Here is a 124,205-nt window from a genome sequence, read left to right as displayed (position 1 = left end):
CAAATTGTCAATGTCTGAACTTTTTCATATCATATCTGGAGCATTTTAAACAAAGTTTTAATGATAAAATATATATATATGCTTGAATTTTAACTGTTACTTGTCATTTCAATAACAGTGTCTGAGTGCATGTATTCATTTCATCCCAATGTTTTTCTTCACACTACTTATAAGTTATATGTGTCACTACAAAGCTGTCATTGTTTTACATCTTAATTATCAGACTTATGAAGCTTAGAAATTGTCAAAATAAGCTAGTTTTATAAAAAATTTTAGATAACCCGATACAGCTCTGCATAAGGTTAAGCATATCTATTTCATTTTCAAAATTCCTTATGTTTACTGAGATATATAATATAAGTATAGATATTAAACATAAATTTTCTGACTTACCACAAAAAAGTATATACTCCTATCAGCCTCTAAGAATCACTTATGAAAACTGTCTGTAATGCACACAGATTTCCTTCTAAACATGTCCAGAATATCTGGTTGTAATTTACTTATCAGACTCATACTGTGATCTTACAGACAATGTTACAAATTAATTGATCTACAATTACCTGCTCTTATAAAAGCTCTTCAGTAACAGTTTACCAAAAGATTATAATCTTCTAAGTTCTTCTCGCGAACATGCCGCGATTATTGGTCTTCCTGCGAATATCCCGCGAACTAGTATCAAACCAATCGCGGCATGATCGCGGTAGCAGTGAATATCCCGCGAATACTTTCTGCGAATAGGTATGTTCGCGGCATGTTCGCGGCATGTTCACAGCTTTTTGACCATTTCGTAAATGTACGCTGCGAACGTTTTTGCATTAAAAAGTCAATACATCATCTATAACCTATACCAATAAACTTTCAAGACAAAATATTGATGAATAAAACTTCAGTCAGTTTTATCAATAAATAGCGTTCATTAACACCCATTACTTGCTTTACATTCATAACAAGAAGAGTTTCCGCTGATTTATCTTTTAATTATTTGCAGTATGTTTTGATAGAAATATCCTACAAACACATGCCAAACAGTAACTTCCGTATCGTAAAGTAATCTATTGAGTTTTACCACAAATTAGTCTCGACTATGTCGTTAAATGAGAAGCTGATTATAGTACCACCGGAAGAGTACTGATCAAAGCATTTATGTATAGAAACAAAAATGTTTGTTCTTTTAAAATTGAGGGACTTTGGTGAGTTTCAAATTGTCTCCCTTATTGGATTATATCCAGGGTAACAAAATTGTAAGTATTTTTTAAAAAATAGGTCCCTTTATCGCTGTTTTTCCTATGAGATAGGCCTATCTCAGTTCTAAGGTATGAGATATTTTGCATTTTTGTTAGGTTAAATGTCTGGAATGTCAAAATGAGACACTTGAGTGTAAATAAAATATGTAGTTGAAGGCATTTTTAAATCAACAGTCATGATGATCAATAACTTAGCTTCATTTAAATCGTATTTTTTACAAATAAAATAGCGATAACCACAGAGTAATCCAAATGTAAGGACCAACTTACTTTAATAGAGTATGAAAGGGAGATAACTGGCCAAAGTCTCCCATTCTGTCCTATAATAGCGGGGTGCCCTAAGTAATGGAGTTCCCGTTGCACGGAATTTCACTCTAGTCTTTTTGTGGGTAATATGTCATATGTTTACTTAGGTTAGTAAATATTTTTAAGTGAGTTTGGCTATTGTGATAGCTCTCAAAAGATCAATAGTATTTGAATCCACCATTGGCATATTAAGTGTCTGTCTACCATTAGCAAAACTTTTAGGTTTTCATGTTATATACGCTAACGAACACATGCTTGTTTTTATCAATAAAAATAGCTTATACTGAATTAATCTTATTTTTCTAATCTTGTACAATTTGTTTGTCTGTTTGTCTGTCTGTTTTTTTAGTTGGGATTTAAGTCAGTTTCGGTCGTAGAACACTTACCAAAAGTTCAAGCGTTGATTCCCATCTTGTCTTAATTCTTAAGGGACTTGAGGTTAAGTGTCTGAGATACCAGATGTCATAACTTCAGTTGGGTTGAGGTGGGATGGAAATGTACAACTTACTGGTACGAAACAGTCAAGCTTAACTTTTTTTCATGACTACGAATGCACGACTTCAGGTCCAATACATATGTACGCGATTTTATTATGATCAGCCAATGAAAAGCGTTATTACAATGTAAAACGAATACTTCAGATTTAAGATCATTATTTCAAATCAGAACTTATTTACGTATCATTTTTCCCACACCTACTTATCACAAATCGACGACAACATGAATTGGGGGATAAATACGGGCCCTTAACCCTTAGCCTGCTGCAGGCGAATTTAACAGCCTTTGCAAACAGCTTGGAACCTGATCAGACGCCGATTAAATCGGCGTCTGATCAGGTTCCAAGCTGTTTGCTACTCTGACAATATTTCTTCCAATTTTGGAGCAAATTGAATGAACTTTAAAATTTTAGCAGACGACATTTCCAGCAGACGACAATTTATCTAGCATGCTAAGGGTTAAGGTAATTAAACCCTACATCGGCTTCCATCTACAAGATTCAAATCTCCTTTTGAATTACCAAACGCTTGTGCTTTATCTGCGCCATTTAGGTGTAGTAAGTCATAAAGTTAGATCGTAATCTGATTTAAACTGTCTTAAAAGTATGTGAAAATAATGCTGTGTTCGGTGATGTCTGTCTTTATACTTTTGAGTGTCCTCATGGTAATGTTGTCTGTAGAAAACATTTATAGGTGGAGGACGAATGATTTCAAACACATTTTTATCAAATCGTCACGGAGAACATACGCCTCGACCAGGGCTCGAACTCACGACCCCGCGATCCGTAGATCTGTGATTTCCCTGTTGAGCTAAGCGGGTTCTCGACTGTTGAAAGTGGCGCTATGTATGGAACTGGTGTACCTATGATCCGAATAAAGCTCCTAAACGATTTTGTGCAACATTTCGTTGGCATTTCTATACATAAAATAAATAGGACCCGCAACCCGAGTTCAGTTATGGTAAAATTTTGTCTTAATTATAAATCTACTACCATTTTCCTAACACAACGCCAGAACCACGTGCGATGGATATAGAAGTTATTATAATAGTAGCTTGATCTGGGATGCAGTGTTCAGCTCGAGTGGATTTTGCCAGGACGGTTCACAGAGACGCTCAAGCGCTGAGTGTAATCCGACCTGGCAAACTCTACGAAAGCCGTATACAAAATCCCAGATCTAGCTACTGTTATAATGACATTTTGTTATATACCTCCACCTTTTTCTTTGTTGTTTCGTTATCAGACGAAATCTTCAATAATTATCGCTGTTATTTTAACTGAGTGTATGTTTGTTTGTATATAAGTTTATTCATAATTGCCACCGGTAACCCATAAGGGCGACTCCTGCAGAAGACAATTAGTAATCTTAGTGGGTGGATAGTGCAAGATACAAAAGATACTCTAATTCCAGAAGCTTTCCTGGGTCTTTAGCATGCCAGGTGTAAAGCACCCATACACGGAACTCTTAGCCCAATGTTAGTAATTTTTGGTTGCGGGTTTACCCCGCTACCAAAGTTACAAGTGCATTTCTGACAATCATATAGCATCTTTATTTTATTCCAAATCACATCCAAAGGCTGTTCATGTGCTACACAAAATAGTCCCATTCATGAACAATGCGGATGAATTATCAATGATCAAGCAGTTCTGATTCAACCTGTATCCATTCATACTGACCATTTAGATTGTATAAGATCTATCAATGATTAGGTTTTCAGCCCATATTTACATCACAAGCTGGGTCAGGCAGAGTTCATCTTAGATATGAGGCACAGTTATATTTGTTTCTCATTCATGTATATTTATAGATTGACATTTAAACAGAAAATAAATCTACTCAAACCCGCAACCAACAGACTTCTGAAGGCTTTGATTAGTTGGGAGAAGCGAGTTTGTGTGCGCTGTTTATAGAGTTCTGTCAGACCATGCATATCAATGAAAGTAGTCCGGCATCATACAATACAAAAGGTAAAATACGGATTTTGTTCTGCCTGTTCGTATCTATTTGTGAAATATAAACCGTATTCTTGACAGAATTTATATAGGGTTATAATATATATAGGACCATTTTGCTACAGATAAAGTTTGATGAAGGCCGATCAAGCGGTTCCTGAATAGGGTATTTCTAACTTAAGCTCTAGCAATCCCTAAAAAGGGATAAGTGCTCACATCGGAATACAGATTTGGAGAGGACCTTATAATAATGTTTGATTGGTTCATGAGAAATAGTCATTTTAGGGTGTTTTTTTTATTTCTAGCCCAGTGGCCCGCCCACATTTGAACAAATTTAAGAGAAAACCGTATAATGATGTTACAGACCAATTTTGATGAAGCTCAATCAGACGGTCCAGGAGAAGAGTCACTCTCATCCTAGAAATGGAAAAGAAATTGCATAAAGGAGTATCTGTTTTATGCTCTTATATGGGCCTAATGCACCCATTTAAATAACGTTTGGATATGGGCCTAGTGCACCCATTTAAATAACATTTGGAGTGGACTAACAAAACCTGATACAGACAAAGTTTGATGAAGATCCATCAAGCGCTTCATAAGAAAAAAGTTGTGTAAAGGTATTTTATTTTTAGCTCTAGCAGCCCCTAAAAGGAACCAGTTGCAAAAATTTGAATACATTAAAAACACCTCCATTTGAATAATTTTGAGAGAAGACCTAATTGTGACAGTACAGGCCAAGTTTGACGAAGCTCCATCATGCGGTTAATGAGAATAAGTCGTCTAATTGTATGTCTCTTTGACTCCTAAATGGACCAAGCGCGTTCACATGAATATATTTGGAAGAAGATTGAATTGTGAGGCTGCATACCAAGTTTGATTAAGATTCATCCAGAGGTTCAAGAGAAGTTGTTTTAAGGCACTTCTATTTTTGCGAAAAGGCTAAGCTATTTCAACACATTTGAGAGGGAATCATGTAATGGTGCTAGAGACCAAATTTAATGAAGATCCGTTAAGCGGTTCGTGAGAAGAAGTCATTAAACACTTTTCTTTCTTTCTTTAGCTCTACTGGCTCCTAAAAGGGTTCAAGCACAATCGTTTGAACACATTGAGAGACGACCTCGTCAAAATGCTTCAGATCAAGATGTGTGTAATTATAACCAGACGTTTCAGACAAGTTTATGCCGGCAAATTGTGCACGACGGATGCTGAACTATCCACCTACACTAATAGCTCACCCAGAACCGAAGGTTCAGGTGAGCTAAAAAATAATAATGCATATCGAAATAACATAAAAAAATACACACATATATACTGAAGGATAATGGAAGGCGTAGAACCTAAATAAGATTTTGAATATAATGTATGACATTTTCAAATGAACGCGGATGTAATGTGATATTTTTGTTGAAGCTATTTGAAACGATCGTGCCCGTCATTCTTCCTTGCTTTTCAATAAAAAGCAGTGTTTTATTTCACCATCCTATACTCTTTATATTTAATTGAAAATAACCTCCTTTGTTGCATTCCTTTCATATTATCAAGGGTGTAATACAAAACATTTTACTGTTAAAATAACACATTTTGTCGGTTCAATCTTTTATGAAACTGACTTCGTTTGTTTTCGTATATTCTATAGAACAGACTTCTATGTTTTCCGCCGGTAGTATTTGGCGAAAAATTTCTGACAGGGTTTGCTCCAGGTCAGATTAAAAACCATGCACATGTATTTCCTTTACCATGAAACCCATATTATTTGCTTTTGAATTTCTAAATTGCTTTCAGATTTAATATTTTATATATGAGTGTAAGATTGATTGTAACCGCCTCGATAGCCTAGTGGTAGAGCGTCCGCTTCGAGTGCGGCAGGTCGTGGGTTCGATCCCAGCCGCGTCATACCAAAGACGTGAAAAATGGTACCAGTAGCTCCCTTGCTTGGTGCTCAGCATTAAAAGGGAAACTGGCCTCTTCTCTCATACCCTCGTGGCGATGGATTCCACCAGGAATGAGGTGTCGAGACTGATTAATATAAGTTGTAGAACTTCCTTCGCAATCGACCTAAAATAAAATATGTATAAACTAAGATTGATTCTATAAGGGATAAGTTCAATGTATGAATAGTAACCGATACTGTATACCATGATCGGCATAAGAGCAGATATGTGGGGAGGGGAGCACGACATATTGAGTGTATATAGATTTCCTTGTTATTGATAATTTCTTCCTAAAAATTCAACAGAATTCTGCATTTGACTTTTGAAATAAGCAACGATGGTGCCAAATCCGCCAAGGGTCTAGCACCCTAATAAAGATAAGAAGTTATGCTCAAAAATATCTTTATTTCGAGGCTAATTTGACATAACATATTTTAAACATAGAGTAACCGACCGCTATATTTAAGTGTTGAAATGCTTTTAGAATTCAGGATCATTTGGTCTGCACAAATTTCAGAAATTTCTTGGAGAGGACCCCCGTATCCCCTTCATACAGAAAGATTGTAACACTTTTTAAAAACAAAATTACCATTTTATTGAAAACAGTTCTCAAACAGACTGACAAAACAATTAAATATTTATAATATGGAACTATGTACATATCAGGGGCTGATGCCTAGTCATGAATTTCTTATCCTTAATCGTGGAAAACAAAAATAATTTGACCTTAATTATTCGAAAATTATGTAGTCAAAATCATTATGACAATTCAAGCATCTTTTAATTCAAAGTGTTTTGAAGAGCGATTTATAATGACATTCATTCTTGCCGGAAACAATTATTAACTGAAAAATCTTGAGTGGCAATACTGACAGCTTCGGCCTCCTACACCGGGATTAAAATTTATAAAATCCATGCGTTTATGCGGAAAGTCTTATAGTTTTGTAGTGTCCGGATCCAGACATCATTATATCAAGGGTCCCTATAAGAATCCATAGAACCCAAACCCCGATCAAGCCAAACGGCAACAAGATACAATGTCTTCATTTGAACAAAAGTTAAAACAGTGTTAAACAATAATCAAACAATGGTTTACAATGCATTACATGTAATATGTAAATATAGAGGCTTTGATTTCCGACAATATATATTGACGATTGTCTTTATCGACAGCTGATTGGCGTACACCAGACTAGTTAGTGTAAACATGTGTGCTACGGCGTACGTCTGACTAGTACATAGCATTTTAACTATTGACACTTTAATCTACTACTTTTTTTACATGTAATAAATATTACTGGAAAAGCTTGATTTATATGACTATATAACACCGACAAATATTGACACCTATTGTATCAACATAGCATTTCGTATTTGCATTTTAGCATGACGCAACGGCCTTCCATAGCAATCAACCAAAAAAGCACATAATTTAGAATACTATTTTTGTGTTATACTTTTTGCTAACTATAACTTTCCCGTGAAAGTCTTTGAAATATGATGCTAATTAAATTTGTTTTTCATCTGTTTATATTGTTTTCCTATGTTCTTGCAAAAAGCTAATGAACAGTGATGTAGTTATTACTGATATATGGACAAGCGCATTCAAACGAATTCAGATATGAAGATAAAATAAAACATATATATTACGCAGACGAAATAAAGATAAGGAACAGCCTTAGAACGGCCGGTGTCACAAATACGGGAAGTTTTAAAAAAGGTTAATGGATAACGAAACCTTAAAGTCCTGCTCCGCAGCTTTTCAAATTCTATTGTGTGTATGCAGCCCATGATTACAATAGGTAACAGTTAACGGCCACGCACCACACTCAGTCAGCGGTGTTTTATATAGAATTTTATATAAAATAGACTATTTTGACAGGCGTCACTGTTCATAGTCAGGATTTTCATGCTTTTTCATTGACAATTTAAGGTTAAACGGTAGGACTGGAGCAGGACTTTAATCCTCCTCATGCTCCAAAGAAAACTGGACAGTGTAAATCAAATTTCTGTTCCTAACGTAATGGTATAAAAAAGCTAAAATGCATGATATTTAAAGCACAAGAATTGCGTAAAAATACATAAGATGAGCTGTTTGTAAAACGATGGCCTGTCCGAAACAATTGTTAACATATTTGTATGCTTTCACCTTGACATTATATAGCGGTCAACATTTAAAATCTAAAGGCCATATATGCTCAAGAATTCTCCAGAAATTAACTAAACACAGTTTTCAGTCTAAATGATACTGTAACATTAAGTTAACATTTGACGTATGTCCGCAAAATCTGTGGTGACTATTTCCATATCAAAGGCAAAGTTCTTATGAAGCCAAACAGATCTGAAACCTTTTTTCAAGTTCGAGGTCTAAGACTTTTACTACTGACCTACTGACCATGAAACTGATCACGGGCAATCTGCGGAGGCCAGTTTGTCTAGGCAAATGGTCCCAGGTAGAGTTATCAGAATATGGCGGATTGTATTCTGCTATTGATATTTCACAAGATTCTCGTGCTGTGTAAAGAAGATAGTAGTAGGAATATAAAAGAGATTACTGAACACTGGTTGCATATGCTATCTTTTTTCCATGTTGAAATACCAACGAATGGCATATGGCGTACGAAGTCGTTGATGCTTCATTTCGATCTTAGGTGCACGAGTTTCATACATATCTCCACTTTCAGTAAGCCAGCTACATGTATGTACAAACTGGCGGGTAAATATTATTCCTGCACTCAAAAGTATAAAAAAAAATACATCGCCTAACATGGCATTTATTCGCACACAGGTAGAAAATTAAAGTTTCAGATTACAATCTAAATCAATAAATAACTACACCGAAATAACGCAGTTAAAGCAAGAGCATTTGGTAAAAAATTTAAACAACTCTTGCGGATCGAAACCGAAGTAGGGTTTAAATTTGCAGACAATTAAAGGTGGTTAACCAGAATTTGGTCAACTAATGGTTGGATTTAACGTCGCACCGACACAAGATAGGTCATATGGCGACTTTCCAGCTTTAATGGTGGAGGAAGATTATTTCATCACGAGCGGGAACCTGGGTAGAACCACCGACCTTCCGTAAGGCAGCTGGACGGCTTCCTCACATGAAGAATTCAACGCCCCGAGTGAGGCTCGAACCCACATCGATGAGGGGCAAGTGATTTGAAGTCAGCGACCTTAACCACTCGGCCACGGAGGCTCCGGTCAACTAATGGATTTGTTCAAAACTTTAACAACTAATCATTTACAGTAATGATTACTAGTATTCACCGAGTTCTAAATGTTAGATTTTCATCGGAAGTATTGATGAAATTTGGTTTTCTTATCCTGGTTGCCAAACCAAGATAGCGTTACTTTAGCATATTTATTAATTAAATAAACATATTTTGCCCCAGGGAAGATATGAATATAAGCACTGTTATATTTAAGTTGTCAAAGTACATATTTGTGCCAAAGTTAATTTAGAAATGTAAGTTTATAAAATTATTATTACCTACCTTTGCCTATCCGGGTTGCGCAACCACGATATATTGAAAAGAGATGAATTCTGAAGCTATACGCTGTTTTAAAACTTGCCTTTTGTGTCAGGTAGTTTAAATATCCTGATATATACCAAATGCAAATGTAAAAACTAGAAATTAAAGGGCGGTAATTACAAAATTCCATTAAAAGTATTAAAATATACATTTCCAGAAGGGATTTAATTGCAGGTAATGTTGTTGGTGGTGATGGATTTTTGTTGCTTTTTGTTGCTTAAATAAAGCTCTAACAGAATACATGAAAACTGTCATAAAATGTTTCTCAAATGTGATTGTTCACTTTTAAGGGCCAATGTAGAACCGTCGTCAATTTGCGGTAAGTGGATGTTCTCCATCGATATGTAAATAGATTTGAAGTTGTCAGTATTTACATTAAACAAAAAATTATCTGAGGAAGTGGTCCGTTAAATCTGAAGTTATTCGCTTTACGCCATAAACAAACAGTATATCGTGTCTTGTAGACTCAACAAAGACAGAATCCTGTGCTTGATTTTAACCTGATTTCAACAAAAAAAAAAAAAAAAAAAAAAAAAAAAAGAAAAGGTCAAAACAATTCTTTATGGAAAATTCCCAGTGTGTAAATACATTTTTTTATATAATGTAGATTTTAGTATTGTTTTTCCTTCACAGTTGAAAAACATCATATTTCCTGTTAAATGGTCAAATACAATGTATAGATCTGTGTGCTTATTTCAGTTTAAATACTTGCTCATTATTTAAGAGATACGCAAGCTTCAACCTGCAGATCTTAAGGTTTTATTTAGAATGTTTGCACGTGACAACATTTTTGTTTTCATTTTTTAACTGTAGAAAGCAAGTAAAGTTGCAGTTACTATAAAGGTACACACGGGATGACATTAACACGAAGGATGAATTTCCCTTCCGTATACTGGGCCCAGTCCTTATTCCATGTTGTCCGGATAAATGACATTACATCATGACTTCCGGTAAATGACATTACATAATGACTTCCGGTAAATGACACGTACAACACCACCTTAATGTTATCATATTTAGATTCTCATTCTATCTTTATTATATATTTAGTTTTCAATTCAATTTATGTTAAAGGCTCAAAATGCCTTTGTTTAATTGTGGCTGCCACATTTCCATTATGAGCGCAAAATACATTAATTTCTTGTTAAATCCTATTTCTGATAATCACTTTCTTTAAAATTTGTCAAGGGTTTGAATATTGCTGAATATACTAGAATGTTTTATCGAATATATATTGCTTTTTATTACCTCCCTTTAATGCTCCAACTATAACAGTTCATGTGCAATATCAAAAGTAGTGCTTTTCTAACCATGTACGTATGCATGACATCTATTTGGAAATCTGTTTCATCTGGGGGGGAGGGGGGGGGGGGGTTTAAGATAAAAATTTAAAGCATTATCCATACATTATGCACATTTAACATACATATATTTACTTTCAACTTCGATTTATGCTGCTATTCAGTAACCCCAGTCAAACCGCTTGTTTATCATTTTAAAGAATTCTTCATTTAATGGTCTGAAATGATTTTCAAGTGTTTTTCTTAGATTTGTGTCTATATCAGGATGGCGTCTGCCTTTCTTGGCGTTCAGACAATTCAGTTCATTTCCGATGTTTAAGCAGTGCTTCCCTTTCGTTTCGTTGAAAGCAAATTTATCGGGTGTTAAAAAGTGTTTGATACGAAGAAAATGTTCGACCTTCTTTAATTCTTCGGCTGGATCTGTTTCCATATTATGTCCATCCAGCACCAAAATTTGTTCCCGATCGAAAATTTCCAACCAAACGTTCACGTGTTTCGGGTAATTGGAAAACTCGATGAATCTAGAGGAACCATTTATTGTTTTATTATCTTCTAAAGTGACACACTCTTCAAAAGTTTTTCCATCAACTTTGTTGTATTCTTTCAACATAGCATACATTGATACAGCACGTGTTATTGGGTCCTTAACGATGATTATTATTTTTGTTTTGGGGTTCATTTTTCGTATTCTTTCTGCAGCCACGCTTCTATAGAAATATGGCGGAGATTTTTCGATGGTGATTTGATTGGAATAACTACATGGCATAAGATTACGGTACCAGTCAAGTGAATGTGTTTCATAATTTTGACCATAGAAATATTGAGCTTCATATGCATATGCGGCAATCTGTGGGTGGGCGCCCAGGAATTTCACTAGAGCTGTTGTTCCACATTTCTGTATTCCAACTACAATTGCTTGTGGTAACCTCTTTTCGCAGCTTTCGTTCAACTTGATTTCCGATTTTTTAAAGTTCTCGTTAACAGTCAGTTCTTGATTTCCTTCGATTGGTGATCCACTTTTCTTATACAGTTGCTTTTGTGATTTCATTTTCGTGTTAACTCGCTGTTGTAATTCATCTGTTTTATATGGCACGAACTTTTGTGGTATACACACCTTGTATTCTGGTACAAAAATTAATACGTTTATCAAAACTATGAACACTAAAGTCACAAGCAATGTCTTTGTGTTTTGAAAAATGTTCATTATGAATTTCTCCCTTTGTTCATTAATGAGGCCTGAAAAAATAGAGAAAAAGATATTGCAGTAAGTACAAGTAGACATTTTAAATGTAATCTGGAAGTATTTGCAACTGTTATTGTAAAAATGAAAACATCTTCGAACGTCTGACGGATTAGAATAGCTTACATCAAAGAGCTATAAAAATGTATTTTAAAATGTATTTTATACTTCTTTGCTTACATGTAAGTTAAAAAAAATATTTTGAAGTCAAGGCCCTAAAGGGTATCTGACATAAACATAACATATCATACAACAACATGGCATATTAATTGTGAAATATGTACAAGGAGGATGAGAAATGTTATTAAGGTAGTGGACCCGCAACCACAATTGGTAAACTATAAACTCTCTAAATAATCTACCCCCAAATAATACCGAGCCGCCCAAGAAGAACAAGCAAACACTCGGTTATTACCAAGTTTGATTATGGGTCCATCACCCCAAAACTAACAAACTACCTAATACTAGACATCATATTTTCACAAAAGACTGCTAATTTAACTAAAGTCGTTTTTTTTCACAATTCATAAGTTTGGAGAATTTAAACGCATTAGGATGTTTAAAGTAATAGTTATCATTATACATTAACAATATTAAAGAAGGTGCATTGAAGAGATAACGAAATTCATTGCCTAACATGTTATTATTACATAATTGACAGATCGTTTGTTCTCTAGCAATATCATAAAATTTTCTAAATCATCGTGCGGGAGTAGCAGTTACAATGTATGGTGGCTGATTTGTACCATTTCGTTGTCGTTCAATCTCTATCTCAGCGGTGCAACGTTGTCGCTTTAAAAAAAAAAGTTTGAATCTTTAAAGAATTAGCATCCATTGACACACCTATTTTACAACGATCTGATTAGTGTCTGAGCAAAATATCGAGAAAAATTAGTGAAATGAGCAATTAAAAAAGCCCCCTTCCCACCCCACCCATTAAATATACGCGAAATTTAGCCCTCTGCAAACAATATCTCGCATTTTATCATATTATACATACAATTTTGATTCAAGGTCCAATTTATTCATTAAGACTAGAAAAAGGTTTTGTTCCAGACATAGTTTATGATTCTGTTGGATACGAACTATTCGAATACATAATATATTACAAACAAATAGGTACATTCGCTATAAAAGAAAGGGAGAAATTACTATGTAAATCTGTTCTTCATCATTCGGAAGAACATAAATGGTAAGCAAGGATGAATACCGACAATTGTTTTGTTAGATTTCGCTTTCTGCACACGAAAGATCATTGAAAGAGCCAATATATGGGACTGCACGATGGACTCTTTAAGTAATTATTAAAATCATTTCAAATACGTAAATTACAGCCGAAGAAATATTTCTTTGTGATTAATATGGATTTTAAATGTAATAACACGCTAGTACATGTAGCAATTGAAACATAAACGAGACGCATTCTTTTGCAATATAAGTTTGATTTTTGGCGATAATGTATTGTATGAAATATTGAAAGACGACAATGACACATCGTTTCAGAAACTTAATGGCAGACACTTGATAGCAATTGTTTGTTAAAATGTTCATATCACTTTTATAAGAATCTCCATTCGATATATTTTGGTTTCCATACAAAGATGTTTAATTCATGCAATTAATCAATTAATAAGTGGGTAAATGTAAATGCAAAATGCATTCTGTAATGAATCCTGTTCGCGTCATATACTGCCACAAGGTTTCTCTCTTACGGTGGCATAAAGGGGACATACTCTCTACATGTTCAAAAACAAATTAATTTTGATTCGAAGAGAAAACTTTCACTATTTTTATTACAGTTTATATAGTTTACATAGAATTGTTTGCCTATATTCATTCTTATCTGGGGTTTTTTTATGTTATGCTAAAAATGTTCCACTGAAAAAAAAAGATATTTTGACAAGTGAAAGGTCATCATAATAAATCTGAAAAGGAATTATGAAACAAAAGCTTTAAAAGAAGCACTGTAGCTGCTATATTCCGAACATATTAGCCTTTACCCTGGTGGTGGCAAGTGATTCTGCCTTTGCGACCAGTGAGGACCAAGATCAGCTTGCACATCCGTGCAGTCTGACCATGGTCTGCACTGTTCGCTATTCAGTCAGTAAAGTTTCATTGAACGCCCCTTCAGATAATAAATGGTAATGCTCAAACTGAATGATGGACCAATCTATTTTAGAAATGTTGAAATATACCCGAAACAACTGAATTACCCTCATCTGGACAACTTATTACGAATATAACACTGCATACATAATTAATTTATATATTTAGTTAAAGTTAAAAATATTATATGAAGATTTTCTACGTTGGAGGTAATTTTTTTTAAATATAAAATAGTTTTATGAAAGGATAACTTACACGTAGATCTATATCTGACGACAAAAAAATATTTCAACTTCTCAAAATACCAATGCGTACGCAAATGTTTTTTTTTTTAACTAATAAGTGCGTATGTTTTAGCTGATACGTGCGCACGTAATAATTTATACGTGTACAGATCTTTTTTTTTTATTAAAACGTGCGGCATATAAAAAATTATACGTGCGCACGTAATAATTTATACGTGTACAGATCTTTTTTTTTAATTAAAACGTGCGCATATAAAAAATTATACGTGCGTAGATGTTTTTCTTCTAATATGTGCGCGCTATATACCAATACGTGCGGTAATATTTTTTTTAAACTAATGCGTGCGCACGTATTATATATTACGTGCGCACACAAAAAGTTATACGTATACGTGTGCACATGTATTTTTTCTACTTCTATGTGCGCTGAAGTTTGTTACCATTCACGCAGCTATATTTAAACTTGTTAGAAGTATTAATCACATGAACGTTGTGGTCTTCCTTCAAAATCAGTGTCAGGATGGTGTGAATAGGATCGTATAAATTGCAATTAGTTATCATGTGGCACGTATTAGGCGTAAAAAAAAATTGTTTGTTTCCGGTATCCCGACCTACCCTAAATTTTTGGCCCGACCCTAAATGTTTTTATGGCCTTGGAGAATATTTTTTTCAACTTTTTAACAAAAAGATGCAAAACTGCACTTTTTATGCTTTAAACATAGCCAGTGATGTTAGAAATCAACTTACTGATGCTCTAAAGGCATAACCCCCTTATTTGTAATCATTTTTTGACAAAAAAATAATTTCCGAAAAGTCCCCCTTAATAAAAAGAATTTCAAAAAAAAAAAAAAAATTCCGACCTACCTACCCTAATTTTTTTCAGCATGTTACCGGAAACAAAGAATTTTTTTTTAGGCCTTAGTACAAAAAAACACCTATGCCACCGCTATGCCACCGTAGTGCCACCGTAGTGATCTGATATATATATATATTCCACTGTCATTTTGTAACTGGTTGTATTATATGCAAATCATGTAAACATGTAATACATGTAAGACAGGTATTTGTTGCGTGTAGAGACGCATTAACGTCATTATAGACCGTGGCGAAACTAAATAGTCTTCCCATATCAAATTATTTGTTAACTTATCCGAAAATTTGTTCTTATTAGATCTTTCACTTTTTCGGAAATCTTTTTGCATTTGTCTTAAGTTTTCAACCCTTAATATTATTTTATTTTAACTATCAAAACGTTGCAAAATGCAGTGCACATGATCCGTTATATCATCTTTAATTAAGGTCAGGAGGGATCATACATGGTCTTTAAGTATTTCACTGTCTTTGTTATCATTCGTCCACAGAATGCGTTGACCACTCTTTATTTTCAAGGTCAAGAGGGGTCATACTAACTTTTTTGTCCGGGTCAAAAGTTTGTTACCATTCACGCAGCTATATTTAAACTTGTTAGAAGTATTCATCACATGACTGCTGTGGTCTTCCTTCAAAATCAATGTCAGGATGGTGTGAATAGGATCGCATAAATTGCAATTTTCTGTCCGTGTCTATAACAATGCTATCCGCTTGTAAATCTGTTTGAAACGTATCGCAAATATGAGACACAAAAGTTTAGTGTAACTCTCATGCTTCAAAGGTCTCATCGGCTCAGACTGGTCATAGATACCTTTTTGATGTGTTTCATATTTTACTGATTTGCTCATTTTCTGATTATTCATATAAACAAGGGTGTGTCTGTAAAGCCAAGGTGTTTTGTAAGTCTAAATTTTTATTTAAGAAACCTCCATATTTGATTTACTTTAGTTACTTTCATAAATTTATTTTACTTTGTAAAAACAAATCAGAAACCTATTTTTTCCATACAATAAACGTATGTTATATCTTTGCTACTTTTCTTATGTAAAAATAAGCAAGGTCATTTAATGACCATTTCACCAGATTGTACTTTTTATTATTTCTCCAATTACAGGTAATAAAATAATTTATTTGTTTCCTTTTGTTGGATTTACATCGCACCGACACAGTTATAGGTTATAAGGTTACTTTCCAGTGTTTTTATGGCGGAGGAAGACAACAGGTGCACCTCCGTGCACTATCTCATCAAGAGCAGGCACCTGGGCAAGAACCACCGACCTTCCATAAGTCAGCTGGATGGCTTCCACACTTGAATAATTCAACGCCCCGGGTGAGGCTCTAACCCACATCGATGAGGGGCAAATGATTTCAAGTCAGCGATCTTAACCTCTCGGCCAAGGAGGCCCATCAAAATAGTATTACTATTTCTTCTGATTTGTTTTCGTAACATATCAACCAACGTTTCTTTAGTGCTTTTTCGTGCTTAACAAAATTAGGCAGTGTGCGTATGACGCCCTTTGTCAAGGTATTTTTATATACATGTATTACGATGTCGCACTACATTTAAATATTTGTTTAGTTGCAGTTTTAAAACAGTAATAAGGGAGAAACATATAATCACACACCTTTAAAGGTAATGAAACATTTGAAAAACATAAATGCAATGTTTACAAAGAGATATTCTAAGTGAAACTATTTACACAGGTTATATACTCTCCGGTGGAGATATGTTCCAATGTCAGTCTAGTCCGCACGATAACACGTGACAACATCTCAACGACAATTGTTACGGTGTCTCTCCGTGCTTTTTTTACTTAATTATTATGTGTAATACAGCACTGATTCTACATTTTCATAAGTGAAGATGTGATTTTGAAGTGAGATAGTTACATGCATAAGCTGTTATTAGAAACATGGAAAATCGAACGAAATTATTAAAAGCAAATTTTTAAACTCTACAAAAAACGTTGTAATCTCGCAACAATAACTGACAATATGTGACAGCGACTCACACACAGTCTAACAAAGTCTCATAATCATTACTGCCATCTGAAATGGAAGAAAATACGTATCTTCGTGGGGTTCATAAAAATACCCTCATTTTAAAAACCATGGACTGCTGCAAGCATTGTCAGTAACCCCTTTATGATAGTGTTGTTCAGCTAAAGCATTGCTTTTACATTCAGTTTAAAAAAGATTTAGGTTGTGACATTTGGATGCCTTAGAACAACCGTTTTGTAATCAATATTTGTGATCATTTTTTGTGTCTTTTTTTCACAACTATTTTAGCTTGAAGTTTCGAATTATTACATTCTCAAGATTAAATAATAGCTCATATTACATTCTCGAGACTGGATAAAATATCAGTAGACAACTAATTGAACTATACAATATATTTACCATAAGGAATAGAATGTATACAATTCACTGTGTTTTAACTTAAACAATGTTATATGCTGATAATCTACCTCCACTCTTTAATTAAACAAATATTGCTTATCTTATTTTATTCCTTCTGTTAACGTTACACAATTCCCTAAGTTGTTGCAAAGGTAAATAACGGTATCATGTCACATGATGTTAGGTGTAGAATGTCTAATCACACTGTGTTGTGTCAGATGTAGTGAGGGACGGGAGGGTTGGGCCAAAAATTGAAAAATAAAGCTTGATGTCGCATTCTTCTTACACAAACCTGCTACTTTCCCATGCACGTACTATTTCTGAAATCTGAATTTTTCAGCATGATTTTTTTTATCAATCCGCACATTTAGATTTGTTAGATTTTAGTGATATCTTTAACTCAAATATAACTAGTATGTTTAGCCGCAATAATTCGATGAGAGTTTGCGACGATTGTCAGTGTCTTCGCTGAGTTTGTAACATCATCAGTTACAGTGCGGAACATGCCATCTTTTCACAGATTTTATTATTATATTTGATAGATATTGGACGTTTTTGAGAAAACAGTTGCAGAAGAATGTTTTTGAGGTTAAAATTGGCATTGCATATCATTTATCATTGGCTGTCTATAACCATTTTTGAACAGTATAATAAAAACTGTTATACTGCAATTAGCAAAATGCTTCTGTTTTCTCAGTCACAGACAAATATTTATTTTAATTCTTATGCCTTAATTAATTTGTGTTTACTTGTAGAATCTGAATACAGTTTAATGCAAAGACCCAAATAAATGAAATCGATATTATTGTTACATATGTAAATTATCTCAGCCAGGTCACACTGAGCGCTACCGTAACCAATTGTCGTTGAGATGTTGTTACATGTTATCGTTGAGACATGAATAACGTTGGACCGAACGTCTCCCGGAGTGAAATGAGTACTTAAAGACGCACCACAAAACAACTGTATTCTTTTGTATTTCCATGATGGTAATTAAACATGATTTGCATGAAAAAAAAGAGATATACAAGTAATAAGTTACAAACTGACAGTGACATATATTAGGCCAGGACAATGTGTGTAATGTCTTAAAATTTTATTGAACTACTATAGAATTATGTACAGAAATCAATGTATTTAATTGAATTTAAATCACATTTTGTTTCTACACTGTAAAATAGTTATTCATCTATATTTCTGAAACTATGCTGAAAAGACATTGGCTGAATAAGAGAAATTGTAGATGAAATTGTCAAAACACATTTATTCAGAGAGGGCCTTAATTGTCCACCTAAAACTTATTATAGGAGAGATCGTGTTTGTAAACAAATCCATTGTATTTTCTATTTTTAGAACTGATAAGACAAAGACCGTGTGGGCAGACGCCGAGCGTCCATGTTTTTTGTAAACAGTGATGTTCTAACGGCTTAAACTTTCTTAAAACACAAATAATATCAATAATTTTTTGATCAATGGAAAGTGTATAAAACAAGCAATTTATTGATTACTTTTGATTATAATTTCGAAATTAAATGGATTAATAATGAACGCTTAACTTACAGTGTTTTTCTAAAAGTTTGGAGGATCGTTATGCCACTATTAAAATCTTATGTCATTTAAAACTGTTATTCATTTTAAAAAGATGTTTAAATGGGAAAATATGAAAATCGTAAGCATTTCAAAACTTTTTGAATTTTTAAAATCCATAAATGAGCGAAAAAGTTATTAAAAATTAAAAATTCACATCCCATACACAAACGATGTAAAAACATTTGTTTTACCCACCACCAGATAAATTATAACAATGATTTTCATAGTTAAAAAAGCAGGTCACAAGGTCGTGTTGGGTTTTTACGAAAAAAATATTTAAAACATAATAGAAAATAGGATTTATAGAATTTAATTTTATGTATGGTCTTGGTGTTGGGCATCTTTAAAATAAACACATCTACGTTCAAAAAACTAAATAGGGATTATAATTTTCGACGAACTTCAACTTGTTTTGTTTCTACCTGATTTCTGATTTTTTTTATAATGTATATGTCTAAAATGTTCATTTACTGTTTCTGTTAGGCAGCTCACATGAATATTGTAGATGTATCGTGCCACTTTTTATGTGTTTGAATAAAAACAGCGTTAATTTGTACTTTGTTTCACTTTTCCTTCTTGAAACGAGAGTATGGGCTACTTTTTAAACGGCAACACAGTTGACAAAAATACTCAATATGAAACCTTGTCAAGTGCATTTGTTTTTATTTTTGTTCCTATCGTCAAACACTCTAATTAGCAAAAATGGAAATGTGACATTTGCCATTTTAATTTTTTAACCCGGGCCAATCTCCGGTAAAAATGATACAAAATCATAGATATTCGAGAGATCAGAAACGGTTTTGATGATTTTTGTTATAATACACTTGTTGATGATATACGAAAATACAATTTCGTTTTTAGCAATGTTAAATATTTTAAGAATTAGTAAATTAAATGATAAATTACTTTTTTCACAGGCTTTGCCCGTTTCTTTTTAAATATCAAATCCAAACAATAATAATGAATAAACAAACCTGATTTGTTCCATGTATCCGTTTATTCCATACTTATATGATTGACATAATACTGCTTCACACAAAACTTTACACGAGAGGAGCTGACGGACTACTTTTATAAGTACATGTATAGCAAGCATTGTAATCAATGCTGGGTCAAGATTTACGAAAATGAGATGATGGTTAAAAATTCATCATGCCACCTTCCCATCAACTATTACTGCCGCCGTCAAACGAAATGTTATTGAATTCTATTCTATTTTAACTCAGTACGGAACGGTACAAGACAGTTTTTAAAGTCTGAGCCAGTACTTTTCGGTCAGGGCGAATTATTGCATGCTTGCACGGATTAAACTCATCTTCGCGCGCTACAACACTCCTATCCGATCTTTAGGCCTTCGCCCAAATTGCGGCAAAAAAATCCTCCCTAGTGCTAGTTCTAGATACCTTAACTTAACTGACGCTTGTTTCTGATGGTTGCGTCTATTAAGTTATGCCGTAACCCCACCGGTGACTGAGGCCCGATAGGGACAGCCGAATTCGGAGCACTATGTATAGATCTAGTTAACTGCGTGGATACAAAGTTGCATTTTTGTGATGGGGCTGATTGATTCCTAATCAGTCGAGAAACAAGGTAACAAAATATGCAAATCGAAATATGGTAACAATTTGACTGTAACTGATGGAAATAATATACTATCTAAACCAAAAATCTAATAATAACAAATCTGTATATGAACAATTAAACTTCACAGACAAATAAAGATTTAAGTTTAGATCTAAAACAAGAGCAATTTATAAAACACATGGCCTGTCGAATCTGTGTGTGCAATTTTCCCTCTGAACTATGCAGTGACATTGCCCTTAAACTTGACCACAGAAGCTATAAGGGCAAGAGTCTATTGACCACCAACAAAGCCCAGGTCTGAAGATTATGGGTCAAGTAGTTCTCAAATTATTGGGCAGACATCGACTTCAAGGTTATGAAGCCTGAGACTTTGACCTTTGACTTGACCCAAAAACCACAATGGTCATTTACTTTATAAGCGCAATCATACTATCAAGCTCAAAGGTCCAGGGTCAAGCAGTTCTCAGGTTATTGGTCGGAAACCTTTACCTTGACCTTTGACCTAATGACTCCAAAAACTACAAGGGCCATCTACTTTGTAAGCCCAAACAAGCTACCATGTTTGAAGGTCCTGGGTCAAGTGGTTCTCAGTTATTTGGCCGGAAACAGTAGCACTACCAACCGATGGACTCGACGGACAGGTACAAATCAATATACCCCCTCTTCTTCGAAGAGGGGCACAGGAAAAATAAATTAGCAGTTCTTCCACCTATGCCCATGTATGTGGTCTAGTTAAGCATTCTTTTCTACAGAATTTTTTCAATTATATATACGACAATTGCCGATTGTAGCACTTAGCAAAATGCCCAACTTTATGATGCTGCCTTACTGGAACACAGGCCACAGACAGATGACAAGACAACCCCCACCCAGCCCCATTATACTGACACTGGGCTGACCAGTCCTAGATCTACCCTTCTTAATATTAAGTGCCAAGCCAGGAAGCTATGTACCATTTCTACATGTCTTTGGTATGATGTGGCCATGGAACGAATCCAAGACCTTCCTGGCACTCTATCACTTAAAAGTCCAGGAAAGTGAAACAATTTATAAGAAAAACGTGCATAACAAATACTTCATTTATTCTAATGACTATCCCAGTTGATACCATTTTTTATCTACATGTATATACCTAACAACATTCAGGTGCTATACATAAAAAATAAATAAAACAGTTTATGTATATACCGTACCCGCATTAAACAAAACACATCAAAATCATTTATGTAAAAATTAAATTGTGATATTGCAAAAAAAATTTCCAGCTGTTTTGTAATAATTATATCATTATTCAAACATCAAAAGAGATACCAAGGAGATAATATTCACGCTTTAAAAATGACAATTAAGTGCACATACAAAGTATACCACATAAGCAACAAACAGATTTGTCTTACTAAAAAACAACAGATACCGTATTGATTCTTATTAGGGCACCCAGGAGCATCATGATATTCAATATGGGAGCGTCTATTGGAATATCTTTTGCACGACATTTAAGTGAATACTGCCTTGCAACTTAAATTGATTTTGTACATATTTATTGTTCTGTGAATCCTGATTTTATGAATTGTTGGTAAGTTTTGAACTTGGTTTACATTAACAGCCATTAAAATTCTTAGTTGGGTAACATTTTCTGTTGTAAAAACATTCGAGACTGCTAATAAGGATTGGAGGGAGCGGGGAGGGGAGAGAAGGCTAATAAGAATCAATACGGTATGTCAAAGAAAATGTCAGCAAATAAAAAATGATAGAATGATGGGTTTAGAGAGGTTTTCTAACGCTACTGTAATTGTTTGTAATGAAACAAGTTCACGCTACATGTATATATAAATGAGTGCCAGGCATAAAATAGCCATAATCATTGTAAAACATTCTTACCGAAAACTGTTCTTAAATTGTCCTTATTTCCTCAAAATACGTAAACAGTCCTGTGTATTAGTTTAAAAAAAACACCTGCACATGTATATTATAAATGTATGTCAGTAAACATGGTATTTATATGTAATGACAAAGAAAAAAACTGGATTTTTTTTTTTAACAAATGGCTGTTACAAGAAACATGACATTTAACTGTGATAGCAGGGCCTGTATTCATAAAGCTCCTAAAAAGAAAACTTACTGTTTTTTCAACAAATGGCTGTAACCAGAAACATGACATTTAACTGTGAAAGCAGGGCCTGTATTCATAAAACTCCTAAGAAGAAAACTTACTATGAATTTCCTAAGGCGTAAAAAAAATGTTTGTTTCCGGTATCCCGACCTACCCTAAATATTTGGCCCGACCCTAAATGTTTATGGCGTTGGAGAATATTTTTTTCAACTTTTTTACAAAAAACATGGCCAGTGATGTTAGAAATCAACTTACTGATGCTCTAAAGGCATAACCCCCTTATCTGTGTTCATTTTTTGACACAAAAATAATTTCCAGAAAGTCTCCCTAAATAAAAAAAAACTAAAAAAAAACACTTTTTTCCGACCTACTTACCCTAATTTTTTTGAGCATGTTACTGGAAACAAAGGATTTTTTTTAGTCCCCTAAACAATATCACACAATAGGAAAGTGTAGACTTTATAAGATTTATTGATCATCTTCATTACTATTCCAGACTGTATGTGACAATATTGTTAGACATTCCAACTATCTCAACGACTGTCTACAAAATGCTTTGAAACTTTTCCCTTAGTTAGTTCCATAGGAAAATTTTCCCTTAGGAGCTTTATGAATACCAGCCAAGCTCTATATTCAAGATTTAAGGTAGTGGGCTATTTATAAATGACACATTTTCATGCAGTGACATATTCATGTTAACCAATTTGGCATTCATCACTTTTAAATGAAGTTAATCAAACACACTGCTGTCCTAAAAACCGGAGAATGCCGAAAATTTAGTCTGCCGAAAGGCTGAGTGCAAAACTGTTGTAACTGTATCTAAATAAAACATAAGATGCGATAATTTTGTTACGGCCCTCGAATTACCAAAATTACATAAACTGCCCCTTTAAGTAATGGGTCCACTACCTTAACCTTTAGCCTGCTAAATGTCTAAAATGGACTAGCTGGTCCATCATTCAATTTGGACAGTACCACATATTATTCAAAGGGGTGTTCACTGAAAATTTACTGACTTAATAGCAAACAGTGCAGACCATGATCAGACTGCATGGATGTGCAGGCTGATCTTGGTCTGCACTGGTCGCAAAGGCAGAATCACTTGCCACCAGCAGGCTAAAGGTTGATTCAATATTTTTAGTGAAAGGTAAGCCAGTACATCTTTTAGCAAAAGGAACTGCAAATGAAAACTGTTTTGGAATGTTATCATCGACTGTTTCCCGTAGAAAAATATGCTGAGAATTCGAAACTACTTCGATTTAAACATTAAGTACAGTGATTTGTAAATTTTCAAATAAGGACAAACCTGGCCTAGTTTCAAAGTAAATAAATTAGGCTGATGAAAATAGTGTCACTCTTGCAAATTTTTGCAAATATTCTCCAAATTTCGCAGTCACAATGTCAGCTAGCTTTTTTTACTAGAAAACTCAGGAAGTATAATACACTTATTAGTCTAATAATCCACATGCCTTTACTATATCACATTTTGAAACCTTACACACCCCGTTACCGTATATTTTCGCTTATAAGACGCATTATTAGAACTCATATTTCCAGTTCAAAGAGTGGGAAGGATCTTATAAGCGTGTACAACAAGGAAATTAAAAGACAAAAAGAAACCCCATATTGCATGTCCAGAGTCGGGATGCGTCTTAAGCGGGTGCGTCTTATAAGTGAAAATATACGGTATAACTGAAAAAAACATATATAACTAAAATATCACAGTAATGAGTAAAAACAAAGTAAAAATCTTGATTAACTTATACCTTTAACAATTCTATAAAGCTTATAAACTGTAACATGTATAAAATTTGTATATGCTAAATAAAAAAAAAGCAAAATAAATAATACATACGAGTAAAAATATTTTGAGATCACAGCTATATCTAAAACATAATACAGTATTTCTAATAACATAATCCCTTTTAAGAGTATTCTAACATGGCAGAATTTGTCTATCAGTTAAACAAAGAAGGAATTCAAGCATTGTATATTCTGCGATAAACAACAGTTGAAGTGCAGTCTGTCGAGACAGCAATATGATGTCAACAATGATATCAAATTGCTGCATGACATAAGGGTCATTACTAATCTGATGGTAAGTAAATAACATTGGCAAATTATCTTAAAAACAAGAACATGGACCTATACATTTTCATTCATTAATCTATAGACCAAATGTTAAATCAATAATTATGAGAAGTTTTATTACAATCTACATTTTCGAAAATTCTTTTTGCCAAAATGTCATAAAAATAGTAATTTTCCCGTAGACTCCCTTTGCAAAACTTACGCAAGGTTTAAATTTTTCAAATCAATGTTGCAAAAATTCAAGCACACCTTTCTTTTTTGTCAAATTTTCTAAGTAAATTCTGACGTTTTGGAAAATCAGGCTTTAATCAAATTCTACATTGTAGATTTTTTTTTCTGAATGTGCAGACTTACCTCAAAGTAAAAGTTCTACCTGGAAACATTTTGACACATGGTTAATAATTCTATTTTTTTAAATTTAGATGAATAAATACCAAAGTAATAGCCTAGTGCAAGATTTTGAGCCGCACCATGAGAAAACCAACATAGTGTGTTTGTGAACAGCATGGATCCAGATCAGCCTGCGCATCTGCGCAGTCTGGTCAGGATCCATGCTGTTTGCCAACAGTTTCTCTAATTCCAATAGGCTTTGAAAGTGAACAGTATGGATCCTGACCAGACTGCGCAGATGTGCAGGCTGGTCTGGAGCCATGCTGGTCGCAAACACACTATGTTGGTTTTCTCATGGCACAGCTCATATTATAGTTATCGAAAATGTCGGCAACAAAAAGACTATAAATATAACACAGTTTCAATTAGTATAATGCTAAAATAAAGTGATATAAATCTTTGGCACACTGGAACTTTTCTATAAGCACTCAAACTGAATGAATCTTTAAAAAATATCAAAGAATCATACATAAATATGCTCCTGTTGTTGACGGTAACAATATGTTTCTCAGGCCTTGCAAAACTGAGGATTTCTGGTAGGCCTGATATTTTAAATGGTCTAAGGGAGACAACAAATTTAAGTCTACAAATACTGATAATAAAGGGAGGTAAGTCTGGTGTGTCCAAGTAAGCTGAGTATATCCTACACGACTAAGCAGAAAGTTGGAACAACACCTACCTATTAATCCCTATTCATCAAATTTTTATTTGTCTTTTAAAGTTTAAATTAATATGAAGGTATGTAAGGTCAAATTCATGCTTTAAAATAACATTTTTCAATTATGGCGAAAAATTTCAATTAAACCACAATCAGCACATATAATTTGTTTTTTGTTTTTCTTGGGTTTAACGTCATACCAATATATTACAGGTCATTATGGAGATTTTCTAGCTTTGACAGTTGCAGAAGACCCCTAGGCGCCCCTCCATGCATTATTTTATCATGGGCAGGCACCTGGGTAGAACCACCGACCTCACACAAGCCAGCTAAAGGCCTGAGAAACAGAAGTTATACTTATTCAGCCTGAAATAAACATTTCTTACTCTTCTTTTGTCAAGTTTAAACAATCTCTCACAGAAATATCGAAAACGAAAAGCCTGCGAGATGACTGCTTTTAGTGAACAAATTCTCATAGAAAACTGATCTGCATATCTCATTGAGAGTTCTGAGTACTCTGCCCTCATTCTAAGTTAACTGAGTAAAACAGAACAGCGTTCTGGAACATTTAGAACATGTTCTGACTGTTCCAAATCAACTCTGGTACTGGCTGTACAGTCGTTTAATAAAACGATACCAACAACAGAAAATCACGTCCTGGTTCCTCTTCAATACAGAGGCTCTCTAAGTTACTAGGAACCATGCCCTGGTTCCTCCGCTACATTACTAGGAACCAAAAATGGAACAGAGCTCTTTTGAATTCCATTGGTAACAACTTCAAAAGAGCACTAGCACTTATAAATCTTAGAACACTCTTCCAGAACTTTCTAAAACTTGAATGGAATGTACTGTAAGTGATGAAAGAAACAAGTATGTTCAAGACTAAATCAAACCTAATCTACTATTGCTTTGCTTTGTTAACTTCAATAATAACTACCCGGTAAACATTTGTGATTCATTGCTGGTCGCATATATGAAAATACTTGAAATTTTCTCACTTCACAGTGAGATATATTCGATACTCATTCAGAACAAACAAATATCTTCTGAATCAATATCAAGAAACTATGAAACAATCACTTGTTTATCTTCCAGAAGCAAAAATATTCTACAAGCATCTACATATCTAACCAAAGTTAAATAATTTCATAAGAAGTTAGGAGGAAGTTTGTTAACTATATTATTTTTCCTATGTCAATTTTATTTAACTTGGTCCCTCTGAATTTGAGATATGATTTTCACCTGTATTTTAACCTTTATGGCAACACAGTTAGTATGGAAGCACTTTTATCGTACACCTATCTATAATATATATATCCTGTAAAACATATGGCACGTATTTAAAAAATAAATACGACCAGAAAGACATATTGTCCATGGGGAGCTGTCCTCAAGTGGTTAAAGAGTCAGCCGCTCAACCGACAATCGTGGGTTCGAGCCCTCCTTGGGGTCACAACTACGCCTTCTCATCCGACACCAGTACTAGCTTTTGCCAAGAATTGGACTTAAAGAGTGGTCCAAATTAGCCTGAAGCTTTCTTCATGATCGAGCAAAACTAAATTTGTATTAAATGCTTAAATTAGTGCACATGTACTTATAAAATCAAACAATATCACTAACTACTAGTACCCTCGGTCATCTGTTACTGTTTGATACATGTATTAGGCAATAAGCAAGACTGTGGTATTCTCAAAGTTAAAAGATACAAAAATTTACTAGAATATGCAGAATTTCCTTTGAGACCATCTCTTTCTGCATGTGAACTTCATGTTTTTTTCTGGCAATTTTTTTTTGCCTTATGTTTATAGGTGTACAATTAAAGGCCTTTCCTTAAATTTTGTGCTCATGTGCTAATATGATGTTGTAAAGGGCCTTTAATTGTCCACCAGTCAACATAGGGACACAACAGAACACAATAGTTTTTTTTCTTTGGTCTTTAAAACAATAAAACTGAGCCACACCATGAGAAAACCAACACAGTACATTCTGCGACCAGCATGGATCCAGACCAGCCTACACATCTGTGCAGTCTGGTCAGAATCCATACTGTTCTCTTTCAAAGCCTATTGCAATTAGAGAAACCGCGAACAGTATGGATCCTGACCAGACTGCGCGGATGGGCAGGCTGGTCTGGATCCATGCTGGTTGCTAATGCACTATGTTGGTTTTCTCATGGCGTGGCTCAAATATGAATAAACTAAATACTGATGCTGTGTAAAAAGAGTACACAAAATGTAACCTATGATATCAAAATCAAAATACCATAACAACAAATCTGCTGCAAAAAGGACATACTCAAAAATTGCAAAAAAAAATTTACAATGTGTATATACATGATATTTACACATTTCACACATAAATAAATCACCCATGTGCGCATTAATTACATCAAAATTCACAATCTTAAATATAAAATTTCGTTAAAATAGAGGTCAATTTCAACACGAGTATTTCACATAATGGACCCTTTAAGGTACTGTAAAATCACACTATTTCATTAACAGAATATTTCATGATTTTTCCTCAAAAAAAAAACCCAAAAAAAACCAAAAAACAGGAGGTCCTTGATTTTAAACTTCAGTGGTTCAACTGATTGAACCTTTTCTTTTTGTTTGGTGGAATTTAATTTCACCGATTTATGAAAGCAAAAATTTACGAAAATTAATCACACGAAATTTCATGATTTCGTACTATTTAAACCTAAACATGTAGGCAAAAATTATGTAACACTTGTACCCTGTCTGTTTTTATATCAAATAATAATTTTTTTATGGCAAATGAGTTATTACTAATATGGTGACAGTAAATAGGGCCGACAGGAAATATGCCAATTCTTTAAGAAGCAATAACAATGCCTAACAATCAAGCACATTAAAATTACACATTATATACTGATGTTAATGATCTTTCTTTTTTTTTATTATAAAGGGGCTTGGCTCGAGATTTAAGTCAGAATACTGTGAAACCACTAGATTTTGTAGGCAAAACATTTAGTGGCTTTAGCCAAAATGGGATTGTGGGGATGGTTTCTTGGGATCTATTGTTTTTAGATTGACTCAAAACATGAAAATTAGTCCCCAAGAATATTAACAGTGTAGCAGTTTTTCAAACAAATCAAAATCATGTCAGGAGCATATTAAAGATGAAAAATATTATTATATAAGCTGGTACTTCGTATGACATTAAGCACACTAAATTTTGGCTATATCACACCAAATTTTTAACGCAAGATTAACACTTTCCTAGGTTTTCTACGTATGTCAAAAGTAATGCGAGTGCTTTCATATGTACATTCAAACTTGTTTTACAGACCATGTTTGTAAAAACGAAAAAAAAATATGGTCTTTGTTGACAGAAGTGGTGGTCTCTATACACAGGTAAATTTACACACACTAAAACTAATCTTTATACAGTCAGACCTCTGCTGAAAACCACCTCCCCGGTAACAGTCACTGCTATGAAACCTGTTTATAAAGGCCACATTGTTTCAAAGCAGTGACTGTTACTGGGAGGTGGTCTTCAGCAGAAGTCTTGACTGTATAAAGATTAGTTTTAGGATTTTATTTACAGTCACTTCTGTAAAATTTGAAACAAAAATAACGTAAATCTTGATGCAAGCCCCTTTAAATAAAAAACTGCTATTTGCAAACTGGACTATATTCATTAGCTTTTTAAAACCCTTTGTCCTGGTCCATTTGCTGTAAGACTAGGGTCCTTCTGGGCATTCTTCAAATATGAGTTATCTCCCCTATCATAAAGTCTCATTTTTCTCCATTTCTTTTCAGTAATTCATATTACCTTATCAAACACCTGCTGAAAAACACTGATTTGTCATTTCAGCAGAAAAAAAAACTACTTCTTAATGTCATTGTAGTTAATCCTGTTGCGTGCCAAAGAGACAAATTACTGTATTCTATATTCCCAATAAAAATATTTCAACAATTTCTCTGCAACACTCTCCACAGTTGAGTAGTAAGTTTATAGTTGAACTATGTCCATTTTCCCGTGCTAATGAAGTTCTTCAAGTGCACGAGTAAACTTGAGTATTTCAATCAGCGACATGTTCAGTCTTTTCTCTAAACACTGATAGAAGAATTCTGGGGCCTGAAATGTTTCAAGAGAAAAAATGCAATGTGTTAATCAAAAGAAAACTTAAAACACCATTTTTTTATCCATTTATAATATTTCTTCTGTAATATTCAATTCAAACACCCTCCCTACCACCTTAATTGCATTTTTCTTTATATAAATATCAAAACAACTTCTGATGATTCAAAGTTCACTTCTATAGTCAAATGATTTGTTGTGTTTAAGGCACAACTACAAGTAATATGGCAACTTTCAGCTTTTAATGGTGGAAAAAAGCCCCATGTACCCCTCTGGGCAAAATTTCAAGTACAAAATGGATACAGGGTTAGAACCACTGACCTTCCACAAGCCATCTAGACTGCTTCCTCCTCACATGCAAGAATTCTACACCCTAAACATGGTTTCTTACCCATATCAGTGACAGGATGAAGTCAGGGACTGTAACCACTAGGCCGCTGAGTCCCAAGTCAAAAGAAAATGGGCCCTAGTAAAAAGAATTAGCATAAGAAAAACTTGTTATTTCTGAAATCATATGAAAATAGGCCCTGGTAAAATGAATTAGCATAAATAAAACAAATATTACCTCTGTCCTCATCTGTTTAAGCTGCATGAGTAGTTTTCCATCAAATTCAAGGAAGGCAGGTATACATCTGTAACACATTTAGTGTTGATTTAAGCCACGCCATGAGAAAACCAACATAGTTCATTTGCGACCAGCATGGATCCGCGCAGTCTGGTCAGGATCCATGCTGTTCGCTAACGGTTTCTCTAATTGCAATAGACTTTGGAAGCGAACAGTAAGGATCCTGACCAGACTGCGTGGATGTGCAGGCTGGTCTGGATCCATACTGGTTGCAAATGCACTATGTTGGTTTTCTAATGGCGTGGCACATTTAGTTGATTTAAAAAAGAAGAAAACTTAAATAAATAGTTACCGAACAATATTTATAATTACTGAGAGCAATATTGCATGGTTCATTACTGAAAAGGGTGTAAATATATGTGTTTGGGTAATGATAAATACTCATGTATCCCTAACAGTATGTACTATAAGTTGATTTCAACACAGAATATAGTTAACGTCAAGGCCTCATTTCTAGGTTATGGTCCAAGGGAAAAAACTTGCAAAAATAAATGAAACTTTAATTTTCACAACAATAAAAATTCTTGACTCTGAATTTCCTGTGTATCACTGGTATAAATGTTTCTGTATACTTCTTTACTGACAAATAAAAAATTTGAATCTTTCTTAATGAGAGGACATACTCTGTAAGTTTGACAACTCGAAGCCATTTCACTAATTCCTCCTGGCCCATCGACATTAAGACGGAATTGGAAGGCACTGGGGTCCCTGAAAATATTAAAATATTGTAAATAATTGTGCATTCTAATAAGGTCATTGATTAAGCAACATATTACCAATAGAACAGGTCTAATTACTAAATTTGCACAGGGAGTCTAAAACAAAAGCACCACCTTGCAGGTGCAGACACTCATCTGATTTTTTTTTGTCTCTGAATAATAACAAGAGGGCCATGAAGGCCCTGTATCGCTCACCTGACCTACTGACCTAAAGATCATCAAGATAGTTTCATTAAGATATGGTCATAAATGTGGTCTCTAAAGTGTTAACTAACTTTTCCTTTGATTTGACCTGGTGACCTAGTTTTTGATCTCATATGACCCAGATTCGAACTTGCCCTAAAGATCGTCAAGATCAACATTCTGACTAAGTTTCATGAAGATATAGTCATAAATGTGGCCTCTACAGTGTTAACAAGCTTTTCCTTTGATTTGACCCGGTGACCTAGTTTCTGACCCCACATGAACCAGATTCGAACTTGACCTAAAGATCATCAAGATTACCATTCTCACTAAGTTTCATAAATATACAGTCATAAATGTGGCCTCTAGAGTGTTAACAAGCTTTTCCTTTGATTTGACCCGGTGACCTAGTTTTTGAACCCACCTGACCCAGATTTAAACATGACCTACAGATCATCAAGATTAACATTCTGACCAAGTTTCATTAAGATATGGTCATAAAAGTGACCTCTAGAGTGTTAACTAGCTTTTCCTTTGATTTGACCTGGTGACCTAGTTTTTGATCCTACATGACCCAGATTCAAAGTGGACTTTGAGATCATCATGAGTAACATTCTGACCAAGTTTCATGAAGATACAGTCATAAATGTGGCCTCTACAGTGTTAACAAGCTTTTCCTTTGATTTGACCCGGTGGCCTAGTTTTTGACCCCACATGACCCAGATTCAAACTTAATCTAAAGATCATCAAGATTAACATTCTGACTAAGTTTCATAAAGATACAGTCATAAATGTGGCCTCTAGAGTGTTAACAAGCTTTTCCTTTGATTTGACCCGGTGACCTAGTTTTTGACCCCATCTGACCCAGATCTGAAAATGAACTATAGATCATCAAGGTTAACATTCTGACCAAGTTTCATTAAGATATGGTCATAAATGTGGCCTCTAGAGTGTTAACTAGCTTTTCCTTTGATCTGACCTGGTGACCTAGTTTTTGACCCTACATGACCCAGATTCAAACTGGACTTTGAGATCATCATGAGTAACATTTTGACCAAGATTCATGAAGATACAGTTATAAATGTGGCCTCTAGAGTGTTAACAAGCTTTTCCTTTGATTTGACCTGGTGACCTAGTTTTTGATCCCAGATGACCCAATATCGAACTCATCCAAGATTTTATTAAGGGTAACATTCTGATCAAGTTTCATTAAGATTGGGCCAAAATTGTGACCTCTAGAGTGTTAACTAGCTTTTCCTTTGATTTGACCTGGTGACCTAGTTTTTAATCCTACATGACCCAGATTCAAAGTGGACTTTGAGATCATCATGAGTAACATTCTGACCAAGTTTCATGAAGATACAGTCATAAATGTGGCCTCTACAGTGTTAACAAGCTTTTCCTTTGATTTGACCCGGTGGCCTAGTTTTTGACCCCACATGACCCAGATTCAAACTTAATCTAAAGATCATCAAGATTAACATTCTGACTAAGTTTCATAAAGATACAGTCATAAATGTGGCCTCTAGAGTGTTAACAAGCTTTTCCTTTGATTTGACCCGGTGACCTAGTTTTTGACCCCATCTGACCCAGATCTGAAAATGAACTATAGATCATCAAGGTTAACATTCTGACCAAGTTTCATTAAGATATGGTCATAAATGTGGCCTCTAGAGTGTTAACTAGCTTTTCCTTTGATCTGACCTGGTGACCTAGTTTTTGACCCTACATGACCCAGATTCAAACTGGACTTTGAGATCATCATGAGTAACATTTTGACCAAGATTCATGAAGATACAGTTATAAATGTGGCCTCTAGAGTGTTAACAAGCTTTTCCTTTGATTTGACCTGGTGACCTAGTTTTTGATCCCAGATGACCCAATATCGAACTCATCCAAGATTTTATTAAGGGTAACATTCTGATCAAGTTTCATTAAGATTGGGCCAAAATTGTGACCTCTAGAGTGTTAACAAGCTTTTCCTTTGATTTGACCCGGTGACCTAGTTTTTTAATCCAGATGACCCATTATCGAACTCATCCAAGATTTTATTGAGAGTAACATTCTGACCAAGTTTCATTAAGATTGGGCCAAAATTGTGACCTCTAGAGTGTTAACAAGCTTTTCCTTTGATTTGACCTGGTGACCTAGTTTTTGACCCCAGATGACCCAATATCGAAATCGTCCAAGATTTTTATGAGGGTAACATTCTGACCAAGTTTCATTAAGATTAGGCCAAAATTGTGACCTTTAGAGTGTTAACAGTCAAACTGTTGATGACGGACGGACGGACGACGGACACAGGGTGATCACAAAAGCTCACCTTGTGCACTTTGTGCTCAGGTGAGCTAAAAATATTGTCCTGTGTGTTTTTATGATGTTTTCTTAGTCAAAAAGGGGCTATAATTCTTGCAAAAAGCAGGGTGGAGTTATGTTTCTTGCTGTACAAAGTCAGCTTTTGATGGTGAACAACGGTTGCAAGTCCTAAAGATAGATAGATTAACTATGAAATCTGATTTTCTGAAGTCCAAAAGGGGCCATAATTCTTGCTAGAGGTACTTGCTGTGCAGTCAGCTTTTAACAGCGAATAACTGCTCCAAGTTTTAAAGCAAAAGCTATGACCACAACAGTTGACCTAAACGCAAAACTTAACCAGGATATCCAAAATGGGCCATTATTCTTGCAAAAGCAGGATGGAGTTATGTTTCTTGTTGTACCAAGTCAGCTATTGATGGTGGACAAGTGTTGCAAGTTTTAAAGCAACAGATTTGATAGTTTAGGATACAAGCAAACATAAACATAAAACTTAACCAGGCAACGCCAACGCCAACTCCAATCAAGTGAGAACAATAACTCATTTTTTTTTCCAAAAAATCCTATGTGCTTACAAGAGCACTTTGTTCCCTTATAACATAAATACTTTATTTGAGTCGTGCCATAAGAAAACCAACATAGTGGCTTTGCGACCAGCATGGATCCAGACCAGCCTGTGCGTCCGCGCAGTCTGGCCAGGATCCATGCAGTTCGCTTTCAAAGCCTATTGTAATGAGAGAAACTGTTAGCGAACAGCATGGATCCTGACCAGACTGCGAAGATGTGCAGGCTGGTCTGGATCCATGCTGGTTGCAAAGCCACTATGTTGGTTTTCTCATGGCATGGCTTATTTATTCCGGCAGTTTATCAATAAACGGATCCTTAATTTTCAGTCAAACTTCACTCACTCAAAGTCAACAGGACAGGAAAAATTACTGGCCCACTACCTTAAAGTGGTATTATGCGCATCTTACTGTACATAGTGTGTTTTTGGTGAATGTTTTATAAAAGCAATTTTCGGTTGCTGTGCATTAAAATGTGTTAAATTAAGCTATTGTCGTGTAAGTATTTGAAGCTGATGCTTTAGAAATAAAGAAACCGGACAATAAAATAATAGTTTTTTTCTTCAATTTTCTACGCATTGTTCTCCCTTACCTATAGGTAGAGATTTCTGAAGTTGAAGGGAAGCAACTCCTGCATGCAGTTCTATTTTTCTTAAAAAGACTGCCCCAGTCAAAATAAAGTCATATTTGGAAAGTTATTATTTCGTACTGGTAACAGGAAGAGTTTGGTATATTGGGTTAAAAACTATCATTTCCTCCATCCTTTTTACACACACATCTATTTCAGCTGGATTTTTATTTGAAAAATGTCCATAATTCCACTTTAAGTATGTAAGCCAGTAAAATGTGAGAAATAACATTACCACTATAAGAAGAATTTTACATTTTTCCAACCTTTAAAGGGATTTGTTTCTATATCATAATTTTTCAAACCCAGATGATGAACTTCATAAGTGCATTTTAAAAATGAATGCAAACTGAATCTATCAAGTCTATGCATAAGAAGCCTTTCAACTAAACAGTCTTGGGATTCAATAAAAAGGTCAGTTTTAAGAAGTTTTCAATTAACAGGGGTATTTTCCATATAAAGTAGTTATTCTGGATCAAAACAGATTTCATTCTTGAGGGGTTTCCACTTTGAATTTTCAGGGATTCCAGTTCAGAAAGAGTAATATTCAATATGATGAAGTTATTCCAGACCAAAACAAATCTTTGGAGGTTTTATTCTGCATTTCTGGGGTTCGACGATATAGGTAGGTTACTGTATTGACTAATAAAGACAAAAATCTACATAATTATTAAACTTACCAGGACTGGCATATGAGGTCAGAGATTGAGATGTTACCATGGCACCATCACTCGTTTCTGAAAATTGAAGCACACTAAAAATTTAATTTACTTCCTTTATATCTAGTTCATTACTATGCTTAAAACAAATTGTTTTGTTTTGTTGTTATTTAGGGCATCTCTATAGGTATTACTTCTAATATATACCATGGTAAGATGGCCTTCCGGTACACCTGGGTTTAAATTCTGTTGTTACTTGTTCCCTAGGTAACTGACAGAGGTAATCAGAACAGCTTGTCAGACACAGATATACTGTATAAGTTGATATATTCTCGCATGTCGAAAAGGTCACAAATGAATTGCTTCATTATAATACAAAAAACTTACCATTACTTCCTACAGGTGTTGTATTAGGGGTCACTTGTCCCCGACCCCTTAACTCCTTCAAAAGTCCAGTCAAAGACTTATCAAACGGATATTTCCCGCTAAAGTCGAAGTATAATTTGGCCCCTAATATAAACCCTAACCATCCGTCAGGCCGGTATTTTTTCTGTAACATGAGTGGAATGTAGTCTTTCTTCAGTTGGAATGTATATTCTGACTCTGTGGAGAAAAAAGAAATCAGCTGCATCATGAGAAAACTAATATAGTGGCTTTATGACCAGCATGGATCCAGACCAGCCTGCATATCTGTACAGTCTGGTCAGGATGCATGCTGTTCGCTAACGGTTTCTCTAATTGAAATAAGCTTTGAAAGCGAACAGCATGGATCCTGACCAGACTGCGCTGATGCGCAGGATGGTCTGGATTCATGCTGGTCTCAAACCCACTATGTTGGTTTTCTCATGTCGCAGCTCAAATTTTATCTTTAAACTAACTGCTGAATTGTAATAAGTGAGCTATACTGGTCTTAGATCGCTCATCATAAATCAAAGTGGTTTGAAGGAATTCAGTAACAGGTCATACAAGGAACAACGCTGTGTAATTATTTTGAAATTGGGTCAGCTGTTTCCGTAGATGATTTTTTTTTCGAAGATTTTCCCTTACGTTGCTATAATGACCAGAATTTCGCAAGGGTGACCTACACTTGAAAAAGAGTGAAAAAGAATTTCCCAAGGAAAATTCCTGTGAAATTTGATTGAAATTGGCTCAGTGTTTTAGCAGAAAATGTTCTTTAAAGAAACTGCGGGTGGCATACAGACCACAGATGGACTGTGGACAGTCATCCAATAATCCTTGAAGTTCAACATGAGCATTTCCTTTTTTTAGGGAAATACACCAGAAACCTATGCGATTGCTAATAACTAAAAACACAATAAATGTAGCAGTGTATCTGTTAATTTGTTCCACATTTATTGCTTGCTTTGCAGTCTAGTTTTCACTTTTTCCTTTTTAACTGTCTGATATGTAACCTGTAGAAAACGGAAGCTTTAACCTTTAGCCAGGTGGCGGCAAGTGATTCTGCCTTTGCAACCAGTGCAGACCAAGATTGCCTGCACTGTTTGCTATTCAGTTGTTAAATTTTCCTGTAGTGAACACCCCTTTGAATAAGAAGAGATGCTGTCAAAAATGAATGATGGACCAGTCTATTTTAGAAATTTAGGTGGGTATAAAGGTTAAAAGTTTGAGACTGGTACCTGTCCTACAGTTTGGATTCTGTTTATACTTCTCGGACATACAGATGAGCACTACAGCGGAGTTTTCTATAGCGTTTGCCATCCCTTCCAGGGAAGCACTGGATCCTTTCTCAATATCAATCCATATAGCATATCCTTCTGCCTGAAAATATAAAATATATACAGTCAAATCTGTGCTTAAGACCACCTCTGAATATAGACCACCTGTGTACAAAGACTACTTTAATGATATCCCAATATACTATTTTCAGCTTGATTTACCTGTGAACAACAACCACCTGTCCAGAAAGACCACATCTGGTTGCTCCACTGAGTGGTCTTTAATGACATGTTCGACTGTATTCTTCTGCATGAAAATATGTTTTCTTTGTTTTGGGTTTAATACCGTTTTTAACAGTATTTTAGTTATGTAAATGGTGGGCAGTTAAACTAACCTGTATTCTTGGATTCTGTACCAGTACAAACCTGTTTTGCGCAAGTGACTGCCAATTGAATTTCCCCACATGATTCAGAGGTAGAGGGTGAATGATTTCAGACACAATGTCTTTTATCAAATCATCAATGAGAATATAGTTATGTCCCGCCCAGGGATCCAACTCGCAACCCCATGATCTGTAGATCTACGCTCTCCCTAATGAACTAAGTGGGCAATATAGCATATCTTTCTGCCTGATTATATATCAAATATCCTTCTGCCTGAATATTTATCACATATTCTTCTGCATATAATATGTACAGCATATCCCTCTTCTGCATAAAATATGTAGCATATCCTTCTCCTGCATAAAATATGCAGCATATCCCTCTTCTGCATAAAATATGCAACATATCCTTCTTCTGCACAAAATATGTAGCAGTATATCCCTCTTTTGCATAAAATATGTAGCATATCCTTCTTCTATATGAAAAAAAAGTAGCATATCCTTCTTCTGCATAAAGTATGTAGCATATCCTTCTTCTATATGAAGAAAAAAATAAAATTAAGGAAATGTAGCATATCCTTCTTCTGCATAAAATATGTAGAATATCCTTCTTCTGCATAAAGTATGTAGCATATCCTTCTTCTGCATAAAATATGTAGAATATCCTTCTTCTGCATAAAGTATGTAGCATATCCTTCTTCTGCATAAAATATGTAGCATATCCTTCTTCTGCATAAAATATGTATAGCATATCCTTCTTCTGCATAAAATATGTAGCATAATCCTTCTGCATAAAATATGTATAACATATCCTTCTTCTGCATAAAATATGTAGCATAATCCTTCTGCATAAAATATGTAACATATCCTTCTTCTGCATAAAATATATAGCATACCCTTCTTCTGCATAAAATATGTAGCATATCCTTCTTGATATCTCAACTTGCATGTATCTAAGTTCCCGCTATATCAAAGACATTTTTAAGGCCTGTCCCCAAATTCCATGTACAAATATCATTTTAAGTTAAATTTCGGTTATCTCTAAGTAGAACACTCCATCCCTTAGAATTTGAAATACTGAATTTTAACTGTACATACCTGTAACTTGTCCCTGATCGGTAATACTAAATCTTTATATAATTATGACAAACTTACATAAGATATAACATCAACTTTGTACATCTGACCTTTAGAACCCTGTTGGTCTTGACTTTAAGATCATAAAACTGGCCCTTCACTCTATTACAAAATGCAGACGTGGCTTCCAGTAACTTATGAATCCTTCTTTTTTGTTCTGTAAGTTATCATATCAATGATCTTTCGACCCCTGCTGAACTTGACCTTTTCGATATGTGAAATACTCACCCGTAATTTATCCCTGATCTGTAATACTGTGTCTTTATCTGACCATGAGTAACTGAGGAATACGTGTGATTTTGTTGGAGTTCCTTTTGGCTCTGAAAAATATGGGAAATAGTGTGTTAGATTGTTAGACTCATTGGAGTTCTTTTTGGCTAATAAAACAATTTACAGGAAATAGTGTGTTAATTTACCTGGAGTTTCTTTTAGTGCTGAGCAAGTGGGCAAATTGTCTGCTGGCTTTAATATTTCTTTTTTGTTCAGGCTATCATTAAAAAAACATTTGTTTGCTGTAACACGACCTACCCGTGAAAATCGCTGCGACCCAACTTTTCATTTCTGGCCAGTAAGATAACTTTTTTCCCCTATATGATATGCCAAAAAAAAAAATTCCCTAACTCCCTACCTACATAAAACAAGAGGACCATGATGGTCCTGAATCGCTCACCTCTTCCCACATGACCCAGTTGATAAACATTCAGACCAACTTTCATACAGATCCCGTGAAAAATATGGCCTCTAGAGAGGTCAGGTTTTTTCATTATTTGACCTACTGACCTACTTTTTGAAGGCACGTGACCCACTTTCGAACTTGACCTAGATATCATCAAAATGAACATTCTGACCAATTTTCATGAAGATCCATTCACAAATATGGCCTCTAGAGATGTCACAAGGTTTTTCTATTTTTAGACCTACTGACCTAGTTTTTGACTGTACATGACCCTGTTTCGAACTTGACCTAGATATCAAGATGAACATTCAGACCAACTTTCATACAGATCCCATGAAAAATATGGCCTTTAGAGAGGTCACAAGATTTTTCTATTATTTGACCTACTGACCTAGTTTTTGACGGCATGTGACCCACTTTCGAACTTGACCTAGATATCATCAAGATGAACATTCAGACCAACTTTCATACAGATCCCATGAAAAATATAGCCTCTAGAGGGGTCACAAGGTTTTTCTATTATTTGACCTACTGACCTAGTTTTTGATGGCACGTGACCCACTTTCGAACTTGACCTAGATATCATCAAGGTGAACATTCTGACCAATTTTCATGAAGATCTCATGAAATATATGGCCTCTAGAGAGGTCACAAGGTTTTTCTATTTTCAGACCTACTGACCTAGTTTTTGACCGCACGTGACCCAGTTTCGAACTTGACCTAGATATCATCAAGATGAACATTCAGACCAACTTTCATACAGATCCCATGAAAAATATGGCCTTTAGAGAGGTCACAAGGTTTTTCTATTATTTGACCTACTGACCTAGTTTTTGACGGCACGTGACCCAGTTTCGAACCTGACCTAGATATCATCAAGGTGAACGTTCTGACCAATTTTCATGAAGATCTTGTGAAATATATGGCCTCTACAGAGGTCACAAGGTTTTTCTATTTTTAGACCTACTGACCTAGTTTTTGACGGCACGTGACCCAGTTTCAAACTTGACCTAGATATCATCAACGTGAACATTCTGACCAATTTTCATGAAGATCTTGTGAAATATATGGCCTCTAGAGAGGTCACAAGGTTTTTCTATTTTTAGACCTACTGACCTAGTTTTTGAAGGCACGTGACCCAGTTTCGAACTTGACCTAGATATCATCAAGATGAACATTCTGACCAACTTTCATAAAGATCCCACAAAAAATGTGACCTCTAGAGTGGTCACAAGCAAAAGTTTACGGACGGACGGACGCACGGACGACGGACGACGGACGCTGCGTGATCACAAAAGCTCACCTTGTCACTATGTGACAGGTGAGCTAAAAATCTTTGGGTCGTGTTACGACAAACAAACAATTTTTTAACTATGGCCTCATTTAGATGCCAACTTACTACCTATAGTCATACACTATGTGTCAAATTACATACTAGGCAGAGGCATATACAGAATAAATTGAACAGGAATGATTGGCCCATTGTCTGCGCGATTCAACCACCTTGAGTCACAAGAACAGGGCAATACAGCCTTTGCTAGCGTAACAAGGTTTCAAGGCTTTCTTGGTGACAAAAAGTGAACTTAGTATACTAGTTTAGCAATTTAAAAACTTCGATTTTCACCTACTTAATCATTCCGATATTTCTATGTCATCAATCTCTCATCACATTTTTAAATTTTCTAATTAGGCTTCAGTATGCAACACACTGGTTTGAATAAACAGACAGACAAATGGACAGACACAAGCAGCTATAGATCAGCCAGCATTCATTTAATCCTTAAAAAATTCAATTCTATGGTGAACTGGCGGTGCAATTTGGTTCAATTTCATTCTGGTTTTAGTGCTGCTTTAACAACAGGGCTCAGAGCGAAACTAGTCTAAGCGTATATAGAAACAGAAGCAGATAGACTAGTTTCGCTCTGAGCCCTCAATTTACTGCTTTTTGGTGCGTTCTTGCAATAAAGAAATAGATCTAATTAAAATGCTTTGTGGGGTGTAATTTTTGTAAAGAAGTTCTTCCAATTTTGTTTTTGTGCAAAATTTTTAAAAATGGGGACATCATTCTGTCACACTGATGCATTAAAATGTGCCCCATGGATTGTATCTTAAAATTCTAGTAGGCTATTCTTAAAAACAATATTCACTGTCACTTTCTCTCTCTTAAAATGGAAGCACATTTTTTTTGTTTTCTTCTGTTTGGGTATCATTTAAATTCTTTTAGAGAAGTATCTGTTCTGTCATTTTAAAGAAAGACATGTAACTTAACAGCTGATAAAATGTCAATGTTGACTCAAGAAAAAAGTATAGTTTTATGCTACAGTATAATATAGTTTACATTCAGCTTCAATGAGAGAGCCCAGAAAGTGGATATTAAGAGATTATAACATTTGTATTGAGAAATATGCGCATGTTTTGCAGCACAATTACCGCTCAACTTTAGGCGCACACTATTTCTCTGCGAAAGAACAAGAGCATATTTCTCAATGCATATCTAATAATCTTTTTATTACATACACATCTAAACTTTTATATAACTACTTTATGTATTATATGAATTTGTTCTTTAGTTCGATTAAAACTGAAAATACTGTGGCAGCTATTAACAAACATTAAATTTTTATTACCAAGGCATCATGCATCTGAATCAATATGGAAGAGCTTAAAATGTGTTTTTGTATGTAATAATTTTAGAATAGCCCAATAATGGAAAAAAAAAAAAAGGGCAATGGGTGTGAAAATGGTGGGGAAAAATGGAGTGGTATAAAAAATGGGGTGTTACAATGTTACTAACTTACTGCTTCGATCAATTGTTACAACTTACTGTAGTAGTTCGGATCATTAGCATTCTCTGAGGATCAAAGTTTTACATAATGTAGATTGCATGATATTCCAACTGTTTTATTTCCTTAGGTATATATTTATGATTAATTCAGAATACAGTGAAACCCTCTAAACATGAACCCTAAATACCAGGCACCTCTCTAGACTCAATGAATTTTGCACTCATGAAATTTGAGCCCCTCTATTTTGGAAACTGAACAATTTTTTTCCGACCACAAAATTATCCCTGAAAACCCCTGAAAACTAAAAAATTTTGAAGGCAATCACAATACTGGCACTTGCCTTTGATCACAGTTACCAGAATTTACTCTACTGTGAAATCATTTAAATTCGCTGGCATGAAATTTCGCGCAAACGTGAGGAAGGACTGTTTCGCGCGGGCTTTAATTCGCGCATTTTCCATTTTAGCAATAAAAAATTTAATAAAAAAATAATAATAGCGCGGTCTTAAATTCGCGCATCGGTCCTAGCACAAAATATGCGAAAATTCGTCCTACGTGAATAAAAATGATTTCACAGTATTTGCAAAACATTTGTTCATAAAAAGTATTAATGGTGTGGTTTCATGCAGTAAATAAACAAGATCAGGGTTTTAAAATGACTCAGCTTTTTGGCTATTGTAGAACTATTTAAAAATATGATGTTGCACTCATTCCATCGACCAAACCCCTCGAAACCAAAAAATCCTTCAGACTGAACTTTTACTCCAATATGGCTGCTGTTCAGTTTAAGAGAGTTTCAGCTGTATTCATGAATAATAATAATCCAATCTGACTAAAGTACATCTCCAATTAACGCTACGCACACTGGATCTGAAGACGTGCTATCGATAGCCTCATTCTGACAACCTTTCTGCTAGCAAATCAGAGCCTTACTTACAACATTTTGTATGTGAAAGTAGACGTTTAAAAAATCTATATTTAGCCTGGGTTTTTCATATTTACAATTCTTACAATGACCACATCGTCCACGTGTTTTGACAGAAATCAAAATTACATCATAGTATGGACTTGGTCAAGTAAGGTGTCAGACAGCCGGTTAGCTCAGTCAGTAGGGCACTCGCCCTGTAAGTGAGGGGTCCCGGGTTCAAGCCCCGGACTGACTTCACATTTTTCTCACCCTCTAACATTCGACGCTACTTTGATGATTCAGCCAAATGCTTGTTCAAACAAGTCGTCTAATTGGTTCAAATAAGAATAGATTTGCGAAAATAAAAATAGCAATATCGGAAATCCAAAATATACAGAAGATGAATGTGAATGGGTCATTCTCAGATCTTCGTTTAGAAGATCAAGTACTTTAGTCAGATTGAATAATAATCCTAAAACAAAAAAAATGTTTCAGGAATTCCTAACACAGCACAAGAAGCTGCTAAATAATAATTAATTAAATCATGAAAATGCAAACTTAAGCCGACTCAAAACTGATCTAATCTACAGTACTGATCAACACCTTATTTTATGTTGTTTCCATTTTTAATAAGTTGAAATTTATAGGGTAATAGATTTGTATCGAGAAATATGCATGAGTTCAGCAGCGGAAATATTGCTCGACTTTAGAAGCGCAATATTATTCTACATAAGAACGAGTGCATATTTCTAGATGAAAATCTAATAATCTTTCTATTACATGCTTCTACATATAAAATTATTATATAAATTATTCAAATTTGTTATTAAGCCTTAGTAAAATTGTAAATATCATCGCAAAAGAATGTTTAAATACGATGGCACACATGAAACGGAAACTGACATTTTACTGAGTTTTTAAATGAGTATGTAATCAAATATTTTATTGTATTTGTTATTACAGCATATAAAAAATAATATGAAGAAAGAAAGTAACATAAATATACAAATGGATTGGGCCGCAAGTTACAGCAAGATCAGCGAACTTGCCTGCTTCTAATTTAACCCTTTACTCCATACAGATACAATAGTATTGATTATTGATACCCAATACACTCAGTAGCATTATCTGTACACTATCTCCATACAGGTTATTGGAGAAAAATGCAAAATTTATACCTGTGTTACTCAGATCAAAATTAGTCTATGAATACCTGTTTTAACCATTTAGTGTCCAACATAATTTATTTTTAGAATTAAATTTCCTTTCTGGTGGTATATTTTTCATAATTTTGTGATAAATATTTTTCACAGTAGAAAGCTACAAACCTAAGACCTTAGAATATTATTATAATTTAGCTGTTTTATGCATGTGATACAACAGAAAAGAAATATTTTTACTGTTACAAATGCACAATTTTATTAATTGAAGGTAAATGAAAGACTAGAAAGGTCTATATTAAGTAATTTTCAAAATAAGCAAACCCATTTAATTAATCATTAAAATCTACACCCCTACCAAACTTACAGAACTTCATAGATCATAAAATTAATTAATTACATAATGTTTTGATAAGAAGCACTGATCAAAGACACTTTCTATAAAATTTGTTGATCCACATCATAAATAAGGGAGACAATCAAAATCCCCTTGATCAAAATCCCCTCCACTGAAAAATGACAGGGTGTTACAAAATCCCCTTCTTACTTTTGCAGGGGGTATCATAATCCCCTCTGTGATTTTTAGTTATTTCATCAAGTTCAAATACAACTGTACACAGTTTAAAAGTCTATTGCATAAAGCACGTAAATACAATGCCTTTAGCAAACATAATTTAATTTGGAGCACTTATATCTATATATCTATAATGAAAATCACAGAGGGGATTATGATACCCGCTGCAAAAGTATGAAGGGGATTTTGTAACACCCAGTCATTTTTCAGTGGAGGGGATTTTGATCAAGGGGATTTTGATATACACTCCATAAATAATGATGCAAACAACACCCTAATTGCATTGTTTTGACAGCTGTGCACAATAAACACACTTCCAAGGGGTCCAGGTCAATTAGCATAAATTCCATAATGTTGACAAGTGATCTTTAGATTTTAATGGTTGTTATGGTAACCACACCTTTTATTACACCAATCTTATGTCTCACTTTTACATAATTTGCCATAGTTGAATGATAGAATGCAAATAATAACTTGTTTTTGGGTCACCTATATACTTTTCCATCCATCAATAGCTGTCCTAATATATATAAAGTCAGTGTGATTTTCAGAAAATGCCACCTGAATTAAAAGTGATTATTATCAATAAATCACAATTATAACCACAAGTTTTTCTGAACTGATCTTTTATTAACAGTCTAAACTTCACAAATATGCTTTTGTAGGCTTCATTGCCAATATATTTTATTGGTATTTTGCATTTAAACTATCAGTGTAGTAGAATGCGATAAAAGGAGTATCTATGGAGTAATGCATGTATGCGTTAAAAGGAGTATCTATGGAGTAATGCATAGATGCGTTAAAAGGAGTATCTATGGAGTAAAGGGTTAAAATCAATAAACATGGCAACAGGTTAGGAAAATATGTTTCAAAAATTCCATTTCCTGATGAACAAGTGATATCTTTTGCCTGCGAGTAAAAATAAACAGTAAAGAGGGTTCCCTAGCAACACTTTAAGTTTTGAAGACTGAACAAATGCAAGTTCTGATGTTTCATAAAAATAAATCTAATTCTTTATCCTTTTTGTCGGTTTCATGCCAAAAAAAGTTTCCTGTTTAACGTGGGTAGTCGACGAAAGTCCTCACCTGGAATGGATGGAACAACTTATTTCCAGCCGAGCCCATGGCAGGCCTCATATTTACCTAGCCAGCATTTAGTCTAGGCTGATACTGCTGGAAACAGTACCAATTTAAGTAAATCACCCAGCACTGAACACAAGTCGCGATATCAGCCGCGACTGGGATTCAAACCCGGACCTGCTAACCACTGCGCAGCTGACTCCCCTATATATCAATAGCAAGTCAACACAAATTTAGATTAAGCAGAACATACATATATGAAGACAAGAATGATCAAAGGGAGGCAACTTATACTCACTACTTTCTCTTGATATGTCATTCTCTCCCTTGATTATCCACAATGCTCCGTTAGCATTTTGCTGCACACTTTTATTAGTACTTTCCGTGAGTTTTTCCAGTGTTGCAATGAGATCAGAGTTTTCTAACAATTTTTGTCGTACATCTTTGTCAAAAGATAGTGTCCAGATAATCCTGCCAGCAGAACTTTGTTCACGTACATCGTCATGTTGTAACATCAACAAAAAGAGTGGCAGAGCACTTTCTTCTACAATCTGTTTAAACAAAGAAATGTTTTCTGTTTTTTTTCAGTTTTCTTGTAAAATTATGAATCACTCAATCTGTATCAATTGCAAAATCCCTAACCGAATTATCAGCAAAAAAAAGTGTTTACATATATTCGAAGATCTAATTTCGTTAACATGAAATTTAAACGGATTTCATTCTATCGATTTTTGTGAGAATTTCAGATCTGTTCCATTTACGTTCTTGTGAGAGTTTCCCAATTTGACTAGTGTTGATGACACTGATAAAGAGAAGGACAACCCGACAATCCACACCATGCTCATAAGTCAATTTTCACTGAACAACGATATATGACTGACAAGCACAAAAAAGTGAGTATATATACCGGTACCCAAAATCAGGAAGTCAAACTCACTGCACCATGACTTATGACTGACACAGGCAAGTAGAGAAGTACAGGAACCCAAGATTATGAAAATTTTACGTACCCTCATTTTGTTACTGTCGTTCACAGCCAATTTATTGAGACCCTCCGTCAGCTCCTGCGGTGTGAAGCCCTTAAATCGCCGTCTTGGTAAACTTATGGCTTTCTCAATCCAACTCACCATACAGTGTATAGTCCCTGAAATAAAAACATTAACTGGAGATTGCTTTTGTATGCCATTCCATGCTGCCCCTGCTAATTTTCATAATTTAGGTTTTAATGCATTTTAATGCTAGAATAAAAGACAAATTTGTTTTTATATTAAAACATCTGTAGAAAAATCCTTAAGAATATGTGAGAGTCCCAACTCATGCAGGCTCAGGCACCAATCGATCCCTCTGGACCCTGCAGAAGTAGTTACAAAAATAACATGAATTACCCCTTCATATAATGATGAAACATTCGAGCTGCGCCATGAGAAAACCAACATAGTGCATTTGCGACCAGCATGGATCTAGACCAGCCTGTGCATATCCATGCAGTCTGGTCAGGATGTTTGTTTTCAAAGCCTATTGCAATTATAAAAACTGTTAGTGAACAGCATGGATCCAGACCAGACTGCACTGATGCGCAGGCTGGTCGCAAATGCACTATAATGTTTTTCTCATGGTGCGGCTCATTTACCTGTTTCTGCAATGACTGTTTTGTTTTCCTCTTCGTCTACAATATTTGCTATAGTTAGTGTGGCTAGTATTTTCAACATCTCGTCCTCCGAGTCCATGAAAGGCATTATAGTCTGGAAATAGAAAAAAAAGGTATTTTTAATTTAAAATTCATTGAAAAACATTTTGATGACTTCATTTTACTGATAAACAGCAACCAGAAACAAGAGGGCCAAGAAGGCCCTGTATCGCTCACCTGACCTATTGATCTAAAGATCATCAAGAAAGTTTCATTAAGATATGGTCATAAATGTGGCCTCTAAAGTGTTAACTAACTTTTCCTTTGATTTGACCTGGTGACCTAATTTTTGACCCCATATGACCCAGATTCGAACTTGACCTAAAGATCATCAAGATTAACATTCTGACCAAGTTTCATGAAGATACAGTCATAAAAGTGGCCTCTAGAGTGTTAACAAGCTTTTCCTTTGATTTGACCCGGTGACCTAGTTTTTGACCCTACCTGACCCAGATTTAAACATAACCTATAGATCATCAAGATTAACATTCTGACAAGTTTCATTAAGATATGGTCATAAATGTGGCCTCTAGAGTGTTAACTAGCTTTTCCTTTGATTTGATCTGGTGACCTAGTTTTTGACCCTACATGACCCAGATTCAAACTGGATTTTGAGATCATCATGAGTAACATTCTGACCAAGTTTCATGAAGATACAGTCATAAATGTGGCCTCTACAGTGTTAACAAGCTTTTCCTTTGATTTGACCTGGTGACCTAGTTTTTGATCCCAGATGACCCAATATTGAACTCATCCAAGACTTTATTAAGGGTAACATTCTGACCAAGTTTCATTAAGATTGGGCCAAAATTGTGACCTCTAGAGTGTTAACAAGTTTTTCCTTTGATTTGACCCGGTGACCTAGTTTTTTACCCCAGATGACCCAATATGGAAATTGTCAAAGATTTTACTGAGGGTAACATTCTGACCAATTTTCATTAAGATTGGGCCAAAATTGTGACCTCTAGAGTGTTAACAAGCTTTTCCTTTGATTTCACCTGGTGACCTAGTTTTTTACCCCAGATGACCCAATATCAAACTCTTCCAAGATTTTTATGAGGGTAACATTCTGACCAAGATTCATTAAGATTAGGCCAAAACTGTGACCTCTAGAGTGTTAACAGTCAAATTGTTGACGACGGACGGACGACTGACGACGGACGGACGACGGACACAGGGCGATCACAAAAGCTCACCTTGAGCACTTCGTGCTCAGGGGAGCTAAAAATCAACTTTTTTCTGATAAACAAAGTAATGCTCATCACCTACAATTTACTTATAATTTCCAACATAATGTACATCTATATTTACTGATAAACATAGTGGATAAGCATCTATGTTGTTTTCCCCCCAACCCCACAAAAAAGTGCAATTTTTCAAAATACACAGCATGGAGACAGATATTAATCTAACTTTTTTACTGAATTATAAATTTATTGTAAATAATATGTGAATCAAACATCAAAATCAGTATACCTCGGACGTCTTGTTTTCATCAAACAAATGTTTCATCCCAGAATTCCTGGCCATGTTGTGCAGGATACTCAGGGACGCTTTGATAACATAAAACACATTCTGAAATAAAACAAATTTAGTGGATTTCAACCATAAACAAGAAGCTGCGTTCAATAAACGCTTGATGCCCCCAGTGGCATCCTTGTCGTTACAAAGCAACCTAAGTCCAAGACGAGGTCAAGTTCAAGGTCAAACTGAGGTCAGGTGATGTCTGAAGATGAGGAATGGTCACAGGTTACATCTGCATTAGTATCATGTCATTCTAGTTAGGGGTACTGATGCTAGACAAACGATCCCATTTGGTTAACCTCGTATGGACGGACAAACGGAAAAACAAACGGACGGACAGGACAATCACTATATGCCTCTCACATCAGTAGATGCTGGGGGCATAAAAATTCAAATGAAACTGGTTGGGAAAAACGTCAGAATGTTCATTTACATTACATATAATACATATGGTGGATTCTAAGTATGCATATCCAATGTATTATATAATCAAATGAAAAGTAAACAAGAGCTTACACTAATGATGACAAATGCCCCCACAGCACCTTGACCTTTGACCTTGTGACCCTAAAGTCAGTAGGGGTCGTGTACTCAATAAGTATTACCAGCATGTGAAGTTTGAAGGTCCTGGGTGCAGTGGTCTTGAGTAAAGTGCCTTCATGCAAAAAGTTAACATGACGAACGAACAAACGGACGGACAGTTGAAAACTAATATGCCTCCCTTCGGGGGCATAAATCAGCATTTCATTCCTTCATTCAAGTGAAGCCTCCACTATAGAAAAGTTAAGGCCATTGACTATGAATCGCTGTTTTCGCTGCAGATTAGGAATCCTTTACTACATGCAAAATTCTTGTGAGACAGCCACTGAGCTGGCTTTCAGAAAGGATAGCGACTCTAACAAGCTATCTTCCTCATCTGTGCTTGAAACAGCTGCCCAGAAGGGCATACTGAATCTTCATCTACCATTAAAAGCTAGTTGCTACATGACTTCAAGACAAACTTTATTCAGTAACATATACTATTAAATCAATAATATTCGTGGGACACTAATTTTCGTGGATTTCGTGGTTGAGTCAATCCACAAAATTTAATCCCAATAAACAAGTAAAATTCCCATTCATTTTATGTTCAAAAGTTGAAATCCACAAATTCATATCCCCAATAGCCGTTCTGACAAAAAACATGAAAATTTCATGCCCATGAAATTAAATGATTTTACAATATACAATTGCAGCTCTTGAAAACATGATCCACAAATTTGAAAGTGACAGTTTTCGTACATTTAGCACACAGAGACAAACAAGCAAAGTCATGGAAATCTCACCTCATCTAGTGAATTCTATGACATACTTACTTTACTATGTAAGGCATTAATGTAGGGTTTGTGTCCGCAGTTTAATGTTAGCAATCGCACTGCATCATTCTCCGACAGAGTCTGTAAAATATAATTACTACAGTTTAACCTCTGCTAATCTGCGAAGAGTAAGAACTTTCCTAAAAGCAGATACTGTTTTTAAAGCTGTACACCTTCAGCTTTATGTCATAGTTTTTCCAAATTAAAAAAAACAAGAGCTGTCAGTGGACAGCGCGCTCGACTATTCTCAGTGCTTGATAGTATACTATAAGCAATGAGTTAAACTTTTAACATTACAATTAACATTTACTCTAAGTCGAAAAGGGGCCATAATTCAGTCAAAATGCTTGATAGAGTTGCCTCCTCCTTTTTACAGACTGGAGTCATGATGGCAAGCATGTATGCAAAATATGAAAGCAATATCTCAATGGATTTTGAAAATATTTGGGGTGGTACGCAAACTTTAACATTTACTCTAAGTCGAAAGGGGCCATAATTCAGTCAAAATGCTTGATAGAGTTGCCTCCTCCTTTTTACAGACTGGGGTCATGATGGTAAACAAGTATGCAAAATATGAAAGCAATATCTCAATGGACTTTGAAAATATTTGGGGTGGTATGCAAACATTAACATTTATTCTAAGTCGAAAAGGGGCCATAATTCAGTCAAAATGCTTGATTGAGTTGCCTCCTCCTTTTTACAGACTGGGGTCATGATGGTTAACAGGTATGCAAATTATGAAAGCAATATCTCAATGGACTTTGAAAATATTTGGGGTGGTACGCAAACTTTAACATTTGTGTGACGCTCACGCCGACGCCGGGGCGAGTAAGACAGCTCCCCTATTCTTCGAATTTTCGAGCTAAAAATGCTTTCATTAGTTAGTTAAATTGCAATAAACAGAAAAATTAATAGACCTTTTAACATGAAGATTCAGATCATTTATATATACAGTGCAACCTTTGTAGAGTAACACCCTTTGGGAGATAAAAATATTTTTTTCTTTTTTTTTTTTTTTTTTTTTTTTTTTTTTTTATTGACTGTTAAGTAGAGGTTGTTGTTTTTGAGAGGTAAATTTGCTAGTATATTTCAGCTTAGGGAAATTTTGATGATGTTGTTATAGGGAGGTTTTTGCTTAAGAGAGGGCCACTCTGGAAAGGTTGTACTGTATAATGAACAGAAACCTGTATTAAGCAGCAATACTAGGGAGGGATACAGTCTGGCTGCTCAAGACAAGTGAAAATCAGAACAAGAACTAGATATGCTTTTGAGAAAAGCACAATGTCTCCCACAACTGCCTAATCATCTGAATAGTAAGTCTGTTTTTATATATACTTTTATGGGTTAGAGTAAGCAGCCTACTAGAATTCACATGTTGAAGTAGCTGGCCTATATCTGTGTATCGGTGGAGTAACCAGCCTACATGTGTAGCGGTAATTATGTTCAAGGGCCATAATTCTGAACTGCCCAGATCGATTTGGCTAGTTATCGAACTTGGCAGAGTGCTAATTGGCAAACACATTTTGTTCAAGTTTAGTGAAGATCGGATGAGAAATGTTAGACTTTAGAGTGCAGACAAGCTTTGTGACAAACACACACACACATAGACAGGAGTAAATCAACATGTCTCCCACACGACTGTGTGGCGGGAAACATAAATTGGTAAGTTATTTACAAGTGACCAATAAGGCAGGTTCAGCTGCAAATTTTACCCGAGCCAGGTTGCTGCTTGCATCTGAGAAGTTCCACATAGTGTTATATGTATAATATGTTGGGAACCAGACATCGTCGTTCTTGAAGATACCTATACTGTTGAGGGTTTTTAACATCTTCATCGATACAACTGAAAAATGAGAAGAAAAATATTCATAACAAATTATTTTTGTAGAAAAGACAGTGTAAAAGAATATGTTTTTTATTGTATTTATAAATTATACCAACATAATTTAGGTCATAATTATGGTGATACAGCTCTAATGGTCAAGGAAGGCGCCAGGAGCCCTTCAGAGAAAATTTCAGGTACAGGCACAATAGAACCAATTTGTATTCGAAAAACAAGCTTGTAAGTTACCACAAAATTTAATGACAACCCAAACAGCACTTGAACCCACAGAGGCAATGAACATGAGAATAAAAATTGTTCAAATGACACATAGCTCTATATTTGAATTAAAGAATTCTTTGACAGTAAAAGGGAGATAATTCATTCAAAGGCAACTACTTTTAATTCATTCAACGATAATTATAGGCCACTCTAGTAGGAAACTGTTGCAACTACTAAAATTTATGCTAAATAAAGCACCTTTTGTTATGTACAAGAAAGCTAGACAATTATTGCTTAATTTAGTCAAGGAAGACTATCAACGCTACCTGATTGTAGCAGACTGATAAAAATAATGCTAAATTTAATCAAGGGACACAAACAAATTTGGAAAATGCAAAAGGACCTTGTGTTGTATGATCCAGATGATGGTATGGGTCAACTATTGTAAGTTTGGACAAAATTCATTAAGCAATAATAATGCTGTTGCTGATGCTAGTTCTCCAAATAAATCATATATGCGATCAAGGGAGACAATCAAAAAGCAAAGGGAGACAATTCAAGTTTTAAATCAAATTATGTAAAATGCAGTCAGGAAAAATCATTTTTTTACAGCGCTAAGATGGATAATTAGTGTCTGAACCATAAAAATGTCAAAAATGCCGCAAGAACGATAAAATGACTTCCAGTAGTCCTTTTATCTCTGCAACATATGCGTTTGTCTGCTTTATCGCTTTAAACTATCCCAAAGATAAACTCATTCACTGATTAATTTGGACAATGGGGGCAAAAAAGCCATGTGTTAATATCTTTAGCTATTGAATATTTAATGAGGGTTTTCATTACTACTTTGCTGTTTTGACATGATTGAAATATTAGCGAGTGATAGGCATTCTGGGTAATATAACGGCATAAAACTAATTGTTTTGGGGAATTTCTGTGGTATGTCATGGTAGAGTGCTTGATTATGAAAAAAGGAAGTTGGGAGTGGTGGTGCTCACACACACACACACAGGTACGGAGGGGCAGAGGGAGTGGGGGGGGGGGGGGGGTGAAATATTAGCAAGTCATAGGAATTCTGAGTAATATAATGGCATGAAACTAATTGTTCGGGAATTTTTGTGGTATGTCATGGTAGAGTGCTTGATTATGAAAATGGAAGTTGGGAGTGATCGTGCTTACACACACACACACAGGTACGGAGTGGGGGTGTGTGAAATATTAGCAAGTCATAGGAATTCTGAGTAATAAAATGACATGAAACTAATTGTTCGGGAATTTCTGTGGTATGTCATGGTAGAGTGCTAGATTATTAAAATGAAAGTTGGGAGTGGTGGTGCTCACACACACACACACACAGGTACGGAGTGGGAGGAGGGAGGACTGAAATATTAGCAAGTGATAGGTATTCTGTGTATTATAATGGCATTAGCTAGCCAATGATAGGTATTCTGGGTAATATAATGGTATAAAACTAATTGTTCAGTGGAGGGGGAGGAGGCAGCGGAAATGGTAGGTGACTGGGTAACAAGTGAAATGGAATTCAGAGTCCCATAGTTTGAGACCTGGTGTAACTGCAATTTTCTCAATTTTCCCTTTAAGTCTGTTTTAGTTATAACTCATGAAAAAAGCATAACTCAAAGAGGTACTTAGAGGGGCCTCTGTGGCCGAGTGGTTAAGGTCGCTGACTTCAAATCACTTGCCCCTCATCGATGTGGGTTCGAGCCTCACTCGGGGCATTGAATTCTTCATGTGAGGAAGCCATCCAACTGGCTTACGGAAGGTCGGTGGTTCTACCCAGGTGCCTGCTCGTGATGAAATAATGCACGGAGGGGCACCTAGGGTCTTCCTCCACCATCAAAGCTGACCTATCATGTGTCGGAGCGACGTTAAATCCAACCAAAAAAAACAAATCCAACCAAAGAGGTACTATAAACTGCATGGGGTGCACTGCAAAGGCTTTTTTGCCTGCTTTGTTGGATCATTTATCCTTATCAACTCTATTCAATTCCTAACCCTTATCAACCAAAGTTCTGACAATATGTTTATCAAAGCCAGGGGATGAAATTAATCTTACAGTCTTCAGTCCATTCATAACAGACATCATATGTCTACGGTGAGATTAGAACAGACAATCTGTCTGGAATTCTCCTACTTATTGTGCTGACAAGGACAGTTTGGGGTAGGGATTAAAGCCAGTATGAAGTTTTGTGTGTAATGGGCAATATTGAAATTCCATAACCTAAATACTGTATCTGTTAGCAATTTCAGGCACAAATACTGCAACTAAAACAGTATCTTTTATAAACTAAGGTTTAACAGTACACCTTTGTCTTTGATACTTTTTTCCCCCCAAAATTCCCCAAGCCTGGACTGAATAGCCCCGGGCCAATGTTTAATTTCTGAACAAGGCAGACAGAAGTCCCCCTTTATTTTTTTGTCAATTCTATCAGTATTTTCCTTCCATTATGTTTAACAAATTATGTATCAAAATGATACTGATTGATTATGTGTCGCAATTATGTTATGCTGTAGAAAACACTATTCTTTAAGGTCTTTGACACTTTTATATTTTATCAAAATCCAAATTACGAAACAACAAGAGCTGTCACTAATGGTGACAAATGCCCCCGCAGCACCTTGACCTTTGACCTGGTGACCTTGACCTTTGACCTGGTGACCCAAAAGTCAGTAGGGGTGGTGTACTCAATAAGAACTATCAGCATGTGAAGTTTGAAGGTCCTGGGTGAAGTGGTTTCGGGAGTAAAGTGCCTTCATGCAAAAAGATAACGTCGGCCCCTGTGACCTTGACCTTTGTCCTGGTGACTCAAAAGTCAGTAGGGTTGGTGTACTTATAAAGTACTATCAGCATATAAAGTTTGAAGGTCCTGGGTGAAGTGGTTCGCGAGTAAAGTGCCTTCATGCAAAAAGTTAATGTTGGCCCCTGTGACCTTGACCTTCGACCTGGTGACCCCCAAAGTCAGTAGGAGTGGTGTACTCAATAAGTACTATCAGCAGGTGAAGTTTGAAGGTCCTGGGTGCAGTGGTTCGCGAGTAAAGTGCCTTCATGCAAAAAATTAACATGGCGCCTGTGACCTTGACCTTTGTCCTGGTGACCCCAAAGTCAGTAGGGATGGTGTACTCAATATGTACTATCAGCATGTGAAGTTTGAAGGTCCTGGGTGCAGTGGTTTGCGAGTAAAGTGCCTTCATGCAAAAAGTTAATGTTGGCCCCTGTGACCTTGACCTTTGACCTGGTTACCCTAAAGTCAATAGGGGTGGTGTACTCAATAGGTACTATAGGCATGTGAAGTTTGAAGGTCCTGGGTGCAGTGGTTCGCAAGTAAAGTGCCTTCATGCAAAAAGTTAACGTTGGCCCATGTGTCCTTGACCTTTGACCTGGTGACCCCAAAGTCAGTAGGGGTGGTGTACTCAATAAGTAATATCAGCAAGTGAAGTTTGAAGGTCCTGGGTGAAGTGGTTTGCAAGTAAAGTGCCTCCATGCAAAAAGTTAACGTTGACCCCTGTGATCTTGACCTTTGACCTGGTGACCCAAAGTCAGTAGGGGTGGTGTACTCAATAAGTACTACCAGCATGTGAAGTTTGAAGGTCCTGGGTGCAGTGGTTCGCGAGTAAAGTGCCTTCATGCAAAAAGTTAACATTGTGACAAACGAACTAACGAACGGACGGACAGTTGAAAACTAATATGCCTCCCTTCGGATGCATAAAAATGTTGTCGGAATCAAGAGATTTTCACCCTCCCTCCATGTGTATGATACCGTGGTTAAAGAATTGTAAAATTATGTCACCTGCATAACCATTTTCAGCCATACAGTCCGCTATCATCTCTCGTAGATGTGTGTAATCCCAGTACATATCACCGAGCATTTTCTGTATACGCATCCCGTCACCACGGTGATAGTCTTCAAGTTTCTCTAGGTGACCAATGATCTCCTTGATCTTTGCCATCAATTCATCTTCCTGTGTGAAGTCATACAGAAGAACAAACAATGACTTGTTTTTTTGTTTGTTTTAAGCTTAACACCATTTTTCAACAATATTTATTAATAAGTTATGTAACAGGTTTTTATTGTAGACAGTTAAGTTGAGTTAACCATTTCTGGATTCTGTACCATTACAAATCTGCTGTCTGCAAATATCAGCCAATTTCACCACATGAAGCAGACATGAAGGACGAATGATTTCAGAAACAGTATCTTTTATCAAATCATCACAAAGGAAGTACTCCTCGCCCAGGGACCCAACTATTAAACATCTCAGTTACTTTTAGTTTGGTTTAATTCTTTTTGCGATAAAATTATGTAAGGAAAATTTGACAGGACAATAAAACTTAGCCTAAAATTTATATTCTTGAGCTATCATTGAAAGTGATCTACGTATACCTCCAAAAACTGCCTTGCAGATACATAGTGGTCTATGTTATGTACTCTGAACATCTTAAGGAGTTAAACAACTGATGTCAGTTTTATGAAACTCCTTACATCATTTTAGATGATGGAGTGGACACACAAAATTACAAAATCATTTCATTACATTCTTTTAAAGGGTTTCAAGTCTTGACAAAAAAAACTGGAGGCCGTTCCAGAGAGATTGACTGTATTTCTATTTCCCTCACGCTTTCAACAGCGATGTAGGATAAAAATGGCATTAAATTAATCTGCACCAAACTTACATATCTTTAATACATAACTTACATTACCTCAAGATTTTTCAGCCTTTCAAACTTGATACCATGAGGATCGTTCCTTTTTTCGCCATTTATTTCAGACTGATTTGACTGAACCGACGTCTGTTTTTGCAGTGTGTTTTGTCTGGATGGGGACTTTGCTGGAGCCATTCGGTTGTTCAGGGAACTGGTGCTGTCCGACAGCCGTCCCGCCGACTGCGAGAGATTATGATTTTCGTTCTGGCCGCGGTCCATTGGGGCAAATGTATCTGTTAAACTTAAAGGGCCATCTGAAAAATACAAACACAAGAAGAAATGAGACCACAGCTGGAAATATTCAAGGTTGTGGGTTCAAGAGTCACTTTTGTCACAGTCATCTGGTGTTAACGCCTTCCTGCTGGTGTCTCTTGTGAAACTGCCTTGCCTTCCGGGGTACAGTCTTACCTCTAGTGTTACAACCTTACCTTTGGTGTAATAGCCTTATCTCTGGGACTATTTGGCACACTATTACATTTTATCATCAATGAAAACCCATTCGTCTTCATGCATTTTACTTAAAATTTAACTGGAAGAAATCCTGCAAATATAAACAAGTAGAACATCAAGGAATTCAACAATCCCTGAAAATTTACAACATGGCCACCAGAGTTCAGACAAATTGTGTTAAGCAGCTGCAGAGGATCAAACCACCATCTGGCTGCTTAACACAGGTTTGACTGAAAGCAGAAATTTAAACCTTTTTACCTTAAATGGTCAATACCTTTCGATAAAAATCAGTTCGAGCAAGAGTGGAGCTCAAATTATCTGAGTTCAAGCAAGGGTGGAGCTCAAATTATCTGAGTTCGAGCAAGGGTGGAGCTCAAATTATCTGAGTTCGAGCAAGGGTGGAGCTCAAATTATCTGAGTTCGAGCAAGGGTGGAGCTCAAATTATCTGAGTTCAAGCAAGGGTGGAGCTCAAATTATCTGAGTTCGAGCAAGGGTGGAGCTCAAGTGAATGAAATTTGACTGTACATATCAAATCTTAGAACAATTCTTCACCAAATTAATAAAATATCTACAAACCTATGGCCACCAAAGAGCCTATCACATAATAATCATTTTGTATCGCTTTCCTCAGATATGATAGCATAATTCCAAATTTCACTAAATAGCGAAACATTTATGCACAATTTATAAGAAAAAGACACTCTTAACTCTTTCTGAGCACATTTTTTTTTTTAACCACCCGTAAAAGTCGCAAGTAATTCCAATGTTTACAAAGAATTAAAACCACAATGATTAAACATTTTTCAGCAGTATTATAAACTAAAAAAAACTTTGACATCTGGAATAATTTCAATGAATCACTCTCCGAGAACACAAAAACACATCCACAAAACATAGTTTCAAGAATGGAAAAGAAAAGAGAAATAAATTCAACTTCTTAATCGGAATGAATCCATCGAAAATGAAAATGGGAAGTTTCTCCGAGATAACTATACTGCCATCCAATGAAAAGTACCCCAAAAAAAAACGTTCTTGCCAAATGATTTGGAAAACAATATCAGAAGACAGGACTGGTACATGTTTTAATAGCATGAAGACATTCAATTAGACTTTCCTGAAATCTTCGAAGGTTTTATGTTTTCCATTACATTTAGAGGGAATAACTATTATAAACTTTATATTTTTGGTGATTAAACAGATAAAGCAAAACTGGTTATCCGCCACCTTAAACGAATATATTTTGAACAAGTTCCTTCAGAAATATTCCACAACCTGGTATCATCACATTTCCTAGGGCATCAAAATCTATTCCTTTATATTTTATCAAAGGAAACACTCAAAATCTATTCCTTTATATTTTATCAAAGGAAACACTCAAAATCTATTTTATCAAAGGAAAGCATCAAAATCTATTTTATCAAAGGAAAGCATCAAAATCTATTTTATCAAAGGAAAGCATCAAAATCTATTCCTTTATATTTTATCAAAGGAAACACTCAAAATCTATTCCTTTATATTTTACCAAAGGAAACACTCAAAATCTATTCCTTTATATTTTATCAAAGGAAACACTCAAAATCTACACTCAAAATCTATTCCTTTATATTTTATCAAAGGAAACACTCAACATCTATTCCTGAAGTGTTTCCTTTGATAAAATATAAAGGAATAGATTTTTATGCCCTAGGAAATGTGATGAAGCTGTATTTCATAAAGGCAGATGCTGTCTATGAAGCAAGGGTTTAAATTGAGCTCAAACTTCTGCTTCTACAGCAGAAATTATTTACATCTGGATAAGAGTCATGTGTATGGGTGCTTTACACCTGGCACGCTAAAGAACCAAGGAAACTTCTGGTAATTGGAGCAATTCTTCTGTATCTTGCACTATCCTCCCACTAAAAAGTTACCAACAGTCTTCTAGAAGAGTCATGAGCTAATGCTGGTTACTGTAATTTACTTTACAAACAATGTACTTAAAGGCCCAGATTGCCTTTGTTGATGTTTTTGTTTTTTCAAAGTGAGGCTGCCGCACTTTTTGTTGTGAACATAAAATATATTAATTTCTTGTCAAATTCTATTCCCGATAATAGTTTTTGGATATATCTGTCAAAGATTTAAATATTGATCGGGGAACATACTAGAAGTTTTATTGAATTCATTATTTTTGATTACCTCCCTTTATGGATCAAACTGTATTTAGTTCATGTGCAGAATTAAAAGCAGGGTTTTTTCTAGCTAATTTGGGAACATAGCCTATGCCCCCAAAATTGGGATTTTGATGCATAAATGTTACAAATTGGGAAATATTTAGTCCCATAGGATATAGTAAGAATGTGTTTAAGCACTTTCTCATACACTTGTTTCACATTGTACAACCTCTTTAACATACTTCTATTACAAAATTGTCCATAATTTGGTCAATATTTGTGCAATTTTGATGAAATTTTTTCAGAATTTAGATTGGGAATTTTTGCATTAATTTTGGGAAAAATACATACTTTTGGCATTGGGAATATAGCCGAATAACGGCTATAAAAATGGCCGAAAAAAAAAACCCTGAAAAGTAATGTTTTTGTAACCAAGTAATTATGCATGTCATCTATTTCAAAAGCTTCTCCATCTGATTTTATGATATAAAGTATAAGCCTTTAATATATGAGTCTTTAATATCACACCCATAAAATTCCAACTTTAATGCTTTTTGCCATTCTACAGTCTTTCTGTTCATTCCAAAAAAATATTCTGACTTACATCTAGAGATCTGTCCCTTTAATTTTGTACAGAAGTGTATTATGAAAGGTTTAATCACAGAAATGCATTTTATGATTAATTAGTGACACGTTCTTACGGCAGCTAGAAAGCGATGCCATATTTCCTCTGCAGGAAAAACGAACGAGTTTTACCAAAGTCTTTCATCATAAAAATTGATTGGCATTTTCATTTTCATGTTTCACTGAAAAACTTCAAATTGACTTAGTTAATATTTTACAATGATAGTGAAGAGTTTATGTTTATAAGCATTTAAAACAGACATTCCATTACCCCTCCTTTTCCCTTTAGTGATAATGGGCCAATCCATCAAGTGATTAATACACTCGACATGGATGATGATATTGCATGGACAACAAATTCATTATTAGCAACCATAATTTCTAATTTTATGAGAATCAAGTAGAAAATGTGGTTTCTACAATGTTGACAAGGCTCTTTTATCATCTGACCTTAGTAGTGATCTAGTTTTTGACCTCATGTAAGCCAGTTTTGCACTTGACATAGATTATCTGACAACTTTTATGGCCATCAAGTATAAAAAGTTTTAACAAGGTTTTCCTATGATTTGATCTAGCGACCTAGTTTTTCACCTCAGGTAAACCCATTTTTCTAATGAACCAAGATTTCATGATTTGATCTATCGACCTAGTTTTCACCTCAGCCCCTGGGAAAAAAGTTCATGAACAAATTCATGAAACAGTTCATTAATAAATATTCATGAGAGTCAAAATTTATGTTTCATGAATTTCGATATTCATGAACTTGTTCATGAATTTAAAATAATACATGAACAAGTTCATGAATACTAAAATTCTTGAAACATAAATTTTGACTCTGAACAAGTTCATGAATACTAAAATTTTTGAAACATAAATTTTGACTCTCATGAATATTTATTCATGAATTTTAATTCATGAATATTGAAATTCATGAAACATAAATTTTGACTTTCATGAATATTTATTCATGAACTATTTTTGTAAGAAAAGAAAAAAGTTCATGATCTTATTCATGAACTAGTCAAGGAAACCTGGTAGGAGTGTAACACTATGAAACCCGAGAGATCTGCATGTTATGAAATTCTTTTAACAATTTCGGTAGAGCTTGATACAAGAAAAAATCCTGTAGGTCAAAAGTGTTGTTCAGTTAGCCTGGCCAGAGACTGCTTTTCTTTTTTAGTCTTTGCTGAGTCACTGTGACAATGACATGTTCCACCCTCGACAAATGACATGTTGAGTAAAACAGTAAACTAGAGTGGGATTGGGAGCATAATAAGAAGTAAACAATTGCTGTATAAAATACAAAACATTAAGTTAAACAATGTATAATTTACTTCAATCTCAAGATTGAAATTCAGATACATGTACAAGCTTTGCTTCAGGGTCGTGAAAACTTGTGACATTTTAAAAGGATTTTATTTTTTTAAAATGAATGATTTATGACAACACCATAATTACTTATTTGATTTTCAGTATACTCATGTTCCTTTTAAACAATTCCTTACTGTAGTATGATAATTATTTTCTTCTTATTTGCTGCACAAACTTCTCAAAAATTGCTGAATCACGTGCAAAAAATTTCCCAGCATGCAACAAAATAATATAAAATGATCATGTGACATTATGAATTTAATGCTCATGAACATTCATGAAAAGTTCATGAACTTTTTCATTTATTGTAAAAGGTAATAAACCTAAGTTTTATGTTTAATGAATGAACATTTCAGAAACTCACAATAATAATTATTGGGTTCAAGAACTGGTTACACTGGACTAGAAAAAGGTTTTGAATAATTTTAGTACCTTCAATGAACCTGTGTTCATGAACAATTTTGGTTCTTAGTCTTAGTCTAGACCAACAGTAACTGTTCAGGAACTGGTAAAGTTCTATAAGTTCTTGAAATTTTTCAGTTTTTTAACCAATGTTCAAGAACTATCATTGTTCTAGAATCACAGTCTAAGAACTGTTATGCTGGTTCAAGAACAGTTCTCTAAGTTCTTCAGAAGTTCTTGAATGTTCAAGAACTTAATACTAGTTCTAGAACATTTTTTACAGGGTCATGTTACCCTGTAGTTCCTGAATCACAATTTCAATCATTATCTGAATTTCATTTTCAAGTTCATGAATTTTAATGGATTTTCTATAATGTTCATGAACTACACTTACAAGTTCATGAAATGAAAGTAATATTCTTGAACTTGAGACTTCATGAATTTAAGTTTGTGAACTTTTCCTTGTAGTTCATGAACTTTTTTGATCATTCATGAATAAATTCATGAAGTTCATGAACCTTTTTCACAGGGGCAGTAAATCCATTTTTCTAATGAACCAAGATTTCATAAAGGCGAACTTTCTGACATAGTTTTATGAAGATCAAGTAAAAGATGTGGCCTCTTAGAGTTCTAACAAGGTTTTCCTTTTAATTAACCTTGTGACTTATTTTTTAACCCCAGATGACACAGTCTCAAACTCGCCAAACACCTTATTGAGGGTAACATTTTGACCAAGTTTCATAAAAATTGGGCTAGTACTGTGACCCTAGACTATTATCAGTAAAATTGTTTTCCACAGATGAAACAATACGGACACAGGTCAATCACAATAACTCATCTTTAGCACATTTTTTTAAGAACTACCTCCCTTAATTAAAGCATTTAAGCAAGTTAACAAAGATCCATTCCACAAGAATGAATACATTGTTTCAAGGTTAACTTAGCAGTGTTTTCATAAATTAAAATCTTCACATTTAAAACACAGGTACAAACAAGAGCTGTCAGTTGACAGCGCGCTCGACTGTTCTCAGTGCTTGAAAGTATAATATAAGTTATGAGTAAAACTTTAACATTACAATAAGCATATTCTAAGTCAAAAAGGGGCCATTATTCTTGATAGAGTTGCCTCCTCCTTTTTACAGACTGGGGTCATGATGGTAAACAAGTATCCAAAATATGAAAGCAATATCTCAATGGATTTTGAAAATATTTGGGTAGGTACGCAAACTTTAACATTACAATAAGCAATATTCTAAGTTGAAAAGGGGCCATAATTCAGTCAAAATGCTTGATAGACAGATAGAGTTACCTCCTCCTTTTTACAGACTAGTGTCATGATGGTAAACAAGTATGTAAAATATCATAGCAATATCTCAATGGACTTTGAAAATATTTGGGGTGGTACGCAAACTTTAACATTACAATAAGCAATTATTTTAAGTCGAAAAGGGGCCATAATTCAGTCAAAATGCTTGATAGAGTTGCCTCCTTCTTTTTACAGACTGGAGTCATGATGGTAAACAAGTATGCAAAATATGAAAGCAATATCTCAATGGACTTTGAAAATATTTGGGGTGGTACGCAATTAATTATATAAACTTTAACATTTGTGTGACGCTAACGCTTACGCTCACGCTCACGCCGACGCCCGGGCAAGTAGGATAGCTCCCCTATTCTTCGAACAGTCGAGCTAAAAATTAAAAATCTGGGCCGTCCTGACTGTCTGACATGTAGATTTTACTGAGGTATTTTTTCAACTAAGGAAATTTTCTGATTTGATGAATACTAATTTGACAATGACTCTGCCTGGATTTAAATACTGTAGAGCCTATCTGTGAATTCTGCCAAAAAAACTTTGGGGACTTGAAAATTGTGCTCCTAAAATTACAGATGGTCTATTACACTATCAATAGTTAAAAGGGGCCTCTATCAGCAGGTTTTATGGGAGTCCTAAGTCTTTAATATTCAGGAGTGGTCTTTTAGCACAGGTTTCTGTATTTTTTGCATGAAGTGTAGCCCCAACATGGTAGCAAGGGAGATAACTATTCACATAATATTGAAATTCAGTATGTTATAACTTACCATATTGTACCGTTTGTAATTCTGAGTCCCAGTGCGACAAGGTCAAGGACACTTGAGTCTTTGGTGCCCCTTTATAGGGGTCAGCAATTGACCTTGATCTTTTTAAAACTTGGGAATCCAGTGGGAAAGTTCTCTGACGAAGGAGTGCCGGTGTATTCCGGGTGGGGCTGATTGCTCCAAAGTCACAACTGGCAAAAGTTATTTTTGTTGCCATAATGTAACCCTTTAATGGACTCTTCAAAAACAGCTGTTACTAATTAAAGTTAATGTTTTGCTTTTTTTAAAAACACAAGCCAGTAATTAAAGATCTATGACCAGTACACAATACCACCTATTGAATATTATGACTGGTTGTCAGGTCTAGCCATGGCACTCCAAAATCTTAACTTCTTTTTAACGATGCCTTTAACCCCTTTACCTGAGAAATGAACTTTGAAAGTTACACCATAAAAAATATTGATAAAATTGATCATTTTAGTACGGTAACACTGAATTCAGCAGAGTAAATGAAAAATAGTTAAAACATGTGCCAAAATAATTTTGATAATTTTTTTATTATCACATAAATATTGATCATTTAGGAGAATGTGGCAGTTAAGCGGATAAATATAAACACATTTTTTTATTTAAGGTATTTATTATGGACTTGTATCTGCATTGGGCAATTTTAGCATGATCTTGTATTCTCGTCTGTCATTTCAACATTCTTGAACAATAATTGTAGCCCCTGTGAGCAACGGTTTCGGTGACAATGTTGCCAGAAAATACCAAAATCACAGTGTCGGTGACATTGTTGCCAGAAAATTCCAAGATCACATTCAGAGAAAATGTATTCAAATGGAAAGTACCAATTGTCATTATGGGTGCTCTACCTTAATATAAGTGAACTAATTACTTATCAGGAAAATATTACCATTCTATTTACTGACAGATCGTTATAAGAAAGACAGAATGTAGTTATTCATATTGGTTATAAATAATAAACATGTTTAACCTTTTGCCTGCTGACGGCAAGTGGTTTCTGCCTTTGTGACCAGTGCAAACCAAGTCCGTGCAGGCTGATCATGGTCTGCACTGTTTGCTATTCAGTCGGTAAATTTTCAAAGAACATCGCTTTGAATAATAAGTACTGCCCAAACTGAATGAAGGATCAGTCCATTTTAGAAATTTTGCAGGGTAAAAGTTAATATTTATCTGCTCAAATGCCACATTGTCTTAAACGATTTATACAACAATTATGTTAAGAAACTTACCGCAAGATTTTAAAATCCATAAAACTTTAATAAATATCGTCATTAAGTTAATAACCAATCATCCCCATATATTAGCTTTCTTAAAATCATTTATTTTACGCGAACATTTTTTCAACATACTTCAGCTAAATTTTTAGTATAAACTTTTTGCCAACATTTTTTTTTTTTTAAATTCAAAGTATTTAACTTTTATTTTTACTTTAATCCCATACGAACTTAAACCAATGTTTGCTTTTATCCTAAACGATAAGTGCGTTAAAAAAATGCCATTAAATTGCACTTAAGATCTCCCCTTAAGGAAAATTCAAATTTCGATACTTCTTTGAAGTTAACAATCATGCAGTCACCATAGAAACCAGACCTGACAATTTACATAACAGTCTTGCCAGCACAGCACAATTTCACTGGTTTTATCCTAGAAAAGGTGCGTGCAAAAATCCACTTTCAAACTTCATATAAAACACTCACAAACTTATTTGTAATGTTATTTTACGGAAATGAATAACAGCGAAAACATTTTTTTTTTCTCTCTAATACACAAATCTTGTTAAAGGGTTGATCTGATCCATCCTTATATTCACTCAGCCTGTTTGACGATTCCATATTAATAACATAATAATATACAATGAAGTAGAAAAATAATTTTTGATTCTATTCCCGGACGTCCCATGATGGAGCTGATACAATTATCACCGTGGCAACCTGGCCTGTCACTTAATTTGTTAAAAGCCTCACCATGGTATTATGGAAAGTGCCACGCTCACGCTATATTTATTCTTTTAATTCCTAAAATAATATATCGAACAATTTATTTGTACTTCAAAAGTTTCATAACTAATGAGCACAGTACTGTTTTCAGAATAATTTCTGGACAGTATTTGATACACATTTCAGAGGAATCCACTTCCCATGTCTGACTAAATTTGTTTGTTTGTTTTGGGTTTAACACCATTTTTCAACAGTATTTCAGACAAGTAACGGAGGGCAGTTAACCTTACCAGTGTTCCTGGATTCTGTACCAGTATAAACCTGTTCTCCGCAAGTAACTGCCAACTTCCCCACATGAATCAGAGGTGGAGGACTAATGATTTCAGACACAATATCGTTTATCAAATAGTCACGGAGAACATACGCCCCGCCCGAGGATCGAACTCACGACCCCGCGATCCGTAGACCGACGCTCTACCTACTGAGCTAAGCGGGCGGGCTGTCATGTCTGACTAAAATATTTAATCTTTAGATATTTACTATAATTATGTAGTAACTGTTCATATTTTCAAATGAGCCACGCCATGAGAAAACCAACATAGTGTGTTTGTGACCAGATGGATCCAGACCCAGCCTGCGCATCTGCCCAATTTACAAGTTCCCCAGAGTTGGTCAAATGAAGAAAAATAATTGAAAAGAAAAAAAAATAAGTTTCTCTAATTCCAATAGGCTTTGAAAGTGAACAGCATGGATCCTGACCAGACTGCACGGATGCGCAGGCTCTGGTCTGGATCCATGCTGGTCGCAAACGCACTATGTTGATTTTCTCATGGCGCAGCTCAAATATGAAATCTGGGTCTAGTATATCTGAAAACAAAGGAAAACACTTCTTTCATTAGTCAATGTTGTTTTTTTTTCCTGTGGGTTCCATCAGAAATTTAGCAGGGTAAATTATTTTAAAGTTCCACTTGGTACACATCAGCATGATATGGACCTGTGCCTGTTTTCGGGACTTTAATTCATGTCCGATTATTTTTTGTTGGAATTACGGCCGATTTTAGGACTTTGGAATATTACAGCTTCATCGAACCTAACAGTATTATTATTACAGTCAAACCTTGTTTTGTTTGTTTTTTTTGGGTTTAACGCCGTTTTTCAACAGTATTTCAGTTATGTAATGGCGGGCAGTTAACCTAACCAGTATTCCTGGATTCTGTACCAGTACAAACCTGTTCTCCGCAAGTAACTGCCAACTTCCCCACATGAATCAGAGGTGGAGGACTAATGATTTCAGACACAATGTCGTTTATCAAATAATCACGGAGAACATACGCCCCACCCGAGGATCGAACTCGCGACCCCGAGATCCGTAGACCAACGCTCCTTCTATAAAGACCACCCTTGAGAGAGCCATAATATGGTCTTTATTAGGAGATAGTCTTTAGTCACAGGTTAAAATACACTGTAAATGTTAAAATGGAAAACAAAATAATGTGGTCTTTAGAGCCAGGTGGTCTCTGTTCAGAGGTGGTCTTTAACACAGGTTTGACTGTATACAGAATACCTCAAACAGTTTCCGTCCATATATGAAATGAAACTGGGTATACATCATCAACATGGTGTGGACATGCACAATTTTTGTGGGATTTTCATGTGTGATCTTTATTTGAGCCGTGCCATGAGAAAACCAACATAGTGGGTTTGCGACCAGCATGGATCCAGACCAGCCTGCGCATCCGCGCAGTCTGGTCAGGATCCATGCTGTTCGCTAACAGTTTCTCTAATTCCAATAGGCTTTGAAAGCGAACAGCATGGATCCTGTTCTAGACTCCGAAACATAATAACTATGTCAGAATACTGTGAACTCCTCTTAAATATCCATTCTTGGTATGCATCATCAACATGAAGTAACTTTTCATGTTCACTTTATTTGGACTTTGTTGTGTAAATATTTCTTCTGGAGCATACTCTGCTAAAAATATAATCTAATACAAGCATGTTTTTTTTTATTTATTTTCTCAATTTATAACCTCCCTTTTACTTAAACTAATAGATAGATGAAATACTGGTGTCTTATGAATACCAAAGAAATATCTGTTAAAATAACTCAGTCAAGAGTTGTCCTTCTTTGCAATCACAGGTAACATAACTATTACCTCAAAAATGCATTATCTATAATAAAATGAACTTTTTTTTTCAGAATCTACTACTTTGTTTAACAATTTAAAATTGAATTCATCAGCTTTTTTTGTAATGTTTTTTTTTTAACTTCGAAATTTTAGGCAACATTTCACAACAGCTGTTATACCATGTGAGTGGAGTATCTTTACTTTCCACCACTCATTGAATGGACATTCATATTTGAGCCGTGCCATGACAAAACCAACATAGTGGGTGTGCGACCAGCATGGATCCAGACCAGCCTGCGCATCCGCGCAGTCTGGTCAGGCTCCATGCTGTTCGCTTTTAAAGCCTATTGGAATTGGAGAAACTGTTAGTGAACAGCATGGATCCTGACCAGACTGCGCAGATGCGCAGGCTGGTCTGGATCCATGCTGGTCGCAAAGCCACTATGTTGGTTTTCCCATGGCACGGCTCATTTATATGGAGCAGATAAATATCATTAAGGTCAGCTATCCACTAGTAATTTTCATCAAATAGGAAAGACATTTTTTCTCTGGAGAGGAAAATTAATGTTCTGATAGATTACCCACAATTACTGTAGGTATCATGGTAGTTTTCTGATAATTGGAAACAAATATTTAGTAGTTTTATACCCTGTGTATTTCCCGTGGGAGATATGATTAAGGCAGGCTTGTGGCCTTGTAATGATGTTTTATTCCATGTAACTGGGGAGGATTATGAAGGAGGTTGTTAATGGGGCAAGAGAAAGTTCACTACAGACTACTGGAGGAGAGGAGAGTTTTAAAAACAAGGAGCTGCGTTCAATAAACGCTTGATGCCCCCGGTGGCATCCTTGTCGATACAAAGCAAACCAAGTCCAAAACGAGGTCAAGGTCAAACGGAGGTCAAGCGATGTTTGAAGATGAGGAACGGTCACAGGTTACATCTGTATTAGTATCAATCCATTCTTGTAAGTGGTATTGATGCTAGACGAAACGGGCCCATTTGGTTAACCAAGAGTTGGCCCATATAAAGCAAGCTAAGTCCAAAATGAGGTCAAGGTCAAGGTCAAACTGAGGTCAGGTGATGTCTGAAGATGAGGAATGGTCACAGGTTACATCTGCATTAGTATCAAGTCATTCTAGTAAGGGGTATTGATGCTAGACGAAACGGTCCCATTTGGTTAACCTCGTACGGACTGACGGACAGGACGATCACTATATGCCTCCGCATCAGTAGATGCCGGGGGCATAAAAATACACCCCTGATCTAAATGTATTACACGGACAGGAATGATCTGAAAGTATCTTTGATGGGTTGATCAGACTATCAACTGAACATGTTATATTGCTTCAGTGATGTGCATTGACACTATCTCTCTAAAATATCTTAATCATCAGCCTGGAAACTGTCAAAGTCATGCAGAATGATTCACAAATCATTGATACTGCATATCCTTTGAAGCCAACAAATCTATGAACCATAGTTGTAAGGGATGGGCCCTTCTTCGGTGATTTATGGTAGCTTTAAATCTGAATACACCTACCATAGAATAATTGTATTTTTTGTGTTTCCATGATGATAATTAACCATGATTTGCACAAAAACTGAGAAACTTAGTAGTTTGTGGCATATATATTTGGCCAAGACAAGATACAGTCAAAAATGCCTGATTTTAACAAAATCAAGGGGGAAAACTGCTTTTTCTGGGTCAAATGGAATGAATCTCCGTGTGAGCAAAGGTAATGTGTTAGGTTAATGGTGAATCTAATCAAAATACTTATGTATTATACTGTGAAATCAACGAACAAGTAAAATTCCCATTCATTTTAATATGTTCAAATTTTGAAATCCACGAATTCCTATCCCCAGGAAATCGCCATATTGACCAAAAACCACAGAATTTCATGCCCACGAAATTTAACGAGTTTACAGTAAGGATTTTCATTTCTAATTTTATTAAATCAAGGCAGAAAACTTTGATTTTACCAGGTCAATAGGAAACAATGTCAGCAAAGGTCATGTGCTTATCAATAATTATGTAAGGCTTGCAGTGATTTTAGCTGAAATACATTGTACTTTTTTTATTATAATAATTATTGGTCCATCTACATCTTGGCTTTAAAAAATTTGCCATCAACCTGTACCTCAGTCGCATTAAGATTTTTATTAAAAAAAAAAAAATATCCTGCCTTTGTAACGGTCATTTATACTTAGTAAAAAAAAGTTTAAAATGTTTTGTCTGGGAACTGTAAACACCGTCGTGGATCTTGTATTACTGTAAGACCATATATTTTCACTGGGTCAAAATTTGGCGAATTTAAAATTTTGAGTATGTTCGCGAGGTTTAATATTCGGTTCAATATATTCGCAAACTGTAAAAATGGCATCCCACTGGAATTTGAATTACACTTATGGTAAATATTTATGCTAGAATTAATTTTTGCGAGGTGCAGAACCTCGTGAATATAAGCGAAAATTAAACCCTCGCGAAAATTTCTGCTTTTACAGTTATTCATCAAAGGCAACAGCCCTTCAATATTTATGACAAGGAACATAATTGCTGATATCACAAAATCACTGTTCCATTTTGAGCAGAAGACATTTTGACAATATGCAGCCAATAATATACCATATTTATAACCTAACTATTCAACGAAATGTCTGGTGCAGTTGTCTACAGCCAAATAAAAAATTTAGCCCCTATTAACACATTATTTTGTTAATTTGACTTTAAAACAAAATATGTACCATATCCATAGCCTATCAAACCATTCCATGAATTCTCAAATGCAATATTGTCTGGTGCAGTTCACAAGTAATAAAATCTTTAGCCCCAAAACATTAATTTTATGTTTTCTCTCCAGAAATATTTGAAACAACTGTATACAGAACAAACCAAGTAAATAAATAACCACAAACAAAGGGAGATATTTAGGCAAGAAAAAATGAATTACATTAAACCATCTATCATTTAAAACAACAGTACAAAAGGACAGACAAATAACATGGAAATTCCACATCAAAAGGGTCACAATGGCCCTATACTGCTCGCCAGAGGTTAGAAGCACAGACACATTTCTTCTGCGGTACTTTGAAATTCAGTGGAGAATATCTAGATCAAAGTTTTCCATAGTGCCACATAGGGGAACATAATCTGCCCCCAGCAGCCATGACTTTTTTTTTTGGACAAATCAAGATGACTTCTAGCAATTTTAGTAGATGGTCAACCAAAATATTTCATCTTATCTTTTGATATTCAAATGTAGAAAATCCTCATCAAATGTATTTGAGCCACACCATGAGAAAACCAACGTAGTGCATATGCGACCAACACGGATCCAGACCTGCCTGCGCATCCGCGCAGTCTGGTCAGAATCCATGCTGTTCACTTTCAAACCCTAACCCTTAGCAAACAGCATGGATCCTGACCAGACTGCGCGGATGTGCAGGCTGCTCTGGATCCATGCTGGTCGCAAAAGCACTATGTTGGTTTTCTCATGGCGCGGCTCAATTATAATATTAATCATGTAAGTAGAGCTACATTCCTAACTGAATGTCATTCAGTAACAGCATTTGTTAGAAAAACTTCCAGATATTTATATCGACTGAATACATTTCAGGTTTTTTTTTTCGGCCGTTTTTATAGCTGTTATTCGGCTATATTCCCAATGCCAAAAAGTATGTATTTTTCCCAAAATGAGTGCAAAAATTCCCAATCTACATTCTGAAAAACAATTTCATCAAAATTGCACAAACATGGACCTAATTATTGACAATTTATGTGAAAGAGGTTGTACAATGTGAAACAAGTGTAGGAGATAGTGCTTAAACACATCCTTACTAATATTATCCAATGGGACTAAATATTTCCCAATTTGGAACATTTAAGCGTCAAAATTCTCAATATTGGGGGTATAGTCTATGTTAATCCATGCAGTCTGATCAAGATCTGCACTGTTCGCCATTCAGTCTGTATCCTTTTTGGTAAGCACCCCTTTTTACAGTTAATGGTACTGTCCAAATTGAAAGATGAACAAGTTCATTATAGAAATTTAGCAGGGTAAGGGTTAACACACATACACTTTAACTTTCTCTGCTCAACTCGAAGGGACCGGCAAAATTTGTTCTAGTTAATGGCAGTTTGAATCATCTAACAATACAGATTGTATAGAGATTTTTCCACGATCTGACAGTGAGTTCGAGCGTAGGGTGGTTTTCAGATTATCCGAGTTAAAGGGAAAGAAGTTCAACACTGTTACTGTAATTTGTAAATTTCATGTTTACATGATAAAAATTATACTAAATGTAGTTTCAAATATGAAATTTGGGTCTAGTATTATACCTTTAAAATTAAAAAGATTATGTAAATAGTATATGAGCCGTGCCATGAGAAAATCAACATAGTGGCTTTGTGACCAGCATGGATCCAGACCAGCCTGCGCATCTGCGCAGTCTGGTCAGGATCCATGCTGTTCGCTTTCAAAGCATATTGAAATTAGAGAAACTGTTAGCAAACAGCATGGATCCTGACCAGACTGCGCGGATGCGCAGGCTGGTCTGGATCCATGCTGGTCGCAAAGCCACTATGTTGGTTTTCTCATGGCGCGGCTCATATATAGACATGAAAAGCACAGATAGTTAATGTTGTTTTGTTTGGTTTTGGTTAAGCGCCATTTTTCAACATTTTTTCAGTTAAGTAACAGCGGGCAGTTAACCTAACCAGTGTTCCTGACTTCTTTACCAGTACAAACCTGAGCTCCTAAAGTAACTTCCAACTTCACCACATGACAAAACCAAGAAACAAAATACCCACGAAATTCTATGATTTTACAGAACATTTTATTACAATAAAAATAAAATAATACACTAATATATTTACCAATCCACGTGACCGTCTTAGAAGTCTTCATATTTATTTTTCCTATTCACACATTAACATTAAAAAAAAATTAAACATCAACAAAGCATATCCAGAATTCATATTTTCAATTACTCCGTCCTACTTTTATGCCCAATAATGCACTCACTGGTAAAAGTTTACTCGGTGAGTTTCTATAAAATCTGTTCATGAAATTCAATCAATTATAAAATCCAATCAAATTCCAGGGCCATAAACCCACGACAGTTGGTGTATTACTAACAAAACATAAGCACCGCTGAAAAAAAATTAATACCAAATATGAATATGTGTGTAATTATTTTGTCGGAGCTATAAAAGACTCATATATGAAGATGACAATATTACCGAACCAATCATTTTTATCTCTACTACATCTATTGTTGGGCTATCTACATATTTCCCTTAAGGCATATTGCATACGGTGACGGAAATAAAGGATTGAGCGTTGGACACCTTTTTTTGACGTTTGTCACAATTGCTTTGCCGTGTCAGCGTGTCCAGTGATAAGTAATAAGTAATAATGGACACAACATTACGAAAACAGTGAATACAATATCATGTTTCATTTAGTCATCATTGTTAAAACCTCTTCTCAATACACTGCTCGATTTCTATAATATTCCAGAATCTGGCACACCTGCGCATCAGTAGAACTAATGGCGACCCTTTTCCCATGTTTTAATTTTATATCCATGTAGCTTTCATAACTGTACATTGTTTGACTTTAAAAATATCCACTATAATGTGGTTTAAGAAAGGCAATTGGTTTGAACCTCCCGTCTCTAGAATTTGCCATGGTCATTAGGCTTTTGCCATGGAATTCCATGGCAATGACCCCACTTACGCCAGCTTGATGGAATCCTGAAAATGCTTGAACCGTCAGTGAGAAAGGGCAAATATCTTGAAATCAGTGTCCTTAACCAGTCAGGCAAAGATGCCTTTCTTTCAGTTCAGCCTCAGACAGAGTTGGGACACACAACTTTCTGCTTGTGAAGCTGCAAAGCAATAGCTACCAATCCAATCAAGTCTCCAAGGTTTGGAAGCCAGTCTCAAGGAATGTAACCTTGCCATTGGTCAATTTCATTATTTAGCTTATTAATCAACCAATCACTGTCAGAATTGTAGCAATGAGATAGAATATTACAATATTACTTTTGAAACTAACCTTGCCATTGGTCAATTTCACAATTTAGCTTTATAATCAACCAATCAGTGTTGAGGCATTGAGAAAGCACAACAATACTATAAGAAACTAACCACATCATTGGTCAATTCTAAAATTGTGCTGACTAATGATGTATCAGAAGTTGGGTGTTTTGAGACAGGTTATTTATCTTAGATTTTTAACTGAAACAAGATTTTCCTTGACACACATTCTTCTGCATTCTAGCTTAAATTACCAATTTCCAAATGACCCAAAAATAATTCTGAACACCTTAAACTTATGACAGAAATTAATTCACGACCAAATTTTTAGCGATGAGAATTTTTGTTACCAATGTAGTAAGTACTTCTTCTCTCACTGCAAACCAAATTTCAATTATGCTATATACTTCAAAATCTGTATTTATGTAAAACGAAAGGGATCGATCAATGCATGGTTTTAAGTTCCATATGATCACTATCCCATAGCCTGCTGGCAGCAAGTTATTCTGCCTTAAATTGGGACCAGTGCAGACCATGATCAGCCTGCATGTCCATGTAGGTTGATCATGGTCTGTACTGTTCGCTATTCAGTCAAAAATTTTCAGTGAACATCCCTTTGAATAATAAATGGTATTGCCCAAATTGAATGATGGACCCGTCCATTTTGGAAATTTAGCAGGCTAAGGGTTAATATCCTATACAGAGAATATGTAGTTCGTCAATTGTCCATGACATTAAATATGAGACATAATTCTATATTTTTTATACTATTGCCATTCTGTACCAACTACTATTTAAGCATTAAAATGACAAGAGCACAACCCATGGGTGCCATCGCTTGTCTGCAAGTGCTGGACAGTATGTAAGAAATGAGTCACAGTTCAGAATTTAAGTACAAAAAGGGCCATAATTTTGACAAAATGCAGGTTAAACTTATGGTTCTTGGCCTACAAAGCCATCTATTGATGACAAACAAGACTTTGTGTGCAATGTTTCAAGGCTGTAGCTCTTGTAGTTTTTTGAGAAAAGGCAGACCTAAACAAAAACTTTAACCAGGAAACTCAAATTTTCTAAGTACAAAAAAGGGCTATAATTCTGACAAAATGCATATCAGAGTTATGGTTCTTGGCCTATACAGTCATCTAATGATGATAAACAAGTGTCTAAATTTAAGTTTCAAAGCTGTAGCTCTTATAGGTTTTGAGAACAGGTGGACCTAAACAAAAATTACCAAGAAACCCACATTTTCTAAGTACAAAAAAGGCTATTATTTTGACAAAATGCAAAACAGAGTTATGGTTCTTGGCCTATACAGTCATCTAATGATGATAAACAAGTGTCTAAATTTAAGTTTCAAAGCTGTAGCTCTTATAGTTTTTGAGAACAGGTGGACCTAAACAAAAATTACCAAGAAACCAAAATTTTCTTAGTACAAAAAAGGCTATTATTTTTGCAAAATGCAAAACAGAGTTATGGCTGTTGGCCTACACAGCAGTCTTCGTCGTAACTAGGTTTCCCGAAGTCCGGGACAAGTAGATCCTGTTTCGGGCAAGCCAAAGTTTTCAGGTGGTTGCCCGAACGGACAAGCGCTTTTTCCGAAATTTAAATCCCTTAATTTTCACAATAATTACAAAAAAGAATTTCATGAATCTGAAATGAACATCCTAAATACTAGCTTTCGTATATTTATGCATGAATTGATGACTTCACATTTGCAATATATAAAGTTGCTTTACAAAATTCAGAAATTACATCCCTATGACTGGAGTTTACCCGCGAATCGTAAAGATATCAAAACGTCATGCCAGTAATTTTCCATTCCTCGAGCACGTGCGACCTATCGTATTGCCGTTACTTTTGTTTATCGACACGTACACAAAAAACGCGTGTAGTGCATTCATTTTTTAATATAATCGCTTCAAATTTTCAACACCGCTTGAGAAGTAATACAGTTTGAATTCTATAACAATTTTAATAAGATATCGACTGAAATGTAGGCAAAATTCTATAAAAACGATCGAAGTTTCATACAATTATTTGTAAAATTTCAAACAGCGCGATCTTAATTATTTTTTTATTTTTAAAAGTAAATAAATAATACATACTATGGTCATAAAATTCAGACTTTTGACAAGAAAGTACAAAAAACAGAATTAAAAAATCTTAAATAATGAAAAAGCAGCAGCAATTTAAATACATCGAGTAAAACGTTTTTTGGCAAACAGATTTCTGTAAGTGTGGCAGAATAGGTTACGTGACCTCGTGAAGGTAAATAAAAAATTGTTTTAAAATAAAGCAGTCTGATGTCACTGTGGTTTTTAATAAGTTTAATAAGTAAATGAATCTTTGTACATGTCTTTTTTGACTCCACACTATGTCAGATATTCTTTTCAAACAATAACGTAAATTCCTTGAGGGCAAATAGGTCACACTGTTTTTTTTTGGGGGGGGGTGGGGGTGCCTAACCAGGCTGATCCATTACATTATTGCAGTTAAATTTGAACAACTACACTATATTTTAAAGGCCCTGGATTAAAAAAGTAAGTTTTAGAAGGGTAGTGTAAATTTGAACCCCACACCTGGCATATAACTAGATACTGGTATAGGTTTTACTTTTTTTCTACAGTTTTCTCCCATAATTTTTGTCTGCTAGTTACTTGAATATTGCAACATGGTTATCCACTTATGTTGGCTTAGCCTGCCCACCAATAGTGTGGATAGGTTAGTTGACTACCATTTAAATAACTGAATGTTGAATTAAGCATAAACCAAAATACATCATATTTATAAACAAAATGGTTTCGGGCAAGTAAAAATGTTTTCGGGCAAGTGGTTTTCTTAACTTACTTGCCCGAAAGGACAAGTGCTGAAAAAAAATTAAGGCGAAGACTGACACAGTCATCTAAAATGATAAACAAGTATACAAAAGTTTCAAAGCTGTAGCTCTTATAGTTTTAGAGAAAAGGTGGACCTAAACAAAAATTACCAAGAAACCCACATTTTCTAAGTACAAAAAAGGCTATTATTTTGACAAAATGCAAAACAGAGTTATGGTTCTTGGCCTACACAGTCATCTAATGATGATAAACAAGTGTCTAAATTTAAGTTTCAAAGCTGTAGCTCTTATAGTTTTTGAGAACAGGTGGACCTAAACAAAAATTACCAAGAAACCCAAATTTTCTAAGTACAAAAAAAGCTATTATTTTGACAAAATGCACAACAGAGTTATGGTTCTTTGCCTACACAGTCATCTTAAGATGATAAACAAGTATGCAAACTTTCAAAGCTGTAGCTCTTACAGTTTTTGAGAAAAGGCCGACCTAAACAAAACTTTTAACCAACGCCAGCGCCGATAATCAAGTGCCGCAATAACTCGTAGATTTTTTTATACAATTAGACAAGCTAAAAACCAATCTTGAGCTTAAAAATCTCCATTTCTACAGACAAAAATTTCAACTCCTACCCCACAGACATGAAAAACATAACTTCTGAAAACACTCCTGTACATTAATTAACTGAGTTTTGAGCACAACGAACTGTCCCACATTAATTCGTAATCAATATTTTTGGTGAATCAGCCAATTAATAAACAACAAAATGACTGACAATAACTTCTCCCTCACTGTGACACGTAACAACTGATCTCTTGACACCTCCCACACAAAAATGTACTGTAACTTGTAACAACAATTCAGAGGCGAAAGTTATCCCAAAAACATAAACTATGTTGCTTTTGTCTTTTGTTCTTTTCAAATCTCACAGTGAGTTTCATGCTTAGTATGGCAATGACATATTTAGGTATGTAGGTGAAACTATGTTCTACAGTAGAAATTGCCTCAAATTTGTGTCACAGGGTGAGAACAATGTGAAACCAGACCAGGACTCAAACCCGGGGGCTTGGAATAATGTTTCGATGCTCTACCGACTGAGCTACCTGTCCCCCTACACATTTTCTTCCTGTTGCAATATTTAAGTCCTACACCGTGAAATTACTGCCCAGCTATATGAAATTCGCCCTAGAATTTCTAATAGGATTAGAGAACAAGGTAAACATGATCTTGGAGTATATTTAGTCATGGACCCATGTTGGGCACCAAATGTAACAGGGTGAGAAAAATGTGCAACCAGACCATAACTCAAACCTGGGGCCTCGGAATACCGTTCCAATGCTCTACCGGCTGAGGTACCCGGCCGCCTACACATTTTTTCTCTGTTTTATTATTTTAAGTCCTATACCATGACATCTGCAAATGTAAGAGCCAGCACAGCTCAACAGAGACAGTGTAGATAAATGGACAGCAAGGGTCACAAGTTCGATCCAAGAGCAAGCCTATATTCTTATTGACAATCTGACAGAAGTCATCATGTCTGAAAAGAATTTGAGCTGCGCCAAGAGAAAACCAACACTGTGTGTTTGCGGCCAGCATGGATCCAGACCAGCCTGTGCATCCGCGCAGTCTGGTCAGGATCCATGCTGTTCGCTTTCAAAGCTTATTGCAATTAGAGAAACTGTTAGCGAACAGCATGGATCCTGACCAGACTGCACGGATGCACAGACTGGTCTGGATCCATGCTGGTCACAAAACCATTATGTTGGTTTTCTCATGGTGCAGCTCATTTGTTCTCCACCCCAATTCATATGAACATATTTGCAGTATCTCAAATTCCTTCTTTTTTTATTGTATTTCTATTGTGTAACAAATACTTTTTTTGAGTCTTTTCTATTTTAACACATATCTTTAATACTTATTTCAGAAGTATTTTTATAAATGAATACGGACCCTTGAAATGCATTATTTAAGTTTTTACTTAGTTACAACAATCAACTACCCAATATTGACAGGATACAACTTTAGATAAATTGTGCATATCACATAAAACAGTCTGAGCCAATACTTAACTCAGCTGAACCAATGCCAGAAAATCAGGGCCAATATGAAAAAGTCAAGGCCTGTAAGTTAAGTACAAAATTCAAGCATACTGATAAGTTAATGTAGGTGAAATATAAGATGTAATAATTGATTAAGTGATTTGATATTGGCTTTATCATTTGTCCTCTGGCAGTTGTATTAGCCTTCGGCCTTTGATTTTGTTTCTACAATGCCATTTAACAGCAAGTTATACAGATATGAGCAACTTTATTTTTAAATGTAAATGTTCCGTGCCATGAGAAAACCAACATAGTGGGTTTGCGACCGGCATGGATCCAGACCAGCCTGCGCATCCACTCAGTCTGGTCAGGATCCATGCTGTTCGCTTTCAAAGCCTATTAGAATTAGAGAAACTGTTAGCGAACAGCATGGATCCTGACCAGACTGTGCGGATGCGCAGGCTGTTCTGGATCCATGCTGGTCGCAAAGCCACTATGTTGGTTTTCACATGGCACGGCTCAAATGTCTTTTATTCTCAGCAAGGACACTTCATAAAAATTCAAAAAACAGAAAAATTGAAAACTGCACAGGTTGCCAAACACGACAAAAATATAAAATGTTGCAGTCTTGGTTTGTTTGACCCTGTTCATAGATGGCAGTAGAAATGCATGATACCACCCATGCCCTCTGGCAGAACTCAACCTCTGACCCTTACCATGCTGGACACAACTGATTCTAGCCTTTGCGACCAGTGTAGATCAAGATCAGTCTGCACATCCGTGCAGTCTGATCATGGTCTACACTGTTCACTATTCAGTCAGTAAATTTTCAGTATACACCCCTTCAAATAATAAATGGTACTGCCCAAATTGAAAGATGGGCCAGTCTATTACAGAAATTTAGCATGGTAAGGGTTAACAAACTTTGAGAATCTTTCATCTTAAATCGTCTCCCATCCCCAAATCCTCAAACCAATTTCTTCACCAGGATGCAAATGATGTAAACAAATCACGAAAATTTACTAGTGTCAAAACATTTTTTCATCACAGTCAAGATTTGTAAAAGTCTAGGAGAAGACACTATATACCTGAAAGATATATCTTTCATTTCTGAAATTGAACTTCGTCAGATACTTTTGTTTCCATCTAATACATTCCCTAGTATTCCAATTACTTAGAGATAAATAAGAGGGCATGTTTTCCCAAAGGTATCTATATTATGAAGTTCAACAAGAAAGTTTCCCCCAAAAAAACAATCGATAACTTTCCTACTAATCAGAAAATTTAATCAGAAGTAAGTTAGAAAGAATAAAATACCATGACAAAGGAACCTTTATAAATCATGGAGAATTAAGGAGTTTCAATGGTTTCATGCTAAAACCCATTAAAGTCAATGAAATTTCTCTTTAATGACCCAGTTACCAGACATTCATCAAAATTGATAGTGGGTTTAAACCAGGAGAAAATGCAATATTCTGGGGACATTTTCCCCTGTATTTCACATAATTACATAATAAAGAACAATAATACTTGGTTCTGACTTCGGTTTCCCAGATAATCTAAAAGAGCGACTTTACATTAAGCCATGCTTATAAATTTATAAACTGAATGTATTATTAACATTAATGGAATTAATATCAATTTGACACGTACCTTTTGACGTTTCCCCAGAGCTTGTCGGAATTTTCATCCTGCCTTTATCCCTAACTCCATCGATAGATTTTGGGTACCTTTGTCCCCCTAGATTTTGTTGGTATTTACTCCGAGTATGTACATAATCTGAATTACTTGAATAAAAAGCTTCTCCATTATCTTGATTAGTATTGGCTGTTACGACCTTTGTTGGTAGAGACGCATCACGTTTTTTAGCACATCTGTTTTTCCCGTATTGATCAATAGTGTTATACGACTCTAAGCGGCCAATATCTGCTGTATCCACATTCCTGTTGTAAATTTGACGATATTTCTCATCCTTATGCGAAATTCCAGATTCATTTAATTGCCCACTGTAACCACTGAATTGATTGTCAATTCTGCCATCCCTATCTGATTTTGAATGACTCCTCCTGCTCGTTTTGTGATGTTTTTCATATCTATACACATCAAATTTCTTCGGTTGGGTACTTAATGAATCTAAGGAATATTCTTGAATATCTTTCATTTTCTCAAAAGAACTATTTTTTTCAAGACTTTTTCTTTCATTTTCTTTACTTCTTGGCCTTTCAATGCTCACGCTTAACATATCAACAGGTCCTGAAGTTGGTTTAGGACTTTTCTTTGGCTGACAAAATATTTTTAATTGTGCTGATGTAAGAAAATCTGCTTTCCTTTTATCACTACCAAGCGTATTTTTGTTATCTCTCCTAAACTTTTTCACTTCTATATAGTCTGATTTTCTACCAAGCCGCCCTTCCATGAAACCCTCCTCAAAGACAGGAGAACTAAGATTTCTCTCATTTCTCTCGTGTACCAATTCTAAGCTATCCTTCCTATCTACATTTTTTCTTTCATATAAGTCGTCATGTCTGCTATGTGTACGTTTTTCAATTACATCTCTTCTTTGTGCTTTCAGATCATCATGCAAATTATGGCTATTCTGACTTTGTCCTTCAAACACACTGTCTCTTTGGTATTTCTGATCAAAGCTTCCTTGGAACATCTCTTCCTGACTGTTTTGTTCACTTCTTTCATAATTATCTTTCCTTTTATTTATCTGAGATTTATTACTCTCGTGACTACCATGCCTAACATTACTATCCCAACTTCTGTACATATCTTCTCCACTGTTATGTCTACTTCTTACAGAGGACTCACTTTGATTGCTGTATCTTCTCTCATATATCCCTTCTTTACTGTTTTGTCTACTCCTAACTCTTGAACTTTCATACTCCTTACCCTGTGAACTACTGCTTCTCCTGGCATATATGTTATCTTGACTGCTTTGCCTACTTCTGTTATACTGTCCTCTAGGACTGCTTCCATCTCCAAAACCTATGCCTCTGCCATACAGTGCTTCTAAACTATTTTGTCTGCTTCTTGCATACAACTCTTCTGGACTTCCACGATTACTTCTGTATATTCCTTCTTGGCTATTATGTCTACTTAACTGATATATTCCTTCTTGACTACTATGCCTACTTCTGCTATATACTTTTTCACGACTGCTTCGACTTTCCATATCTACACTATCCCTACTGTGCTGCCTTCTCTGTTCATTACACTTTGCTTGAACTCTTTGTTTAATTTCACTTTGTTCTTCAGGTAAACCACCTTTTATAAATCTTTCAGTTTCTTTCCTTATTGATGTATCTCTTTCTGCTTTCAGCCATTTTTCCAGTTTCTCTTTCACAACATTTGGGTCAACAATTCCATCTGTTTCTTCTTCAAGATCAATTTCTACTGCTGAAAGTCCAGAAATTTCTCCATAATGGGACAAGTCAATACCTCTTCTTCTTACTTGCTCTTCTTGATGAAAGGCAGGAATTTCCTCTCTTCTTGTCTTATCTGGTTCATTTGGTTCTATCATTTTTATGTAAAGTTCAGGATGGTATTGGCCTGAGTCATCAATGCTGTCTGAATCTCCATCTCCATCTCTTGCTTCATTCAATTCTTTATGCCGTTTTTCTCTAGTTGCATTTTGATGACTTGCAGATGTATGTTTATGGTTATTGACAATTAAATTTTGTCTTTGAGGAATATTTGTCTCAGCTTCAGGCTGATATTCTCTGATATTGTCACTCTGATGTGAGGCATTACATGTCAGATTAACAGACTGTTTCACAGAATGTTGTTTAGTTTCATCACTGGCCACTGGACTGGCTGCAGGATTCACCTTATTATAGTCATCTGCCTTTATATCTTCACTTTTCTCTGATGTCGGTACTATCATTTGTTCATACAGTTCAGGATGATACTGACCTGAATCATCAATTTCATCTGAACTACTGTCACTTGCATCACTAGAACATTTCAGATTCTGTGACCGTTTTTCTGGATTGTTACTTTCTTTCTTTTGTCTTTTTCTTGAACCTGTTGACATTTTATCTTTTCCAGCTTGCTGTAGATCTCTGTCATGTTTTCGCTGACGTTCATTTTTCTCTACATTACCAGTGACATCTCTCTGAAGATGCAGAGTATCATCAATGGCTTCAAATTCCTCTTTGCCTGTAGCACTTAAAGGTTTTTCTTCATTAGCTGGTTCCAATTCTTCTTCATAATATTCAATTTGAGGTTGATCACTTCCATCAATCTTTAATGAGTCTTTAGCAATAATACCATCAAACACCTCCATCACTTTAGCAATAGCAGTATTATTAACTTCCATCTGGTCTGTGGCAGCTAAAATGTCTTGTCTTATCCTGTTTCTTTGGTTTTCTTCACAATCCTCACTTACTCTTACGTCTTGTTTACATTCAATTCCATCATCACTAGGGCTTGCAGGATGCCTTTTGTCTTGCTGACTTTGCTTTCTGTCACTGTTAAGTTCTTGCTTGTTTTTATTAAATGCATCTTCAGTTTTAAGATCAGGACTTTCTCCTGACTGAAGTTTGACATTTCCGATTTCTACCTTGTTTTTATTGACTATATCTGTTTCCTGGTCTTTATTTTTATCTGACTGACTATGCATTATGCTGCTGGTAAGTTCTGTCTGGCTTTTACTGACTGTTTCTAATGATTCTTGATCCTGAATAACTTCTGGCTGATACTCTATTATGCTAAAATTACTTTTTGACTTGTTTTCCCTGACACTGTCCTGCAGACGTGCTTCTAACTGCATCTGGATTATGCCAACACAAGGTTCTTGTTCAGTTTTGCTTAAAGAAAAAGTATCAATTGATTCTACCTTGTGATTTTCACTTACTTGATTTTGACTTATGCATCCATTTTGCTCACTTTCACTAATAGTAGCAGCTATTTTTACTTCAGGGCTTATCTCTACCCAATCATGAATTATGTCACCTCTTGGTTCTGACTTGCTTTCAGTATCAGCAGATTCTACTTCTTCATTTTCATCTATTTTACCTGTAGTTCTGCAACTAAGTACATCCAGCTCACTAAAGGCATCAGGTGAGATTACTTTCTTGTTTTCATCTATTTGATCTCCAGTTTTGCAAACACTGGGTTCTGGTTGGCTTTCATCAACAGTATCAGTTAAATCTACCTCCTGACTTCTCTCTTTGTGATCCTTAGTAATGCCATCAGTGTGTGTTGGCTGGATTTCAATAACAGATTCAGCTGAATCTAACTCCTGGCTTTCCTGGACTTGATCATGTGTTATGCCACCACTGGGTTCTATATCACATGGCTCTGACTGGTTTTCAATATAAGTATCAGCTGAGTCTATCTCCTGGCTATCTTGACCCAATGCTATGCTACCACTGGATTCTTGATGACCCTCTCTACAACCAACAGCTGATCTGACCTCCTGGCTTTCTTCTTTTTGATCCTTAAGTATGCTTTCACCGGGTTCCAACTGGCTTCCACAACTAGCATCAGCTATTTCTACCTTCTGAATTTCCTCTACTTGACCCTGTATTATGCTGCAACTTGGTTCTGGTAAGTGTTCACTTATAGCACTAGCTACTTCTTCTCCCTGGATTTTTTCTATATGAATCTGAGTTTTGCCACCATCAACTTCTGGCTTTCTTTCACTGATATCAAGGGATGAGTCTATGTCCTGGCTTTCCTCAACTTGATACAGTGTTATGCTACCATCAAATTCATTAGCTGTTTCAATCCCATTGCCTTCTTTTTCTTCTTCTCCAGTTATGCCACTACTGGGTTTATACTGGCATTCTCTTACAACATCATCTGTTTTTACTTCCTGGTTATCTTTTACTGAAGTCATAAATATGTTACCACTTGGTTCTGACTGCCTTTTTCTAACCATGTCAAAAGTTTCTACCTCCTGACTTTCTTTCTTGTGATCCTTAGTTAGGCCAGAACTGGGGTTTGGCTGACATTCTGTAACAGATTCTTCTGATCCTATTCCCTGGTGTTTTTCTACCAGATTCTGTGTGATGCCACAACTTGGATTTAAATCTCCTGATTCTAGCTGGCTGCCTTCTTCCTGACTAAGTATTTTGGCAACACTTAGGTCTGGATAACTTTCACTGACAGTATCAGCTTTTTCTACTTCCTGTCTTTCCTCAACCTTATTCAGTGTTAAATCACTATCTCGTTTTGGTTGAATTTCACTCGGAGTATCTTCTGATTCTAGTGACCGACTTTCCCCTACTTGATCTTGTGCAATGCTAATACTGGTGTTTATCTTATTTTCATTAACATTGTCAGCTATTCCTACACCCTGGCTTTCTTCTATTTGATCATGTGTAATGCTAACTCTGGATTCCATATGACTTTGGTTAACAGTGTCAGCTATTTCTATATCCTGGTGTTCCTTTACTTGATCTTGTGTGATTCCAACATCAGGTTCTGATTGGCTTTCATTAACAGTGTCAGCTCTTTCTATATCCAGGTTTCCTTCCACTGCTTGATCCTGTGTTACATCACTACTGATTTCTGACTGACCTTCATTTACAGTTACAGCTTGGTCCCTGTCTTGGCTATCCTTAACTTGACCATGAGTTTGAGTACCACTGGGTTCTTGCTGACTTTCACTAAAGATATCAGCCATTTCTACCTCCTGCTCTTCCTCTCCTTTGTCATTAAGCATGCCACTATTGGGGTCAAGCTGACATGTATCTACATTATAACATGATACTAGCTTCTCAGCCTCAACCTGATCCTGTGTAATGCCCCTACTGGGATCTGGGTAGTTTTCAGTAACATTATCACCTGATTCTTTCTCATGACTTTCCTGTGCTTTATCTAGTGATGTAATGCCTCTGGATATTTGTTGGTTTCCATTAACATAATTTGATGAGTGCATTTCCTGAATTTCCTCTAGCTGACTGTGCGTTTTGCAACTACTGGGTCCTGGCTGACTTACAACAGTTTCTATCTCCTGTCTTTCCTCCATCTGAGTTATGTCACAATTTGTCTCTGGCTGGATTTCAATAACAGTTTTTCCTGATCTTACATCGGATATTTCTGACAGGTTACCTCTTATATCAGCATTTTCTACACCATTATTCTCCTCTTTCTGGTCCATATTTATGCAACTACTGGATACCATCTGGTCTTCACTAACAATATTTGTTGATTCTACCTGATAACTTTCTTCATCTTGATCATGATTTATGTCACCCCTGGGTTCTGACTGGTTCTCAGTGACATTATTAGCTAATTCTATTTCATGGCTTCCCTCCATCTGATCAAAAGTTATGTAACCACTGCTTTCTGGCTGACTTTCAGTAAAAGTATCAGCTGGTTCAATTTCCTGTCCAGACTCTTTTTGATCATGAGTTATACAACTTTGTTTTGGCTGAATTTCAGTATTAGCTGATTCAACTTCCTGCCTACCCTCTATCTGTTCAAGAGTTATACACCCAAAAGTTTCTGTTTGACTTTCAGTAACAGTATAGGCTGATTCTACATTTAGCCTTTCACCCTCTTGATCGCGAATTATGATACCACTCAGTTCTGGCTGACACTCACATGTAGCATTTGGTAATTCTAATTCCTGACTCTCCTCTTCTTGATCATGAGTTATGTCATCTCTTGGATTTACTTTACTTTCACACATAGCATCAGCTGATTCTACCTCCTCATTTTCCTCTTCATGATTTTGAGTTTTGTCACCACATGGCTCTTGCTGACTTTCATCAGCTGATTCTACTTCTTGACTCTCCTGAACATGATAATTAGCTATTTCATCACTAGGTTTTGTTAAAGCATCAGTCCATTCTTTCTCTTGGCTTTTATATACTAGTACTTGATCTTGTGATATGTTACCAAATAGATCTGACTGAATTTCACATACATCAGCTGATTCTGCCTCCTGCCATCCCTCTTCATGATTGTAAGTTTTGTCATCACTTGATCCTGGCTGACTTTCACATACAGCATCAGCTGATTCACCTAACTTTTTCTCCAGTTCTAAATCAGGTGTTATAATATCACTTGGCTCTAGCTGATTTCCACAGATGGCTTCAGCTGATTCTACCTCCAGGTTTTCCTCTGCTTGATTGCAAGGTCTGCCACCATTTAGCTCTGATCGACTCTTGAACAAATCATCAGCTGAATCTACCTTCTGGCTTTCCTCTTCTTGACTGCAAGTCCTGTCAACACTAGGTTCTGGCTGACTTTCATGTGTAACATTAGCTGAATCTACCTCTTGCCCTCCATCTTCTTCATCAAGAGAAATGCTACCACTGGCTCCTGGCTGATCTTCACTTACATCAATTGATTTTACTTTCTTGCATTCATCCTCTTGATCATGCGTTATGCTGTCACTTACTCCTGGCTTGTTTTCAATTAAAGCATCAACCACTTTTTTCTGGCTTTCATGTACTTGATACGGTGTTCGGTCACCACTTGCTTTTGCTTGGCTTTCATTAACAGCATCAGATTCATCAATATGACTTTCTTCTTCCTTATCAAGAATTCTGTCATCACTTGGTTTCTGCTGATTTTCATATACATCATCAGCAGATTCCACTTCCTGATTCTCCTGAACATGATAATGAGTTATGTCATTACTGAGTTTTGTCTCATTCTGACTATAAGTATCAACCACTTCTTTCTCTTGGCTTTCAGACACTTGATCTTGTAAAATAGGACCAATTCCAGCTAACTGAAGTCCACATACAACATCAGCTAATTCTACCTCCAGGCTTTCCCCTTCCTGATTGTAAGTTATGTTTTTATTTAGTTCTGGCTCACCTTCACACACAGTATCAGTCAATTCGTTCGTCTGCAGATCCTCCTCTTGATTTTCAGTGCTGTCATCACTTGGTTCTCCCTGATTTTCACATATACCATCAGCTGATTCTACCTCCTGAATTTCGTCTTGATTTTGAGTGATGTCACTACTTGGTTCTTGCTGATTTACATATATGGCATCAAATGATTCTAACTCATGTCTCTCCAGAACTTGATCAGAGGTTATGTAATTACTTTGTTCAAGTCGACTTTCACAAACAGCATCAGCAGAGCCTACCTCCTGTCTCTCCAGAACTTGATCAGGAGTGATTTCATCACTTGGTACTGGCTGATGTTCACCTATAGTATCAGTAGATTCTATCTCCTGCATTTCCTTGTCTTGAATTTGAGTTCTGTCACCACTTGGTTCTGGGTGACTTTCACAAATAGCTTCAGCAGGGTTTGCCTCCTGTCTCTCCAGAACTTGATCATGAGTAATGTCATCACTTGGTTCTGGCTGACTTTCACCTACAGTATCAGTAGATTCTATCTCCTGCATTTCCTTGTCTTCAACTTGAGTTTTGTCTCCACAAGGTTCTGTCTGACTTTCACATGTAGCATCTGCTTGTTCTACCTCCTCCAGACTTTCAAAAGCTAGATCTTGGGTTATGTAATCACTTGGTTCAGATTGACCTTCATATATAGTATCAGACAATTCTTTCTCCTGAATTTCCTTTTCTAGATTCTGTTTTCTGTTGTCACTTGCTTTTGCCTGACTTACACTTGTAGCATCAGCTGATTCTACATCCTCCTGACTTTCAAGAACTAGATCTGAGGTTATGTAATCACTTGGATCTAGCTGACTTTCACATACAGTATTACATAATTCTTTTTCCTGGATTTCCTTTTCTAGATTTTGAGTCCTGTCATCGTCTGCTTTTGACTGACATTCATATATAGCATCTACTGATTTTATCTCCTGAATGTCCTTTTCTTTCTCCAGGCTTCCATGTACTTGATCATCTGTTATGTCGCCACTTTCTTCTTGATGAGTTTCACTTAAAGCTTCAGCTGATTCCACCTTCAGACTTTTTTCTTCTTGATCCTGTGTATTAATGTTATTTGGCTCTGGTTGTCTTTCACTACCAGCATCAATTGAATCCATCTCCTGTAGTTCCTTTTCTTCATTCTGAATAATGCCATTACTGTGCTGAGACTGGCTTTCTCCAACTGTATCAGCTGATCCTACCTCTAGGCAGTACTTTACCTGATACTGTATTATGCCATTCTGCAATTCTAGACTGCTGTCACCAGCAGTCTCAACTGATTCTTCTTGCTTACTTTCTTCTTTTTCATTTTGAACAATTTCACTATTAAGTTTTAGCTGGCTTTCACTTAGGTTTTCAACTGAATCTTGCTGTTTATTTTTACCCAGTGGATTCATGTCACTACAGAGATCTGGTGAAGTGTCACTACCAGTTTCATTTGATTTTATCTCCTGACTTCCTTTTGGTGTATTTTGACTGATGTCACTAATACAATTTCGTTTGCTTTCACATGGTGCATACTCTACAATTTCTTGATACTCATTTTGCTCTGGCAGACTTTGCATTATTTCACAACTAACAGTATGTTCTACCTCACCAATTTCTTTCTGTCCATAGTATGTTGTCTTTTGATGAGTTTCATTTACATCATTAAGTGGTAATTCATTTCTCAAATCAAAATTAGTTTCATCATTGTCAAAGAGTTCTTCCATCTGTTTGCTTCTTTCATTTAAAGCTCTATCTGCAGTTTCTACCATCATAATTTGGGATGCTACAAGAACCTTTCCAACAATCTCCTTTGCCATTTTCTCAGCTGATCCTTCTTGAACATTTTCAATGTCTCTCACTCTCTGGTTCCTGTTTTTTTCTTTGCACATCTTAGTATATTCTGAGAAGTTGTACTCATTTGAAGCCGGGAATTCTGACATTGCCGCTTCATTGCCATCACTTGTTGGTGAAGTAGAAAAAGAGTTACCTGTTGCAGAGACAGTTTCAAGATCAACTCTAACACAAATTTCAAGGTCAACTGAAACAGCAGTGGGTTTTGTCTGGCTTGCATTCAAGGCATTAGCCCATTCTTTCTCTTGTTTTAAATAAACTTCCTCTTGAGACAATTGTTGAATTTGATCTGGCTGAATTGCATTTACAGCATCAGCTGATTCATCCCCCTGCTTTTCCTCATCTTCATTGTAAGTTATGTTTCCACTATGTGGACTTTCAAATAAAGCATCAGTGAATTCCACCTCCTGGCTCCCCAGTCCTTGATCAGGAGTTATGTCACCACTGGGTTCTGTGTGATTTTCACTTAAGGCATCAGCAAGTACTTTTTCTATGTTTTCATGTGCTTCATCTTCTTTTATGTCACGTCTTTGTTCGTGCAGACTTTCATTTACAGCTTGAGCTTGTTCTACTTTAAGACTTTTTTCTTGATCCTGTGTTATACTATCATTAGGCTCTAGCTGTCTTTCACTATCTGTTTCAACTGAATCAATCTCCTGCGATTCCCTTTCTTCATTCTGAGTAACGCCATTATTGTGTTCAGTCTGGCATTCTTCTATAATATTAGCTGATTCTGCTTCCAGGCAGTTCTCTGCCAGATCCTGAATTGTGCTGCTCTGCAGTTCTGGCTTGCTGTCACTAGCAGTGTTTACTGAGTCTTGTTTCTTAGTTCCTTCTTTTGCATTTTGAGTTGTTTCATTTCTAACTTCCAGTTGGCTTTCACTAACGTTTTCAACTGAATCTTGCTGTTTACTTTTACATACCTGACCCTGAAAAGTGGCGCTACAGAGGTCTGGTACAGGGTCACTACCAGCTTCCTTTGGTTTTAACACCTGATTTCCATGTGGTGTACTTTGAAACATGTCACTGCTATAAATTGGTTTGCTTTCACTTGGTGCAGATTCTACTGTTTCTAGATGCTCGTTTTGCTCCGGCTGAAAATGCATTATTTCACAACTAGCAGCATGTTCTACACCACCAATTTCCTTCTGTCCATAATATATTGTCTTTTTATGACTTTTATTTAAATCATTGTGTGGGAATTCATTTCTCAAATAAAATTCAGTTTCATCAAAGTCACACATTTCCACCATCTGTTTATTTCTTTCATTTATAGTTTTGTCTGCAGTTTCTGCAACCATATTTTGAGATGCTACAAGAACCTTATCAACAATCTCCTTTGCTATTTTCTCAGCTGATCCTTCTTGAACATTTTCAGAGTCTTTCCATCTCCTGCTACCATTTTCTTTGTACAACCTAGTATACGCTGAAAAGTTATACTCATTACATGCTTGGCATTCTGACATTGCTCCTTCAATATCACTGTTTGATGGTGAAGGTGATGAAGAGTAACCTGTTACTGATGAAGTCCCAAGATCAACTCTTACAAAAATTTCAAGGTCAACTGAAACACTCAAATTTTCTGAAATGGCACTATCAGAGTCATATTCACCATCACTAACAGTATCGCTTTGCTTCAAACATCCAGTTTTACCGTTTAATACTGTTAAAGCATTGCCATCTTCATATGCTGAAGTTTTCGCTTCAATTTCGAGATTAGGATTAAAATCACTAACAACCACACCAGTCTTTTCCTGTTCATATTGCGTAACATCATTTTCGTTTAATTCATCAACTTTATTGATGATTTTACTGTCAGCAATTTCATCTCTACATAGTTCAGTATTATCATTATAATTTTCTATATCTCCTTCTTTTTTGTACTCTGCTTCAAACTCATTTCTGTCTTCATTCTTTTCTTCATTTTCTCTTGCTACAGTCATACCATCTTTTTCAAATTTAGTTTGAATTTCTGAATCAGGAACTAAATCTCCATCATCTGTATCCCCTTTGAGTTTTGTATTTGAGCACTTCTCAGTTTCACCAAATCCATGACCATTTTCTTGACTTTCTTTTGCAAAAGCAGTACTTATATTTAAACCTTCCTGTTCAGTGTTCCTTGACTTGTGCTTAAAACTATCTTTTCTTGATAGGATCACAATTTCTTCCTTTCTATCCACTTCAGTTTCTGAGTCAAACAGTGAATACAATGAATAGCTTCCACTCAATGAGGAACTTGTTAGATTAGTATCAAATGAATCCAAACTCGATATCTTCATTTCAGAGCTTTCTAAATCATATGTTTCTAAAGCAATATTTGATTTTCCCTGATTATTTTCAAGCCCTTCAACATCTTCAAGTCCTTGTTCGCCACCAATTTCTTTTTCTTCACAGTTCAGTTTCATACCTTTTATGTAATCTGATCCCCTATTTGAATTTATTTCTTGTTCTGTGAAGCATTCTTCTGTTGATTTCATGATACTAGCATTAGCATTATCTAATACATCTTCAACAAGATTAGATTTTGCTTTAGTCCTATGCAAAGCAAACATGAGCATTTCCTTTCTGGCTTCTGTCTGGCTCTCTGTTTCAAATACATCATCAGATAAACTATCTATGGTTGTACTAAGGATGCCGTTAGAAGGACTGTTTGACTTTGATTCAGGATACAGTCTGTCATCAATGTTTATCTCATAATCAGCTGGTGAAGCCAGACTGTGATCCTTAGAATATTTCCCTTCTGATCCATTACCCACAAACAAAAAAGCTAACTGCGATTTCATATCTCTGAGAGCTTCTAACTCATAACTGTTTTCTCTTCTAACACTTTTACCATTTTTATGACTAGGACCACGTGCTGCTATTATTTCAACAAGAATGTCATCCTCGAAGACATAATGTTTAACTTCAATCTCAATAAAGCCTGCTCTTCTAGCCTTTTCAATACTATCAATATCCTGTTCAACATCTCCATTACTAGTAAGTTCCAACGAAACTTGTTCTTCATTCGTGTAAAACAAGGCTTGCGACTGATGCTGTTGTGTTGGGTCAGGGGGGCTTGGGCAAACCGCAATTGGCCCAATCCCTAGGATGCAACAACTGTCCCAGAACACTAGATCCGTCATAACTACCTCGCACTCTAACGTATCCATCACTTTATTGTTCTACTTGTTAGTTTTTGTAATGTTTTAAACCACTTTTATATCGTTAGTTTTTGAATGTTTTAAACCATGTTTTATCATAAGTTTTTGTAATGTTTTAAACCATGTTTTATCATTAGTTTCTGGAATGTTTTCAACTACTTTTGATCTACCAAAAAGTGATTAAAACTGTATTTTAAATTGCGCACAAAGTTTACCAGGGAACAATTTACCGATGTTAATGTTCAACAATAAACCATAAAATAAGTACTTCGAGAAAATAAAGTTCCCTTTAAAACAGAAATTTCAACTTGTTTACCACAGGAAACTGGAAGTTCTGTTGGTTATCAATCAAAGTTTCAATAATTGTTTACAAACACAGTGCTGACATTTGCCATATTAATCATGTCTTCCAAATATTCCCTGTAATATCTATATATCGTCTCAAAATAAATTCAACACAAAAGTCATATCCATCATCAACCTAAAAATAACTTTCCTACAGCTGTAATTAGATCTGGGAATTGTCAAATTCAGGAGGAAAAACAATCTAAGGAGGTTTTACATGTTGTTCAGTTCAGTCAGTGAAAAGATCCTATGTTAAAAAAAAATCATTATAAAATTCCAATCAAAATCAAATTCAATCAGTTATGTCACATCCAGTACAACGGCTATGTTACATAAAGTACATGTTTTCTGATGTCACCTTGTCATTATGTCTTGCATCATTTTTATTGAATCACGAAAAAGATAGTGTTTTCGCTATAAATATTCCCTACATATTTTTATGTTTCATATTCTGAACATTTTTAAATGTGTCAAATTTCACAGTTTTAAAAGCCACATTAAGTAAAGTACATCTAGTACATGATGTTCACATGTCACATTTAGTTCTGCTTTTAGATCTGTGGTGTCACATTTAGCACATTAATTCTAGAACTGAATTCATTTCAAGTATTTCTAGACCATCGCTTTAGTGTCAAATTTAGCACAATAATTTCAAATATCATAATATAGATCACTGCTTTTGTGTCACAATCAGCACAGTAATTCCAGAAATGTATTCATTTCAAGTATTTCCAGATCAGCTTTTATAGTGTCTAAATTTTGTTACAGAAAAAGTGCTATAAAAATTATATTATAAATTTCTAATAAAAGCTCTCATTTTCACAGTACCATATTCTAAACTGACTGATATTTCTTATATACATGCGTAACTGAAGTCAATGAAAAGAAAATAATGACAGTCTTAATGGAGGGGCGTAGCCATTATGCATGGTACTGTGAATGTAAAATTAATGTGAAATAAAAGTGTCTTTCAAAGAACACAAATTATATAATGTCTAAATGTATACTATGGTCAGAAATGACATTTACAAAAAAAAAAAAACCTTCAACAAAATTCCACACACTTTTGACCAAACTCCAACTTTTTCATACTCCTCTTTGCGAAAAACCTCCTGGCTACGCCCCTGTATCTATTTTTTTCACAGCAAAATGTCAGGCAATGCTGAACATTACCATTATCTTCACAAGAATAGGTATTATTTTATATATGTCAATAAATGACCAAAATTCTCCTGAAAAAAAGTTATCTACAGTCTTCCGATAAAGCACAATATTTGATCCAATATTTCCAATTTACTTGTAGAGCTATGGTACATGAAACACGCTCGCTTAGCTGTCCCAGCACAAGATCACTTACTATATCACTGCCGAAAAAAAAGTCATTGTCACTATTCAGGATTGTAAATTCACGTACTAAAGTAGCCTATTGAGGATTGGGAATACCTGGTATAGTAAAGTAGCACAATGACTGTAATTTTTCGGAAAGAAGTCAGTGCGATTCAGCAGTCAAAACGTTGAAGTCAAGCCAAATGACTTTATACACTAACTGTGTAACTTTATCACTGCAGCTGTCATTATTTGAGGATTGTGAACATCAAGTATAGTTAAAATACTGCATAAATTTTAAGAAGCAAAACTTGTTAGAATTTAAGGAAAAGTATATTTAATTCATCTCTGAACATGTATTAAGGGTATATGTTAATTAATAACGGAATTGATAAATCGTAAATAACATGGTTCACAACTTAATGTTTTAGTCATTAACAAATTCTGATCTCTTTACAATCAAACTCTAATGTTACAATATTTGCTGTAATAGTTTGCTAAAATACACATATAATATGTAGAAGTGTGAAACATTGACCAGATCTGGACATTCTGTACAAAACCAGTGGAATATCAGAGATATTTCATTAATGCTAGCACCTGGTAAATTTTGACCATAACTGGTATATCATATTGTAAGATACATGATGACCATGTTATAACACTGCTATTTTGGGTCATGTTGATACATCTGATTTAATCGTATCTAACTGACAATTATTCTATTTTTGAATAATGTTTAACTGACAATCATAGATTACTATTTCTGCAACATATCTAACTGACAATTTTTGAATCACATTTAAATTAAAATTATGCTATTTTCGTATCATGTTTAACTGACAATAATTATGCAATTTTATCATTTTGTTTAACTGTCTATCATGACTACTACGCATGTCTGTATCATGTTTAACTAACAACTATTATGCTATAAATTTTTATCATTAAATTAACTGACAATAATGCATATTTGCTTCATGTTTAACTGACAATTTTGCTATTTTTGTATCATGTTTAACTGACAATTTTGCTATTTTTGTATCAAGTTTAAGTGACAAGTTCGCTATTTTTGTATCAAGTTTAACTGACAATAATTATCATGCCATTTTAAATGTAGATAGTTGTCATGGTAACACTATGACTGGTTCCCAGCATCTCTGGGGTTTTTTTTGTCAGATACAGATCAAAATGTACTTTTTTTATTAAATTTTTCAAATTTTAAGTACTAAATTGTTTGAAATGTGTTTGAAATGTACAATACATTATCTTGTGGGTTTCAATACAATCCATATAAAATTACTTCTGAATCAGTAATTCCATATAAAAATGCATGCATCTCCCCATTTTGCAGAAGGCACACTGCTACACATATCCACATAGTTATAATAATGTATTTTACTTTATAACTTCATTTATCTATATTAATTTTGTAAATGAGACTCATTTATTTTTATTCAATAATGAGCACTTTAATTATCCAAAAATACTAAACAAACATAATTAATTCTCTGTATTTAACCCTTAGCCTACTAAATTTCTAAAATGGACTGGGCCATCATTCAATATGGGCAATACTATTTATTATTCGAAGGGGTTTTCACTAAAAATTTACTGACTGAATAGCGAACAGTGCAGACCATGATCAGACTGCACGGATGTGCAGGCTGATCTTGGTCTGCACTGGTCGCATAGGCAGAATCAGTTGCCGCCAGCAGGCTAAAGGTTAAAAGCTTTCCCTATATATATATGACAATATAAACCTGCCCCACAGTTACATTCAGTTCTGTGTTTAAATATTAATATTTAATTCAATTATATTATATAAGTATTGAGAAGCTTCATTTGGTAGGGAAATTATATATTTGTTTGTGTATAGGGCGGCTTGACACATAAAGTATGTGCTCTTCACCACTGTACCTATGAGTCGTGCAACATCAAGTTGTAAAAATGAAATGAATGAACTGGCACGCAGAAAAGTGCCATTCAAATATTCCACATGACATTGCAAACACAACCAGCCGTGTCCAACTGTATAAAAACAAAAAATTATATTATGTTTGCATCATGTTTAACTGACAATTATTATGCTATTTTACCATCACGTATAACTGCCAATTATGTATGTTTGCATCATGTTTCAAAGACAATAATTATGCATTTTTATCATTTCGTTTAACTGACTACATGTATCATGACTATTATGCATGTCTGCATCATGTTTAACTAACAACTATTATGCTATAAATTTTTATCATTAAATTAACTGACAATAATGCATATTTGCATCATGTTTAACTGACAATTTTGCTATTTTTGTATCATGTTTAATTGACAATTTTGCTATTTTTGTATCAAGTTTAAGTTTGTTTGTTTGTTTGTTTGTTTTGGGTTTAACGCCATTTTTCAACAGTATTTCAGTTATATAACGGCGGGCAGTTAACCTAACCAGTGTTCCTGGATTCTGTACCAGTACAAACCTGTTCTCCGCAAGTAACTGCCAACTTCCCCACATGAATCAGAGGTGGAGGACTAATGATTTCAGACACAATGTCGTTTATCAAATAGTCACGGAGAACATACGCCCCACCTGAGGATCGAACTCGCGACCCCACGATCCGTAGACCAACGCTCTTACCTACTGAGCTAAACGGGCGGGCAAGTTTAAGTGACAAGTTCGCTATTTTTGTATCATGTTTAACTGACAATAATTATCATGCCATTTTAAATGTAGATAGTTGTCATGGTAACACTATGACTGGTTCCCAGCATCTCTGGGTTTTTTTTTTTTTGTCAGATACAGATCAAAATGTACTTTTTTTATTAATTTTTTCAAATTTTAAGTACTGAATTGTTTGAAATGTGTTTGAAATGTACAATACATTATCTTGTGGGTTTCAATACAATCCATATAAAATTACTTCTGAATCAGTAATTCCATATAAAGATGCATGCATCTCCCCATTTTGCAGAAGGCACACTGCTACACATATCCACATATATATATAAGTTATAATAATGTATTTTACTTTATAACTTATCTCTATTAATTTTGTAAATGAGACTCATTTATTTTTATTCAATAATGAGCACTTTAATTATCCAAAAATACTAAACAAACATAATTAATTCTCTGTATTTAACCCTTAGCCTGCTAAATTTCTAAAATGGACTGGGCCATCATTCAGTATGGCAATACTATTTATTATTCGAAGGGGTTTTCACTAAAAATTTACTGACTGAATAGCGAACAGTGCAGACCATGATCACACTGCACGGATGTGCAGGCTGATCTTGGTCTGCACTGGTCGCAAAGGCAGAATCAGTTGCCGCCAGCAGGCTAAAGGTTAAAAGCTTTCCCTATGACAATAAAAACCTGCCCCACAGTTATATTCAGTTCTATGTTTAAATATTAATATTTAATTCAATTATATATAATATGTATTTAGCAGCTTCATTTGGTAGGGAAATTATATAACCAGATGCCATTATATTATCAGATTGCATGAGCTTTAACATAAAGCTGTAATATTTATAAAGTTATTTGATTTGCATCCAGCGATACATACGAGTCCCGCAGCAGAGATGTTGCCTTGTGTTTTGGACGGCAATGAATGACTGCATTTAGACATCATAATTCTAATACAACCAGCAAATAACCTATATATATGTGGAGCAAAATCCATCTCGGGTTATTCTGCAATAAACTACTTGCATGCAATGACGTCATCCGATCCAGGTGCAGAGCACGGTCGTGAAAAATAGTTACCATTTTTTCTAACACTGTTGATACTAGTAATTGTTGTGTTAGAATCGAAATAATAAGTTCCCAAGTGTGATTTATCGTAGAATGACCTGAGTTTTTCATTCTTATGCGAAACAATATAATCATGAAGGCCATATTTCTTAAATATACAGAATGTGTGCATTTACTTATCAAGATTAACTGGATGTGTGTCTATATGACCCTGGTACCCACTCCTGACCCCCACCCACTCATGTCACTGTATGCACATATTTTGACTAAGTCTGAAGGGCCATAATAACTCTGGTCTGGCTGTATGAAATCCCACCAAAGAGTTTTAAATACAGTCATGCTTACAGGCTTTACCAAATCATCACCTTGGCACAAAAAAGTAGCTAACTGCAATGACATGAAGAAGTAGTTACCCACTTTTTGCCCTAACATGATATTTAATAAGCCATTACAGTTTTATCATTTCACTATAACTGGCTAAATTAAGAGTTATATAATATAATCACATAAAATGCATGTGATGCGATTTCTTCGATTCTACTTCCGAATCAATTCACACAAACATATCAAATGTCTTATCAATGATATATCATTCTATCAACTAAACTTCTATCAATAGAATGTAGCAATTACAAAAGTTCCACCAAAGAACTTCATAACATTAAAATTAATGTAAGTGAAATAATATTGCGTAACAATTCCATCAATGAAATTGTTAATATTAGTCATATTTAAGTTAACTGATATTGAAGGCTAAGATGGACTTCCCAATGAACAATGACCCCTGCTTAATGGAACCATACTGTGAAAGTAAAAAGCTCCTAGCTTCGCTATTGAAGACAATTAAATCCCTTAACCCATTTCAAAGATCTAGGCCATTAAAAATATTGCATAACAATTCCACCAAATTAATGAAATTCATAAGTTATGTTACAATTGACACTAAAGTGTAACAGTGAAGTTCTGCTGATGAAAATGACTTCAATATGTGTCTCTCCCCCAAAAAGATAGGTTTTTAATAGTCAAAAATGTTCACCAATTATACTATGACAAAATTGATTTCTATCAATTAAATACTTCAATCATCATCATGTGTAGCACTAACAGTAACACAAAGTCAAACTGAATGTCAAAAATTCATCCAATCAAAAGTGAAGAATCACAAATCCAACCAATCAGATTTGGTTATCCACAACTTCCAATTCGACTTGAAAATGTTACACTTGCCAACTCCAAATAACAGTATCAAAAGAAATGTTTTATCAAGTTCCTGTAAATTGCATAACATCATAACTTCTCCAATTGATATAACCGCCAATGAAGAAAACCATCCATCAGAAAATCATCAAATTACCCTGTATCAGGGACAACCGAGAGAAATTCTGTCATGTTTTTGTTGCCGATATAATGTTTCAATATATAATGTAATATCCCAGTGGAGATACTGCAGGCGCATTATGACATTTTGATATTCTCTGCCTTCAAGGCGAATTAATCTTCCCTTAATTATGATTAGTTTTAAAGTTTAACAATTTTTTTGTCAGAAATAATCAATGTATAGTACGTTTTATTCGTCCTGGCGGAGCAGAGTTAATCTCTGACTTATGAAAATAATGGTAATCCGAAAATACCAAGAAAATAGGCAGAGCAATATAATTGTTTAATTCTGTAATCTTCGGTTATCAACAACTTAAATTCAACGCTACTTTGGTTACATGTACTACATACCCTGCACAATAATGTAGCGGACCGTCGCAAAAACCACATCCCGCCAGGTAAAATAAAATGTACTACCGGTATATCAATGTTATAAAAGAAGTAAGCTTAATGGATTTATGTAAAATTTGTTAAAGAAAAATTGTTTTGTTCATTTGGTTTTTAAATCACACTGACAGAGTTCAAAGGTCATGTGGTGACGTTACAACAAATTTCAAGATGCCCCTTTTGGAATTATTTTTGGTTTGAGAAGATAAAATAGTATATTATTAAAACTGTCAATTTCTCTGGGAACAAAAAAATAGAAATGATTTTTTGTCAAAAAAAAAAAATTGTAATTTAATCAATCAAATTATCTCCCTTTAAGAAATTTAATTAACTTCAACAGATCTGAAGTCTTTATGTTTATTTAATAGATACCATTTTTTTTTTCGCAGAAAACCTATCAACTTCTCAGAGATAATACTGCCCAATCTGACAGGAAGATTACAATTTCACTCGGAACCAATAATGCAACATATCGTGTAATTGACAGTCTGGTTAATTAACGCACACATATTTCAATCATCTGTTACATGTCTGGAAGTAAAAACATTATCTGGCTGCATGAAACTGTTTTCTTTTTTTCACCCTTACCCTGCTAATTTTCTATAATGAACTTGTCCATCTTTGGATTTAGACAGTACCATTAACTGTTAAATGGGGTGCTTATCAAAATGATACCGACTGAATGGCAAACAGTGCAGATCTTGATCTACACTGGTCGCAAAGGCAAAATAAACATTGTCCAGCATGATATGGGTTAAGCTACTTTTTAATTTGAGATAATTATGTGACAGATACTAGAGTCAGTCTACGGAGCCTCAAAGAATCCATTGATTTGTTATTAAGTTAAGGATATTGTCAAATTAAATTAGGTCTGATCGAATAAAGATGAGCTATGTCCATACCAAAGGTGGAGAAGCATTTCAAATATTCTTGGACATTTTTTTAACAGTAACCTATGATTTTAAAACTCATTTTATTTATTTTGTTGGGTTTAACGTCACAATGATGCAATTAAAGTTCATATGGCGTCACTTTCATCACAAGCTGGCACCTGGGTAGAACCACCGTCCTTCTGTAAGCCAGCTGGATAGCTTCCTCACATGAAGAATTCAACCCCCTGAGTGAGACTTGAACCTGCATCAGTGAGGAAAAAAGAAAAAACAAGAGCTGTCTCCATAGGATGACACATGCCCCCAATGGCACTTTGAATGAATCGTTATGGCCGATGTTAGAGTTTAGGACCTTTGACCTACGGACCTGGGTCTTGTGCACGACACGTCGTCTTACTGTGGTACACATTCATGCCCAATAATTTTAAAATCCATGCATGAATGACAAAGATATGGACCGGACACACCCATCAATGCACTATCATGAAATATGAACTTTAACGTCTAAGTGTGACCTTACCCTTTGAGCTACGGACCTGGGTCTTGCGTACGACACATCGTCTTACTGTGGTACACATTCATGCCAAGTAATTTGAAAATCCATCCATGGATGACAAAGAAATGGACCGGACACGAATGCACTATCATGAAAAATGACCGTTAACGTCTAAGTGTGACCTTGACCTTTGAGCTACGGACCTGGGTCTTGCGCGCGACACGTCGTCTTACTGTGGTACACTTTTATGCCAAGTTATTTGAAAATCCATCCATCGATGACAAAGATATGGACCGGACACGAAAATTGCAGACAGACTGACAGACCGACAGACGGTTCAAAAACTATATGCCTCCCTTCGGGGACATAAAAATCCTCTTTACCACAACATTGGAAACCTATTTGATGTACACACATGCAAACAACTTGCATTGATTTAGACACATATTATGTCTAAATAAAGCTGAAAAATGACACAAACATTGATCTGTATGAAGAAAGCTTTTTTTTTGCCTTAATTCTGCAATAATTAACACATTTTTTAAAAAGTATACATCTCTTGTATATACTGATAAGATTAATTAACCCACTATTCTAATAATTGAGCCGCACCATGAGAAAACCAATATAGTGCATTTGAGACTAGCATGGATCCAGACCAGCCTGCACATCCGCGCAGTCTGGCCTGGATCTATACTGTTCACTTTCAAACTCTACTGCAATTTAAGAGAAACCGTTAGCAAACAGTATGGATCCATGCTGGCCGCAAATGCACGACATTGGTTTTCTCATGGCGCGGCTCAAATATTAAGACACATTATTTCGCACCATTCAAAACTTATAAAGAATCTAACTGTCAGACATCTTTTTATTTAATCCTGAAGTTTTCGACAGAGAAAACATTTTATGGCATTAATGCTGATAAAAATTCTGAAAGCAGAAGAATTTAGTTTGTTCATTAGTTTTGGGTTGTAAGCTTAGATCACTGTGACTGACATGTAATGTAAGATATCATCAGACATTAAGATACCACCGGACATTTTGCAAAATATCACATGACAGTTCGAGAAAGATGTACAATAGAAGGCTCTACTACTTGAGAAATAGGACCAAAATTTTCTAAATACAGGGAAACTTCTAAATACTGGACCTTCAAAAAACTCGAAACTTCTGAAAATCCAATATTTCATCCTATTTCCTATATAGATCGTACCTCTAAATGCCAGAACTTCCAAATTCTGAACACAAGATGATATTTAAAAAAAAAGAAGACTTATTTAAAATAGGATTTTCCTTTAACACCGCACGACACGAGCAAGAAATCAAATCTGTACCTCCGCAAAATTTCATCTAAGATTCTACTCATTATTTGGACACATATTAGACGCAAAACCTATCATTCATTGTAACAAAGTTCTGCCAAAGATGGTGACAACTAGATAATGGTCTTTCCTTCAAGTTAAGAAAACCCATTAAAATAATGACATTTTACAACAGTTTTCAAAGCTGGATGCTGGTACATGCAAGTAGAAAATAAGTAAACTCATTAAAATAATGGCATTTTACGATATCTTCAAAGCTTGATGCTGGTACATGTAAGCAGAAAATAAGTAAACCCATTAAAATAATGGCATTTTATGGTATCTTCAAAGATCATTTATTTATTTATTTGGGTTTTATTTTTATTTGGCACCAACACAGTACAGGTTATATGGCGCCAAACCGGACTACAAATTTTGGTTCCACATCTCATTTACATCGAAATAAAAATATGAGGTATGTAATCAAAATTTGCACACCTGCTGGAATCACAGAGATACATCTTCAAAGCTGGATGCTGGTACATGTAAGTAGAAAAAAAGTAAACCCATTAAAATAATGGCATTCTACTGTATCTTCGAAGCTGGATGTTAGTACATATAAGTAAAAAATAAGTAAACCTTTACGACATCTTCATCATTTCCCCTCTAAAATGACTGAGACACCATCAAAACATCATAAAACTGAGCTGTCCCTAGAGGATAAAATCAAAATAATTTTTGAGTCTGAACTTGCTCCAAATCATAAAGAACAGCTTATGTTACTTTGTTCTACCAAATACCAAAAAAACAAAAAAAACACTTAAATTCTATTCCCAAGAGTGTGCAATTTTCAGAGGTTTCACTGTATAACAAACCACCACATAGCAATTTTCAACTAAGGACATCTTTTTAAAATCAATCAATACTGTATAAAACATAATTCTGACCTGAACTTTAAGTTCTCTTATAGTTCTTAAAGTTCTCTTATTAATAGTGCCTAGTAGTATAGTGCCACGGTAATTTCAACTCGTTTTCAAGCTTTCAGTATGAACCTTATCAAAACGTCTTAATTTAACAATACAATCTTTAAAACTTATCATGCTGGACACGACTGAGTCTGCCTTTGCGACCAGTGTAGATCATGATCAGCCTGCACATCTGTGCATGGTTTTCACTGTTCCCTATTCTGCCAGTACACTTTTGGTAAGCACCCCTTTTAACAGTTAATGGTACTACCCAAACTGAATGGCAGACCAGTCCATTTTAGAAATTTAGTAGGATAATAAAGGGTTTAAACTAAATCAACTCATGAGCACATCAATTTTGATAATAATTTGCATGAAACCTTTCTTCTTCTTTTGGGGGAACTGAGAAATCAATACCTATTTGCCAGAAAGGATTTAATGTTCATGTAAATGGTATTCACAGAAAACCATAATATACTATATTAAGGTAATTCTGCACATTAGAGTATTTCTGCACATTAAGGTAGTTCTGCACATTAGGATCAAAATATTTTTCTACAATGCAGACTCATAGTTTTTTCAAAACCTTAAAATATACTTAGACTAGAAATTTGTCACCGACATGGATGCCCCCCGCAACAGGAGAAATGTCACAGGCATGGTACTAATCACAAACTAAAAGAAGGACCCTTGGCCCTATTTTTTACAAACAAAAAAAAAATATTGTAGGAAAACCAGAAAATTTAGTAATCTGTATATGTAGTGAAGATTGGCTAAGTTCAACCAAGGACTGCGAAAACAAAATAATAATAGCCTTATGAAAATCTTTAAAGCAAGGGCCGTTAGTTCGATCCCTGGGCATGGCTTATGTTCCCCCATGTAAGTTTGACAAAAGACATTAAGTCTGATATCATTCATCCTCCACCTCTGATTTAAGGTGGGAAGTTGGCAGTTACTTGCTGAGAACAGGTTTGTATTGGTACAGAATAGAGGAACACCGGCTACTGGTTAACTGCCCACCATTAATAACTGAAATACTGTTTAAAGATGGCTTTAAACCCAAAACAAATGTAACTTAGTGATCTGAGCTTTGCCTTCAGCACATCATCTCAGTGTGGCTAACAAACTGTTGCTAGTTTTATAAAAAATCTTCCCAACACTTAAGAAAATATGGGGGTAAAAAGGGGGGTCAGAAAATACTTCATCTTACGACATACCAAAAGACCAGAAGCAGTATGTCTTCCCTTAAACTTTGGCAACACATAACTAGCGAAATAACTTTATTCATCAAAATTTGTAAATAAAACCTTTGTGAATAATTTTCCAATCAGTCCATTCCAATCTTAGCTGCTCACGTAATTTTCAATGCAACAAAAATCAAAACATATAAGAAACACCCACCTTCAATTTGTAATTTCCTCAGGAACGCTGCAAAATTTGCATTCAGACACATTTTATCTCTGTTACTCATACCGTTACAGCCTCCCTATATCACACTTTCATGTTGTGGATAAATAAATTTCATTTGTCATGAAAACTTTATCTTGATTTTGCTTCACAATTTTGGTATTTTCAAAATCTTGTTTTGTCATCTGTTCTTTTTATGTAACATATCTTCTGTAATGCTTCACATGGTCTACATGTTTTATTGTCAAAAGTCATGATCCATCATGTCATAATCCAAATTTGCTACATGAATTTTGATTATGCAATCCAGGGCCCAAAGGTATAAAACTAAGTTTGGAAGCCAGTCTAACTGATATAAATTTGAAACTGACCAATGGAAAAGCTTCTTTTTGAGACTGGTTTTCAAGCATAGCTTTGCAATCCTGGACACTGCTTTTGTTACACAATCTGGACTCTTGATTCAGAGAAGATCTGGATTTTGTTCTCAAGTCTGATCTACACTATTTTTGTGATTGTGATTTTTAAAGAATATACTTATATTATGGTCATTACTTTTATCTGACTATAAAGCTACTTGCCCGCAGAAGGGGTGAAATTTTCCACATTTTCATTTTGGCCAAGTTTAACATAGAATTTATATATGACACTGATAAATGATAAAGTATGTGAAAAGAAATGTTAGTTAGTGGTATAACAGAAAGAGGAAATTTTTTCCATTATTTCAAAAACCTTACAATGGTTAACTCCCTTCTGCACAATATTTGAGCCGTGCCATGAGAAAACCAACATAGTGCATTTGCAACCCACATGGATCCAGACCAGCCTGCACATTCGTGCAGCCTGGTCAGGATCCATGCTGTTTGCTAATTGTTTCCCTAATTGCAATAGGCTTTGAAAGCAAACAGCATGGTTCCTGAGCAGACTGTGAATATGTGCAGGCTGGTCTGGATCCATGCTGGTAAAAAACGCACTGTGTTGGTTTTCTCATGGTGCAGCTCTTTTTTTTTGTGTGAATATTTAGGATATCTCGCAAAATTTGTATGTTAATAAGTCTGTACCTCTGGCCACTTGTAAAACATCCATATTTTATTGATTTTTTGAAAGAAAAAAATTTGCAAGAAAAGAATAAATGAGGCACTTTGAAAAAAACAAACATTTTCTTTTTTTTTCTGCCGTATTTCATAAGCTTATAATATCCACAGTTCCTGAATACCTATAACTAAGTATTAACCTTTTTGCTTATCTATGTTAGTTTGAGGTGAAGGACAAATGACCTTGAAACATATTGTCTGCAGAAAGCATACACATCTTCCAGGATTCCAACCTATGACCTGCTGAATCAAAGCCTAAAATGTGCTCTCTACCAACGGAATATGCATTAGCTGGACTGGTTAAAAAATATGCAACTTTAAATGCCAATTAAATACCCTACATAAAACATGATTGTGCCATTTACAATGGATAGTTTCACATGTCACAAATAACACACACACAACTTCAAACAAAAAATGAATGTTACATGAACAGCAGCCTACAGGCATAATTTAACATTAAAGGAAATTCTGACTTAATATTCAGACAAAATTTTCAGTGTATAGGCACAAGAAATCAAATTTTCAAAGTTTAAGTCACTATAAAAGAACAGAATACAATGTATTACAAAAACAACATACCCTAGTATTAGAAAAACAACGTACTCTAAATACCGTGTTAGAGAAATGTAAAATCCCGGTCTAAAAAGTCTCTTCTGAGATATGTCACTGTGAAAAATATCTAACAGCACTTTATGAGAATTCTAAGGAAAATTCTCCATTCAATAACGTAATAACAACATTTACAGACAATCATAAAATCTTTTCAATATTTCCATCTTACATATAGATATCTTCTACAAGAACATTTTCTACATAATTAATATAAATGTGTACTTATCAAATATCAACCTGAATCAATAAATAAAACTTGATATCAAATCTGCTTTCAATAATATTGTGAAAGACATTATTGTTAAAAGTGAAACAAAACTGAAATATAAGATCACTAAAAAATCATTTGCCTTTGTTCATATTGTCAAAATATTAACAGGAATTGTAAAAACCAGAGGTCCAGTGTGAAACAAATTTGAATTATCTAATCACTAAAAAAATCATTTGCGCTCAAAAATGTTGCCAAAATATTATACATAACAGAACCTTGAAAAAAAAATAGCCCTAAAACCAGAGGTCCAGTATGTAACAAATCTGAATAATCAAATCACTGAAAAAAACCATTTGGCTTCAATGTCAATGTCTATAACTGACCCTTGAAAAAAAAAAACCACTAAAACGACTGTAACAAATTTGAATTATCAAATCACTGGAAAAATCATTTGTGCTCAAAAACGTTGCCAAAATATCATACATAACAGACCCTTGAAAAAATAAACCTAAAACCAGAAGTCCAGTGTGTAGCAAATTTGAATGATCAAATCATTGAAAAAAATCATTTGCCTTTAATAATGTAGAATTACGTGGGTAACTGGACCCTTGGAAAAAAGAAACACCTAAAACCAGAAGTCCAGAGTGTAACAAAATTGAATAATCAAATCACTGAAAAAATCATTTGCCTTCAATAATGTTGCCAAAATTTTATCCATAATTAACATCCCCATACAGGCATAAAACAAGTCCAGTGTGAAACGCAAAACCATTGCCAGATCCTGGTGAGATAAACTGTCTTAAACGAGTTGTTATTGATTACAGGCCCAGAAGAGATATTATTTCAGCATCTATTTCTATGACATTTTGCTTGAGAAAATCATATAGGGGGTGTCCACTTGACTGAATATTTTCTATCAATAATTTTTTTTTTTACAGTGGAACCCCTCTCAAATGAACAGCCTTGGGACCAGACAAACAAGAGGATAATGAAGGCCCTGTATCGCTCACCTGACCTATTGACCTAAAGATCATCAAGAATTTAATTCTGACCAAGTTTCATTAAGATATGGTCATAAACGTGGCCTCTAAAGTGTTAACTAGCATTTCCTTTGATTTGACCTGGTGACCTAGTTTTTGACCTGACATGACCCATATTCAAACTTGGCCTAAAGGTTAACAAGATAAATGTTCTGACTAAGATTCATGAAGATACCTTCATAAATGTGGCCTCTAGAGTGTTAAAAAGCTTTTCCTTTGATTTGACCTAGTGACCTAGTTTTTGACCCCACCTGACCCAGATTTGAACTTGACCTATAGATAGTCAAGATTAACATTCTGACCAAGTTTTATTAAGATATGGTCTTAAATGTGTCCAATACAGTGTAAACTAGCTTTTCCTTTGATTAGAACTGGTGACCTAGTTTTTGAGTCTACATGACCCAGATTCAATCTGAACCTTGAGATCATCAAGATTAACATTCTGACCAAGTTTTTATGAAGATACAGTCATAAATGTGTTCTCTACACTTTTAACATACTTTTCCTTTGATTTGACCTGGTAACCTAAGTTTTGACCTCAGATGACCCACTATCAAAATCGTCCAAGATTTTATTGAGGGTAACATTCTGACAAAGTTTCATCAAGATTGGGCCAAAATTGTGACCTCTAGAGTGTTAACAAGCTTTTCCTTTTGATTTGACCTGGTGACCTAGTTTTTGAACCCAGATGACCCAATATCAACTTTGTCCAAGATTTTATTAAGGGTAACATTCTGACCAAGTGTCATTAAGACTTGGCCAAAAATGTGACCTCTAGAGTGTTAACAGTCAAACTGTTGACGACGGATGATGGACGACTGACAGACGACGGACGACGGACACAGGGCGATCACAAAAGCTCACATTTGAGCACTTTGTGCTCAGGTTGAGCTAAAAAGCACAGTTTTAAGGGATTTTCCATAAAGAACGGCATTTTCATCTTGAGGTAATTTTGAGCTAAAAGCAACTGTTTTGTAACATGCATTCTGGCTTTTCAAGGGTTCCAGTTAAGAGGGGGTAATACATATTTGAGCCGTGTCATGAGAAAACCAACATAGTGGGTGTGCGACCAGCATGGATCCAGACCAGCCTGCGCATCCGCGCAGTCTGGTCAGGATCCATGCTGTTCGCTAACAGTTTCTCTAATTCCAATAGGCTTTAAAAGCGAACAGCATGGAGCCTGACCAGACTGCGCGGATGCGCAGGCTGGTCTGGATCCATGCTGGTCGCAAACCCACTATGTTGGTTTTCTCATGACACGGCTCATTTGTATTCAACAGGAAAACCTTATTCCGGACCAAAACCATAGCTCAAATATAGGGCTTTCTGCTTTTCTGGGGTTCCAGTTAAAAGAGGAGAAATTCTATAGGAAGAAAGTCTTCTGAACCAAAAACAACTGTTTGGTACTAAAACCAAACAGTTGTTTTTGGTTCAGAAAAATTTCTTCCTATAGAATTTATCCTCTTAGCTGCTTTTGCTTTTCAGGTTTCAAGTTAAGGGGAGTTTACAGTATTAAACAGGAAGAAATTATTTTGAACCAAAAATTATTGTTTGATTATTAACCGAGGTCATTTAATCTAACCAGTGTTCCTGGGTTCTGTACCAGTACAAACTACAAACCTGTTTTCCACAAGTAACTGTCAAAGATTAGAGATCAGAGGTTGAGGACAAATGAGCCACACCATGAGAAAACTAACATAGTGCATTTGAGACCAGCATGGATCTAGATCAGCCTGCGCATCTACGCATTATTAATTTCGATTTCTTTCTTCTTTTTTTCAATTCTATCCATATCCTGACACACTGACTTTGCAGGCTAATTTCTCTACCATCAAATAACTGAGATACTTCAATACTTGCAATGGGGCTAATTTTTCTGATCTTACATCCACAATTATCCAGAAAAGTAAATCAATACATCTTAGATAAAATGTAATACGTTTCAATTCCTTATCAAGTTTGAGCCGATTATGATTCGCTATGAACTTCACGATAATTCGAACACCAATAACTCATCTAATTCAGATTCTGACAAAATTCTTACAGTCAAACCTGTATAATTATAAAGACCACCCTTAGGGGAGCCAAAATGTGGTCTTTATTGGGAGGTGGTCTTTATTCACAAGTTAAAATACACTGTAAATGTTAAAATGGGAAACAAAACATGTGGTCTTTAGAGCCAAGTGGTCTCTGTTCAGAGGTGGTCTTTAACAAAGGTTTGACTATATAATTATGTATACTGTAAATTGTTCTGACGACTCGGACTACCGATAACTTGAACTTATTTTGCCTGTCTTGTCGAATTCGAGAAAACAAAGTTTGACTGTATTTTAAAATCAGTAAAAATCCTGTTCCCTTTCTGGCCGATTCAATGAAACACTAAGCCAACAAAATGAAACGATTTCACAGTTCTTTTGCAAAGATAGCATTGACATTTCCGGTTATCAACAATACTTTAAGATTACACTCTTATCATGCTGCACCCTTTTCGGTTATCAACAATACTTTAAGATTACACCCTTATCATGCTGCACCCCTTTTATCAGTTAATGGTACTGTCCAAATTGAAAGATGGACAAGTTCATTACATAAATTTAGCAGGGTGAGGGCTAATGATAACTGGACTTAAACTATAGGAATATCATATCAGGCTGTTATTCAGTGAATCATATGAGCAGTGCCATGAGAAAACTAACATAATGGCTTTGCGACCAGCATGGATCCAGACCAGCCTGCGCATCTGCGCAGTCTAGATAGGATCCATGCTGTTCGCTTTCAAAGCCTATTGCAATTATAGAAACTGTTAGCGAACAGCATGGATCCTGACCAGACTGCACGGATGCGCAGGCTGGTCTGGATCCATGCTGGTAGCAAAGCCACTATGTTGGTTTTCTCATGGCGCGGCTCAATTATGTTTGACGTTGCAGGAGCGAAATAAAGCCATTACATAACAGTGATAATACACAAGCCTAATACAGCTTTGATGTCAACGTCATTTAAAGTATAACTTGACTAGTTTATAATAGTTAAAGAAAGCAATATTTTTTTATGTTTCAACAGGAGAAGCTAAATTTAACATGTGATAAAAAGAATATTACATTTGTGTCTTACTGGTAATTTACACATTGAATTGATTAAAAGTCTTGTACATATTGAGCTACATTTACATCCAAAGAATAATGAATTACATTACAAGTAAACATAAGTACAGTACAACCTCTCCAGAGTGGCCCTCTCTTAAGCAAAAACCTCCCTATAACAACATCATCAAAATTTCCCTAAGCTGAAATATACTATAAATATACTATAAATTTACATCTCAAGAACAACAACCTCTACATAACAGTCAATATTTGCATCTCCCAAAGGGTGTTGCTCTACCGAGGTTGCAATGTACATCGAAATTGCTTTGTGTGTCAATACAGGTGCACTATCAGATTCTGCTAGTTTCTAAGTCCTTACGAAAAATAAATTTATACTGGCCTTACCTTTCGAGGCTGAAACTCTCTGAGTACTCGGGGAATGCTTCAACGGTCTGAAGTCTTGGAAGCTTCCCATTTTACTCTGCGGCATTGTAAACTCATGCTGCGACACATCAGCCAAACTGGATGTTTTCGGCACAGGTGATACCGACCTATTCCTGTTTCCATGGTGACCATCAAAACCAGAATTTATTGAACCAATCAGCTCTCCTAGCTTATCTTCCACTGGTTCATCTATAGGTATTTCATAGGTATATTCTGCCCCTTTGCGAACTAACTGTGGCGTGTAATGGTGACTGGCACTTCTTTGAAATTTTAACCTTTTCCTTTCTTCTTCGCTTTCCCCAACCCGACTTAGATTCTGATGTGACTGACATTTCCTGTTTATTGCAGTGCTCTGATTTTTCTCCCTTTCCCGCCTAGTGTTTGAACTTTGACCTTGACCGTCACGTTTTTCGATGTCATCACCATTGGAATGAGATTTACTTAAAAAATTATCCATTTCTTCTGGTTCATCTGTTGATGAATGCACTTCAGCTTCGGTGACTATTACATCGGGTCCGTCATGTCTGTTTCTGTACCATCCGCCAGCTTGAGCGCTTAAATCACCCATACCCTCATGTCTTGGGTGTGACTTTTTCCTGTCATGTGACCTGGAGTGATGTTCACCACTAAAGTTCTGTTCACCTTGGTTACTCATACTTGGTGCAGACGTTTTAGAAATACTTCCATTACTATAATGACCTAATCCATATCCACCATCCGAGTGTCTTGCACCATCTTCGTATCGTGAATATTCTTTTCTATTACTCTCCATACTGCCTTCTCTATCATTTCGCTTATGATTGGAGTCTTCATATTCATAATGGCCATAGCTTGACTGGAGATTCTCATCACTTAATTCACGGCTGTCTATACGTGGTCCTCGTGTTACAGAAGGACGCACAGTACGACCCTCTGGAGAATGCCTCAAATCTCGTTCATCGTATTTTTCCATCTCCTTGGCAACAGGCAACAATCAAATCTTCAATTTCAAAAGGTAGAAAATGCCTGGTTTTAAATAGCGGTTCCTTTTTCATACATATTCCACTCAACAAAATTTAATGTAATTATGATTACACTAAAACCACAAGTAAAGAAGTGTATACTCCATTATTTTCTATCAAGAGCTTAACCAGTTTCAAAATAGTCTCTAAACCAGGTTTAAAATAGTCTCTAAGCATCTTAACATTCTCGGAGAAAACTGGAAGTCATCAAAAGATCCTGGCCTACTTTAACATAAAAACACACAAAATTCATCAACATCTGTTCATTACTCACTGAATAATTGAATGTTTCAATGAAATTAAACATTGCCATTCTCAAATCAAAACACCTTTAATCTTAACTTTTCAATATCGTAACCAATATCTACTTCGCATCCTGAATAATTAATGCTTCGCTTAATATTCCTTAGTGCCGTTTTCAAATCAAGTTGTTTTCAATGTTAAAAACTCCAATACCAACAACAATAACAAGAAGAAGAAAGTTTAATAAAAACACCATTCTCATCTTCTTTGGCACCGAAATGATAATCATATCGTCAAATATTAATTTTTTTCTGACGAGTTCACCAACCAAAAAGCCTAGCATACAATAAACAACAAAACAGGAATGGTAAAAGAGATTTTTATCTCAATATGTGTGTTAATTCAATTACGTTTTTACCCTATACGTAATTCAATGGAGTCACCAACTCCCACTACAATGCGCCAGAATGTAATTAACTTATTACATTTCTGACAATATAGCCCTGTGACATGTGGGGAACTATCCAACCGTGCCTCTTATCGTAGGAGAGAAAAAGAGATGCGGCATTATTACCCGTTCATTGGTATTCATTAATTATGGTTACATTGTATCAATGGATGAAAATTTCACATTCAAACATCACAGAATATCTTGTGGGAAATGGGCTTGTAGCACTATGCTTTTTTTTCTAGGGAATAATTTATCATTAGCTGAATAACACTTCTCAAAAACCCTTACCCTGCTGAATTTCTATAATGAACTTGTCAATCTTTCAAATTGGACAGTACCATTGACTATAAAGAAGGGGTGCTTACCAAACCAGATACTGACTGAATCGCAAACCATGCAGATTTTGATCAGACTACATGGATGTGCAGACTGATCAAGATCTACACAAAGGCAGATTCAACTGTGTCCAGCACAATAATGGGCTAAAGTTCTTTAAAAATGTTTGGCCCACATATTCTGTAAAATTATTTTCTCTTCAATTGTAACAAGTAGTTATCCGATAGGGCCCTATGATTCTTCTGTCTAGGTATAATATTCTTTTCACCTAATTCAATGAAAAAGTTTCAATATTATAAGGTCATGAATAAAATATTTTCTTGTATTAAAGTGTCTCTACCCCCTTCCCCCTAAAAATGTTTTTTTTGCTGTCTAAAGTTGAAATCTGATATAAAACAGAACCTCTATCATTCACAAGTGTTTTCTATCATATACCTTTGACCCAATATAGTACAACTTCACTTATTCATGCTTTTCGCACAACTTCTCCTCTCCTAAGTCATGTTCCCCAAGCATGATAAACCTGTGGTGTCCATGGTTTAAAAGTTTAAGGGCTGTCATGAGAGAATATGTTATTGTTCTGTATATCTATGGTCTATATAAAATATAACAGATCTTTCAATATAATTACAATTTTATACTTATTTAATATGAAAACAGACGTAAAACCAATGCCTACTGGGAGATTTATCAATATACAATTAGGCATGTCTGTCAGTCTGATGAAGTTATGTCACAGTTAAGCTGCTGAAAACACGGAACCATATGGCCTTCCACCGGGACTTCGAATGGGTTTACATAAAGCTGACCTACTAGCTTATACTTATATGAATGAAAACTGAACAACAACCATGACACGTTAACACCAGTTGCTCACACATTGATGGCTCAAGCACACTGATGGCTCAATCACATTGAAGGCTCAACCAAATTAATGGCTCAACCACATTAATGGCTCAACCAAATTGATGGCTCAAGCACATTGATGGCTCAAAGGCATTGATGGCTCAAGCACATTGATGGCTCAAGCACATTAATGGCCCAAGCAAATTAATTCCTCAACCCAATTGATGGCTCAACCACATTAATGGCTCAACCAAACTGATGGCTCAAGCACATCGATGGCTCAAATGCATTGATGGCTCAAGCACATTGATGGCTCAATCACACTGATGGCTCAACCACATTGATGGCTCAACCAAAATAATGGCTCAACCCAATTGATGGCTCAACCACATTAATAGCTCAACCAAATTGATGGCTCAAGCACACTGATGGCTCAAACGCATTGATAGCTCAAACACATTGATGGTTTGAGCACACTGATGGCTCAACCACAATGCCTGACACAGGAACCCCTGTGGTCCTTACAATTTTCCTCATATTTTTACATTGCTCAAAAACCTAGATTTATAACTGGAGCATTTTGCTTATACCATTGCTACTTTGAGCAATCATGGTTATACTGCACAGAGTTTGATAGTAGGGAAAAGTGACTGTACTCTGCAATTACTGAATGATAAGGTAGGGAATTCTGGGCAGAGAATACTTGTAATTTGTAAAGTGGAAGAAAATGAGGTCTATATTTTATAAAATATATATATGCTTAAGTGTTGCATTATATAAACACTGGCAAACCTTTCATATAACTTACGTCATCTAACCCAGCTGTATATAATCAAAGTACTACATAACATTACTGTATTTACATAAATTATCTGCTTAACTGTATACCGAAATCGGCAGCCAGCTAAGGAAGCAACACAATCTGGCTGCTTAAGACAGGTGGCTGCGTAAGACAAACTGACATAAGAACATAAGTTAATTTTGGAAGTTAGCTTACTGGCTGCTTTTTGAAGGCAACTGGCTGATTAATATAGGTGGCCGCAAGGTTAGCTGACTGGCTGCTTTTTAAAGGCAACTGGCTGATTAATACAGATGGCTGCTAAAGTTAGCTCACTGGCTGCTTAAGTGGCCACTATTGCAGGGTCAATTGTAGTTCACAAATAGGGGCATGCATCACTGAAAAACAGAATTCTATGATTCAGTAAGAAAAACCAAACCAAACCATTATTAGAACTTACCCGTGGATAATTAAGAAATTGCTGCAAACCCATGTCAGTGTGTCAACTGCCTTCTGTTCTTGCTGATTACAATATCTCTTTTTTAAAGGTAGTCACTGTCTGTTCTGTTATTCTGACATTTACAATGAGGCTAGTGTTTGAAATATCACTACTGCTAACAATGATCTTGCAGTTGTTTCTGTCCCTGGTGTTGATTTTTTTAAACTCTTTTCTGCTCCTTGCAATTTTGCAACTGTCTGAAAGCCCTAAAAAGATATTTATAGAAAAATATTAAGCCCAAGTCTCTTCAAGATTTATATGATCTAAAAATGAAGATAGCAAAGAAAAATATATTCACAGAAAACAGTACAGTTGACTATTTTGGCTGCAGTTACCCTTATATAAAAAAAAAATTTTCTAAAATGGACTGGTTCATCATTCAAATTGGGCAATACCATTTATTATCATTCGAAGGGATGTTCACAGAAAATTTACTGACAGAATAGCTACCAGTTTACTGGTACAGTTTACTTTATCATGTACATCTAGAAAGGGTTTTGTTGATTAGGATATGTAAAAAAGAAAAAAAAAAAAAAATTGAGGGTTCTTTTTTTTCAGAAATAGGGGGAAAAAACATACAATTCTGACAGGGGAATAGGGTTGCATTTCAGCCCAAAAAAGGCCTAAACCACTGATTGGCGAAAACATAATTTTTTGCTTTGGGACTGCCTCCTTTATGGAAGGAAGCTATATAGGGGGGAAAAAAGCTCTGGCACATTTCATATTATACGACAGTTTTTTTCCATGTTAGATCTAAACAGACAAAAAAATAATTATCAAATTCAGGTAGTAATATTATCGCCATTTTTACATAAAGACAGTAACTTTGTGGACAAAATGAAAATAAGAAGGTTTGCTTCAATTTTGCAAAATTAAAAGCATTGACAATCTAATATTATCTAATTTTGTTCAAAAGTTAATTTGATATGCAAATTTTAACATCTTTGGTTACTAAGTTTCATACCGATTCAATAACCAAGCAATTAATTGCAAAAAATGTAAAAATAAATATATTCTTCACATTCAACATATACAGTTGCTTGCTAATATGCAAGAAGCTGTATTCATCAAATCTGGCAAAAAAATGTGCATATTTAAATCTGGAATATGCATCGTTAACTACAAACTGCTATTGATATACCAACAAAATTATAAAAAAACAACACTGCATGCTATTATTTATATCAGTAATACACACTGCAGTCTATGCAAAGTGGAATAAAGTAATTAACAACCGAAAGTACGAAAATATATGAGTACACATCGGCAGATTCAACAGAGAAACTGACACCTAATTAGTATTCTTTCAACTGATTTACCTTTTTTATTGGCAATTCGTTAGCGAAAAATTGGCAGAATGTTTGTGCACTATAAAACTTTATTCAACAGTTTTTGCTTTATTTGTTATTAACCAGAAATTTGCTAATCAAATCTCGGTTAATTAGTTTGTTATTGGTTTCTAGTGAAAGTACACCGCTTAGAACAATAACAAATAAATAATTTCACTTTTGAAGCAATAAAACTGAAAATAGTGCCTTAAAACTAGTCATTATTATTTCATGTGTTTCCATTTATTGGTTTTGTTATTTCATTGTGCAAAGGTTACCTAAAATGATGCAAAACAAGAAATTTAATTTTCTGAAGAATCGTCTGCACGCGCGGAGACTCGATAAAACCCGACACGTTACGAACATTTCCCGTATTTGCTTGATATATTATCTTGTTAAATTGTGAATATAGCAAGTGTGTATCTTATTTCCAATATCATATGATAATATTACAGTCAGTTCTCTGCGAAAATCTCTAAAATAGACTTGAATTTGTCACTATTACTTAAAATAAGAGAAAAATTACAAAAGTTAAAACTTTGTGACATTGAAATAAGTGGAAATTGAAAAAAGTGGAAAACCGCAGATCGTCCAAAAAGGTAGTTGCAGGCTCGGTTTGATTGAGCTTGTTCATCGATACGATAGTGGAAATTCAAGCTACCGTCCACATCTTCTAGAAATAAATGTATGTATTTTATACTTCTTTGGTTAAAAGTACCATAATATAATTTAGAGACCCCCGCAGATGTAATAATATACTCGTTTACTTCACACGGAACTTTTTATAATGTGTAATTTCAGTAAAATATATTTATGATAAGGTTGTAAAATAGAAAAATTTGATCGTGCACCATTGTTTGTTTAAATATTAACATTTACATCTACATCTACATGATACTTCCAACAATCATTAACGATTATGACTGGAAGGCGCTTGTCTGGGCAGTGTTAACTAGAGCTATCACTAAAGGTGATGAATGTACGCCCCGCATGCACTGACACAGTACATTGCAATTTGACACACACAAGACTGCATAATTATGTGGACTGTATGTATATAGACTGTATGTATACAGTATAGTAACAAAAAACAAAGTCCCATAACTATGCAGAATATTTATCTAAAAGAATGTAACATGCCCCATGCACAACTAGGGTTGGTACTGATCACTTGTGTGAAGTTTCATTAATTGTGGTGCAAGGGTTTAGGTAGATTAGGCATGCACAAGATTTGCATATGCAGACTGTATGTACATAGTATGTTAACAAGAAACAAAGTCCCATAACTCTGCAATTTTGTCGCTGAAAGAACCTAACATGCCCCATGCACAACTACTGTTGTTACTGATCAGTTGTGTGAAGTTTCATTAAATTGTGTCAAGGGGATGAGGAGAGATGGTGCCAACAAGATTGTGTCTATGTCTATAGTATAGTAACAAAAAAAACAAAGTCCCATAACTCTGGAAAAAAATTCTGAAAGAACCTAACATGCCCCATGCACAACTACTGTTGTTACTGATCACTTGTGTGAAGTTTCATTAAATTGTGTCAAGGGGATGAGGAGAGATGCTGCGCACAAGATTGTGTCTATGTATATAGTATAGTAACAAAAAACAAAGTCCCATAACTCTGCAAATTTTTTTTCTAAAAGAACCTAACATGCCCCATGCACAACTACTGTTGGTACTGATCACTTGTGTGAAGTTTCATTAAATTGTGTCCAGGGAATGAGGAGAGATGGTGCGCACAAGATTGTGTCTATGTATATAGTATAGTAACAAAAAAACAAAGTCCCATAACTCTGCAATTTTTTTTTCTAAAAGAACCTAACATGCCCCATGCACAACTACTGTTGGTACTGATCACTTGTGTGAAGTTTCATTAAATTCTGTCAAGGGGATAAGGAGAGATGGTGCGCACAAGATTGCGTCTACGGACAGACGGACAGACGACCAGACGGACAGACAGACAGACGGAAAGACAACCTGAAACCAGTATACCCCCCCCCTTACAACTTTGTTGTCGGGGGGTACAAAAATGAGAAAACTCATTAGGGGCAAAGAATAAAAATTACTACAGGTGCTAAGTTAAAAACATAGTGAAGGAAGTTACTGCAGATGTACAGTAGCCAGCCGCTCAGCAAATATGTTGAGGCTGGGGCTGGACTGTACATATTGAGGAAGGCCATTCCATAGTCTGACTGTACGGGGGAAGAAGGAGTTCATGTGGTATTGAGTACGGGACTGTGGAATTAGGTAGTTCGGGTTTCTGGTCGGAGTTAGACGGTTATGGTCGACGCATACATGATTCGTTCTGATTTTGTAAAAATAGATGAGAGAAGATTGTATGCGCCGTTGTTCTAAAGTTTGCCAGTTTAGGGTGTTAATCATCTGGGTTAGACTGCTTGTATAATTATAGTTGTTAAGATAAACCGTGCAGCTGATCTTTGCACCTTTTCGACTATGAGAGGGACTTTTGCCAGGGGTGCCAGATGGATGAGCAATACTCGAGTTGTGGACGGACATAGGTGTTATAGGCTTTCTCTTTGACCTTTTTGTTTGTTGTCCGAACATTTCTTTTGATGAATTTAAGAGAGTTGTTTGCTTTAGAGGAAATAGTATTAATATGTTCAGACCAGTTTAAGTCTTTAGTTAGTGTAACACCTAAGTATTTAGCGGTATCGGTAGATTTCAGTTCCTTGTCATGCAGGATGTAAGGAAACATGACAGGGTTTCGTTTGCGAGTAATTCTCAGCACCTCACACTTGTCTGGATTAAATTCCATTGACCAGTCCCGTTCCCACTTTTCAAGGGCGTACAAATCTTTTTGTAGTGTTTGGGCATCAGATGAGGACTTGACTGTAAGATATACTATGGTATCATCTGCAAACAGTCTTGCCTTACTTCTAATAGAATCTGGTAGGTCATTAATGTAAGCCAGGAAGAGACAGGGCCCTAGGACGGATCCCTGAGGGAAACCGGACAGGACAGGCAGGGTGTCAGAAGTGCAGCCGTCTACAAATACTCTTTGGGTTCGACCCTTCAGAAATGACTTTATCCACAGTGTTACCAGAGGGTGGACACCCAGCTCATTAAGTTTAAATATCAGTTTATTGTGATCAACCTTGTCGAATGCTTTACTAAAATCCATTACTATTACATCTGTTTGTTGACCTTGCTCAAGGTTGTCGTAAACTTCTTGTGTAAAGCTGATCAGTTGTGATTCACAGCTATGCTTAGATCTGAAGCCATGCTGGTACTGGCTAAAGAGGTCATTAGTGTCAAAATGTGTCATGATGTTGGAGAGTAGAATGTGTTCCAATAATTTGGAAGTTATGCAGGTGAGAGATATTGGCCTGTAGTTACTGGCCTTGGATTTCGGGCCTTTTTTATAAACAGGGGCGACAACTGCACTTCTCCAATCTGGCGGGACACAGCCAGTTTAGATTTTATAACATTTCAACTAGCTAAAATTAACTTGAAGATATATTTATTAATTAAAGTACATCCGAAACATTATTCCACATACTACAACTTTTAGGGGTTTATTTATGTTTAATGAACTTTATAGAATTGCGGCTCCCAGCTGAGTCAAATTGAAGTCCAGAAGGACATTGCATCGTACTTATGGCTGCTTTGCAGACATTGTCTGTGGATGCATTGTGCAACCGGATGTAATACTGAGTTCAGTACAAAATAATTTATTCACACATTCAAGGCTCAACATCAGCATTCCCCATTCTAAACATAGAAAAAGTTAGAAGTTTACATGCCGTTTAGGATCCTATGATCTTAAGACATCATGTCATTAGTTGTGCCAAAGACTTGAAATTGGGCCTCCATGGTCATTCTCGTCCATCAGAGGTTAGTTTTTTTGGGAGTGGGGGAGCATATATTTTATTTCACAAAGCATATAAATATAATAGCATTCAAACTCAATGTTTGATATGGAACTACTTAAACTTCATAAAATAACATAATTCTACATACTACCTCTCATTTTGTTATGATGTAAATCAAAAGTACACCCTATTTCAAGCAACCAAAAAAGGAGATATTAAATAGATAGTTACTTTTACCTAAGAGATAATAATAAAGCATTTCAAACCAGGCTGATTTTCATGTTACTTTTACCAGGCCTTATTGTTAACTTTTTCATGGATAAGGGCCTACACAATTTTTACACAAAAATGAACGGACGACACTACAACAAAACAAAGACTACATCAGTTAATTTATAATATAAGAAGACACGTAAGAAAAAAAAACAAACACACATAAAAACAGGTAAAAAGGGAAACAAGATCAGTGAGAGTCTGTTGCAAGATTCCTTTACAAAGTAAAAAGGAGCCTTGAACAGAGTGGCAACAAAAATAGCAAACTAAGTACTGAAGAAAAAAAAAGAAATAATAAAAATTAAAAAAAACTTTCAGTGCAGCGCTTGAAAAATAAAACATGCCTGAAGAGATGCCCAGAGGGGCACCTGAGAGTTTTCTCCACTATTAAAAGCTTTAAAAGTTATCATACGACCTAAATTTTGTTGGTGTGGCTATAAACTAAGCACAAAAGAAACCCGAACCTTAATGTTAAATGAACTTGGAAGTTATGATAAGTTCTCCCAATTAAAATTAGAGATCTACTGACTACTTTCAATCATCTGTTGAAAACCAATTTCTATGTACAACAATTTGCAATTTAATGGGACAGCTATATGAAACTTACCTTTTATTTCTGTTCATAATTATTTTGGAAGATCGGATAATGTTATTTAGAAACTATGCTTTTATAAGTATTTAGACGTTACTATGAAGCAAGCTCGCCAGCTTAACTCCACAGGGAGAGTGCCGATATACGGATCGCGGGGTCGTGAGTTCAAACCTCGGGCGGACCGTATATTCTCCGTGACGATTTGATAAAAGACATTAAATGTATCTGAAATCATTCGTTCTCCACCACTGATTCATATGGGGAATTTGGCAGTTACTAGCGGAGAACAGATTTGTACTGGTACCGTTTAGGTTAACTGCCCGCCGTTACATAACTGAAATACTGTTGAAAAGCGGCGTTAAACCCCAAAACAAACAAACAAAACCATGAAGCTAAACACCTTGGATTAATTATTGTGACCGAGTAAATGTGAAACAACTTGGATAACGCCAGATTTGAAACTTAAGTGTTGTTTAATGGCGCATAATATAATGCAGAATGTTATGCTCTAGCCCAAGGTAATTTAATGTGCACTAGCTGATTATGGAAAAACAAGGATAGATATACAGCATGGAAAGCCACGTTCCAAGAACACAGTCTTCCTAAAACGCGTGCACACGACCAACACAAACACTCAAGCACAAAGCAAAAACACAAGAGAACAAAACGGGCAATAAAGGAATACATTAGGGCATCGACTTGGAACCGACAGAGGCAAAATCAGCACTGTGCACTGTGGAGCTTAAACCGGTTTATGGCACATCTAGCCTCACTTTTACTCCACCTTGTTCCAAGTCACAGGACAGTGTAAATAACAGTTTTCCTCACTAGGTGAATCCTGTGCCCCACTCTCACTTTGAAACAATTGGAATCCTTTTTGATGTATAACAATTATTAAAACTGATTGCATTTGTTTGTTTTGTTATTCGTATAATACTAACATTTAACTAACGTTTTCGATTAACTATACCTGCACTTATTTCTCCATTACAAGTACTTTATTGGTTCATCAGTCCTATTGTGATTATTAAGCTTTTGTATGGAAGTATATTTGTTTCGTTTTAGAAGGCCTCTTTTCAGACATAGTCAACATTTAAAATACAGACAGATAAGTTTGCATAGGTATCTGCTTACTTTTGTCATTTTTAAACTGACCCCATTTCATCACATCAAATATACGTTCAATGTTAACCCTTGTTTAAACTAACAATATGATAAGGCTTATGATTCACGGTATTATCATAATATATGTAAGAACCAATATTTAAGATAAAAAAAAACATGTTTATTTTCATTAAAACACGGTAATATTGACGTCAGGTCACGTATTATTTGACGACATATAGGCTCCGTTGGAAAGTGCTTCCACATTTGACCTTCTACTTTAAATAAAAGACACTGCAGAATCAATATTACCGAACAGAACGTACAGAAACATAATTAGTTCACTCTTAATCGTTTGTTTGGCGCACCACAAGATCATTCATTTAGATTTCAAAACAAATTATTCTGCAGGGCGTGTAACCTCTCGCCAGGCTTTAATGCTATTAAAACACGACCACATCATGACGTCACATTAGCATATTTTTAGCGCCATATATGCGCCAATTGTTAGTGATTCCATATTATCTTTTTTTTACATAAACTACATTTTAGAATCGAAATAATATATAGCAAAACAATGACAAGATAACAATTAGATCACTGCTGGGAATAATGAAAGTAATTACTGTCCAGTCTTTTATACAGGCAGAGGGGAAGTTACTCATGCAGGTAGTGTTTTCTATCATGAATGTAAGCAGTGAATACAGCATAATTACTTTTCAAGTTCTGTTGATAAA

The 124,205-nt window shown here is 35.4% G+C and overlaps 2 protein-coding genes across 2 annotated transcripts; both read right to left on the bottom strand.

Moving 5' to 3' along the window:
* Window positions 1-8,691: 8,691 nt before the first annotated feature.
* On the bottom strand, window positions 8,692-20,512 carry LOC123541763 (heparan sulfate glucosamine 3-O-sulfotransferase 1-like). The gene is made up of 2 exons (XM_045327352.2): window positions 20,199-20,512; window positions 8,692-12,009 (listed from the first exon to the last, which is right to left on the bottom strand). Exon 2 carries the CDS (start codon window positions 11,975-11,977, stop codon window positions 10,934-10,936), a length of 1,044 nt encoding a protein of 347 aa, XP_045183287.2. The 5' UTR covers window positions 11,978-12,009; window positions 20,199-20,512; the 3' UTR covers window positions 8,692-10,933.
* An 8,613-nt stretch (window positions 20,513-29,125) lies between these two features.
* LOC123541762 (uncharacterized) lies at window positions 29,126-117,797 on the bottom strand. The gene is made up of 17 exons (XM_045327351.2): window positions 117,650-117,797; window positions 116,292-116,536; window positions 57,563-57,819; window positions 56,652-56,823; window positions 52,514-52,644; window positions 50,802-50,882; window positions 49,399-49,497; window positions 47,866-47,977; window positions 47,246-47,379; window positions 46,534-46,786; window positions 39,282-39,373; window positions 37,495-37,636; window positions 36,245-36,460; window positions 35,879-35,935; window positions 31,416-31,500; window positions 30,733-30,799; window positions 29,126-30,164 (listed from the first exon to the last, which is right to left on the bottom strand). Exons 3-17 carry the CDS (start codon window positions 57,782-57,784, stop codon window positions 30,069-30,071), a joined length of 1,959 nt encoding a protein of 652 aa, XP_045183286.2. The 5' UTR covers window positions 57,785-57,819; window positions 116,292-116,536; window positions 117,650-117,797; the 3' UTR covers window positions 29,126-30,068.
* Window positions 117,798-124,205: the final 6,408 nt, after the last annotated feature.

Source organism: Mercenaria mercenaria, chromosome 19, assembly GCF_021730395.1.
Source record: "Mercenaria mercenaria strain notata chromosome 19, MADL_Memer_1, whole genome shotgun sequence".
NCBI classification, from domain to species: domain Eukaryota; kingdom Metazoa; phylum Mollusca; class Bivalvia; order Venerida; family Veneridae; genus Mercenaria; species Mercenaria mercenaria.
The sequence above is the reverse complement of the archived record's forward strand: the minus strand, read 5'-3'. Positions and strand labels throughout refer to the sequence as shown.

Coding starts and splice junctions, on each gene's coding strand:
- LOC123541763 (XM_045327352.2), bottom strand. CDS start 11,977: ATGAACATTTTTCAAAACACAAAGACATTGCTTGTGACTTTAGTGTTC.
- LOC123541762 (XM_045327351.2), bottom strand. CDS start 57,784: ATGGACCGCGGCCAGAACGAAAATCATAATCTCTCGCAGTCGGCGGGA. Junction 46,787..47,245: donor ACGACAGTAACAAAATGAGG/GTACGTAAAATT, acceptor TTGTTTAAACAG/ATTGTAGAAGAAAGTGCTCT. Junction 35,936..36,244: donor AACACCTGTAGGAAGTAATG/GTAAGTTTTTTG, acceptor TTCAATTTTCAG/AAACGAGTGATGGTGCCATG.